A 120,224-nucleotide genomic window follows, 5' to 3' on the forward strand; every position below is an offset into this window, starting at 1 on the left:
GACTCCGGAGCATGCAGTTGCTTCATTGACTTAACATTTGGTGCCAACCACTGCATCCCTCTCCAGTCAAAAACCCGGGGACTTGCTGTACACCTCGCTGATGGCTCCACCATTAAATCCGGTCCTGTTACACAGAAGACTGTCCCTTTGCTGACCACCATGGGCACTCATCATCAGAAACTTCTATGCCTGGATGCCATCTTTTCTCCATTGTTTCCCATCATCTTGGGGATGCCCTGGCTGCAAGCCCATAACTCCAGTATTGACTGGGACACGGGGGAAATCAAATTCCTTTCCAACCACTGCCAGCAGCACTGTTTGCAAGGAACCTCAGTTAAGTCCTCACAACTTCTCTGCCTTGACACAGACACAGTCAATCCCAGTGCCCTACCATGACTTTCTGGACGTGTAAGAAGGGGGCAGAGACTCTTCCTCCTCATAGGCCTTATGACTGCCCAATAGAACTACTACCAGGAACTGAAGTTCCATTTGGAAGAATCATTCCTTTAACTGAGCAGGAGCTGGGCACACTAACTAGGACTATATAGATGATAACCTAAAGAAGGGTTTCCATCTACCTCTCCGGCTGGTGCTGGCTTCTTTTTCGTTGAAAAGAAAGTTCATTCTCTACGTCCTTGCATTGATTGTCGGGAATTGAACAAGATTACCATCAAAAACCATTATCCGCTGCCTCTTGTGCCTGAACTTTTCCAAAGGTGAAGGGGAGAACCTACAACTTAATTCATATCTGAGAAGGAGACGAGTGGAAAGCGGCCTTCCGTACCCGATTCGGGCACTTTGAGTACCTTGTTATGCCTTTTGTCCTATGTAATGCACCAACCACATTCCAACACTTTGTCAGTGACATTTTCGGTGACTATCTGGACTTGTACGTCATAGTATACTTGGATGACATCCTGATCTTCTCCCCCTCAGTAAATGATCACCGCAGGCATGTCCAAAATGTTCTAACTCGGCTATGGCAGCATGGACTTTATGCTAAACCAGAGAAGTGTGAATTTGAACTCCAGTGCATCCAGTTCTTAGGACTAATTATCTCTGTCGAGGGCATTAAAATGGATTTCTGCCATCCTGGACTGGCCTGCTCCCACAGATAAAAAAGGGGTACAGCGCTTTATCAGTTTTTCCAATTTTTACCGGAAGTTTATCAAGGGATTTTCTGCAATAATCACTCCCATTACTGAGCTGACTAAGCAAGGAACCCGATTCTTTTGGTCTTCTAAGGCTCAATCTGCCTTTGAAAAACTTAAGGAGTTATTCACCTCTGCCTCCATTTTGAAGCACCCTAACCCTGCCTTATCGTTTGTACTCGAAGTCGATGCTTCAGAAATCGCAGTAGGGGCTGTGCTATCCCAGCGGCAAGGAGCCAAGGCCCTTCACTACTCAGTGGCTTTCTTCTCTCGCAAACTTTCCACGACGGAAAAGAATTATGATGTGGGAGATCGGCAGCTTTTGGCCATGAAGGCCACATTAGAAGAGTGGCATTATCTACTTGAGGGTGCTGCACACCCCATTCTGGTCTACACAGACCATAAAAACTTGGAGTATCTGAGAACGGTCAAGAGATTGAAACCACGGCAGACAAGGTGGGCACTTTTCTTCTCCAGATTCCTGTTCCACATAACATACAGACCTGGGTCAAAAAATATTAAACCAGATGCACTCTCCCGCATGTTCAATGACCCTGAGAAATCCATACTCCGAGACACCATCCTCCCTTCGGGGAACTTCCTGTTGCTTCAAGGGGATCTCATATCCTGAATTAAACAAGCCTCTGCTGAGTTGACCCCATCTTCTGAAACCAGCATAAGGGCATAAGATGGCTTGATTTGGCACAAGGGCAAAATTGTGGTCCCAGAGAACCTAAGGGTAGCAGTGCTGGAGCTCTGCCATGACCATAAGTAGGTTGGACACTTCGGTGCTCTGAAGACGGCTGAACTGATATAGCGCACGTTTGGGCTGGTAAGCGACTGCAAAAGCTATGTGGATGTCATGATGAAAATTGAGGTAGTTGCGCACTAATATGGTGTGAAATGTGAAACATAGAAAAACATATATTAGTGATAACTTTTTACTGCAGCTGTCACTAATGTGCTCCCACAGAAATCAGTAAAAAACAATATAAGTGTGACAGCGCTGTAAAAGTGAAATAAACAATTATAGTGATAAACACTGATATTGCAATAATATGAAAAAAGTCCAAAAACATAAGATGAATGAATCCACGTTGTGCAAAAAAAACGATACAAAAACAAGCTTGTGTGATATCTTCAGACAACCTCCATGAAGGGAGTGCTCCCACCACCTCATGCAATGCTCGCTCACCTCCTTTAAACGACCCTGCAAGGGGTCAAACATGCCTTGCACCCTGTGCAAACATTCCCTCCCAGGGATAGTCAGAGAATCTTGGTGGCTCAAAGGATGAAAGTAATCAAAAGTAGGTAGGTACTCCTTCCACTGTGCTGCTTCAAACTTTAAATCCACAATGACTACTGGTAAGTTCAGCAACACATGAAAAAAACGAGAGAAAGTGCCTCCTATAGTGCAGTATCCAAGGGGTTAAAAATGAAACCACTCCACCCCAGCTAGCATTGAACTCACATTTAATGAAATTGTAAAAGAATTAAAAATGACATGACAGTCTCACTCAGTAGTAGTAGTCCACCGCCAGGCTCCACCTCTACTAGTTTCACCACCTCCCACGTGGCTTCATCTGGAGGAATGAGCCCTGCGGCTATGGAGGGATTCATTTATAGTGTCAGATATAAAAAAATGTCAATGACCTTATTTGAATACAGCTGCAGCGTTTGAAAGATGCCCGCACATGCTCAGTGTAAGGCTTCATGTTAGCACTGCTCATTGAAAGACTTACATTGCGCTATTATGACACACTTCTGGGTTAAACCGGAAATGGTCATAACGCAACTACTTCCGGTCACAAATTGAATACACACAAGGGCTTCAACAAAATGGCTGAATTTAGGGGACATAAAAATCAAAAGCAGAGGTGAAACCTTCAATGGAATATAAAACTCGCCAGATAATTATAAAAAACATAGACAACACCAATAAAATATGCTTAACATCATCAATGGCAGGTATTGCATGACAGTGGAGTCATGCAATACCTGCTCTCGAAGCAAGAATAGCTGGGCAAGAGCCTGGGGTCTATTGAAGCCTTAACCTGTCCCAGAAAGACCTTGGAAGATGATCTTGATGGATTTCATTGTGGAACTCCCTATGGAAGAGAGTTTTTCTATTATTTTTGTTGTATTAGACAAATTGTCCAAAATGGCTCACTTTCTGCCTATGAAAGGCACACCTTCAGGCTATGGAGACTGCAAAGATTTTTATTAAAGAAATAGTGAGGCTGCATGGAGTCCCAGCTAGAATTGTGTCTGATCGAGGTGTCCAGTACACCTTCAGGTTCTGGAAGGCTCTCTGTGGTTCCCTCGAGATCGAGTTGGCTTTTTCTTCTGCTTACCATCCCCAGATGAACGGGCAAACGGAAAGCACCAATCAAACTTTGGAGCAATATCTCCATTGCTTTTCTTTCTTCTCACAGGATGACTGGGTCTCTTTACTGCCTATTGCCGAGTTTCTTCCAAAAACTCCCTGCATTCTGCTATCAAGCAGACTCCAATTTTTGCCAAATACGGCTTCCACCCGTCCTTCCTACCCAGTACTATACCTGAATGTGCTATTCCTGCAGTTTCCGAAACAATGGACTTCTTTCTCACAAACAATAAACTTTTACAGGAAACCATGACCAAGACTCAGGAATATAACAAAAAGATGTTTGACAGGAAGAAGCGAGGAGAACTTATTCTGGAACCTGGCAACCAGGTATGGTTATCCACAGTTAACTTAAAAATGGCTTGTCCCTCGAGGAAACTGGGCCCTAAATTCGTGGGGCTTTTTTCTGTAAGGAGGAAGATTAACAATGTCACTTATGAACTTGACTTACCTGTAACTCTGAAGATCAACCCGGTCTTTTATGTGACGCTGTTAAAGCCTGTTGTTCCTAACCCCTTTGCTGGCCGAAGTACCGGTCCACCAGAACCTATAATAGTCAACAATGAGGAAGAATTTGAGGTGGAAGCAATCCTGGATTGCAGGAAAAGGTACAACCAAATCCAGTACCTAATTAAATGGAAGGGGTATGGACCAGAGGACAATTCTTGGGAGCCTGAAAGCAGTATACATGCTGAGGAGCTTATGCAGGCTTTCAAGAGATCCCATGCTACAAGACTGGCCCAACTGGGCATCCGGAGGCTGCCCTTAAGGAAGGGGCACCGTCAGGAAAGTTCCCATGGTAGACGCAATTATGGCCTGTGTGCGCCGGTGCGCATGCTCCTGTGGTGTGCGGGCACATGCGCCTGGGTGCGTGCGCCCCTGTGCGTGTCGGTGCAAGTACGTGCATGGCGCTTGGCGCCAATCAGTCTATTTGAACTGACAGCACACTATGGATCAGTGCTGTCTGATCTGCAGCTCCCTGTGACCCCGCTCCTGTTATCTGTCTTGAACGTTGATCTCCTCACTACCAGGCTTGCCCTTTGGATTATCCTTTTTACTTCTGCCCGCACCTGACCTCGGCCTGCCTTTGACTCCCATGGTAGATGCAATGCTGGTCGCTCTGGTGTGCGCCTGTGTGCACCGTGCGCGTGCTCCTGTGCGTGCTGCTGTGCACGCTGGTGTGTGTGCACGTGTGCGCGCTAATGCACGTGCGCCTGTGCGCGCGCCCCTGTGCGCGTCGGTGCGTGTACGCGTGCGGAGCTTGGCGCCAATCAGTCTAGTTGAACTGACAGCACACTATGGATTGATGCTGTCTGATCTGCAGCTCCCTGTGACCCCGCTCCTGTTCCTGTGTCCTGTCTTGAACTTTGATCTCCTGACTACCCGGCTTGCCCTTTGTATTATCCTTTTGTCTTTTTCCCGCACCTGACCTCAGCCTGCCTTTGACTCTTAATCTGTCTGCTCCTCTGTACCTCATTGCCTGCCTGTTGCCGACCCTGCCTGTGACCCAACCTGTCTGCTCTGCTCCTGCTCAGCATCTTCTGCCAGTGTACCTGCCTGCCTGTCTGCTGTCCAGTTGGTCACCATCTCCTCTGCATCTGGGATCCAGAGCCGTCTCTCCTGCTACTACCCTTTAGGCTCTCGTACCACTCTGCACTCCTGTGCCTCCTGTTCATACTACCAGGGGCCATGAGTCAGACACGTAAGGAAGACCTTCCTCTGCTCCATTGGGCTCATCGGTCAGGTACGTGAAAGTATGACACTGGGAGAATACATCTTGCAATCCACAAGGTACACGCAGGGGTACATTTTCTGCCTACCACATCTTGCTGGAGGTTCTGGGAGAAACGGACAAATTGAGAAAATTATTGAATAGTTGCTAAAGTTAATGCTTATTCAGAAGTCCCATAGTGCCTGAGTGTCAATAGTAATTCTGGTCCCCCAAAGGATCAGACGACCAAGTTCTGCATGGACTACATAATGCTGAATGGCCTTACTATTGCTGATGCCTACCAAATGCTCATTGTTGATAAGTTTTTAGGTAGGCTGTCTACTATCTAACAATTCTGGACCTGAGCAGAGAGCACTGGCATATTTCCCTAGTACCTAATGCTCAGATAAACATGGGGATAGTGGCGCTGTCACTTGGTATGTATAATAAAATGTCTATCAATACAGTCCTTGTTATGAAGTTCTTATTATGAGATGGAAATAAGGGAAAACGGGGAGACCTGTGTATATAGCAACTAGTCCGTATACCAGGGCAAGCCTTCAAGGGGAAGTCGAGAGCAAACTCCAGGATAGGGATGAGCTTCGAGTTCGAGTCGAACCCATGTTCGATTCGAACATCGCATGTTCGACCATTCGTCGAATTACGAACGATATGGGCCGTTCGCGATAAATTTGAGTGTCGCGTCACGGCCCACATAATTCACTGCGGCATTGCAGTACATTGCTGGCTGATGATTGGCCAAGCATGCACTATGGCCCGCATGCTTGGCCAATCACAGTACAATCTGTACAGAGAGCCGTAATTGGCCAAAACCAGGGTGGCTTTGGACAATTATGGCTCAGGGGGTTTAGTACATGCCCCACACTATATAAGGCCGCCTGCACTTCGGCCCTGTGTAATGTGTTCCGGCGTTGAGAGAGATAGAGAGAGAGAGACAGTGTCATTTGATTTAAGTTAGATAGAGTAGGCAGGTGAGTCAGTTAGCTACACTTACAGTGTATTGTGTATATATATGCATCCTAGGTGTAGTTTAGCTCAATCCATTCCTGTTATTCTCGTCCTACTGACAGGCAGGCAGGTGTTTTTACAGTATTTAAAGCTACCTGAAGAAAATTGGTGGTGTTCTTCTGATCCTATTAGTCCTATTAGCTACAGTATTTACAGTTAGTGTAGTGGGTCCTCTGCACAGTGTACACCTAAAGCTACCTGAAGAAAATTGGTGGTGTTCTTCTGATCCTATTAGTACCGCAGGCAACTGCAGTATTTACAAGTTAGTGTAGTGCGTCCTCTGCACAATGTGCACCTAAAGCTACCTGAAGAAAATTGGTGGTGTTCTTCTGATCCTATTAGTACCACAGGCAGCTGCAGTTTTTACAAGCTAGTGTAGTGCGTCCTCTGCACAGTGTGCACCTAAAGCTACCTGAAGAAAATTGGTGGTGTTGTTCTGATCCTATTAGTACCGCAGGCAGCTGCAGTATTTACAAGTTAGTGTAGTGCGTCCTCTGCACAGTGTGAACCTAAAGCTACCTGAAGAAAATTGGTGGTGTTCTTCTGATCCTATTAGTACCGCAGGCAGCTGCAGTATTTACAAGTTCGTGTAGTGCATCCTCTGCACAGTGTGCACCTAAAGCTACCTGAAGAAAATTGGTGGTGTTCTTCTGATCCTATATAATAATACCACAGGCAGGTAGCTACAGTATTTATAATTAGTGTACCGTGTCCTCTGCACAGTGTGCACCTAAAGCTGCCTGAAGACAATTGCTGTTGTTCTGCTCCTATTATTACCACAGGCAGCTACAGTATTTACAGTTAGTGTACTATGTCCTCTGCACAGTGTGCACCTAAAGCTACCTGAAGACAATTGCTGTTGTTCTGCTCATATTAATACCACAGGCAGGCAGCTACAGTATTTACAGTTATTGTACTGTGTCCTCTGCACAGTGTACACCTAAAGCTACCTGAAGACAATTGGTGGTGTTCTTCTGCTCCTATTAATACCACAGGCAGGCAGCTACAGTATTTACAGTTAGTGTACTGTGTCCTCTAGACAGTGTGCACCTAAAGCTACCTGAAGACAATTGCTGGTGTTCTCATACTAATAATACTACAGGCAGGCAGTTGATTTTGCTAGCTGCAGTACCAGTATATATATACATCCCAGCTTTGTGCAGCTACATCTCACTGCAGGCCATTAGTATGTCTGGAAGGCCAACAAGGAGAGGCAGACAGTCACAAGCCAATAAAAGAGGGCAAGCAGGCTCTGTGTCTAGAGGCAACAGTGCTGGTTGTGGAGACGGTGCATCCTCATCAGCACGTGGCCGTAGGACACGCTTGTCCTTTTTTTTCAGAAGCTGGCCGTATTGAGCTGCAACATGCGGAAGACTTGGTAGAGTAGATGACCAAGCCGGAGGAGGAGGAGGGTGAAGCATATCACCAATGAGGCAGGATGCCCTCCAGGGGCCAGCTTAATGGCAGCACACCGACTGCATCACACCGCAGAGCTCCGCATGTGCAGGGAGCTGCTGTCTCTGCACGTTATTCCAAAAGTTCTTTGGTGTGGGCCCGTTTTGAGACAAGTGCACCAGATCCCACCGCTGCTATTTGCAACATATGTCTCAAGCGTGTCTCGTGTGGCCAAAACATCACCCGCTTGGGTACCCCATGCTTGACCAGACATATGTTGACCTGCCATGCAGTTCGTTGGCAAGCGTACCTAAAAGACCCACACCAAAGAACAAAGAGGACCTCTCCTTGCTCCTCATCAGCTGGGATCTCCAACCCCACTATACCTTCAGTCCTCTCTGAGACCTGCACTGAGAGGAATTAGGTGTAGAATTAGGTGTGTCACAGCCAAGTACTTGGGGGCAATCTGATATCGGTACACCGACGTCAGATTGTACCAGGCAAATTTCCCTGCCCCAGCTGCTGCACTGCCGAAAGAAGTTCGCTCCCAGCCATCCACATGCCCAGCGGTTGAATGCTAGCTTGGCTAAATTGACTTTTCTGGCAGCTGGGAAGGATGCAGGACAGGGTGCAGTAGTGTTGGAGGTTGTTCCGCCACCACGCCTCCAAAATTCTACAAGTGGTGATTCTGTCACACCTCTCTCCTACACCCCCTCCTCTTCTTCTTCCTCCATGGCCTCTTCCTGTGCTGATTTGTCCTCGAAACCAGCGGTGCTACTTAGGCCTTCAAGGGGCTACTCAAGCACGCAGGCAAAAAGATGCCATGCGGTGCTTGAGCTGGTGTGCTTGGGGGACAGGGGCCACACTGGGGCAGAGATTCTGTCAGCTCTGCAGGGGCAGGTTCAGAGGTGGTTGATGCCACGCCAGCTTAAGGAAGGTATGGTGGTTTGTGACAATGGCACCAACCTCCTCTCCGCCCTCTGACAGGGACAACTGACCCATGTGCCCTGTTTGGCTCATGACCTTAACTTGGTGGTGCAGCGGTTCTTGGGCAGGTACCCGGGCTTACAGGATGTCCTGAGGCAGGCCAGGAAAGTCTGTGTGCATTTCCGCAGGTCATATAATGCCAGTGCTCGACTGGCAGCCCTCCAAAAGGAATTTAACCTGCCCAAGAACCGCCTAATCTGTGACATGCCCACCAGGTGGAACTCAACGTTGGCCATGCTGCAGCGGCTACACACGCAGCAGAGGGCCATCAATCAGTACCTATGCGACTATGGCACCAGGACAGGGTCAGGGGAGCTTGTTTTTTTTCCCCACACCAGTGGGCTATGATCAGGGATGCATGCACTGTCCTGTCACCATTTGAGAAGGACACGAGGATGGTGAGCAGTGACAGTGCATGCATCAGTGACACTGTACCTCTTGTCCACCTGTTGGAGCACACGCTGCGTGGAATAATGGACAGGGCACTTGAGGCAGAACAGAGGGAGGAAGAGGAGGACTTCATTACCTCTCAAAACCCCCTTTATCCAGACAGTGTTCCTGCGTGCCCGTCGATCACACAAGAAGAGGACGAGGAGGAGGAGGATTGTGTCAGCATGGAGGTGGAGCCTGGCACTCAGCATCAGCAGCAGTCTTCAAGGGATCATTTACAGTCCCAAGAAACCCATGGACTTGTACGTGGCTGGGAGGAGGTGGCTGTGGATCATGTCGTCCTTAGTGACCCAGAGGACTCCGGACCGAATGCCTCAGCAAACCTACGCTGCATGGCCTCCCTGATCCTGCAAAGCCTGCGGAAGGATCCTCGTATTCGTGGTATCAAAGAGAGGGATCAATACTGGCTGGCAACCCTCCTTGATCCACGTTACAAGGGTAAGGTTGCGGACCTTATCTTTCCAGAGCAGAGGGAGCAGAGGATGAATCATCTTCGGGAGGCCTTGCAGAAAGGTCTGTGCAACACTTTCCCGGAGACCGGGAGGTTACAAACTCCTGTTCCTGGACAACATGTTGCTGAGGTATCGGTCAGTCAAAGAAGGAGTGGTGGAGAAGGTGGCCCTCTGACCGATGCGTTCAGACAATTTCTTAGTCCGCAGCCCCAAGGTATGATCGGTTCCAGCAACCATCGCCAGCATCTGTTTTACATGGTGCAGGAATACCTAGGGGCAAGATCTGACTTGGACACTTTTCCCACCGAAAATCCTCTGGGTTACTGGGTCTTGAGGATAGATCACTGGCCAGAGCTTGCACAGTATGCAATTGAGTTACTGGCCTGTACTGCATCCAGTGTTGTTTCGGAACGCACATTCAGTGCTGCTGGAGGCCTTGTAACCGATCACAGGGTGCGCCTGTCCACCGACTTGGTGATCGACTGACCTTCATAAAAATGAATCAGTCTTGGATCACCACCAGCTACCAGGCACCTGATGCTGATGTAACCGAATAATTTTTTTTGAAATGTCAGATCCCTTCAAGACTGTCTATGCTGATGCTGAGTGACTATCCTGTTATGCTGAATGATTATCCTGTTCCTCCTCAATGATCATGCTGATAGCTTGTAAGAAAATTTTTGGTTCTGGGTGCCGCCACCAGTGGCTAAGGCCCAATTTTTCAGCCCCTGTTTAACGGGGGCGTGTAATTACAATTTTTGATGCAATATTTTACAGGAGGGCTTGTTCCTGCACTCAACAAGAGAATTTGTGAGGCGTTGCAGTGTTGTGGCACCAGCACCAGTGCCTAAGGCCCAATTTTTCAGCCCCTGTTTAACAGGGGTGTGTAATTACAATTTTTGATGCAATACTTTGCAGCAGGGCTCATTCCTGCGCTCCAACTAGAGTATCTGTGAGGGGTTGCAGTGTCGTGGCACCAGCACCAGTGCCCAAGGCCCAATTTTTCTGCCCCTGTTCAACAGGGACATGTAATTACAATTCTTGATCTAATATTTCACAGCAGGGCCCATTCCTGCGCCCACCAAGAGTAACTGTGAGGGCTTACAGTGCTGTGGCAACACCACCACTACCACCACCAAAGGCCCAATTTTTTTGCCCCTGTTCAACAGGTGCATGTAATTACAATTCTTGATATAATATTTCACAGCAGGGCCCGTTCCAGCGCCCACCAAGAGTAACTGTGAGGACTTACAGTGTTGTGGCACCAGCACCACCACCACCAAAGGCCCAATTTTTTTGCCCCTGTTCAACAGGTGCATGTAATTACAATTCTTGATATAATATTTCACAGCAGGGCCATTCCTGCGTCCACCAAGAGTAACTGTGAGGGCTTACAGTGTTGTGGCAACACCAACACCTAAGGCCCCAATTTCTGCAGAGTATATAGGGCAGGCCCCTACTTTCAAACATCCAACTTACAAATGTCTCCTACTTGCAAACGGAAGGAGACAACAGGAAGTGAGATGAAATCTACCCCTAGGAAGGGAAATTCTCTCCTGTAAGAGTTAATATGGGAAAAACGTGTCTCCTCTCCACTGATGCTTTATCACCAATCCTTGTTTCACTAAAAACCCCAAATTTTCAAAAAACATTTGTCATTGGGACAGAAAGTGAGGTGAAATCTTCTGAAGAGTTGCACAGACAGCAAAACAAATGTTACAGGGGTGATAACCCTTCCCTATGTTTTCCAAAAAGCTTAAAAATAGATTTTTTGGCTGGAGCTACACTTTAAAAATGTACCAGTTCAAAATTACAAACAGATTCTACTTAACAACAAACCCACAGTCCCTGTCTTGTTTGCACCGCATGTATATTGCTGTTCAGAGTGTATAGGGCCTTTCCTTTTTTTAATTTGGGTGCGGGGCTCCCCTTAATATCCATACAAGACCCAAAGGGCCTGGTAATGGACTGGGGGGGGGGGTACCCATGCCGTTTGTCGAACTGATTTTCATCCATATTGCTGGGACCCGACATTACATTAAAGTCCCATGCAGTTTTAAATGACTTTTATTCTTTTAAAAAATCTCATTTTGTGCAGGGACTATTCTAAGCACGGGAAACACGCGCCACTTTACAGGCATACCATAGACACAACCCAGGTATGATATTTAAAGATATATTTCACTTTTTTTTTTCACTTTAAGCATCATTAAAATCACTGCTCCCGAAAAAACAACCGTTTTTAAAACTTTTTTTTGCATTGATAAATGTCCCTTGGGGAAGGACCGGGTCCCCAAACCCTTTTTAGGACAATACCATGCATATTAGCCTTTAAAATTAGCACTTTTGTTTTCGAACGTTCGAGTCCCATAGACTTTAATGGGGTTCTAAAGTTCGTGCAAACTTTTGGTCCGTTCGCAGGTTCTGGTGTGAACCAAACTGGGGGGTGTTTGGCTCATCCCTACTCCAGGATATGCAAAAGAAGAAAAGAGCAGGCGCCTCTAATGCTCAGATAAAATCAGCCTTCAGCACCCCATTCAGATTATTTGAGTACAGTAATGCCATTTGAGATGAAGAATTCACCAGCTACCTTTTCAGAGGGCCATACATGTTCTGCTAAAAGGACTGGGAGCATTTTAAAAATGCTTACATAGATGACATTGCAATGTACAACCCCTCTTGGAAAAAACACCTTGCATGCTTCACTCAGGTCCTGGACAAATTTCCAGCTGTTAATCTGATCATCAAAAACAAAAGTGTCAGATTGACATGAAAGATGTGCAGTACTTGGAACACCAGGTAGAAGAAGGTACGCTGACACTGGGAAAGTCAAGGCCATCATGGCCTGACCTACCCCTCAAACCAAGAAGCTGATTATGTAATTAATGGGAACAGCTGGCTACTGTATGAGATTTGTGTGCAACTATAATGCCTTGGCCAAACCCTCGACTGGCCTAGCCCAAAGAAACTGTTTAAGTTGGTGTCTTGGATACTACAGTGTGAGAAGATCTCCAAGGCCTTGAAGGAGACACTGGCCAGTAGTCCTGTATTACAAGCTCCTAATTTCAAACATCGGTTTCTGGTGCAAACCAATGCTTTTGCCTGCAGATTAGGTGCAGTTCCGAGCCAGGTGGATCAATCAGGAGGGAAACTTCCCATCCTCTTCCTAAGCAGGAGGCTACTCTCCAGGGTGGTAATGTATACTACCATTAAGGAGGGCTGCCTTGTGGTCATGTGGCTACTGCAAGAGCTACCTTTACAGGTACAGCTTCACAACAATCACTGAACACAATCCACTCAGCTGGTTAAACAGCATTGCTGAAGAGAACAGCAAGCTACTCCATTGGAGCTTGACTCTCCAGCAATACAATTTTAACATCCAACACAAAAAGGGAATTCACCTTTACAATGCAGACAGATGGTTCTGTCAAGCAGAGCAAGAAGGAATTGGTCATGTTGGAAAATAATTTGTAATCCCTGCTTTGCAACATCCTAAAGAGAGATAGTGTAATGTTAATGAGGACTGATGAACCCCAAACTGTGTGGAGAGAACTGGAGAGTAGTACCAAACCCCATGCCACCCTAATTTCCCCTAAAAATGGGGAGTTCAAAACAAAAAATGGTAAAATGTAAATGTCTGTGCTAGGCAGCCAATGAAGGTAACGCATTGGACATAACACTAAAAAAGAATACAAATGTCACAAACCCCCACCAGCAAAAGGCACCTAATGAGGCCTTGCCATTATTGGCCTTGTCCTAAGCAGTCTAGAGAGTTATACACATCTGTGCGTCTGCCGTTTGACCAAAAATTGAACTTTCAAACATCTCAACTTTAAACATATTCCATAATACCTGCTTTATCAGAGTTACCGTCATAAAAAGTGGTTACACTAATGTATAAAAAGATACCAATCAGGCACACCTAATTTACAAGGTTAGGAAGGCTATTAGGACATATTGGACTCACTAAGAAGAAATATACATAAGATCTGTATCATATTAGGTATCTAACATATAATTTCATTCTGCTAAATAATATGCCGGCGGTCTGTTTGTAAAACTTTCTCAGGTGAAAATATAGATGTATTTAGGATAGTGGGCATTATGGTGTGTCTGCTGAACATAATACAATACTCTCCAACACACCTTCGGCACTCCCCTCGGATCCTTTGATTGGGTAGAGTTCATTCTGTGACACCCTCTTGAGGGTCAAGAAAAACTTGTGCAGTTGGCAGTTTTTGAGCTTTAATTTTTATTATTGGAACCTGAGAGTCATGTTTAGAAGGCCAGTGACTCAACCTGGCTCACCAGCAGTGATAAGCCAGTGGTTTGGACTGAATCAAGGTTCAGGCTGAAGTTTGGCTGTCCAGGCACTTGGACAAACACCCAAACTGTTGCCTATTCAGCTACAAAGTAGTGGTATTTCTACTGCTATTTATAAATGCTTAACATGCATACACACGTTTCAAAAATCATTTTGATAACAGGGTGTACACTGCAAATATTTAGCATTCATTCCATGAAATATGTTTATTTACTGATCATTTGTAAATAGGGATGCATACTTTTATAACTTTTGTATTTTTTTTTTAAATATAGGCTTCAAAAATCAAAGGGAAAAACAGTAAAACAAGTCCTGTTTTCCCTACAACAAAGTCTCCCATCACTGTGCTCACACGGGACATATTTCCTCCATTAAGTCGATGTATGGCTCAGTGTCAATAAAAAATGTACAACAGATTGTGAATCAAATCACCATGAAGAATATTCCTTAAGCATATATCTTATAGCTGATGTTTAATGAAGTTTTCATTTCAAATTAATATACTTACAGCATGGAAAACAAGGATTTAAAGAGCTAGGTATGCCTTGTATGAAATGCAAAAGGAAGTGATATGGGACCGAGGGAGAGATAAACAGAAAAAGTAGGTAAATGAGGAAGACAGGGAGAGCAAGATAATGGTGGACTGGGTAGAGAAAGAGAGATATGAAGCAGAAGAGGGAAGGAAGGAAGGAAGGAAGGAAGGAAGGAAGGAAGGAAGGAAGGAAGGAAGGAAGGAAGGAAGGAAGGAAGGAAGGAAGGAAGGAAGGAAGGAAGGAAGACTGAGCTATTAAATTAGAGACAGTGAAATATAAAGCAAGAGATAGGGCAGGAAATGTCAAAAAGGCAGAGCAAAACAAATCAAAAGCATAAGATTAGACGAAGGAAGATAGAATGAAAATAAAGAGGGAACAAAATAAAAGGAAACGCGAGGAAAGAGAAAGAAAATGATCAGCGATGTTAGGCAAAGAAAAAAGAAAAATCCAATGGCATATGTCATTTTGTTCCTGCTGTTGAGAAGTGTTAAATGTATCTGTAAAGCTCCAGAAGCTGCTTAATTTATTATGCATCTGCCTATAAGGAAATAAAGAAGAGAAAGGAAGGGAAGCTAGAAAGGAAAGATAAAAATGAAAGGAAGGAAAAACAGGAAGAAATAAAGGGAAGAAAAGACAGGGCGCAAGGAAAGGAAGAAGGAGAAGATGACAGAGAAGAAAATAAAAAAATATAATTAATAACATCTGTCATTTTTTTTCTGCTCTTGAGGGGTTTTGAAGACATCTGTAATGCCCCCAGGAGCTGCCTGTGATTGATGATGCTTCTGCCAATAAAATGAAAAGCAGATGGATTCTGGTGCAAGGCAGCAGTTTTTCCTCCTGAATTGTATGTGTTAGTTCAGTATGCACACCGACCTTACACATTTGCACACAGTTGCATTCTTAAAAAAGAAAGCCTCTTCCGTCATGTCTTGTTTCTTTTTTCTTGCTGAACTGGTGTCCTTTGTCACTGTTCTTGCATACAATGTATTGTATTCTTTGACTATGCTGTATGACTATTTCCTCTGGCTCCATTACTGTACATATCCAGGTCCTCACAGTGTGTTACGTGTAACTCCCAGGAGAAGAAGTTTTCTTTGTGAGTCTTTTTCTTTCCTCTTGTATAAAGAAGCTCCATATCACTGTTGTCCAAAAGGCGAATTAGGTCACCATCTGCATCTTTCATATTCAGGGCCACGTCAGTCCCAGGGAATTGAGTTCTGATAGAAAGCAGAATTAAAAATATGATTACACAGAGAAAAAGTCTTATGATACTGTTCCAGAATTTTAAAAAATTTTATTTTTACTTTCACAGCAATAGTGATAAGCAAACAGGCAGGCCACAAAAGATCAAAGCAAGACTTAAGTCTTCTCACCATCCTTTTCCGTCTAGTAAAGAGTAATTTGTTGTCAAAGTATATATCTGCTTGGCATGCCATCTAAATGGTTCCCATAATGCAAAATGAAAAAAATGTATATTAATGAAATGTTTTGGTATAATATTATAGCTTATGCTATTGACAGTGGCGGACGCTAATGCAGGGCTCACAGGCGCCGTCCCCCCCAATCCATGCGCCCGGCCCCTAATCTACATGCAGGGTGCCGGGTGCATATATTTCAACAGTTTTTTTGGAAGCACATGATTAGAGCATGATGCTCTAATTGGCTTAAAAATGGGGGGGCTCGGGGAGCAGAGCACTGAGCCCGGAGCCCACCCAGTTGTGTGACATTAGCAAATTAATATGTGCTAATGTCTTCCTGTTTCTCCTCCCGGTCAATCAGGAAGCTGGTCCTGAGACCCAATTGGCCGGATTCCAGGACTTCTGATCGGCTGGGAGGAGACCACCGGGACTTGGGGAGAGAGATGCAGGGATGAAGGTAAGTGCAAGGCCAGTGAGCAACAGGCGAGCAAGCGTAGCAACGATCAATGAGGGAGTTGGCCGGGTAGTGGCGATCGATCAAGTAACAGAGGGGGGGCGGGTTTAGTAATGGTCCGATGGATGGCTGGGTGGGGGTCTCGGACTGCCCCTCCCCCCCCCCCAAGAAATTTCAGCACCAACTACCTCTGGGTATTGATAAGTATGCTAACAATGTATACATACTACATGTTATGAACACTAATATGTGTGTTTACTCTACATCTAATTAGACTTTCACTGTTAGTATTATTATTATTATTATTATTATTATTACTTGTATCATATTAATTTCAGTACAATGCAAGGATCACATATTGAGAACTAAAAATAAGGATCCCTCAAGGAGCAAAACCCTGCTAATGCCAGTTATGAATACATCTATAAATATATAAATAAACCCCTATACGTTTGAAACTGCAAAAAGGGGAGAGAGGGGGAAAAGGATTGGAGTGGGAGCTCTCTGTATCATATCATCAAAAACTCATAATAAAAACCCTGTTTGGGCTCAACCGACTCCAATGACATAAAGGGGATTGGGAAAAGGGAAAAGGAAATACACAGCCCACTGCGCAAGTGCAAAAAGTAAAAATTTATTATATCAAAAACACATTGCTTGGAATTGCCAATGATAAAATCTGAATCATTCACAATGTGTCAATCATACTGTGATAAAAACTCAATGTCCACCATTCGTGCCCCTATCTATCTATCTATCTATCTATCTATCTATCTATCTATCTATCTATCTATCTATATATATATATATATATATAGAGCGAGGAATGTGAAAGTACAATATCTTCAATCCTGAGCAGCAATAATACCTTGAAACATAGAAATTGCATGCATGTGAATAGGATGTGGAGCTTAGTTGGCTCCCAGCCAATCTAACTTTGCATCTAGTAACATCGAGTGATTTTTAAAGGGGAGAGGAACCGGACAGTATATGCAGACCTGCCATTTTAGTGCAAGGTCCCATTCGTTAGTTTTTAGCCAGAAGAGCATAATACATTTAGTTTATCAATTGTTTCATATATATATTCTATATAGACTTCGATCACTCAAAGGGGCATATTTAATAATCAGGAAGTGTGACTTTAATAAAACAGTCATTGCAGGTTAATCTCCAAGGTGAATTTTTTTTCACTATACAGTGAATAATTCACCAACAATGGTTGCAAAACGAATGCCACATTCAATGCTTTATAAATACGCTTTTACATTTTGCAGTTCCTATTTGCACTGTCTGAACTCTTATACAGTTTTAAAAGGGAGATAGGGCGATAGGATTCTGGGTGTTAACTATCCTTTCCTGGTTTCAGGAGAACAATGACACCTGCTGTTCTGCCTCCAGCGGGATATTAGTTAAGTTGTTCTGCTTGCAATATCAGATTTGAATACAAGATGGTAAATTTACTGTTTTTGCAGATCTTAGAAACTGTTCAGCTTTAACAAAAGTTCCCATTATATTTCAGGCTATGAAAAGAAAATAGGTGCATCCTGGGAGCTCAGACTTCATCTTAGAGACTAGAAAGAAGGAACCAGCTATCAGAGCACACGTTGGATTGGAACTTGCATCTCTTTACATCTGCTAATGGCAGCATCACTGTATATTTCATATACTTTTTATATGTACTTTTTTATCTGTTTTTTTCCTAATAGTTTCACCCACCCTGTTCTGTTAATATAGCTTCAAGATCACACTCAGTCTGGCTTATTGCAGAATAGGAGGGATTTGCTGCATGTGGACCTAAATTCAGAACTGTTAATAGTTCTGGTAACAAAATTTCACCATATGTTTTATAAATTTCAGATGGAAGGCCATCCAGGCCTGATGCTTTATTAGTGGGGCCTCATCCGCTGCCTTACTCAATTCCTCAAATGTAATGGGAGGGTTCAGGAGCTTCCTGTCTGCTGCCATCAAAACTGGCAACCAAAGGGGGCTTAAGAAGTCAGTCAGCTATTGTGGAAGATACTGCATTTTACTGCAGTATAAATTACTCCAAAAAGATTGGAAATCTTGGAAATCTTAACGGGATCATTAGGAAATATATCGGAAGGATTAGTAATAGAAGCACTCTAATTAGGTTGGTTTTGGGAGCTGGCAATAACAGCTAACAGGTGACCTGCATTTTCACCATGGTGTTCCAGCCATTGAGCAGCACTCTTAGGGGTATCGAAAAAGTGGGTTTACCCTTTTGCCACAACACACAGCTTATCTTGGTACAGCATTACATATTAATTTGCACTGAGTGAAGCCGATGTTTCCCATCGTCATATTGGGCCCGTAACTTCTGTACTTCTACAGAGAAATCCGGGAAAAAGTATATTTTTGATCTGTTTAGCTCAATCAGCCCTTTAGTGCAAGCCATGGCAAGGATTTTTTTATGATCTTTGTAATGAAGTAGCTTTAGGATAAAAGAACGTGAATTATTTCCAGGAGGGAGTGGACAGGGAGGAATACGGTGTGCCCTCTCCACCACGAAGAACGGTGTAAAGTTCTTCCATTAAAAGGTATATAAACAACCATTGCTCAATATATGCAGTTGGATTTCGCCCTTCAATTTTCTCAGGCAGGCCCAGAATTCTGACATTGTTGCTCCGAAGTCTGTTTTCCATATCGTCTATACGGTTAGCGTGGCATTGAACAAGTAGACTGGCAGCATTAAAGTGTTTGTTAACCCAAAAAAAAAGAAAAAACAGATCCTGTTCCCTTAAAGCATGTTATACAGCATAGCGCTTGTGCTGTGTCATTTGGCCCCCTGTTTTACCTGTAATACCTGGCTGATCCTGCCTGGCTATGTCCCCCCGTACGCTGACCACGATATATATCAGGGCTGCTGAGCCCTGACACCGTTGTTAGCGTATGTGCCTTCCTCAGCCGCAACCCTGCTCTCTGCCTCCTGTGTCCTCTCCTCCATCCTCTCCCCCCTCCCTTCTCTGCTCATGTCAGCATCCGCCCCCCCCCCGCTCCTGCTGCTCTCATACTTGACATTAAATGCCACTTGTATAAGCCACTTGTATCCCCTCTGTATTGGAACAATAAGTTCCCCTGTGTCTGTGTTATATCATAAATATGCTTATCTGTACTGATAACTTACGGTCTTCCTGCGATCAGTTGCCTCCTCTCTCCTCTCCTCTGCCCAGCTCACAGTTTCAGTGGGTGGGGCCGGGCACTGCCGCTGACGTTAGCCCGGAGAGGAGAGACAGAGTCGAGGAGTCATATAATCGCAAGAAAACGCTGTATCAGCACAGATATGCATTTTGTATTTTTCTAATACAGAGGGGATGGGAGCTTTTTATACAAGTAGCCTAACAACCACTTTAATATCTCTCTTAGCTGGGCCCAGCTCGCCCTCCATGGAGCTCACGCTTCCCTCTAACGCTGAGGTATGTTTTTGTACATTGTGGTGAATAAGTGACATGTCCTCCCTTAGGTGCTGGAATTAGGTAGTGAGTGTCGTCGGTGAAGAGTTACAGCTCTGCACAGCCAGAAAAACATCTCAGCTCAGATGTATAATCTTGCACAAGGGCTGGGGTCTGTGCAGCACAATCTCCCTCAAATACAAGAGACTGGGAGTCCTTTGCATCACCATGGGCTGCAGTGTGTATAACTGAGGCAGACACACCAGATTGCAGCAGCCACCACCGGCATGAGGAAAAGTGGCTATATCTATTAGGACAGCCAAACCTTTATTTTCAGCCATTTGTGAATCAGGCATTCTGCAAAACTATACAGCCCAGTAATGGCTATATAGTCAAATGAAGGTGACATCACTGGTTTGGAATCAGAGGATCTGCATCTTGCAACTGTCAATACCCCACCTCCAACAATCTCAACAACCTATACTCCTTATTTCACCTGCTACAATTCCTGGTGACTGATTTATTGTACAGGCAACCAACACTTCCAGCCCAAACACCTGAAGTGCAAGGAATAATTTACTTAAAGTAATGATAAACTCCAACAACAAACTTCCTATTCACCATTCACCCCACCCCCCCACCCCCGGTCTGTTAAATACACCATTAAAAGTTTTTTGTTTAAAGGAAGCTTTAGATAAGTGACGGGGTCACTTTAACACAACCATATAACCACAGGGTCACTTTTACCCAATAGCTCGCCTATGAGTGTGGATATACTCTCCTTTCCAGCAACCTGTGTAGAGCTGCACGATTCTTTTTCTGCTTAGAATAAAGATCACGATTCTCTCACGATTCTTGAGGCGTAACATCATTCACATTATACAAAAAAATTGGGCTAACTTTCCTGTTATTTTTTTTTAAATTCATTAAAGTGTATTTTTTCCCAAAAAATTGCATTTGAAAGACCACTGCGCAAATACAGTGTGACATAAAATATTGCAACAACCATCATTTTATTCTCTAGGACCTCTGCTAAAAAATTATATGTAATGTTTGGGGGTTTTAAGTAATTTTCTAGCAAAAAATAATGATTTTAACTTGGAACCAACAAGTGTCAGAAAAGGGTTTAGTCTTTAAGTGGTTAAACTTCCCTCATTTACAGACAGAAGTTCATTTCTTTGAACTAAAGAACAAAACATTACAATGTTTATAGTTAGCTCAGCTGCTGAGGAACTCTGCATAGAATCGGGAAAATGCTTTGTTAAGATCACGAGGAGGGTAGAATCGCGATCTCTATTCTTAACAATATATCGTGCAGCTCTAAACCTGTATATTGAAAAGCTGCAGCTTCTCCCTACCTCATCCACTGCATGTGTTTTACACTTTCTGTTGTGTAGAATACTTGTTCCCCTGCTGGCTGCTGTGGTTTCTGCCTATGGTACACACACCACAAGATGTACAGTATCTCACAAAAGTGAGTACACCCCTCACATTTTTATAAATATTTTATTATATCTTCTAATGTGACACCACTGAAGAAATGACACTTTGCTACAATGTAAAGGTAGTGAGTGTACAGCTTGTATAACAGTGTAAATTTGCTGTCCTCTCAAAAAACTCAACACAGCCATTAACCTCCCTGGCGGTTTTCCCGAGTGTGGCTCGGGGTTAAATTTCAGTACTATTAGCGGTAATCCTGAGCCACACTCGGGATTACATTGCAGGATCCTGGTGCAGGTTACTGTGTGCCGGGCTCCGATCCCTGCGAGTGTCGCGACGCACGGGGCGGAGCCCGGCGGCAGATTAAAAAAATTGAAAATTCATAACACATACAGTACACTGTAATCTTACAGATTACATTACAGTATGAAATCATTTAACATCCCTTTTGTCCCCAGTAGGGATGAGCCGAACACCCCCCCCCCGGTTCGCACCAGAACCTGCGAATGGACTGAAAATTCGCATGAACGTTAGAACCCCATTGATGTCTATGGGACTCAAACGTTCGAAATCAAAAGTGCTCATTTTAAAGGCTAATTTGCATGGTATTGTCCTAAAAAGGGTTTGGGGACCCGGGTCCTGCCCCAGGGGACATGTATCAATGCAAAAAAAACTTTTAAAAACTGACGTTTTTTCGTGGAAAAGTGATTTTAATGATGCTTAAAGTAAAAAAAAAAGTGAAATATTCCTTTAAATATCGTACCTGGGGTGTGTCTATAGTATGCCTGTAAAGTGGCGCGTGTTTCCCGCACTTAGAACAGTCCCTGCACAAAATGTCATTTTTAAAGGAAAAAAAGAAATTTAAAACTGTATGCGGCTTTAATGTAATGTCGGGTCCTAGCAATATGGATGAAAATCAGTGAGACAAACGGATATTTAGGGGAACCCCGCACCCAAATTAAAAAAGGAAAGGTGTGGGGCCCCCAGGCCCTACATACTCTGAACAGCAGTATACAGGCGGTGCAAACAAAACAGGGACTGTAGATTTGTTGTTAAGTAGAATCTCTTTGTAATTTTGAACTGGTACATTTTTAACGTGTTTAGCTCCAGCCAAAAAATCTATTTTAAGCTTTTTGGAAAACCTAGGGAAGGGTTATCACCCCTGTGACATTTGTTTTGCTGTCTGTGCTCCTCTTCAGAACATTTCACCTCACTTTTTTTCCAAAATGACAAATGTTTTTTGAAAATGTGGGTTTTTTTGTGAAACAAGGATTGGTGATAAAGCATCAGTGGAAAGGAGAAAAGTTTTTCCCATATTAACTCTTACAGGAGAGAATTTCCCTTCCTAGGGGTAGATTTCATCTCACTTCCTGTTGTCTCCTTCCGTTTGCAAGTAGGAGTCGTTTGTAAGTTGGATGTTTGAAAGTAGGGGCCTGCCCGATATACTGAAATACAGAAGTTTGGGCCTTAGGTGTTGCTGTGGCCACAACACTGTAAGCCCTCACAGGGCCCTGCTGTGAAATATTAGATCAAGAATTGTAATTACATGCCCCTGTTGAACAGGGGCAGAAAAATTGGGCCTTTGGTGGTGGTGGTGGTGCCACAACACTGTAAGTCCTCACAGTTACTCTTGGTGGGCGCAGTAACCGGCCCTGCTGTGAAATATTAGATCAAGAATTCTAATTACATGTCCCTGTTGAACAGGGGCTGAAAAACTGGGCATTAGGCACTGGTGGTGGTGCCACAACACTGCAACCCCTCACAGATACTCTAGTTGGAGCGCAGGAACTAGCCCTGCTGCAAAGAATTGCATCAAAAATTGTAATTACACGCCCCTGTTATACAGGGGCTGAAAAATTGGGCCTTAAGCACTGGTGCTGGTGCCACAACACTGCAACCCCTCACAGATACTCTAGTTGGAGCGCAGGAACTAGCCCTGCTGCAAAGAATTGCATCAAAAATTGTAATTACATGCCCCTGTTAAACAGGGGATGAAAAATTGGGCCTTAGGCACTGGTGCTGGTGCCACAACACTGCAACCCCTCACAGATACTCTAGTTGGAGCGCAGGAACTAGACCTGTTGCAAAGAATTGCATCAAAAATTGTAATTACATGCCCCTGTTAAACAGGGGCTGAAAAATTGGGCCTTAGGCATTGGTGCTGGTGCCACAACACTGCAACCCCTCACAGATACTCTAGTTGGAGCGCAGGAACTAGCCCTGCTGCAAGGAATTGCATCAAAAATTGTAATTACACGCCCCTGTTAAACAGGGGCTGAAAAATTGGGCCTTAGGCACTGGTGCTGGTGCCACAACACTGCAACCCCTCACAGATACTCTAGTTGGAGTGCAGGAACTAGCCCTGCTGCAAAGAATTGCATCAAAAATTGTAATTACACGCCCCTGTTAAACAGGGGCTGAAAAATTGGGCCATAGGCACTGGTGCTGGTGCCACAACACTGCAACCCCTCACAGATACCCTAGCTGGAGCGCAGGAACTAGCCCTGCTGCAAAAAATTGCATGAAAAAATGTAATCACATGCCCCTGTTAAACAGGGGCTGAAAAATTGGGCCTTAGGCACTGGTGGCGGGACTGGCGGCGCCCAGAACCAAAAACGTTCTTACAAGCTATCATCATGATCATTGAGGAGGAAGAGGATAATTACTCAGTATAACAGGATAGTCACTCAGCATCAGCATAGGCAGTGTTTGAAGGGATCTGACATTTCAAAAAAATGTATTCGGTTACATTAGCATCAGGTGCTTGGTAGCTGGTGGTGATCCAAGACTGATTCATTTTTATGAAGGTCAGTCGATCGACCGAGTCGGTGGACAAACGCACCCTGTGATCGGTTACAAAGCCTCCAGCAGCACTGAATGTGCGTTCTGAAAGAACGCTGGATGCAGGACAGGCCAGTAGCTCAATTGCATACTGTGCAAGCTCTGGCCAGTGATCCATCCTCAAGACCCAGTAACCCAGAGGAATTTCGGTGGGAAAGGTGTCCAAGTCAGATCTTGCCCCTAGGTGTTCCTGCACCATGTAAAACAGACGCTGGCGATGGTTGCTGGAACCGATCATACCTTGGGGCTGCGGACTAAAAAATTGTCTGAACGCATCGGTCAGACGGCCACCTTCTCCACCTGACGGCTCCTTCTTTGACTGACCGAAGCCTCAGCAACACGTTGTCCAGAAACAGTTTGTAACCTCACAGTCTCTGGGAACACGTTGCACAGACCTTTCTGCAAGGCCTCCCGAAGATGTTGCATCTTCTGCTCCCTCTGCTCGGGCAAGATAAGGTCCGCAACTTTACCCTTGTAACGTGGATCAAGGAGGGTTGCCAGCCAGTATTGTTCCTTCTCCTTGATATCACTAATATGAGGATCCTTCCGCAGGCTTTGCAGGATCAGGGAGGCCATGCAGCGTAGGTTTGCTGAGGCATTCGGTCCGGAGTCCTCTGGGTCACTGAGGACGACATGATCCGCAGCCACCTCCTCCCAGCCATGTACAAGTCCATGTGTTTCTTGGGACTGTAAATGATCCCTTAAAGACTGCTGCTGATGCTGAGTGCCAGGCTCCACCTCCATACTGACACAATACTCCTCCTCCTCCTCGTCCTCTTCCTGTGTGATCGACAGGCACGCAGGAACACTGTCTGGATAAAGGGGGCCTTGGGAGCTAAGGAAGTCCTCCTCTTCCTGCCTCGGTTCTGCCTCAAGTGCCCTGTCCATTATTGCATGCAGCGTGTGCTCCAACAGGTGGACAAGGGGGACAGTGTCACTGATGCATGCACTGTCACTGCTCACCATCCTCGTGGCCTCCTCAAATGGTAACAGGACAGTGCATGCATCCCTGATCATGGCCCACTGGCATGGGGAAAAATAACAAGCTCCCCTGACCCTGTCCTGGTGCCATAGTCGCACAGGTACTCATTGATGGCCCTCTGCTGCGTGTGTAGCCACTGCAGCATGGCCAACGTTGAGTTCCACCTGGTGGGCATGTCACAGATTAGGTGGTTCTTGGGCAGGTTAAATTCCTTTTGGAGGTCTGCCAGCCAAGCACTGGCATTATATGACCGGGGGAAATGCACACAGACTTTCCTGGCCTGCCTCAGGACATCTTGTAAGCCCGGGTACCTGCCCAAGAACCGCTGCACCACCAAGTTAAGGACGTGAGCCAAACAGGGCACATGGGTCATTTGTCCCTGTCGGAGGGTGGAGAGGAGGTTGGTGCCATTGTCGCAAACCACCATTCCTGCCTTAAGTTGGCGTGGCCTCAACCACCTCTGAACCTGCGCCTGCAGAGCTGACAGAACCTCTGCCCCAGTGTGGCTCCTGTCCCCCAAGCACACCAGCTCAAGCACCGCATGGCATCTTTTGGCCTGCATACTTGAGTAGCCCCTTGAACGCCTACGGAGCACCGCTGGTTCCGAGGACAAAGCACAGGAAGAGGCCATGGAGGAAGAAGAAGAGGAGGGGTGGAGGAGAGAGGTGTGTCAGAATCATTAGTGTGGCATTTTGGAGGCGTGGTGGCTGAACAACCTCCAACACTACTGCACCTTGTCCTGCATCCTTCCCAGCTGCCAGCAGAGTCACCCAATGCGCCGTGAAACTTAGGTAAGGTCCCTGTCCATGCCTGCTGGACCATGAGTCAGCGGTAATATGCACCTTACCGCTGACCGCCCTGTCCAGCGAGGCATGGACATTGCCTTCCACATGCCGGTAGAGAGCTGGAATCGCCTTCCATGAGAAAAAGTGGCGTTTGGGTACCTGCCACTGGGGAACTGCACATTCCACAAACTACCCCAAGGGGGCAGAGTCTACCAACTGAAAAGGTAGTAGTTGAAGTGCTAGCAATTTTGCCAAGCTAGCATTCAACCGCTGGGCATGTGGATGGCTGGGAGCGAACTTCTTTCGGCGGTGCAGCAGCTGGGGCAGGGAAATTTGCCTGGTACAATCTGACGTCGGTGTACCGAAAGCAGATTGCCCACAAGTACTTGGCTGTGACACACCTAATTCTACACCTTCATTCCTCTCAGTGCAGGTCTCAGAGAGGACTGAAGGTATAGCAGGGTTGGAGATCTCAGCTGATGAGGAGCAAGGAGAGGTCCTCTTTGTTCTTTGGTGTGGGTCTTTTAGATACACTTGCCAATGAAGTGCATGGCAGGTCAACATATGTCTGGTCAAGCATGTGGTGCCCAAGCTGGAGATGTTTTGGCCACGCGAGATATGCTTGAGACATATGTTGCAAATAGCAGCGGTGCAATCCGATGCACTCGCCTCAAAAAAGGCCCACACCAAAGAAATTTTGGAATAACGCTCAGAGAGAGCAGCGCCCTGCACATGCGGAGCTTTGCGGTGTGATGCAGTCAGTGTGCTGCCCTTAGGCTGGCCCCTGGAGGGCATCCTGCCTCGTCGGTGATGTGCCTCCTCCTCCTCTCTCCTATCAGGCACCCACGTTGAGTCAGTGACCTCATCACCCCCTCCCTCCTCATCACTGGAGCAAACCTGGCAGTATGCTGCAGCAGGGGGAGCATGACTGCCAGATTGCTGGCCTTCTTGGGCACCCCCTCTGTCCGTGCTCACGTTACTGCCTTCATCTAGCTCAGTATCCTCATCAGAGCCTTCTAAACGCTGGGCATCCTCAGGAGGACATGGTGGGGCTAGGGAAGGAGTCACTGATGCCATTGAGCCGAGGGAAGAGGCCGCATTGGCAGCTGCTTTGCCAGACAAAGTACCCTGAGCATGGGTGAGAGAGGATGAGGAGGATGAGGATGGATTGGTCATCCACTCGACCAAGTCTTCCGCAAGTTGCGGCTCAACACGGCCAGCTGCCCAAAAAAAAGGCCAAGCGTGTCCCACGGCCACGTGCTGACGAGGATGCACCGTCTCCACGACCAGCACTGTTGCCTCTAGACACAGAGCCTGCCTGCCCTCCTTTATTGGCTTGTGACTATCTTCCTCTCCTTGTTGGCCTTCCAGACATACTAATGGCCTGCAGTGAGATGTAGCTGCACTAAGCTGGGATATATATATATATATATATATATATATATATATATATATATATATATATACTGATACTGCAGCTAGCAAAATCAACTGCCTGCCTGTAGTATGAGAACACCACCAATCTTCTACAGGTAGCTTTAGATGAACACTGTGCAGAGGTCGCACTACACTAACTTGTAGCTTTAGATGAACACTGTGCAGAGGTCACACTGCACTAACTTGTAGCTTTAGCTGAACACTGTGCAGAGGACGCACTACACCAACGTTAAAATAATGTAGCTGCCTGCGGTAGTGATAGGATCAGGAAAACACCACAAACCTTCTTCAGGTAGCTTTAGCTGAACACTGTGAAGAGGACGCACTACACTAACATTAAAATAATGTAGCTGCCTGCAGTAGTGATAGGATCAGGAAAACACCACCAACCTTCTACAGGTAGCTTAAGCTGAACACTGTGCAGAGGTCGCACTACACTAACGTGTAAATAATGCAGCTGTCTGCGGTAGTGATAGGATCAGGAAAACACCACCAACCTTCTACAGGTAGCTTTAGCTGAACACTGTGCAGAGGTCGCACTACACTAACGTGTAAATAATGTAGCTGCCTGCGGTAGTGATAGGATCAGGAAAACACCACCAACCTTCTACGGGTAGCTTTAGCTGAACACTGTGCAGAGGACGCACTACACTACTGTGTAAATAATGTAGCTGCCTGCGGTAGCGATAGGATCAGGAAAATACCACTAACCTTCTACAGGTAGCTTTAGCTGAACACTGTGCAGAGGTCGCACCACACTGACTTGTAGCTTTAGCTGAACACTGTTCAGAGGACGCACTACACTAACTTGTAGCTTTAGCTGAACACTGTGCAGAGGTCGCACCACACTAACTTGTAGCTTTAGCTGAACACTGTGAGGAGGACGCACTACACTAACTTGTAGCTTTAGCTGAACACTGTGCAGAGGTCGCACTGCACTAACTTGTAGCCTAAGCTGAACACTGTTCAGAGGACGCACTACACTAACTTGTAGCTTTAGCTGAACACTGTGCAGAGGTCGCACTACACTAACTTGTAGCTTTAGCTGAACACTGTGAGGAGGACGCACTACACTAACTTGTAGCTTTAGCTGAACACTGTGAGGAGAACGCACTACACTAACTTGTAGCTTTAGCCGAACACTGTGCAGTACACTAACTTGTAGCTTTAGCTGAACACTGTGAGGAGGATGCACTACACTAACTTGTAGCTTTAGCTGAACATTGTGCAGAGGTCGCACTACACTAACTTGTAGCTTTAGCTGAACACTGTTCAGAGGACACACTACACTAACTTGTAGCTTTAGCTGAACACTGTGCAGAGGTCGCACTACACTAACTTGTAGCTTTAGATGAACACTGTTCAGAGGACGCACTACACTAACTTGTAGCTTTAGCTGAACACTGTGAGGAGGACGCACTGCACTAACTTGTAGCTTTAGCTGAACACTGTGCACTACACTAACTTGTAGCTTTAGCTGAACACTGTTCAGAGGACACATTACACTAACTTGTAGCTTTAGCTGAACACTGTGCAGAGGTCGCACTACACTAACGTGTAAATAATGTAGCTGCCTGCGGTAGTGATAGGATCAGGAAAACACCACCAACTTTCTACAGGTAGCTTTAGCTGAACACTGTGCAGAGGACGCACTACACTAATGTGTAAATAATGTAGCTGCCTGCGGTAGCGATAGGATCAGGAAAACACCACCAACCTTCTACAGGTAGCTTTAGCTGAACACTGTGCAGAGGTCACACCACACTGACTTGTAGCTTTAACTGAACACTGTTCAGAGGACGCACTACACTAACTTGTAGCTTTAGCTGAACACTGTGCAGAGGTCGCACCGCACTAACTTGTAGCTTTAGCTGAACACTGTGAGGAGGTCGCACTACACTAACTTGTAGCTTTAGCTGAACACTGTGCAGAGGTCGCACTACACTAACTTGTAGCTTTAGCTGAACACTGTTCAGAGGACGCACTACACTAACTTGTAGCTTTAGTTAAACACTGTGCAGAGGTCGCACTACACTAACTTGTAGCTTTAGCTAAACACTGTGAGGAGAACGCACTACACTAACTTGTAGCTTTAGCCGAACACTGTCCACTACACTAACTTGTAGCTTTAGCTGAACACTGTTCAGAGGATGCACTACACTAACTTGTAGCTTTAGCTGAACACTGTGCAGAGGTCGCACTACACTAACTTGTAGCTTTAGCTGAACACTGTTCAGAGGAAACACTACACTAACTTGTAGCTTTAGCTGAACACTGTGCAGAGGTCGCACTACACTAACTTGTAGCTTTAGCTGAACACTGTTCAGAGGACACACTACACTAACTTGCAGCTTTAGCTGAACACTGTGCAGAGGTCGCACTACACTAACTTGTAGCTTTAGATGAACACTGTTCAGAGGACGCACTACACTAACTTGTAGCTTTAGCTGAACACTGTGCAGAGGTCGCACTACACTAACTTGTAGCTTTAGCTGAACACTGTGAGGAGGACGCACTGCACTAACTTGTAGCTTTAGCTGAACACTGTGCACTACACTAACTTGTAGCTTTAGCTGAACACTGTTCAGAGGACACACTACACTAACTTGTAGCTTTAGCTAAACACTATGCAGAGGTCGCACTACACTAACGTGTAAATAATGTAGCTGCCTGCGGTAGTGATAGGATCAGGAAAACACCACCAACCTTCTACAGGTAGCTTTAGCTGAACACTGTGCAGAGGACGCACTACACTAATGTGTAAACAATGTAGCTGCCTGCGGTAGCGATAGGATCAGGAAAACACCACCAACCTTCTACAGGTAGCTTTAGCTGAACACTGTGCAGAGGTCGCACCACACTGACTTGTAGCTTTAGCTGAACACTGTTCAGAGGACGCACTACACTAACTTGTAGCTTTAGCTGAACACTGTGCAGAGGTCGCACCACACTAACTTGTAGCTTTAGCTGAACACTGTGAGGAGGACGCACTACACTAACTTGTAGCTTTAGCTGAACACTGTGCAGAGGTCGCACTACACTAACTTGTAGCTTTAGCTGAACACTGTTCAGAGGACGCACTACACTAACTTGTAGCTTTAGTTGAACACTGTGCAGAGGTCGCACTACACTAACTTGTAGCTTTAGCTGAACACTGTGAGGAGAACGCACTACACTAACTTGTAGCTTTAGCCGAACACTGTCCACTACACTAACTTGTAGCTTTAGCTGAACACTTTTCAGAGGATGCACTACACTAACTTGTAGCTTTAGCTGAACACTGTGCAGAGGTCGCACTACACTAACTTGTAGCTTTAGCTGAACACTGTTCAGAGGAAACACTACACTAACTTGTAGCTTTAGCTGAACACTGTGCAGAGGTCGCACTACACTAACTTGTAGCTTTAGATGAACACTGTTCAGAGGACGCACTACACTAACTTGTAGCTTTAGCTGAACACTGTGAGGAGGACGCACTGCACTAACTTGTAGCTTTAGCTGAACACTGTGCACTACACTAACTTGTAGCTTTAGCTGAACACTGTTCAGAGGACACACTACACTAACTTGTAGCTTTAGCTGAACACTGTGCAGAGGTCGCACTACACTAACTTGTAGCTTTATCTGAACACTGTGAGGAGGACGCACTACACTAACTTATAGCTTTAGCTGAACACTGTGAGGAGGACGCAGTACACTAACTTGTAGCTTTAGCTGAACACTGTGCACTATACTAACTTGTAGCTTTAGCTGAACACTGTTCAGAGGACGCACTACACTAACTTGTAGCTTTAGCTGAACACTGTGCAGAGGTCGCACTACACTTACTTGTAGCTTTAGCTAAACACTGTGAGGAGGACGCACTACACTAACTTCTAGCTTTAGCTGAACACTGTGAGGAGGACGCACTACACTAACTTGTAGCTTTAGCTGAACACTGTGCACTATACTAACTTGTAGCTTTAGCTGAACACTGTTCAGAGGACGCACTACACTAACTTGTAGCTTTAGCTGAACACTGTGCAGAGGTCGCACTACACTAACTTGTAGCTTTAGCTGAAAACTGTGCAGAGGTCACACTAAACTAACTTGTAGCTTTAGCTGAACACTGTGCAGAGGTTGCACTACACTAACTTGTAGCTTATATATACAACACCTGGGATGCATATATATATACACAATACACTGTAAGTGCAGCTAACTGACTGACTGTCCTGCCTAATCTATCTAACTTAAATCAAATGACACTGTCTCTCTGTCTCTGTCTCTCAACGCCAGAACACACTACACAGGGCTGCTGTGCAGGCGGCCTTATATAGTGTGGGGCGTGTACTAAACCCCCTGAGCCATAATTGGCCAAAGCCACCCTGGCTTTGGCCAATTACAGCTCTCTCTCCAGACGGTGCTGGGATTGGCCAAGCATGCGGGTCATAGTGCATGCTTGGCCAATCATCAGCCAGCAATTCACTGCGATGCCGCAGTGAATTATGGGCCGTGACGCACCACACGAATTTGGCGCGAATGGCCCATATCGTTCACAATTCGGCGAACAGACGATGTTCGAGTCGAACATGGGTTCGACTCGAACACAAAGCTCATCCCTAGTCCCCAGTGCTTTGTCCAATGCCCTGCATGCAGTTTTATATTATATATACACAGTTTTTCCTTGTCCATAGCAACCAAAAAGTACTGTAAATCTGTAGAGAACATTTTCCCAATGATAGCACAGGCAGTAATAATAAAAAAAGACACAAGTTTTCACCTTTTTCCCACCATCCCAGAAAAGCTCTTTTTATTGCTTCCTGTGCCCCTTTTATTGAGATATACCCCTTTTCCCTGATCTGCCTGACACCTGTTAAAAGGCAAGAAAGGAGATAAAATTTCCAAAATAGGAACACAGACAGCCATAAAACATTGTCAGTAGTTCCAGTCATTTCCCAATCTATCCAAAACCAAGAAAAAAAACATTTGCTAGAGCTATATGATATATGGAATGTGCCTGGGAAAAACAAAGGGTTAACGAATGTGGGCAAATGTGAATATAGAAATATTAAATATAGAAATATTACAAAACATAAGACATTTACTTTTCTTCTAAGGCAATTTGGACATACATTTTCCCTTTTAGTTGACAGGTCCTCTTTAATGGCATTGCTGATGATTTATTAAATATTTCTGAAAATTTCAAGCCGAATTTTATTAAATCCACTTGGTATTGATTCACTTCTTTGCTAAAAATACCAATGCAGCAAACCTCTGCCTTGTGCAGGAAGACCTGCGTTTAAAGCAGTGACCTTTTTCAGCTATGGGAAATGCCCCTTTCCAGTAATATCTGCATTGAACCAAACTACCAATTAAAACCCACAGCCAATCTGATGGCAGCCATCACAATCAATGTAAAGGTCTCATTACTCTGGGTTTATTAAACAACTCTTCTGAATAACCTAAGGTTGGATTTTACCTTATTAGCTCCAGCAGCTCATTGTAAGTGGGAAGTTTCTTCACATCTTCTTCTAAGGAGATATCTCTATGAAAGAAAGGAATGCATAAGTAATGTCTTTAGCATTGCTAAGATGTGGAAGGTCATCGGTGCATCACCCCTTACTATAGTTACCTGATATGACACCTGTCATAATCGTGAAAATAGCAACGCAGCCAGCTCACTGGAAACTTCTCTTCTGGTAGATCTTTGATGATTCTCACAAAGGATTGTGGGAAAATACCTACTCGATCAGCCACTGTTCCCTGGAAACCAGAAGAAAGTTATATGAGTGAAGTACCGGTATATGATAGCACGCAATTATCATCTGATATATGATAATTATTTTACGAAGTTGTGTCTAACAGCTATGATTAGCTGGGCAGATGATTCCCAGAAAAAGACAATGGGGAGTTATCTGGCCCTTGTCTGTAGTGCAAGGAACCGCCCTTTTTTCTACCTAATGGGTGTATCAGCGACGTTGCACAGAGATTTTGCAACAGGTCCAACAACCAGAAAACAGCAATCATAATAGCCTGCCATTGTACTGTAGTGTGGTGGTTCTCAACCCTGTCCTCAAGTACCCCCAACAGGCCATGTTTTGTGAATTTCTCTTAGATAACATAGCTGTCCAAAATACCAGGCATTGACTAAAGCACCTGTGCAAGATAAAGGAAAACTTACAAACATGGCCTGTTGGGGGTACTTGAGGACAGGGTTGAGAACCACTGCTGTAGAGTAACACTACCATATACATTAACTAGTTAAAAATAATTGGCAACTCACATGTAAAGTATGCAATGCACTTGTCAGATAGACAAAAGGCAGTGTCAGGACACTATATCTGACAAGTGCATTGCGTACTTCAACATGTGAGTTTCCAATTGTTTTTAACTATTAAACTATATCCTATATAGTACACCTCTTTGCTAAAATTGATTTTTAACATGGACTTTTTATGATTGCTTGTATTAACTTACAGTATGGTACCCTTGACCAATTAGGGCTGAAATATCACTGTTCGTGCTATATATATTTTATTATTATTATTATTATTATTATACAGGATTTATATAGCGCCGACAGTTTACGCAGCGCTTTAATATTTTATTATTTCCATGGTTGTAGAATGGACTAAAGGTCTGGTTGCTCAGAGTAATCAGATCCATCCATGCATAGTTAACCTCAACCAAAACTAGACATTGATAAAAGACTACAAATATTGTTCACAGAGTGGACGCATATCAAAATATATAGCTAATAGACAGGTGCCTGCATTATATTGATACATATATTGATACATGGTGAGAGGACAGAGCTTTCAGTGGAAGATTTAAATTGTTTCTATAAAATGTTTATTTTTCAAATATATCCATTAAATTTAGTTTGTAAAAGGATGCTAGGCTTTATATTTATAAAGAATTTATGTCAGAGGGAGGGCTTTCCAGTCATTCGCATTTATTTTTAACTCACTTGCTGCTCTCTATGAGACCTCATAAAGCATGAAACTGACATAAAGCATTGCCGGCTTTTGCCACTTACAAAAAAAGTAACATTTCTTACAAATAATATTACAGACTCATTTTAAATTTTATTTTATTTTAGATTTTATAAAGGATTCCCAGGGGTATCCACAAGTGAAGACTGAATGTGCTTAAGTTCATATCACCCTGAGTTTTTCTAATTAAAAAGAAAACAGGGGGCACAAAGAAGAGTTGTACCCCGCCATTGCAATACTCAGAAATCAAGCACAGCCTACTAAATCACCTATGCTAACCTTCCACAAATGAATCAACTCTCCAAGTCCTCTCAGTATCACCGACTCCAACACACTGACCCTATGGCTGTTCTCAGCCTCCACTCCTGTAATGAGGGCCTGGGTTTACAGCTCCTACATGGGCAGCTGTGAAGCTGTTGGTCAGGGTCAAAGGATCCACAAGGCATTATAGGTTGGCACCAAAATTCAACAACATGTTCAAATTCAATTAAAATTCCAGAGATATGCAAATTCCAGAGATCTTGGTGTTCAACGTGAATTAAACTAAACACTAATATATCTAGGATCTGGGCATTCTGAGAAGGCTTTAAGAAAATATAAAGGAATCAGCAGGTACCTTGTAGTACCTGTTTTTTTAGTATTGGCTTTTGTAAATACTGCATGTTTGTTAAACTAATAGTTTCACTTTAAGTTCTCTTATAAGGTCTTTCATAGGCTCTTTTCTATGAAACCATATAGTCCTAGCCTTTTCTCACCTCCAGCCAGTCTTTGTTTACTCGACTCAGAAGATATATGAGTTCTCCGCTCTTGAAGTTTAATTCTTGAGCAGCATTTCCTTTAAAGTCAAATAAAGCCTGCATGCAACAAACAGAGGTATTAGAAAGTCATGTCTTTAAGGATCGACACATATAAAAAGGTACATTTACTAGTGTTCGGCAATTTAGAACATGGCTTCAGTCAGGCTATAGGCCTGGCGGACATGGTCTTGTTCCCTTCAGCATCACCAAACTTGTGGAGAGTTAATAAACAAGATTTTTTGAGCGGTTATGGCTAAATAAAAAGACTCTGGTGGAACTCAAAGTCCTAACAACAGCTTTTTTTCAGTAGTTTCCTTAAAAGGATAGTTCACCTTTACCACAAAACTGCCTATGCAGATAAGGGGAATCTGTAGATAAAAACAAACTGTGCAGCTCTGAGTAAAGTTGAATAATGTCCTTGCTATAGGTGTAGGCCATTTACATACCTTATGAAGCCTGACTGGAATACTCCCAGGACGTTGCTAAGTACTCCCAGGACGTTGCTAAGTGAGTCCTAGTCGCCACTGCTCACCTCCTACAACCACAGGAGTGAGCTATCAAATGCTGAGCTCAGAGCTACTGCATCAGAGGAGAGAAAGAGCATGTGAGGGGGTTTGAATCAGCGAAAGAGCTCACTCCTGTGATGGTGGAGGTGAGCAGTGACGACCAGGACTCACTTAGCAACGTCCTGGGAGTACTTAGCAACGTCCTGGGAGTATTCCAGTCAGGCTTCATAAGGTATGTATATGGCCTACACCTATAGCAAGAACATTATTCATCTTTAGTCAGAGCTGCACAGTTTGTTTTAATCTACAAACATCCCTTGCCTGCATAGGCAGGTTTTTTTGTATAGGTGAACTATCCTTTTAAGAACTATCTGCGTCTAATTCCAGCAAGCAGTTGCACCAGTGTCAGTAACATTACCGACACATGTGGCAAATGTGGCGTTTCTTACTAATGTCACATTAAGAACCTGTCAATATGGCAGGGACAGACTCTTAAAGAATTGCCACCAGTTCTCAGATTAGAAAACTGGAGATAATTAAGAGCAACTCTGTCATGGCGTAAGGCCGTATGCGGGCCATGTCTGTGCTGGGAAGCTGTCATGAATTTGATATCTTCTTGCACAGTATTATATCCCCGACCCCATTCAGCTGTTAGCTAGGAAATTCCCCAGGCCAGAGCTAAATGAAAACAAAGGGGCTGGGCATACTGGTGATGTCATTACCTAAATATGGAAATGCCCACATTTTGGAAACCACTTTTCACTGAGTGGAGAACTGAGAGACTAGTTTCCCATCAAGTCAGCTTTACTCATGATTGACAGTGCATGACAGTGGGTAGATTCTAAAGCTCCTATTGGAATAAATAGTGACTATCGTCCTGCCCACTTCTGTGCTCTGTCAATCAAAAACAAATCAGACCTGATGGGGAACTAGTCTCCCAATTTCTTATCAGGCTCTACCCACCCCAGTACATAACTACTCAACCATGCACCTATTAGTATGATGGGCGAAGTGGTGGGGAGGGAGGGAATGCACTGAGGAAGGAGTTTCCAGTGTGGACACTCCCACCTCAGAGTAGGCACTGAGAAATTCATGTCAGGGCCACATGTATTACACAGTGGCCCTATGGGATTGCGAGCCCCTAGCACCCCATGTTAATAATAATTAAGGCCTGTTTTAGTTGTTATACTTTTTTGGGGGTATTGTCGCCCACTAATGTTTAAATGTGTAGTTAAAGTGGGTCTAAAGGCACAAGGTTTTTATATCTTACTACATTCTATGCTTTAGGACAAAAAACCTTCTGTTTGCAGCAGCCCCCCTCATACTTACCTGAGCCCCATCTTGATCCAGCGATGTGCACGAGTACCTCGGCTGTCTGGGACTCTCCCTCCCCTTTGGCTGAGTTAGCAGCAGGCGCCAATTTTGTTCAAATTAATTGCATTTTCTATTTTAGGTGATTTTGTTATTATTTAGAAAGGGGTGCTTGTGGGGTCTTGCAATCCCATGTATCTGTTGTGTCTGTGCTGTGCCCCAATGAAACTCTAGAGGGTGTTTATGACACCCATTATGAATTCCCCTGATTGTCTTTTGGAGTTTTAAATGTGAAAGTCACATTCAATGCTTTATAATTACACCCAACAAATATATCTAGCTTTCCCCAATTCCTTATATTTTTCACTAGGGAATTTTGTTTTGTTTTAATGTAATTACTTGCTGTTAAAACTGTTTCTTTTTTATTTCCTAATAAAACAAATCTTTCCTTATTTATTACCTATGTTTAAAGCAAATGTATGCATTCACAAAGCAGTAGAGATTCAAGCAGATATTTTGGTTGCTACTGAGAATATTTACGCACAATGCCGTGAGCAAGTCACATTTAATATTGCCTGCCAAGCTGAATATACAAATTCGTTTTTGACTTAAATGATGATTGTCAGTATCATGAAAGTAAAGGATAGAGAATATATAGGAGCTTTAACAGACATCTTACAAAGCCTATTTATTTATTTCATTTTTTTTTAAATCAACACAAAGGATAGTACTTTCATTTACTGAGAAGTGTATTTTTTGCTGGTGGCTGCTGTCCTAGGTAAAATCTTCCACCTCCTGCACCCCTGCATAGCTTCCATCAATGAAAGGCACTCTATGAATGGGAGACGGGCAGATAAATGAAATGTTCACCTCCTCCATTCATAAAGTGCTTTTCATTTTGGTAAATACAGAGCTCAGAAGAACATGTATGCAAAGTTGGTGAAGGTAGGAGATCAGCAACAAGGACATAGAAAAAAAAAATTTGCCCGGAGTTCTGCTTTAACAAAAAATGGTTTCTGCATTCCCAATGCAACCAGACTCATGATTTGGGGGCCTTAGGCAGCAGTGACATTCATGCACCAAAATGTATAAATCAGCCAATGCATCCTGACCTCTGCTCTTGGTCGCTCCATTTCTGAGATGTGTTGGGAGTTTTTCTTACTGTTGAGAAACAAATACACACTATCAGATGATGCACAGTCTTACCTGATTTTGTTCAGTATATATTGACCCTAAAGCATGACAATACATCTGCCCACATTTTTCATACCCCACACTTTAAATAATAATAATAAACGTTATTTTATATAGCACCTTTAACAGTAGCTGCTCAAAGCGCTTTACAAGGAAAACACAAGAAATACACAGGACAACATAAATGAAAAAAAGGACAATTATGTGAAAGCTTGTCTAAAGACAAAAGTATAAAGAAGAAAGTTGTTAGATTTGATTTGAATGAGTTTAAAGAATATAACTCTGATGTTCTTTAGAAGTGAATTCCAGAGTTTTGGAGCAAAGCAGGAGAAGTCTCCGTCTCCCATTAAGTGTAGGTGAAGGTAAGTAGAGGATACACACAAAAGACAAGAATTTGAGGAACGGAGCTTACGGGGGGGGGGGGGGAGGGGAGGGAGTAAGTTGATAAAAGTTCAGAGATAATGGGGTGCCAAGCCATGAAGAGCCTTATAGGTGAGCAAGAGGATCCTAAAGTCTATGCGAAGTCCAGTGAAAGGACTCCAGGATAGGGGTACTATGATTACTTGTACCAGACCTAATCAGGATTTTGGCTGCAGAATTTTGAACATATTGAAGTCAATTAATAGTGGATTTAGGTACACCAGTGAGTACAGCACTGCATTAGTCAAGTGGGGAGAACACAAATGTATGGAGAAAGTGCAGAGAAGGGCAACCAAACTGATAAGCGGCATGGAGGAGCTCAGCTATGAGGAAAGATTAGAGGTACTGAATTTATTCTCTCTTCAGAATAGGAGATTAAGGAGGGATAATACATAAGGGGTCCATGTGGTGAACTTGGTGTTGAGTTATTCACTTTAAGGTCATCACAGAGGACAAGGGGGCACGCTTTACTCCTAGAGGAAAAGAGATTTCATCTCCAAATATGGAAAGGTTTCTTCACAGTAAGAGTAAGAACGTAATATAACTGGATACTAACATTTATTGGTAAAGTTGATCCAGGGATTATCCAATTGCCTCTGGGGGGGGGATTCAGGAAGGAATTTTCCCCCCTGCTGTAGCAAATTGGATCATGCTTTGCTGGGGTTTTTTGCCTTCTTCTGGATCAACTGTGGGTATAGGATTGTGAAAATGGGATTGTATGTCTTTTTGTTTTTTTTTTTTAATTGGATGAACTTGTGTCTTTTTTCAGCCTGACTAAATGTAACTACAGTATCTCACAAAAGTGAGTACACCCCCCACATTTTTGTAAATATTTTATTATATCTTTTCATGTGACAACACTGAAGATATTACACTTTGCTACAATGTAAAGTAGTGAGTGTACAGCTTGTATAACAATGTAAATTTGCTGTCCCCTCAAAATAACTCAACACACAGCCATTAATGTCTAAACCGCTGGCAACAAAAGTGAGTACATCCCTAAGTGAAAATGTCCAAATTGAGCCCAAAGTGTCAATATTTTGTGTGGCCACCATTATTTTTCAGCACTGCCCTAATTCTCTTGGGCATGGAGTTTACCAGAGCTTCACAGGTTGCCACTGGAGTCCTCTTCCACTCCTCCATGACAACATCACGGAGCTGGTGGATGTTAGAGACCTTGTGCTCCTCCACCTTCCATTTGAGGATGCCCCACAGATGCTCAATAGGGTTTAGGTCTGGAGAGATGCTTGGTCCATTACCTTTACCCTCAGCTTCTTTAGCAAGGCAGTGGTTGTACTGGAGGTGCATTTGAGGTCGTTATCATGCTGGAATACTGCCGTGCGGCCCAGTCTCCGAAGGGAGGGGATCATGTTCTGCTTCAGTATGTCACAGTACATGTTGGCATTCATGGTTCCCTCAATGAACTGTAGCTCCCCAGTGCTGGCAGCACTCATGCAGTCCCAGACCATGACACTCCCACCACCATGCTTGACTGTAGGCAATACACACTTGTCTTTGTACTCCTCACCTGGTTGCCACCACACATGCTTGACACCATCTGAACCATATAAGTTTATCTTGGTCTCATCAGACCACAGGACATGGTTCCAGTAATCCATGTCCTTAGTCTGCTTGTCTTCAGTAAACTGATGCTTGCTTTCTTGTGCATCATTTTTAGAAGAGGCTTCCTTCTGGGACGACAGCCATGCAGACCAATTTGATGCAGTGTGCTGCGTATGGTCTGAGCACTGACAGGCTGATCCTCCCACCCCTTCAACCTCTGCAGCAATGCTGGCAGCACTCATACATCTATTTCTCAAAGACAACCTCTGGTTATGACACTGAGCACGTGCACTCAACTTTTTTGGTCGACCATGGCGAGACCTATTCTGAGTTGAACCTGTCCTGTTAAATCACTGTATGGTCTTGGCCACCATGCTACAGCTCAGTTTCAGGGTCTTTGCAATCTTCTTATAGCCTAGGCCATATTTATGTCAAGCAACAATTATTTTTTCAGATCCTCAGAGAATTCTTTGCCATGAGATGCCATGTTGAACTTCCAGTTAACAGTATGTGAGAGTGATAACACCAAATTTAACACACCTGCTCCCCATTCACACCTGAGACCTTGTAACACTAACAAGTCACATGACACCTGGGAGGGAAAATGGCTACTTGGGCCCAATTTGGACATTTTCACTTAGGGGTGTACTCACTTTTGTAGCCAGCGGTTTAGACATTAATGGCTGTGTGTTGAGTTTTTTTGAGGGGACAGCAAATTTACACTGTTATACAAGCTGTAAACTCACTACTTTATATTGTAGCAAAGTGTCATTTCTTCAGTGTTGTCAAATCAAAAGATATAATAAAATATTTACAAAAATGTGAGGGGTGTACTCACTTTTGTGGGATACTTTTTGTGCTATCATACAGTGTATGATGGCATAGGACATAGCCAAGCAATGTTTCTCAAGTGGAAAAAAAGATGTTATGACAACAGCTTGTACATGTGAATCAAGGGTTAAATTAGCATCGAATATCACCCCTAGATTTTTCAATTTAGACCGAAGCTCAAGTACAGAGCCATCTATAGATAAGCTATTAGGGCTTGCCTTACATAATTGATGGGGGTTAACAAAAAGCATGACTCAAGTCTTAACTGAAGGAAATTTTGGGCCATCCAAGTTTTTAGATAAAACAAATACATTTAGATAGGAGAGAAGCATCCAAAGTAGAATCCGGTTTAGTGTAAATGTATATCTGAGTGTCATCAGCATATAAGTGATAATTAAGTCCATGTGATCTAAGCAGTTGGCCAAGTAGAAACATGATAATGCTAAAAAGTAAGGGACCCAAGATTGAGCCCTGAGGAACACCATACTTGACTGGACCAACACCAGACTGAAATCCACCAAGAGAAACAAAGTGACAGGAAACAGTAAGATATGACTACATACATTTCAGAGCCAATTCTGGGATTTCAACTAAGGGCGAGAGTGTAAAATATTGTAGTCTACAGAATCAAAGGCAGAACTAAGATCCAGTGTAATACGAATAGTTAGCAAGCTCGAATCAGAAGCTAACAGACGGTTGTTAACAAGGCATTTTTTCAGCGGGAACGCAGGGGAATGCAGTTCCAGCACCTCCAGCACTGAATGTATGTACAGTACTGGCATAATGGGATGTGCTGAAGGGTCTATTGATAATGGCTACTTGGGGATCTAGTGTTGCTGAGATCTTTAATTGGTGGTGGGGATCTATTGTTGCTGGTGGGGATCTATTGTCGCCGGGGGATCTATTGTTGCTGGGGGCAACTTATGTTGCTGGGAGGGATTAATCAATGCTGGCAGGGATCCACTGTTGATGGAAGGGTCTTCTGATTCTGGCTGCTGGGAGATTCTATTGTTGCTTGTGGGGTCTTTTTTCTGGGGGATCTATTGTTGCTGGGGATACTATTGTTGCTGGCTGCAGGGGATCTTTTTTTACTACTTTTTATGTTTTTATTAACAAATTACTTGGCGCCACAAAATGATACTTGGTTCTGTATTCTCTAAAAAATGGCGGGACTGGGAGGTGGACAGGGGGTGGAACCAAGGGACAGTGCTCTGAGGTGGATAGGGGGTGGAGGCAAGGGGTTACTTTGAATAGGAAGTACCTGCACATATTCTCTAAGAAAAAAGCCCTGGTCGTTAGTGACTTTGTCCAAGGAGGTTTCTGTGCAGTGCGGTTGCCGAAAACCAGGTTGGAGGGGTTTAGATAGGTTAGGTCAGGTGATTAGGTAACTGATATATCACAATCCACTCAAGGATCTTAGCAAGGAAAGGTAAGCTAGATATTGGGCAAAACATGTTTAAATTGTCCAGAGCCATGTTGGGATAGTCACATTGTTATGTAGAGAGAGGGATCAGACTGGCATCATGGTGATGGTGGAATCAAACCATGAGTAATCAGTCTCATTTTCTCGGTGATGAAAAGATCTGCACCATTATCATAGTCATAGAGGGATTATAATCCCATTGCCATTATAATAGAGGAATCCACCCTCCTTGCTGTATCGACAGAGAGATCTGTGTAGTTGTCCTGTGACAAAGGGATTGCCATTTTAAGAAATGTTCAATACTACACTACATGTTGCACAGGACATCAGGGATGGTTCCTGGAAAACAGGTATAATTCCCGTTATCTGGGTTGTGGTCCCTTTAAGGGGGACATAAGAGACATTCTATGTACTCACTCATCCAGGAGGAGGGTTTCAGTGGCAGTCTAGTTGGAGAGGACTGACTGTCAGTTTGGTAAGTCCTTATTTGGGACCCGGAATTCAAAGACTCAAGGAGAGACTTTGGGTGGAAAAGTTTCTCCAAACCCTGATTACAGAGACTTTGGTCCCAAAAGGTTTAATGTGCCCACAAGGGAGGCTTGAAAAGGATCAGGAAGGAGTCATCACTTGTTGGTGAGGTGAAGTGGAGCAGTTCACAGCTGTGTGGACTGTCTGGCAACTGAGACAGTGTTTGCTGAGCTCATATGACCTTTGTGTTCCCTGAAGCAGACAGAAACCTTAAACCTGAGCGTGGGACAGGTATACTGGTGATGAGCCATTTGGGTTTTCATTATACCGGAAGTATGGACTGTGCATTTACCTTGCGGAAGAAATGTGTTTTGTTTGCTTGTTTTGGGAGAACAAAAAAAGACTATTTGCTTTTACAAAATGCTGGTGGGTGATCTTGGGCTCCTGATATTACAATGTATAATTCTGTTGAGGAATTAATCTGATGTCATATACTGCTCATCATAGGCGTCACCAGGGGGGGGCTATCGAGGCTGGAGCCCCGAATGTGGAGCCCATAGCCCCGAGTCTCAGCGGGTGTGGAGGAGAGAAGAGCCGGCGGGTCGCGGCTGCGGAGGACGGCATTGGAGGTGGAGGAGGGACGATCAGGCATGTACAGGCACTGAGCCATCGGACCGCCACCTCCCCCCACCCCCCCACCGCTCACATCGTCTCCCAGCTTAGTTATGCAGCGCGGCTGCATATAGACATGATCCTAGGAGTGGACACTGATAAGCTTATCGTACGATCCAGAAGTCATGCAGCCGCACACAGCTGTGACATGAACTTCCTCGGCACTCGTTCTCTTGTTCTTTCCTTCCCCCGCTCTCATCTAGATTCTCCGCGGCAGCAGACAGGATGAAGAGCGGGGGAAGGAAAGAACAAGAGAACGAGTGCCGAGGAAGTTCATGTCACAGCTGTGTGCGGCTGCATGACTTCTGGATCGTACGATAAGCTTATCAGTGTCCACTCCTAGGATCATGTCTGTATGCCTATCTAAGCAGGGAGAGGAGGTGAGCGCTGGGAGGGGGGATAGAGCAGCATGGGGGGGCGGGCATAGAGGAGCACGGGGACCAGAGCAGGGGGGGGGGACCAGCAGAGCACATGTGGGACCAAAACATCATTCGGGGGATCAGCGGAGCATGCAGGGAACCAGCGCAGCACACAGCACGCGGGGGACCAGAGGAGCACAGGGGGACCAGAGGAGCACAGGGGGACCAGAGGAGCAAGCGGGGGACCAGAGGAGCACAGGCGGACCAGAGGAGCATGCGGGGGACCAGAGGAGCAAGCGGGGGACCAGAGGAGCACGCGGGGGACCAGAGGAGCACGCGGGGGACCAGAGGAGCACAGGCGGACCAGAGGAGCACGCGGGGGACCAGAGGAGCACGCGGGGGACCAGAGATGCACAGGCGGACCAGAGGAGCACGCGGGGGACCAGAGGAGCACAGGCGGACCAGAGGAGCACGCTGGGGACCAGAGGAGCAAGCGGGGGACCAGAGGAGCACAGGCGGATCAGAGGAGCATGCGGGGGACCAGAGGAGCACGCGGGGGACCAGAGGAGCACGCGGGGGACCAGAGGAGCACAGGCGGACCAGAGATGCACAGGCGGACCAGAGGAGCACGCGGGGGACCAGAGGAGCACAGGCGGACCAGAGGAGCACAGGCGGACCAGAGGAGCACGCAGGGGACCAGAGGAGCACAGGCGGACCAGAGGAGCACGCGGGGGACCAGAGGAGCACGCGGGGGACCAGAGGAGCACAGGCGGACCAGAGAAGCACAGGCGGAACAGCGCAGAACGTGGGGGACCAGAGGAGCAGAGAGGGACCAGCGGAGCACGCGGGGGACCAGCGCAGCACGCGGGGGACCAGAGAAGCACAGGGGGACCACAGGAGCAAGGGGGACCACAGGAGCAAGGGGGACCAGAAGATCTGGCATGGGTGAGACCTGTCAAAGTTGGCCGGTCTGGATGAAGTCCAGGGCCAAATTTTTGTCTCAGTCCAGCCCTGGAGACGAGCAGCCGGACAAGCAGAGATGACATCATCTCTTTCCGCCCGCCCGTCACCACTCTTCAGCTTTCACAGCTGGGACTTCAATGTGGGAGCGATGTGCGGCGGGGAGCAGAGAGATGATGTCATCTCTCACTGCCTGCCACACATCAGCGCTCTTCTGCCCTCACTAAATGGGCCTCTTCAATGTCGGAGGTGTGGTGGGGAGCAGAGAGAATAAATCATCTCTCACTGCCCGCCCTGCATCTCCGCTCTCCTGCCCTCACTAAATGGGCCAGTGCTGCCAGCCTGCCACCAATGCAGCGAGAATGCACATTTGGTGGCACTGGCTGGCATAGCAAGTGACAATCTGCAAATGGTAGCAAGTGACAATCTGCTAATGGTGGCAAGTGACAATCTGCTAATGGTGGCAGGTGACATGGCAAGTGACAATCTGCAAATGGTGGCAAGTGACAATCTGCAAATGGTGGCAAGTGACAATCTGCAAATGGTGGCAGGTGATGTGGCAAGTGACACGCCCAGGGCTCCCACTGATTCTGCATTATGGTGAGTTGAACCACTTCATTATATATTACAATATAACAATAGAAACAATGCGCTTTGATCACCCTGACACCATATCAACCATGGTGCCATGATGATTGAAACGCCAACACCAGCCTTGCTTACCACCGGCGTGCACCCCCCCCCCCCCCCCCCGTTGGTGACCGCTGCTATGGGCTCTAGCCCCAGATCTTTTTCAGACCTAGCAACGCCCCTGCTGCTCATCATGTTTTTGGTGGGTGAAGCTGATCCAAAAGATTTTAGATTGGAGAGGTAACATATATACTTTCCTGACACTTTCACTTCTGGTGGCAGAATCTTCCAGCAGGGAAAATTAAAGTTGCGGGGTTTGTTCACACGATGCCCTTTGAGCTAAATTTTTCTGCACACCACTGCACCACCAAACAATTGTTTTCTCTGTGCCCTGTTCACACCATACATGTGCAATGGTGTGCAGAAAAAAACACAGCTCAATCGTCATGGGATGACACAAGCCCTAAATCTTTTTCTAGCATATTTGGGAAAACATTGAGGCTGGGTTCACACCGCAGCATGGAGCGACTCACAGCAGGAGTCCGGTGCGTCCCTATTCACTATTTCAGGTCCGATTTCAGCCCAAATGTTTGGCTGAATTTGGACCTGAAACAGACCGGAAGACGCACAGGGTTCCTGTGCAATTCGCACTGGAGCTACTCCGGAGATTTGTAAACCGGCTCCATAGAGAGGCGGTCACAATCTCCTGACATGCGAATTGGATGCGGGTTTTGCAATAGTGTGAACCCAGCCTGAGACTCACAAATTCTGTGAGCAGATGTTAAGGGTTGATCACTCAGATATAGGCTCTGCTTTATACACTGAGAACTCACAGGGTGTATCTACAGGTGGGTTGGCAGAGTTCTCCAGTAAAGTTGCAACACCCTTCATAAAATATATTGTATATGATCGAATGGAAGAATTTATTAAGGCACCATCTAGTGCACTTTACACATGGCGGCTATTCACAGCATATACTCATCTCAGTGAAGAGCATGTGTAATAAGATTGGCACTTTTTTTCTTCCAATGGGGAAAAGAAAAGAATGTTATACATGAAGAATGAAAGTCATGTGCAGAGACGTGAGAAGAAGGGATGTCATTTAGCAAGATCAATCAAAACTAAAAGAGTTACATCATTCTTCTACTCGGGGCTTTTTTTCAGCTGGAACTTGGTGGAACTCAGTTCCACCACCTCTGGCTCAGGCCCTCAGCTCCCTGCTCACCAATGTCACTTGTAAACACAGAAGTTCAGCTTCTGTGTTTACAATTGACTGCTTGTCTCCCAATGGCTTCCACAGATCTGATCTCCTGAGTGGCTCCCACTGAGTGCAGGATGGGGACAAGGGGGATGCAGGTGCCTGGGATGCAAAGCAGATGCCAACACACCAGCTGAATACAGCAACAAAAGTAAGGCATGTGGAAGATGGTGGAGCATTTAAGGAGGGGGGAGAAGATGGGGTGGGGGCAGTGGGGGGATTGCACGCCAAGGTCAGCAGAAGAGTGAGTGAAAGTGAGATGTGGATGGGGGATGCAGAGGTAAGCAGTTGTGGAAGAAGACTGAACTCTGCACTTTGTGTGTAGTGCACCCCTGAACTCTGCACTATATATTCAGTGCACCCCTGAACTCTGCACTATGTACACAGCGTACCCCTGAAATCTGCACTATGTACATAGCGCACCCCTGAACTCTGCACTTTCTGTGTAACCCCCCAGAACTCTGCACTCTGTACATAATACACTATTGATATTTAATGCCCCTTTAAGACCCTTACACATTGAAAGGTGTGAGTATGGGGGAGGTTGTTTTTTGGGGGGTCATGGTTGAGTTCCTGCACCTATTTTCTGAGAAAAAAAAGCCTGCTTCTACTTCCTCTTCACATCGGGGCTTTTTCTCTCTTCTCTCCATGCTATGGCCACCTATTTGGTAGTGAAGCAGGGGAGAAGATATTTTACAACAATTGCCAGTCTGGTCATTTTAATGCACCTTATTAAACTGGCAGTTGGTGTTTGTTTGCATGGCCGGTTTCTCATTTTGCTGCAATGAGTGGACAATGTCCTTTCTGCTTCTCATTGCAGCCTTATAAACTGCTCTCCAGAGGAGATAAGCCTCAATATTTATTATCACGGCTTACCTCCGCTTAATGCACATACACCATAAATGGAAAAGATAGAGGAATAGGATTGATACTGCAGAACAGCTGTCACAAATATGTCTGCCACGAGGTGGTAGGTAATCTCAGACCATTGCATTGCGGTAAAGCATGTTACATGGCTTGGGTGTTGTGTCCATGTGATACTGCAGTGCTTAGTGGTGATAGACTTGAGGGTTTAGCTTGTGTTTTTCCTCATCAGGTCTGCTGTGTTGACTTGGTGGGATTTTGATGTCATTTTAAGGGGAGGGGTGACATTTATGTTTTGCAGGTTTGCCGTTAGGTCTGTCTCTTTTTTTTGAAGGCTGAAGTTTTTGTTCGGGATTTGTGCTAGAAGGAGGCTTTGAGGGTGCAAGGTTTATGCTGGATGGGGTGGGGATTAGGAGGATTTATGGTGGCAATTGCAATAGAAAGGGGGGGGGGGATTTTGCTTTGAGGGGCGTTTGGGAAGGAGGGTGTTAGTAGATTTGTGCTACAATCAGGGGTGGAGGGTTAGAAGGATTTACGCTAGGAGCCCCTCCCACTGTTAGGGCCAGTTCACACCATGCCCGCACATAAATCACACAGGAATGCACTTATTAACCTGCGGTTCTGTGCAGTGCGATTTCAGCCCATTCTTCTTCAATGGGCTAAAATCACACTGCACCACACCAAAAGTAGTGCATGCACTACTTTTTAGAACACACTGCAACCGGAACGCATGGTAACTTTGTATTGACACCCGCAGCAGATAACAAATGGAGTGTGTTTTGCATTCGATCAGAATCGCACAGGAATGCAAAGCGCATTTCTGTTTGATTCGCGTGCAGGTGCAAAACAATAAATATACACTTATTGCGATTTTTTTTACCAAAAATATGTGGAAGAATACATATCAGCCTAAACTGAGAAAAAAAAATTGCTTTTAAAAAAAAATGGGGATATTTATTATAGCAAAAAGTACAAAATATTGTGTTTTTTTCAAAATTGTTGCTCTTTTTTCTCTTTTTTTGTTTACAGCGCAAAAAATAAAAAATGCAGAGGCGATCAAATACCACCAAAAGAAATCTCTATTTGTGGGAAAAAAAGGACGTCAATTTTGTTTGGGTACAACGTCGCACGACCGCGCAATTGACAGTTAAAGCGACGCAGTGCCGAAACGCAAAAAGTGCTCTGGTCAGGAAGGGAATCTTCCAGGGCTGAAGTGGTTAAGGATGTGGCGGCCGGATCCTTCTAGGCCCACTCCTTAGCAACCAGCTATTTGTCAAAAAACAGCCTGGTGGTCCCCTGACCCCCAGTCTGTTTTTTAACAAATACACCTTATGATACTGCCAGCTAAAGCCCTGTGGTAATTATCATATCCTTTTTTTCTTTCTGGTCCGTTTGTGAATTGGACTTAAGAGCTTTTTATGCAATATTTACCGACACATTTTTTTTTCCCCCGGTAAATACTGCATAATCGTTATTATTACTTTTTGAGAATTGGACTTAATTTACCACAGGCAATAATGTATGCAAATGAGTAACATGATACCCTTATCCATTGCGGTAAAGCTTAGTGAATTGACCCCTAAGTCATTTTTGGGGTGCTTGGTGGGAGACACCTTTTTTACAAATTAATGCACATTAAATTAATGTGTCTATGTTAAACGCACTGCAACTGACCAGGCTGATTTGCATGGGCCCTCTAAGTCTCCATCTACTAGAATGAAGTGATGTGATGTGCGGTACAATAGAATGGTTCTATATATATATTTTTTATGTGATTCTTCTCTCAGGTGGTGAGTCAGAGAACAGGCCCAAAATGCCATCAAGAGCTGACTGCTTGAACCCGGAAAAGACAGCCAGGTGAATAGGGCCAAGATGGTGGCTGGGGACCCGGGCCGTACCACCTGAACAGCGCTCGATTTGCTGTGTAGGTCAGTATGTGCTGTATTTTCAAAATAACCCGGCAGTACTGGTAAAAGGGGAAAAAAAACAAAAAACATGTGGGAGAGTTGAGTAAAACTTTAGGGTGAAGTAAATCCTCTGTTATGTTCACACTTCAGCAAATCGGGTACAGGTTCACTTTGCACCACCTGTTTTTACACTAGACATTTCAATAAATAAGACCATCTGTGTTTTCAGGTTCTCTATACTCAGAATCAGGTGCCAGCAAACACTGAATCTGTGACTTGCCTGACAGCTTCTTTAACAGTTTTTGGTGTGTACAGCGCAAGTTGTTGCCTCTTCTTCTGAGCAGGTAGTGGCCATTACTAAATTATTAGATCAGTGATGCCATTCATTTTTCCCAAACACATCATGAACCTATCCAATAAGGCAAATGGCTATATGTGAAAAATGCACTAACCAATCAGATTTCATTTTCACTAGCTTCTGAAAACTAAAAGCTGATTGGATGCTATGAAGTACTCTCTCGAGTGCCTTATTGTCAGGGCTGGGCTCAGCCCTTCCTTTTCTGAGCTGGCCGCTCAGCTGTCGACTAATTGCCAGCTCCTGTCTCTCCACAGTTACTCAGCTGTTGATGATATCCTGATCGTCAGTCCTGCCTACTTAAGCCGTCCAGCCCAGAGGATCTCTGCCTTCGCCTTAGTCAACATCACAGAGACTCCTGCATTCCTGTTAAAAGACTTGCTTGACTGACATCCCTTCCAGTTCCAGATCCTGCTTGCTGTTTTACTACGCTCATCCCTGGCTCCCTGACATTTGGTTTGTCTGACTATCCATTCCGGTTCCTGAACTCTGGCTATTTTTTGACTACGTTTGTTCTATTTACTTATATTATTAAACAAGTGTGATTTAACTGTACTTCTGTCTCGGTCTGATTTCATGGTTTCTGACACTTATAGAATAAGTTGAAAACTTTCCTGAAATTGGTGCGTGGCTGAAATGTCTGTAGTAGATGAAGTTATCATAAAGGCCCCCCATTAACTACATTTCCTAGTACAGTCACTGCAGGCTACCAAACAATCAACACCTGTTGTACCCACTCATACAGCCAGTATAATAAAACTGAGAGCGGATGGCCATTGTACTGTGTTTAGGTATTACTATTTCAAGAAACAATCTCCATTTTCTTTATTATAAGGAACAATCATAGACGCTTGAGTCTGTTTAAGAAGCCTTACATTTTCCGAGTTGGAGGACGTAACCTGCGCAAAGCACGTGGGATCCTTTCACTGTCAAACGTTGTCTGGTAGAAAAATATCCTAAGATCATCATCTAGCAGAACCCATACTGGGGAACTCAACAGGCCCTGAAATATACATTTTTTGTTAGAAAATGCAGAACAGATTCTATGTATTGTCACTATGTTGAACATAAAATACATACTGAGTCATACATATGCACAAATATTATCAACATAAGCAAATATAGCACAAGGCACGTGTGTTCTCACTTAAATCTTAGGACAACATTTACTAAAACTGGAAAGTGCAAAATCTGGTGCGGTCCGCATAGAAAGCAATAGGCTTCAATGTTTTTTTTGTCAAAGCTTAATTGAACAAGATGAAGTTAGAAGCTGATTGGCTTCCATGCACAACTGCACCAGATCTGAGTGTTCCAGTTTTAGTAAATCTCCTCCTTAGTGTGCTTAGTGTATTTCATCGAGATCCGTGCAGTTATCGATTATGAAACTTTGCCTTTGTGCAGGATGATTAATGAATTTTCTGTAAGTGTCCTGTAGTGGGTCAACCTGCTGGATCCCTCCCACATCTTTTCTCTCTGCACAGTAATGATATCGCTGCTACTTTTACTAGGTAACACTGCAAAGGCATTTGGCGCCCCCAGATGGGTTTATATCCTTTTTGGCAATTTAGGAATATATTTAATTAAAGCGTAACTCCACATTGCAAGGATTATAACAACCTTTGTTGCAGATTCCTACCATTTGTTATTCTGAAGAAATCCAAGTGTGTTTGTCTACATCTCTGTGCTCAGTGGCAGTGGCGTAGCGTGGGTTGTCAGCACCCGGGGCAAGGCAAGTAATTTGCGCCCCCCCCCCCTAACCTGCGGACTTTTATCACTCCCCGAGTCCCTTCAAATACAATAGTACTGACCTACCTGATTCCTATACTGACCATTACACACTACACTGACCACTATACTATACTATCCACTACACTAAGAACTACACTGACCACTACACTACACTGACCACTACACTACACTGACCACTACACTATGCTGTCCACTACACTAAGAACTACACTGACCACTATACTGTCCACTACACTACACTGACCACTATACTGACCACTACACTGAGAACTACACTGTCCACTACACTATACAATACTGACCACTATACTACACTGACCACTATACTGTCCACTACACTGAGAACTACACTGACCACTACACTAACCACTATACTGTCCACTATACTATACTGACCACTACACTGAGAACTACACTACATTGACCACTATACTGTCTACTACACTACACTGACCACAATACTACACTGACCACTATACTACACTGACCACTATACTACACTGACCACTATACTACACTGTCCACTACACTGTACTGACCCTTATACTACACTGTCCACTACACTATACTGACCACAATACTACACTGACCACAATACTACACTGACCACTACACTGTACTGACCACTACACTGTACTGACCACTACACTAACCACTATACTGTCCACTATACTATACTGACCACTACACTGAGAACTACACTACATTGACCACTATACTGTCTACTACACTACACTGACCACAATACTACACTGACCACTATACTACACTGTCCACTATACTACACTGTCCACTACACTATACTGACCACAATACTACACTGACCACAATACTACACTGACCACTACACTGTACTGACCACTACACTGTACTGACCACTACACTGTACTGACCACTACACTAAGAACTACACTGACCACTATACTGTCCACTACACTAACCACTATACTGACCACTACACTGAGAACTACACTGTCCACTACACTATACAATACTGACCACTAGACTGTCCACTACACTACACTGACCACTATACTGACCACTACACTGAGAACTACACTAACCACTATACTGTCCACTATACTATACTGACCACTACACTGAGAACTACACTACATTGACCACTATACTGACCACTATACTACACTGTCCACTATACTACACTGTCCACTATACTACACTGTCCACTATACTACACTGTACTGACCACTACACTACACTGTCCACTACACTGTCCACTACACTATACTGACCACAATACTACACTGACCACTATACTACACTGACTACTACACTGTACTGACCACTACACTGTACTGACCACTACACTACACTGACCACTACACTACACTGACCACAATACTACACTGTACTGACCACTATACTACACTGACCACTATACTACACTGACCACAATACTACACTGACCACAATACTACACTGTCCACTACACTGTACTGACCACTACACTACACTGTCCACTACACTATACTGACCACAATACTACACTGACCACTACACTATACTGACCACAATACTACACTGACCACAATACTACACTGTCCACTACAATGTACTGACCACTACACTACACTGTCCACTACACTACACTGACCACTACACTATACTGACCACAATACTACACTGTCCACTACACTGTACTGACCACTACACTACACTGTCCACTACACTACACTGACCACTACACTACACTGACCACTACACTGACCACTACACTACACTGACCACTACACTGTACTGACCACTACACTGACCACAATACTACACTGTCCACTACACTGTACTGACCACTACACTGACCACAATACTACACTGTCCACTACACTGTACTGACCACTACACTACACTGTTCACTACACTACACTGTCCACTACACTACACTGACCACTACACTACACTGACCACTACACTACACTGACCACTACACTACACTGTCCACTACACTATACTGACCACAATACTACACTGTCCACTACACTGTACTGACCACTACACTACACTGACCACTACACTACACTGACCACAATACTACACTGTCCACTACACTACACTGTCCACTACACTGTCCACTACACTACACTGTCCACTACACTGTCCACTACACTATACTGTCCACTACACTATACTGACCACTACACTATACTGACCACAACACTATACTGTCCACTACACTGTACTGACCACAATACTACACTGTCCACACCACTATACTGACCACTACACTATACTGTCCTGCCTAGTCTTCCTATACTGACACTACATATACGGCGCCTGTCTCTTCTCTCCCCCCCCCCCGTTTATCTATTTCTTACCTTATTGTGTTGCATCGGTCTGGAGGATGAGAAGACATCTGCCCCGGCGCTCACACTCTCGTCTCCCCTGCGCTCCGGCCGCCATATTCATTTTTCCCGGTGCACTGTGATTGGGCGAATGGGGGTCATGTGCGGAGGCGGGACTTCAGGAGCGACTGTGATCGCGGATAGGCCAGCCCCACGCCGCACATGACCCCCATACGCCCAATCACAGGGCGCAAAACACTAGACATGGCGGCGGAGCGCGGGGGACACAGGAAAAGAAATTAGGAGGAGGCAGCCAGTAGTGAGACTACTGGCATGAAATTGCGCCCCCCTAAATTTCGCGCCCGGGGCCACGGCACCCCCCGCACCCCCCACACTACGCCACTGCTCAGTGGGTCTAATGGGAATGGTTTCATAATTATCAGTCAGTTGTGGCAGCTGAAGAGCACTAATGAGGAAATCTGCTGGGCCTGCATTCCTTTAGACCTGTTGCTATTGGGAGTATCTCACCAAAAATGACATTTTTGTTGCAGGGGATGCCTGAAATCTGACTTGTATCCTAGGCAGACTTCTGGGAAAATTGGTGAGCCAGTCACACAAGCAGGACATTATGTTTCTGGGGTGTGTTCAGTACATACTCTGTGTACAGAACAACTCCATGTAGCCATATTGCATTTATTTATAGAAAATTACAGCGGCTGCAGATTCAAAAGGAAAGGTAAATTTTAATAACATTCAATTACAATATGACTTGTATCGCAATTGTACACGCTATATTTTTCTATTTGCTATTTTTTTCCCCCACGAAAGTGGAGTTACCTTTTAAATGTTTTTGTGCTTGGAGTTCGGCTTGAAGTGACCCTATCAGTACAAAAAAACGATTTTACTAAATTAAATGGCAAGACTTAGGGACTGTGTGTATAGACTGTGCATTTAAAATTAGATAGGTCATTCAGGGAAAAGGGTCACCCAGTACCTGGCATCGAATAAAAAAAGCATTTAGCAGAACTTCTGTGACTTCAAAATATACTGTATATGTTAAGTTTGTGCATGTGTAAGTGTAACATTATCATTGTTCATGTATTATCCAGGAGCAGCATCTATTTCCTAGACCAAAATAGACAGAGATTTGGTTCAACATCTCTCATGACTGGCAGGCAACCATTCAAGGGAGTGGGTAAAAAAGGGGGGCTATATCGCAGGGAGAGGGTAAAAAAGGGGGAGGGGTATGCCTGTATATCAAAAATGATGTACAAGTGAATGTGAGAGACAACATCACTAATGGTGCAAGGGAGGAGGTGGAATCCTTATGGGTAGAGCTACAAAGGGAGGAAACTAAGGGGAAAGTAATACTGGGCGTATGCTATAGGCCCCCTAACCAGAGGGAGGAGGGGGAGGCGGAGCTCCTATCACAATTTGGATTAGCAACAAGTATGGGAAGTGTCATTATAATGGGGGATTTTAATTTTCCAGACATAGACTGGGCGGAAGGAACCATGCATTCATCTAAAGCTCGCCATTTCCTAAATGTCTTGCAGGACAATTTCATGGGTCAGATGGTAAATGCACCAACTAGAAACAAAGCTTTACTAGACCTACTGATTACCAACAATACAGACCTGCTCACGAATGTGAAAATACGGGGCAATTTAGGAAACAGCGATCACAGTTGTTTCAGTATAAATCACACAAAAATAAGGGGAGGCACTGAAAGACACTAAATTTCAAAAAAGCCAACTTCCCTGAATTACGATCCTTGCTAGAAGATACTAAATGGGATAAATAGCACAGAGGAAAAATGGGGATGCTTTATGAGCATATTAAATAAGGGTATTAGCCAGTGCATCCCCATGGGAAATAAATTTAAAAGAGCTAATAAAAGTCCTGGGTGGCTTAACTCCAACGTAAAAATGCATATTAAAGCAAAGGAGAAGGTCTTCAAAAAATACAAGGCTGAGGGATCATCATCAGCATTCCAACTTTACAAAGAATGCAACAAGACATGCAAGGGTGCAATCGGGGCTGCTAAGTTAGAATACGAAAGGCACATAGTGGAGGAGAGTAAAAAAAATCCCAAGAAATACTTTAAGTATATAAGTAGTAAGAAAGGGAGGTCAGAACATATTGGCCCCATAAATATTGATGAAGGGAATCTGGTTACTAAGGATGGAGAGATGGCGAAGGTATTGAACTTATTCTACAAACGGGGGGCTTTAGTAACCAAAATTGCAATGTTTTTTTCTCATGACACATCACAGGAAGCACTCTCATGGCTAACAGAGGATAGAATTAGAAATAGACTTGAAAAACTTAACATTAATAAGTCACTGGGACCAGATGGCTTGCACCCACCCGAGGGTCCTTAAGGAATTCACTCACGTAATTGCCAGACCATTGTTCCTAATTTTTACGAACAGTCTACTGACTGGAATGGTACCAGCAGATTGGAGAAAAGCCAATGTAGCTCCAATATTTAAAAAAGGGCCAAGATACATCCATGGGAATTACAGACCAGTGAGCCTAACATCAATAGTATGCAAGCTCTTGGAGGGAATGATAAGGGACTATATACAAGATTTTAGTAATGAAAACAATATCATTAGCAGTAATCAGCATGGATTGATGAAGAATCTTTTGCCAAACCAACCCATTAACCTTCTATGAGGAGGTGAGCTGCCATCTAGATAAAGGAAGGCCCGTGATTGTGGTGTATCTGGATTTTGCAAAGGCATTTGATACAGTTCCCCATAAACGTTTACTGTACAAACTAAGATCCGTCAGCATGGACCATAGTGTGAGTACACGGGGAGCACTCGGAATGGTCCGGTGTGGAGAGTGGGGTCCCCCAGGGTTCTGTCCTGGGACCAATCCTATTCAATTTAATAAACGACCTGGAGGATGGGATAAACAGCTCAATCTCAGTATTTGTGGACAATACTAAACTAAGCAGGGCAAAAATTTCTCCGCAGGATGTGGAAACCTTGCAAGAAGATCTGAACAAATTAATGTGGTGGGCAACTACATGGCAAATGAGGTTTAATGTAAAAAAATATAAAATAATGCATTTGGGTGGCAAAAATATGAATGCAATCTACTCACTAGGGGGAGAACCTCTGGGGGAATCTAGGATGGAAAAGGACCCAGGGGTCCTAATAGATGACAGGCTCAGCAATGGCATGCAATGTCAAGCTGCTGCAAGCAAGGCAAACAGAATACTGTCATGCATTAAAAAGGGGAATAACTCCAGAGATAAAACAATAATTCTCCCGCTCTAGAAGACTCTGGTCTGGCCGCACCTGTCGTATGCCATCCAGTTCTGGGCACCGGTCCTCAGGAAGGATGTGCTGGAACTGGAGAGAGTTAGTTACAAGGTTAGCACTAAACTTATTCTCTCTGGAGAAGAGACGATTGAGAGGGGATATGATTTCAATGTACAAATATCGCACTGGTGACCGCACAATAGGGATAAAACTTTTCAGCGAAAGGGAATTTAAAAAGACACGCGGCCATTCACTAAAATTTAGAAGAGAAGCGGTTTAACCTTAAGCTGCATAGACGGTTCTTTACTGTATAAGCGGTAAGGATGTGGAATTCTCTTCCACAGACAGTGGTTTCAGCAGGGAGCATCGATAATTTAAAAAAACTATTAGATAAGCACCTGAACAACCACAACATGCAGGGATATACAATGTAATACTAACATAAAAGCACACGCACACAGGTTGGACTTGATGTCTTTTTTCAACCTCACCTACTATGTAACTATGTAACAATATGCTGGCCCATATATGACACACTCATGTAAATCCCCATGCCTTTATCAAAGTTTTTAAATTCCTGGCTGTATATACATACATGTGAAACGGCTCAGACTTATTCCCCTGTTGATACCTTTCATTCTGTGAAATTTGTAAGGGCTCGTTTACACCTGCGTTGTTCTCTGAAAAGTGATCCACAGTGGATCACTTTCAGAGAGCGGCACAGCAGTGACTCACAAACATTCATGAGGGGATACTGCCACCCTCTGCATGCCTTTTTAAAAAATTTCTGGGCAGCTGAACAGGGGCTTTGAATAGAAATACTGCATCCCAACCACGAGCCTGGCTTGCAGTTGCAGCATGGCCTTATTCACTTGAATGAGTCCCATTCGATGGAGTTACAGACGAACACATCAGGAACACCAAGTATTGTGGTCACGGCATGTGTACAACCCCATCTGGCTGCCTTTGCAGGGGGAGGGGGTAAACCATGGCTCAATTGCCTATTTTTCTACCCATAGGAAGGGAAATTCACTCCTGAAGAATTGTTATAGGAAAAAGGTGTCTCCACTGAAGCCTTATCACCAAACCATGTTTCCACAACATCCCCAAATTTTCAAAATCCAGTTGTCACAGGGATAGAAAGTAAGGTGAAATCTTCTGATCAGGGGCACAGACAGCAAAACAAACATTACAGGGGTATTCATCCTTCCTGATGCTAAAAAACGTAAAAATTATTTTATTGGCTGGAGTTACACCTAAAAAATGTACCTGTTGCAACTTACAAACAAATTCAACTTACGAACAAACCTTCAGACCCTATCTTGTTTGTAACCCGGGGACTACCTGTACTCCTTTCAGGCCTAGTCAATCAACAGAAACTCAAGGACTACTGTTTAATGGTCAGTGTCACAGGATCTCTGAAAAAGAATAATGTTGCTGAGCACTGTGATCTCCCTGGAATGTTAGCACAGATTTGTAATCTTCCTGAAAGATCCACCATCAGACTGTTCTGCTCAGTCCAGCCATTGAACATCTGGCTCTTTCTCAGATTTGTCATTCATTTTTAACTTACTGCACCTGTGACATTGTTCTAACTGAGGTTCAAATTTCTGCACTTTCAAATGAGATTTTCTGAGCACAGCAAGTTTTGCAACTGTCAGTATGTGTGATTGGAAACTAAGGGCATTGTTTAACACAAGGACATAGTCTGAGTACAATCACATAAGAAACTAATTCACAAAAGCAGAGCATTTGAATTCTTAATACCTGACAGTACTAAAATGTATAAAGGAAATTTTAGAAATATCATATGAATATCTGAAATTATATTACATTAGCAAAAACTGAAGCTAAAAAACAAAGTGCTAATGATATAAAATTAAATACTATATTAAGTTTTACAATTATGTAAGCTTAGTTAAGAAAAATCTGAAAATATAGGACAAAATGAAGAAATTAATCTTTAAAGGGCAAAGCGAAAGGGAGACATTAAATTATTTTTTCATGTGCCTCACACAGATGTTGCCAGTTTCAAATGATCTGTTGACAGATGTAGCTAATGGATTGACTTGCCAAAGGCAAATAGGTTGTTCATCGCAAGGGAATTTCGCCAGAACCTAGGGAACGTGGTAAAGTTTTACTTTGCAAAGAATGCCCAATCACATGCAAGGAAATCAGAAAAAACATTATTTTGCTCAAACATAATTGGATGATGGAAGTCAGCAGAGCTTCACCCCATTCACTAAACTCTGGAGAAAAGGGAATGTTCTTTTTTTAAGAATAGGTACAGTTACTATTGATAAAAGGGGCATTCCACTCAAAAGGGTTATTACAGTTGTAAGTTTCTGGCAAGCTAAGCCACCCACTGACTAAATGTATCTCTAGAGGCTGGGTTCACACCATTGCGAATTGGATACGGGTCCAATTCGCAATAGCAGGAGATTTTGACCGGCTCTCTATGGAGCCGGTTCACATATCTCTGCAGTAGGTCCGGTGCGTTTTGCACAAAAACGCTGTGAGTCTTTTGGTCCATTTCAGGTCCGAATTCAGCCCAAAATTCGGGCTGAAGTTGGACCTGAAACGGTGAACCAGGACACACCGGACCCCTGCTGTAAGCCGCATATGGCTCATATGTGAACACAGCCTCAGAATTCTCTCTGCCATACGTCCTGGTTCTCTTTCTATCCACTTTGGAGCTTTTAGCATTCCTACGCACTTTTTGGTGTTTTCATTCCTCCAGCTGCATTCTTTATAACATTATAACATGGTTTGTGAACTTAAGCACAAATATTTTTCTATCAAACTCCCAAAAAGATATAAGAAACCATTAGATGTTTGATTTTCCAACATCTTTCATCTTCCAACATCTCCCAGGGTTTATAACAGGGATAAGCAATTAGCGGACTTCCAGCTGTTGCAAAACTACAAGTCCCATCATGCCTCTGCCTCTGGGTGTCATGCTTGTGGCTGTCAGGGTCTTGCTATGCCTCATGGGACTTGTAGTTCTGCAACAGCTGGAGGTCCACTAATTGCATATCCCTGGTTTATAACATCAGTTTTGAGCGAACTAACCCTTTAAAGGGTTGGATTATTTATTGGATAGAATAGCAAAGGATTAAATCCACCGCCAGGTTATTTATCATCTGTCCTGGATACACAACAGGAAGTGAGAGGGGAATTCCTCTTTTAGAATGGGCAGCCCAGTGGTAAGCACTTCCTAGCAGTGCCACGGTCATTGGTTCAAATCCTAACCCTGGCACTACCTACCTGGAGTTTGCATGTTCTCCCTGTGTCTGTATGGGTTTCCTTCCACACTCCAAAGACATGCTGGTAGATTAATTGGTTCCTCTGGAAATTGGCCCTAGTATGTGTGAGTTAGGGACCTTAGATAGTAAGCTCCTTGGGGCAGGGACTGATGTGAATGCACAATATATATGTAAAGCAGTGCATAAATTGATGGCACGCTATAAGTACTTGTAATGCATAAAATATACAGCTGTCACCAGAACAAGTGGCTTCATCTCTGTTCTGCTGTTAATTTTTTTTATTTTCCATTATTACCTATCTTGATGACAGTGGTCACCAAAACAAATAGATATGGCAATTCTACCAAGTGGGGCCACAGGCAGCAACAAAATCTTGGCGAGGTTTATACTCTTCCCTACTATAGAGTAAAAAATATTTTTGATATTCAACATGTACGTACATTTTAGGCTAGATATACAGGTCCAGATCACATATATCCCCCATGCACTAAGGAAAATAGGATCAAAAATTAACAGGCCACTTCTAGCTTCTCTTTTAACTATTTAAAGCAGTGTTCCAGCCGAAACATTTTTCTTTAAAAGTCAGCAGCTGCAAACACTGTAGCACTTACCTGTCCAGGGAGCCCGCGATGTCGGACCCCCAAGACCGATCCGTTCATCAGGTCGTGTGCAGGCTCCGCCATTCCAACTAAGGGAAACCGGCAGTGGAGCCTTGCGGCTTCACTGCCGGTTTACGACTGTGCATGCGCGAGTCACGCGGCGCTTTGTGAATGGCCATCTTGTCAACGGGGGGCTCGCCGCAGAAGAGGATGCCCGGCTGGATCGGAAGTACTCTTAGTACTTCCAAAAAAGGTACGAGAGTAAGTAAAAAAAAATGTTTTAAATAACCAAAAACGAGGGGTGGAGAGATGGTCTTTCGTTTAAGACCACCTCTCAAAATTGGGTGGAACTCCGCTTTAATTCTGTAGACATAGAGCTGATGTGATACCATTACTTTGGAAAAGTAAAAAAATTTGACGTAAATTTGATTTTTGAATGAAAATGAAATGGCAGGAGAGAGAAAATGAATAATAGAGAATTAGAAGGGGTTCTTGACAATGGGTCAGGTCTAACTATCAAGATCAGTTTTTAAAAAGGCTTAAATAGAACTTTGTGTAAAAAACATCTTTTAGCAGGTATGATTTTATTGCAGAATATTCCTACCTGCTTGCTACAAAATTTCTGAAGATTGTACCCTGAGTAGTACATGCAGTGGCGTCTCCAGCTTTCATATTTAGGGGGGGCACATGGGGGAACAGGGACAAAAGTAGGGGGGCAACTATAAAATGCAATTTCACATGTTCTGCAGTGAGCTCCCTTCCTACTGTATTGGGACCCCCCCAGGGTGGAAGAAAACAAGAGATATATGTCACCAGCATACCAAGAAAATATAAGGGTCCAAAGCAGTGGGAGAACTATCAGGGTTGCAAAGGTTGTCTTGCCACCGGGGCCCTTGTGTTCTGCCACTGTGGGGTTCCCCAGTCTCCTCTTGCTGTCCTGCCCCTGCTATTGACAGCGCTGGTCTGGCATCTCTTGAAAATTACAGGCTAGTTCTCCTATCCTAAGGACGGGAGAAATCAGTCTGTTTTTTCAGTAACTGAGAGTCTTGGTGGAGTCCTTCCTGCAATTCGCTCTTCTCCCTGCCAATGAGGATGCAGGGGAAGGAGCAGATCGGGCGGCCGTGGTTGTGTGAGCGCTCGCATTATGCAGTGTCAACGAGCAGAGGGAGGGGGGGGGAATCACCCGTAGGAGCTGACTGGGGACGCTTTCCCTCTTAGGCATTGCCTTTTTGTAAAAATAAAATTAAAATAAAAAACAAAAACATTTTTAATGGGGGGGCACATGGTGGGGCACAGCATAATGTTGGGGGGTCAGGGCCCACTCTGCCCCCCCCCTAGGGACGCCATTGAGTACATGCGCAGCTCAGTGTACAATCCCAGCATGCCTTGGTGTCTAGATTATTTAACTCCCTGTGCACATGTGTGGGAGCTATGTCATCCGGGCCATTAAGATGGCCAAAGATACCAAACCTAAAGAGAGACCAGGTGAAGAATAGATGTTGACACCAGCGAAGAGGCACACGCCCAATGCATTACTGAAGCAGATATGAATATAGGGGACTTTAGTTCTGTTTTAGGTTTAAATTTTAATATTGGGCTTGATTCCCTTTTTAATGACATTTGTATGATCCAGTTTAATGACAGAAAGGAAAGGGTTAGCGTGCATGGGGAGTTGTATTGTGCTCCTGACATTTTTAATGGATGTGGAATGCAGTGATTGGATTTTGAATTGGATTTTATGGAGCCGTGTACAATTGTGTTCATCGTTATTTCTGCAATCCTGTTGCAATGCGAACGCGTGGTAAATGTGTGGAAAGCACATTTCAAATGCAAGCCATTTTCCCTGACAGCCTGCCATACTTGACTTAATCCCGAGTCTGTTGTTCTTGCACATTACCCCTAGGTTTAGTTATAAATTATACATATTAAAATAAGCCAAACTAATATTGAATTAGGCCGGATCTATCAACTCAGCAGGATTATAAAAGAACCTTAACAAAATGCCAACCAGTATTTAAATTGCAGATTAGATTTAATGCTGTTAAATGTAAGGTTTATATACCCGAGCTGTGATAATAGCATGACCCCTATATTACAGTTGGGGAAAAAGACCTGGAGTAAGACTACATTGCCATGCAGTCGATGTAAAATCACATAAAATCATGGAATGTAGAAAATGGGAATAAAAATGCTGGTATATGAAGAAAGTATGGTATTACCCTTGTATAAATACGTTGATAGGCCACATGTTGACCAAGGGATAATATTCTAAGCACTGCACTGTAAAAAAAAAAAGTTTGGGGATTGAACCAAAGGTGAGCAACTAAATTTAATAAAGGTTATGAAAGATGGCATGGGGTAAAGATTGTTGATACAGAACAAATTTTCCTAAGAGTAGCTACAATCATCTAAGGTAGGAATATGAGTGTCATGGATTCACCATCCGGCACAGTGGTTACCTAGGGGTTAACAAGAGCACAGAGTAACTGCAGAGACTGGTGCCAAGACTTCCTATTTAAACCCCCTGCTGCACAGAGACTTTGCTGTCTGATCTGCAGCTTGTACCTGTGAAACCTGTTCCTGTGATCCTGATTCTATTTCCTGTTTTGACCCGGCTCACTCTGACTACATTTGTTCTCTGTTACCCTGACCCTTGCCTTGTTGACTATGATTACCTCTCTACTGCTTGATATCCTGTTCCCAAACTATGCTTGTATCCTGACCATTCTCTGCTTGTCGTCTGTATCTGCATCTGATCGTCTGTTACCAAACCCGGCTTGTCTGACTATGCATTCAGTGTCTCCTCAGCTCTGCACCTACCAGCCTACTTCCTGTTTCCTGTTTCCTGCTGCATCAGCTGAACTGACAACACCTCCCATTCAACCTGCTGGTCTATCCTGGTGACACATCTGCTACACCGAAGACAACCCAGCCTCTTGCGACCACTGTTGCAACACTGGTGGCCCTTGAGCCGGGGTTGTATGTGAAGCCTTCCCACTGCACGTCAGGCTCATCTGGCAGGCACAATGAGAGTGGCAATAAGTGAAACATTTTCAAAGAACTAACAGAATTATTTCACCTGTGACTGACATATGAAAGGTATGCACTATAAGTGGTACTGTAACTATATGATAAATTATGGTGTGTGGCAACCATACCTTCATGTATGAATTTAAAAGGGGGATGCGACCCTCAGCAATATCCTTCTTGTTTCCAACAAAAATCTTTGCTAGAAGACAAAGACACAGAGGTTAAGGGCAAAAAAAGAAACTGATCATCATACTGTCAAATACAAGTTAAATTGGGCTGCAGAGGAGTTCACATCCCTTGACATTAAAAACTAGAGGTAGAGACGGCGCCAATTACAGAGGAGCCACAAGAGACACAAAAATGTTCAGTCATATCTCTTGAGAAAGGAGAATTTCATTTCTAAGATCACTAACACTACAGCCACGTACCTGGTAAAGGAGGCAGGGAGCAAATGTATGGTGCAACTCCATTCTCTGGTCCATAATTCTGCTCTAGCTTAGCGTGCAGAGTAAAGAACTGGCTGTATCTTCTGTATATAAAATACTTACTGCCTCCTTTTGTTTTAACCTCAATGACAAATGTCTGCAGAAAGAAAGAAAAGAAGCCTTTAAGTTGAGAAGTGCACCAATAGCACTATATACAGTATATGGTACTATTTAGCATATTTTTGTTTTTACTGTATATTTATAGTATTAAAGTTGTTTTTTTTTTGTTGGGGAATTGTGCTTCCAGTTCTGAATTTGGCTGATCACAGTGTGCTCTACCAACAGACTCCCATTTGGTCTTTTCTTGAACCTTGTCCAGCAGACACACCTCACTTACCAAAAGCTTCCAATCTTATTGACTTCCATAGCATTGAGAAAGAGGGGAACCACTAAATGCGAGGGGGGGGGTAGCAAGGAGATTGACACTCCCAAAAATGTCAGGTTCCCAAAATAGTTCAGCTCGGGATTTTACTTGAAGGGAGCAGCGCTTGGTGACGCAAGACACAGGCAGTGGAGGAGATTAAAGCATTCACTCTTATTTTCACCACTAGACTTTCTGGAGTTTTTTTTTTTTTTTACTGACAAAGTTGCTTTAACCCCTCAATAAACAGTTTCCAAATAATGCATATTAGCGTATCACAGACCAGTCTTCAATGTTTGTTCATTTACATCTCAGTTTTCACTCTCTCTTGTATACAAGCTGTCAGGGAGGGCATGCCAGTAGACAAAATGGTTCTTCTAGACGGACTACTGTGCCCCTTCATAGGCTAACTTATGCTTCCTCTCGTACATGTATTAATTTGGCTAATACTTATGCGCATGCATATGGGCATGTGTAGAGGTGTGTGTAGACGTGAGCATCAGCGTGCTTATGTACCCAGGTGACAGATGTTGTCACCAAATGGACTATTTAACCACTTAAGGACCGAGCCTCTTTCTGAGATTTGTTGTCTACAAGTTAAAAACAGTTTTTTTTGCTAGAAAATTACTTAGAACCCCCAAACATTATGCATTTTTCTTTTCTAACACCCTAGAGAATAAAATTGCGGTCATTGCAATACTTTGTCACATCGTATTTGGGCAGCGGACAAGTGCACTTTTTTTGGAAGAAAAACACTTTTTTGAATTAAAAAAAATAAGACAACAGTAAAGTTAGCCCAATTTTTTTTTTTTATATTGTGAAAGATAATGTTATGCCGAGTAAATTGATACCCAACATGTCATGCTTCAAAATTGCGCCCGCTCGTGGAATGGCGACAAACTTTTACCCTTAAAAATCTCCATAGGCAACGTTTAAAACAGGTTACAGGTTGCATGTTTTAAGTTACAGAGGAAGTCTAGGGCCAGAATTATTGCTCTCACTCTACCGATCACGGCGATATCTCACATGTGTGGTTTGAACACCGTTTTCATATGCGGGTGCTACTCGCGTATGCGTTCGCTTCTGCGCGCAAGTTTGTCAGGACAGGGACATTTAAATTTTTTTTTTTGTTCTTATTTATTTTACCTTTTTTTTTATTTTTGCACTGTTTTAAAAAAAAAAAAAAATGCCACTTTTATTCCTATTACAAAGAATGTAAACATCCCTTGTAATAGAAAAAAAACATGACAGGACCTCTTAAAGAGTGAGTCCCGCAAAAAAACAAATTTAAATGTCAGCAGCTATAAATACTGCAGCTGCTGACTTTTAAAATAAGGACACTAACCTGTCTCAGGGGCCAGTGATGTCAGCATCCGAGGCCGAACCGTCGCTTGGCTCTCGGGTGCTGCCACTGCCATCTTCTGTAAGGGAATCAGGAAATGAAGCCTTGCGGCTTCACTTCCCAGGTTCCCTACTGCACATGCGCGAGTTGCACTGCGCAATCAGAATGGTCCCTGCTTTCTCTGGGACCCGTGTGTGTCCCAGCAGACAACGCGGGGGGACGGGAAGTGGTGTAGACTCCCATGGGAGTCTACACCTGCAAGTGGGTGCAAATACCTGTATTAAACAGGTATCTACACCCCCCTCTCCCCTGAAAGGTGCCAAATGTGACACCGGAGGGGGGAGTGTTCCAAAAAGCGGAGGTTCAATTTTTGTGTGAACCTCCGCTTTAAATATGAGATCTGGGGTCAAAAAGACCTCAGATCTCATATTTAGACTAAAATGCAATAAAAAAAAATAATAAATAAATTTGTCATTTAAAAAAATTATTTAAAAAAAATGTCCCTTTAAGAGCTGTGGGCGGAAGTGATGTTTTGACGTCGCTTCCGCCCAGCAATTGTATGGGGATGGGTGGGGGCTATCTTCCCCTCACTCGTCTCCATACCCAGCTACTAACAGGATGCGATCGCCTCCGCCGCTGCTGACGGCGGAGGGCACCGGATCGCGTCGGGAGGGGGGCCCTCTCCCGCCACCGATAAAAGTGATCTTGCGGTGAATCCGCTGCAGAGACCACTTTTATCTTGTAGCAGACCGCCCGCTGAAGAAGGGGATACCGGAGTTATGGCAGCTAGCTGCTGTCATAACAACAATATCCTCCTCCAAACAGCCGACATAAAAGTGCGGCGGGTGGTCCGTAAGTGGTTAAACTGTGTCAGTGCTCATGATCAATGCTGCTTTGTCTTTCAGCCTTCCCTGTATCCTCTGACCCTGTAATTTATGTATCCTGATTCCAGTTGCTGACCCAGATTGTCTGACCAATCTCTGAACTCCATCTGCACGGACCCCGGCTTGTCTATGTCCGCTTCTGTCTGCTCCATTTGCTTATCTTCCACTGATTGGCTCCTGGCCCAGCTTGTACCCAGCTCTTGCCTGCTCCTTTGTACCTGATCCCTCTTGCCAGTGTATGACCTGGCTTGCCTGCCTTTGCTTCCTGACACATCCTGCTGTGTCTGCTGTTCTACAGTGTGCTACCAGTGCATGCCTCACCTGCCCACTGCTGCCAGTACCAGCCTGCTTCAGTCTCCCATCCACCAGCTGTCTACCAGTCAACCTGCTTCACTGAAAGCTACTGATGACCTCTCCTGTCTGGCGTGGATACCCGCTCTGCTACTGGCAAGACTTACAGGCACTTGTATTATATACCATATTTGTAATCACCCCTTAGCATCAAATTTATATTATTGTTATTATAATTGAGCAGAATCGTATTCAAAACTAAAGATGATTAAAATTATCACTAACAAAATATTTATATATCAATGCCTTACAATGTATAAATGCTTAACTCCTAGTGCATATACTTAAAGTGCAAACAATATCAGTAAAGTAAAGTGCAATAATCCAAGAAAAATTATATGTGCAAAGTGCAGTTTAAATAGAAAAAAGTGCAAGTGCAAAAAATAATTAGTCCATTGAAAAACACTTATTAAATGATCCAGATTACTTATTTCAAAAATTCAGATGTCAGTAAATATTGAAGAAATTCTCTATCTACAGAGGACGTTGAATGAAGAAACGCGTAGGCAGGGCTAGGATGCTGACATCACAGCGCTTGGCTTGAACGTGCTCGCGGCTTGGGTTTGCAGCCGGGGACGATTGACAACTACAAAAGAGCCTTTACACCTTAGTGTTGGGGAGACACTTGTATCATGTGAGTGTTCTGTTTACATTTATTTTAATAAAGCCTTTTAAAACGATATTAAGCCATGGAAGCTTTCCTTCTTTTGTCTTAATTTATGGGTGGCCGTGACCTACATGTGAGTCTATGAATAAAAGAGACAAGGAGTGGGAGCCAAAACCCTGGAGATTTAACCCTTTGGAGATCTATATACAAAAAGCACAACTGCTGGTTTGTAACTTGACCAGCCATTTTATCTGGTGAGTCATTATAGGTTGGATGGTGACGGATCACACTGGGTGTCATTTTGGAGCATTTTTGAGTATTTCTAACACAGTTTAGAGAATTTCTTCAATATTGATTGACGTGAATTTTTGAAATAATTATTCTCCTGGATCATTTATGAAGTTTTTTTTTTTAAATTGACTAATTGCTTTTTGTATTTGCACTTTTTCTATTTTTGCACTTGCACTTTTTTCCATTTAAACTGGACTTTGCACATATAGTTTTTATGCGATTATTGCACCTTACTTTGCTGATAGTGTTTGCACTTTAAGTATATGCACTAGGAGTTATTGATTTATACATTGTAAGGAATTGAGATATACAGATTTTGTTAGTGATAATTTTATTCATATTTAGTTTTGAATATGATTTTGTGCCCTTGTAATAACAATAATATAATTTTTATATTATACTGAATACTGTGCATGTATATTGTGAAGATTGAGGTTGGGATTGCAGGCTAGCACTGCTTATTATCTCCTTTCAATTTAGTGGTAGGTTTTATATATATTATTAGTGGCAGCTGTTTTTTTAATCCTTCCCATGTGTAGATTGTATATTCTCTTCCAACAACACAGTTGGCGCTGGCATATTTTTTATACTACAGACACTCGTGCTACTCTGCACTTCTGCTCCTTCTGTTCACACTACCAGGGACCCCGTGTCAGAGGAGTAAGAGAGGTCTTCCTCATCATTTCAGGCTCTGTTATCATGTACATAATACAAGCATTACCTCTCCGTTATCCATTATGGGCTCTAAACCCTCAGTGAACAGTGTCCTGTGTGCATGTGTATTAGACATGTTCACACTGAAATATTTCGTTTCGGAATTTCGTTTTCGTCCGAAAAATAAATTTATTTAGTTACTCCCGAATTTTTTTTTATTTATTTTGTTTTTCGTTAAAAATTGCATTCGTCCGAAAATCCAAATTAATTAAGGTCGAATCTGTCATTGAAGGCTTATGGTGTCTGTCGACTGTTTCGCTGCTTTGTCGAATCTTCATCGTTCATGTTGAATGTATATAGTTCAAACAGAAAATGGACTGGTGATAGTAATCACTGATCAGACAGGTAACAAGATAGGGTATATAAAATCTATATAGAATCTCAATCTATAATATAGAATCTATAATAATAAATCCCCCCCCACAAGACGGGCAGCCTCTGAGACTATCACAACACTAGTATCACTATCAAATTCACAACACTAACACAATAGCAGCAGATTATTATGAAAAAGTTAAAGAGGAGTTCCACCCAGGGGGGCCGTCAAAAAAAAAAAAAAAAATAAAAAGTCAGCAGCTACAAATACTGCAGCTGCTGACTTTTAATTGGGCACTCACCTGTCCCTGGGTCCAGCGATGCGGGGGATCGAAGCCCCGCTCGTCCCCCCCCTCCGCTCGTCGGCGCCAGCATTTCAACTGTGGGCGCCGGGCTGTGGCTTCACCTGTAATGGGTCCCAGATGATTGACAGGAGGGAGGGAGCAGAGCGGAGCCCTTCCTGTGCCTGGGGGGGAAGTGATGTCACCAGCCCAGGCAAAGGAACAGGCAGACTACGAGGGACCACCTAGCAACAGGCATTTAGAGGTAAGTGAAAAAAAAAAATCCAAATGTTTTTTTGTTTTTTTTTTTAGAATTTTTCCAGGTATTTTTGTTTTTTGGGTGGAACCCCACTTTCAGTTGAACTGTAGCTTGCTTCACTATTGTTCTGCTGCTGTGCTTATGCTTAATTGCTAAATAATTCAGGTTCTCTGACAAACGGACCAGCTAAGATTGATCTTCTGAAATGATTCAGTGTGTGTGTCTCTCTCTGCTAGCAAATCGTAAGTGAAAGTAAGTTGGCTGTACGTGTGTGCTTAGTTCTAGCTATTTTACTGCTCCTCCTCTTTGGTTACAATCAGCCAATAACATTCATCATTATCATTATTTTTATTTTACTTCCCCCACCCAATTCCAGCAGCGATCTTTTCTCCCCTATATCGAATCTTTTCTCCCCTACGTCAAATCTTTTCTCTCTATGTAGAATAATATTGGACTAATAGAGTTAAGGTTAGGCACATTCAACCACAGGTTCGTTGGACACAGATTGTTATTGTCAGCATCATGTCGAATCTCCTATCTATATCGAACTGTTGTCACAACGAAAATGAAAATAAAGCATTTGTTTATGTCGGGTCTTTCGTTTTTCGGATTCTGCACTTTCGTTATTGTTTGTTAAAATGATAACGAAAATACCTGAAATTCGGACGAAAATGCATTTGGATGAAAACGAATGCACATGTCTAGTGTGTATTACCCTCAGTAACCAGTCTCCAATGTATATATACATTAAGACATCAGTGGCCAGCTTACAATGTCCCAGTGTTTGTGCATTGACCACTAAGTGGCCAAACTCCAGTGACCAGTCTCACGTGCACTGTATATACATTAATCTCTCAGTGACCAGTATCTGGTGTAGGAACATTAAGTACCCTCGGAGACCGGTCTTCAGAGTACATGCATTAACTATGTCCATGTATGAAAAGCGGTCTAACAAAAAAAGTTTTTTTGAACCATAGAAACCAGTTAAAATTATTGCTTCGGTTTCAACCCTTCAGTTCAGAAATTACATTCTGAAACTGACTGGCTGCTGTGGGAACATAAATGTTATTGCTAGCCCACTTTTCCTACATAAAACACAACATTTGGAGGTGTTCTGCAAATTGTTTTTAGATGGTATGTTAGTCAAAAAACAGAAATGTGGTAATTAATTGACAGGCACTTTGCTGTTTTAAAGTGGTTGTAAACCCTTATGCCGCGTACACATGACCGGACTTTCTGGCAGAAAAGGTCCGACAGAATCATTCCATAGGACATTCCGATCGTGTGTGGGCTTCATCTGGCTTTCTCTTTCGAAAATTCTGACGGACCTAGAAATAGAACATGTTTTAAATCTTTCCGACGGAATCAATTCCTATCGGGAAAACCGTTTGTCTGTATGCTATTCTGACAGACCAAAAATGACGCAAGGGCAGCTATTGGCTACTGGCTATTGAACTTCCTTTTTCTAGTCCCGTCATACGTCATCGAGTTCTAAATGATCGGACTTTGGTGTGATCGTGTGTAGGCAAGTCCGTTTCAGCGGAACTCCATCGGAGCTCTATCTAAAAAACCGTCAGAGTTCATTCCGACGGAAAAAACGGTTGTGTGTACGCGGCATTACATATACCCAGTGAAGTGATTAGTCTCAGTGATGCTCAGACTGTGGATAAAGGTTTCCTCGTGGGTGCTGGCCCCGGCTCACCACCGTCAATAGTAATTGAAGAAAAGGAAAATTGGTCGCACACCATGGAAGGAATAACGAATAACTCGTGCTTGTTCACAACGTGTTATTCATGTGAATAACTCATGTTTGTTCACAACGTGTGAAACCTGTCTACCAATGTTCCTGTAACGTCCTGTCTACATCCTTTGGCACTTTGACAATAAAGTGACTATTCTACAGAAGTCAGGGTGTGCGACCAATTTTCATTTTCTTCAATTCCTTCATCTGCAGCTGTTCAAAGTCCTGAATTTATAAAGCATGTCTGAGCTGTCAGAAAAAGGGGTGAGAAGAGCTGAAATTACACTCTGCAGAGCTCAGTGAGGAGAACTCTGAGAGCTGATTGGAGGAAAGAAACAGAGCTGAGGCTGTCAATCACAGGCTGTGTGCTGGAGGTCCCTCCACTGTCACCTTTTTTCTCTTAGGTGTCAGGAAAACTTGTCAGAAGTGACTCATGCTGATAGCAGAGGAATGAAGCAGCAGAGAGAAATGACACATATTGCTCTTAATTGAGACAAGTATACACAGTACACAGTATAGAGGGATATGCTTAGTTCATATTTAATGTCTGATGTTTACGACCACTTTAACAAACAGTCAGATACCATATTACATGTACAAACCAAGAAACGGAGCTCCTTACATAGTATACTGTAAACCCACTTCTCTCCTCAACATCAGCAATGTTGGCAGACACGGCAACATCTTCTGGCAGTTGTTCATAGTCACTAGATGGAAAAAGAAACAGAGATCTAAGGACATAAAGAAATAATCCACAAGATAATTCCTTATCCCAACACATTAACTAATGTAATTTTTTTAAACTTGTCAACCTGGATCTGAGGGGTACCTCCATTTGAAGAGGAACTCAGCCAAATCCTACATGCATCCAATCTGGCCACATAGCAGAATTCCAACGTGATTTAGGAAAAAGAATACTTTTTGAGAAAAAAAAAAAACACCACAACATTTACAGGCTTAGTTAACAAAACAGATCAAAATCCCTGAAACCAGGGAGTGTGCCCCAAAAAAAGCTCATGACGTTTCCAAACTTCGAGCGACAACTATTGAATATAATGTAAATCTTAATGTTTGTGGAGCAAAAGCAATGGCAGCCTATTTAGGCCCCTTTCACACATGCGGACCGTATGTCCGTATTTCATCCATCCGTTTTCGGATGAAATACGGACATACATGCATCCCTATGGGATAGCGGGTGTCAGCGGATGTACATCCGCTAACACCCGATGTCGTCCGCCTCCGCTCTCGTCCGATTCTGCGGACGGAAGAAAATCCTATTTTTCTATCCGTCTGCAGAGCGGATCGGAGGAACACGGACAGACGGTCCGTGTTCCTCCGATCCCCCATAGGGGAGAGCGGAGATCTGACAGGGCGGTCCCTGCACAGTGTGCGGGTCCCGCCCTGTCATCTGCCGACTCAGCTGGGGAAAACGGAGCGATCCCCGCTGAGCAGCGGATAAACACGGGGCGGATCAACATGGATCCGTCCCGTGTGAAAGGGGCCTTACTCTCCTAAAGCGTAAAGCATCCTCCAAGCCCCGCTAGTACACCTGAACAATGGGTCACTTTGATGGTGGAAGCTCTGCCACCTCCTGGTAGTTTCATCTTGACCTGTTGAAGGTGTTACTTGACATATAAAGCTGAACTCGGGCCATCATTTAAATACCGTGAGAGTTGTACTATGTAGCACAATTAGGCCCATTTTAGGCTTTGCAAATAAAAAATGACACATTGAGTAGGTAAATCAGCTACTAACCCCTCTAAAGGTATTCAAATGATGGTGCCCCGAGTTCAGTTTGAACTGTATACATTGAGTTGAACAAGAAAAGTTGGCTTTCTAAAATACCTATTAGAGTAATACTGTACATTTATTTAATGCTTATTTTGTCTTGCATTTTTTTTTTTTATAGTAAAAGTTTATTAGATTGATCCAGATGGTATCACCTATTATTATTATCAGGGCTTTTTTTCTCAGAGAATAGGTGCAGGAACTCCGCCTTTCGGAGTTAGCCCTACCCACCCACCTACCCTACCCACCTCCGGGCACCGTTACTTGGCTCCACCCCCTACCCACTTCCCAATACTGCCCATTTTAGAAAATACAGAACCAAGTAACATTTGTGGTACTAAGTAATTTGGATGGAATTTCTTAATGATAACAAGAAAAGCAGTAAAAAAGATCCCCTGCAGCCACCAATAGACCCCCTCCCCCCCAGCAACAATGGACCACCTGCAAAAAATACCCCCCTCCAGCAACAATAGACCCCCAGCAGCAACAACGGACCCCCCTCCATAGACAGCATGAATAGACCCTCCAGCAGCCAGCTACAATAGACTGCTCCCTCAACAGTAAATCCTGCCCAACAACAACTGCCCCCCCCCAGCAACAATAGATCACCCGCCAGCAACAACAGACCTCCCCCCTGCAAAGATAGATTGCTTCCAGAGACAATAGGTCCCCCAGCAGCAACAATAAACCTCCCCAGCAACAATGAACCCCTGCAAAAAAATAGCACCTCCAGTAACAATAGATCCCCCAGCAGCCAGCATCAATAAACACTGTAACATAATCCAGCATCCCTTGCCATTACATACATTCAGTGCTGAAGGTGCCGGAACTGCGTTCCCCCGCGTTCCCGCTGAAAAAAAGCCCTGATTATAATATAACATACAGTATATAGACACTCTCATTGCTAGATGTTGCTTACCTTTCATCCCTGAGCTGACGAGGAAGAGACATTGTCAGCGAATTTCAGTTTCGGCTCAACCTCATCAAACCTGTAAACAACAACCAGTTAAGACAATAATTTCTGGAATAGTAAAGTATACACTGTAGTTTCTGTATAAAAAAATGTTCTATTATTTGTCAAAGTTGTTTAATTGCACTAAACGTTTAACTATCCTTCAAATCCTTGCACTGTTTATTTTTGAAATGTTGATATAAAATAAAAAGTAGCAGTAAGGTCCCATTCACACTAGTGCAATTTCAGATGCGACTTCAGTCACACACAATCGCATGACAATGAAAATCACATTGTTTTCAATGGTGCCCATTTACTTCAGGGCAATGCTACTGTGATGTGGGTTTGGGAAAGGTGCCTGTGCTACTTTGGTGTAATGCAGTGTGATTTTGTCCACCATAGAGTGCAATGGAGTAGCACTGAAAGCACACACCCATCCCCCCCTCCTTTTCCTGGCCTGCCAGGCTGCATGCTCAGACAAGGGTCTGGTATGGATATGCTGTCTCTTTTGTTTACATTGGGGTTATTTACTAAGACTGCATGGTGCAAAATCTGGTGCAGCTGTAAATATAAACTAATCAGCTTCCAGATTTTATTATCAATACGTAATTGAACAAGCTGAAATTAGAAGCTGATTGCCTACCATGCACAACTGCACCAGATTCTGAGTGTTCCAGTTTTAGTAAATCCCCCCTATTATGCTGTCAGCGGGGAATCACTCCCTGACAAAAGGGATGACTCATGGTTGTTAGAACGCCAGCAGATGCCAGCTCCTTGACAACCAATGACTCATCCCTGCTGTCTATCACAGTAAAAAATGCATAAAAATTGTATCAAGTCACACTGCCGTTGCACTACAATATCGCACAGGAAATTGAATCAAAACTGCAATGCACTAGTGTGAACCAGGTATCCTTTGTGCATTTTGTTTCTTGGCCCATGTGATCACGGGTGTGGCAAGGCTGTGTAACAGTTATTATTAAAGTGATTGTAAAAGATATGTAATTGTTTTTGCTGGCAAAGGGCTGGAGAGCAGTATAATAATGAGTGTCTGCACACAACAGTGAAGCATGGAGGAGGTTCCTTGCAAGTTTGGGACTGCATTTTTGCAAATGGAGTTGGAAATTTGGTCAGGATCAATGGTGTCCTCAATGCTGAGGAAAACAGGCAGGTACTTATCCATAATTCCATACCATCAGGTAGGTGTGTGATTGGCCCCAAATGTATTCTGCAGCAGGAAAACCACCCCAAACATGCAGTCAATGTTATTAGGAAATATCTTCAGCGTACAGAAGAACAAGGAGTTCTGAAAGTGCTGGTTTGGCCCTCACAGAGCCGTGATCTCAACATCATCAAGTCTGTCTGGGATTACATGAAGAGACATAAGGATTTGAGGCATTCTAGATCCACAGAAGATTTGTGGTTGGTTCTCCAAGATTTTTGGAACAACCTACCCGCCGTGTTTCTTCCAAAACTGTGAGCAAGTGTACCTAGAAGAATTGATGCTGTTTTGAAGGCAAAGGGTGGTCATACCAAATATTGATTTCATTTGGATTTCGCTTCTGTTCATTTAATTACATTTTGTTGCTAAAAATAAACTATAAAAGCAGTTGTAAACTGTGGATGTTCAAAACAAAACAAACCTGCAAGACAATGGCACAATGTGCTAGTATGCATTGCATACTAGCACATTATGAAGTTCTCACCTTGGAACCACCCCCCCCAGCACTGTAAATTTACCACTGAGAGGATCGACATGTTCCCCCTGTCTTTTGTCCGGGAGCCCTAGATTCAGGCACGAAGCTCTGAAGTTCCGACAAAGTATGTCTGACCTTCAGAGCGTATGCGCCAGTGATGTCACTGGCTGCATGCAGGGTAAATATCTCCGAAACCGTGCACGTTAAGGAGATATTCATTTTATCTACAGGTAAGCCTTATTATAGGCTTACCTGTAGGTAAAAATGACCAAGCCGGGTTTACAACCACTTTAACACTTCTATTTCTGAAAGCATTCTTAATTCACAGCATTGTGTGTGTGCTTGTGTAACATATGTGTAACTTTCAAGGCATTATCAGAACTGAAGATGATGCAAATTCAGCTTACACACAACACTCTTCCTGTTAAGTAATCCCACTGGAAAATGCAGCAGACGTCCTGTTGGTTAATCCAACCTTCCAGTAATCTTAAATGAATGATACCAGAAAAAAAACATTCTGCGTTCAGCTATCTAGAAATACATATGCTGTGAAACGTGACAAATTCAGTTTGAAGTTCAAAAAGTTTTCAATAAATGTTGGGTAGAGTGGGGAAGTGTCGGAAGCTCTGTCAGATTTGTATTACTATTTGTGTTCATATTTGGGATTTGTGTCCATATATTCCCCTTTAAATTCTGTCTCAGGGACAGCTGTCATTGTGATGAAGATGCCTCCTACCTCCCTACAGGTCAGTGATGCTGCCTATAACAATAAAGAACCAAAAAGAAGTCCCAAGAGGGAATAGGTCCAGCTTGACTTTAGAGGAAAAGTCACTATATGCCTATTACATAGTTGGTAAGGTTGAATAAAGACACCAGTCCATCCAATTCAAGCTGAGTGAGTGTGGGTGCATGTCTACAATTGTCACTATCCCTGTACATTGTGTCTTATTAAGATGCTCCTCTATTATATATTATTTATCTAAGGTACACATATAGCGCCGTCAATTTACGCAGCGCTCCACACATACATCACACCCTACCCTCAAGGAGCCCACATTCCAAGGTCCCCAACTCACATTCATATACTAGGGCCAATTTAGGACAGAAGTCAATTAACCTACCAGCATGTCTTTGGAGTGTGGGAGGAAACCGGAGCACCCGGAGGAAACCCACGCAGGCACAGGGAGAACATGCAAACTCCAGGCAGATAGCGTTGTGGTTGGGATTTGAACCTGCAACCCTTTTTACTGCTAGGTGAGAGTGCTATCCACTACACCACATTTATTTTAGTGATGTCTATATCTGAATCTACCAACATTTCCAATAAGCAGTTTTATGAAAGGTATGGGCTCGTATGCATTTTTCATTTTTTAGAATGTGCAAAATGGGAATTGCTGAATTTTGAAATACTAATCAAAAAGTAATAAAAACGGGATCCGAACAGTGCCTAAGATCAAAGGTGCAGCAGAAAACAAATATATGAAAAGCCACTGTGGGACATCAGTAATAAGTGCTGTGTAGCCACTAAATAGTTAATAGAAATAACTTAAAAAATCAGAGACAAAAAACATAAAAATCAAATAAAATCAGTTTATGAGTGAAGAAATGCCCTCACTCTCTATAAGATAACAGGAGTGATCTTAAAGCTACAAAAAAAACAAAAAAAAAACAAAACAAGAACAGAGCGCACCAGCATAGGGTAACAATTTGTCCTTATTATGTAGGAATAAAAGTAATGCCCGCACAAATAAAACCACTGCATAATCCCTGAAAGCTTATTTTAGAGGGTGACTAGTAACTAGGAACCGCCATAAAACTACTAGAGTGGGGCTGTAGATCCAATTTGTGAGACATACACCAGTGTTGAAGCACAAGCACCTCTCCATAGACAGATAAAGTTGGAGTCTGTGAAAAGGGTGTCAATATTCATGTGTACCTTTGACAACACGTAAAATTGGTACAGTACGTGCTAGCAGAACAGAACACTAGCACCAGGAGACACACCTGTATTCTCTATTCTTCCTCTTGTAATCCCTGCACCTAACAATGCAGCATAGCTCTAAAAAAACATAAAACATATTTATAGCTTTAACACACACAAAAAAAAAAAAATGCACTGAAAAAACTGATAGAAACCATTCTGAGTCTTACCTTCCCCACTCACACACTGCTTCTCTGAAAACAATACAAAGTTTTGTGCTGCCTGTATCAGAAAAGGGAAGCATGCAAAGTAAATAGCAACGAGCTCAAGAAGTGAAATAGGAAGTGAAGACAGATTTAAACCTCCCACTCCAAACAGTCTTTTGTCTATGTATGTCAAAAATCCCCCGCCTACCAGTACAAGTTATGCAAGTCATTGGTACTATGGATTCCAGGAATATAACTGCTGGTATTTAGAAAATGACAAGTACCGTATTTATCGGCGTATAACACGCACCGGCGTATAACACGCACCCCAAGTTTAGGAAAAAAACTTTTAGGAGGGAAGTTGAAGGGAAAAAACTTACATTTAAATGCCCATCATTGCAGCCTTCTCAGTGCAGCCTTGCCCTAGTGCAGCCATGTCAGTGCAGCCTTGTCAGTGCAGCCTTGTCAGTGCAGCCTTCCCCAGCGCAGCCTTGTCATTGCAGCCTTCCCCAGTGCAGCCTTGTCAGTGCAGCCTTGCCCCAGTGCAGCCTTGTTAGTGCAGCCTTGTCAGTGCAGCCTTGCCCCAGTGCAGCCTTGCCCCAGTGCAGCCTTCGATCCTGTGCTTCAAAATCGCCAACCGCAATTTGAAAATGGCGCCGCCGACGCCGAAATACACAGAGCCGGTCCTCGGCTCTTCTCAGCGGCTCTCGTTCACTTTCGGCTCCACTCGTAGTCCCGCCCGGGATGGGCGTGACTGTGAGCGGAGCTATCCGAACCTAGCCGAGTACACTCGGCTAGGTTCGGGCGGCGCTCGAGTGAAGCCGAAAGTGGCCGAGAAGTGTATTTCGGCGCCATTTTCAAATCGCGATCCGCGATTTTGAAGATCTGGCAGCTCAGGATCGCAGGGGATCGGCGTATAACACACACCCGCTATACGCCGATAAATACGGTACCTTGTTTAGGAAGCACTTAGATGTCATAACATTCCTTTTTAAAATTAGTACCCCAAAAATGTACAGAAGTTGGATTGAGCGAACACAACAAGCTTTGCGTCAGAAACCTCAATAGACTGAGCCATGTCTGACCATACACTGATCCACTAGTCCCTGATAAACCAAAATGAACTCACTGGGTGGCCCTGTCTGTCGCCTCCCTCCTAACATTTGTCAATGAAAAATCTGAGGCTTCATTCACACGGTCCTCAAAAATTAACGCACATACAAATGTTTTTTAACTACTTGCCGCCTGCTCTATAGCCGAAAGATGGCTACAGCATGGGCCTTAATTGCCGGGAGGGTGTCCATGGACATCCTCCCAAGCAAGCGATGTCTGCGCATCCCTGTGGGTCGCACGCTGCACGCTCTGTGATCATGAGTCTATGAAACTCGGCTGATCACAGATCCAAGTAAGGGGTCGATCCCGGCCCCTTACCACGTGATCAGCTGTCAGCCAATGATGGCTGATCACATGATGTAAACATGATGTAAACAGAAGCTCGGTAATCAGTATTTTTTTTCCTCACGCTATCAGTGTGGGGGGAATAAAAAGCCGATCACCGGCTTCTGTCAGAGGGACATCGGGTCCTCACACAGAAAGCCATGGCTGCATTTTCTGTGCCCACCAGTGTCAGCTGCCAGTGCCCACTGTGCCACATATCAGTACCCACCAGTGCCACCTACCAGTGCCCACAATGCCACAACATAAATGCCCACCAGTGCTGCCAATCAATGCCCATCAGTGTCTCATAATCAGTGCAACAGATCAGTGCTCCATTCCAGTGTCACCTACCAGTGCCCATCAGTGCCACCCATCAGTGATAATCAGTGCCCATCTGTGCCGCTTATCACTGCCACCTATCAGTGCCCTTCAGTGCCAACTAGGGATGAGCCGAACACCCCCCGGTTCGGTTCGCACCAGAACCCGCGAACGGACCGAAAGTTCGCACGAACGTTAGAACCCCATTGACGTCTATGGGACTCGAACGTTCAAAATCAAAAGTGCTCATTTTAAAGGCTAATTTGCATGGTATTGTCCTAAAAAGGGTTTGGGGACCCGGGTCCTACCCCAGGGGACATGTATCAATGCAAAAAAAACTTTTAAAAACGGCCGTTTTTTCGGGAGCAGTGATTTTAATGATGCTTAAAGTAAAAAAAAAAAAGTGAAATATTCCTTTAAATATCGTACCTGGGGGGTGTCTATAGTATGCCTGTAAAGTGACGCGTGTTTCCCATGTTTAGAACAGTCCCTGCACCAAATGTCATTTTTAAAGGAAAAAATCTCATTTAAAACTGCTTGCGGGTTTAATGTCATGTCGGGTCATGGCAATATGGATGAAAATCAGTGAGACAAACGGCATGGGTACCCCCCAGTCCATTACCAGGCCCTTTGGGTCTTGTATGGATATTAAGGGGAACCCCGCACCCAAATTAAAATAAAGAAAGGTGTGGGGCCACCAGGCCCTATATACTCTGAACAGCAGTATACAGGCGGTGCAAACAAGACAGGGACTGTAGGTTTGTTGTTAAGTAGAATCTGTTTGTAATTTTGAACATTTTTAACGTGTTTAGCTCCAGCCAAAAAATCTTTTCTAAGCTTTTTGGAAAACATAGGGAAGGGTTATCACCCCTGTGACATTTGTTTTGCTGTCTTTCCTCCTCTTCAGAAGATTTCACCTCACTTTTTTGTCCCAATGAAAAATGTTTTTTTAAAATTTGGGTTTTTTTGTGGAACAAGGATTGGAAAGCATCAGTGGAAAGGAGAAATTGTTTTCCCATATTAACTCTTACAGGAGAGAATTTCCCTTCCTAGGGGTAGATTTCATCTCACTTCCTGTTGTCTCCTTCCGTTTGCAAGTAGGAGTCGTTTGTAAGTTAGATGTTTGAAAGTAGGGTCCTGCCCTATATACTCAGCAGAAATTTGGGCCTTAGGTGTTGCTGTGGCCACAACACTGTAAGCCCTCACAGGGCCCTGCTGTGAAATATTAGACCAAGAATTGTAATTACATGCCCCTGTTGAACAGGAGCTGAAAAATTAGGCCTTAGGCACTGGTGCTGGTGCCACAACACTGCAACCCCTCACAGACACTCTAGTTGGAACGCAGGAACGAGCCCTGCTGCAAATTATTGCTTCAAAAATTGTAATTACACGCCCCTGTTAGACAGGGGCAGAAAAATTGGGCCTTAGGCACTGGTGCTGGTGCCACAACACTGCAACCCCTCACAGACACTCTAGTTGGAACGCAGGAACGAGCCCTGCTGCAAAGTATTGCATCAAAAATTGTAATTACACGCCCCTGTTAGACAGGGGCAGAAAAATTGGGCCTTAGGCACTGGTGCTGGTGCCACAACACTGCAACCCCTCACAGACACTCTAGTTGGAACGCAGGAACGAGCCCTGCTGCAAAGTATTGCATCAAAAATTGTAATTACACGCCCCTGTTAGACAGGGGCAGAAAAATTGGGCCTTAGGCACTGGTGCTGGTGCCACAACACTGCAACCCCTCACAGACACTCTAGTTGGAACGCAGGAACGAGCCCTGCTGCAAAGTATTGCATCAAAAATTGTAATTACACGCCCCTGTTAAACAGGGGCTGAAAAATTGTGCCTTAGGCACTGGTGGTGGCGCCCAGAACCAAAAATGTTCTTACAAGCTATCAGCGTGATGATTGAGGAGGAAGAGGATAATTACTCAGGGATAGTCACTCAGCATCAGCATAGGCAGTCTTTGAAGGGATCTGAGATTTCAAAAAAAATTATTCGGTTACATCAGCATCAGGTGCTTGGTAGCTGGTGGTGATCCAAGACTCATTCATTTTTATGAAGGTCAGCCGATCGACCGAGTCGGTGGACAGACGCACCCTGTGATCGGTTACCACGCCTCCAGCAGCACTGAATGTGCGTTCCGAAAGAACGCTGGATGCAGGACAGGCCAGTAGCTCAATTGCATACTGTGCAAGCTCTGGCCAGTGATCCATCCTCAAGACCCAGTAACCCAGAGGATTTTCGGTGGGAAAGGTGTCCAAGTCTGATCTTGCCCCTAGGTATTCCTGCACCATGTAAAACAGACGCTGGCGATGGTTGCTGGAACCGATCATACCTTGGGGCTGCGGACCAAAAAATTGTCTGAACGCATCGGTCAGACGGCCACCTTCTCCACCGCTCCTTCTTTGACTGACCGAAGCCTCAGCAACACGTTGTCCAGAAACAGGAGTTTGTAACCTCCCAGTCTCTGGGAACGCGTTGCACAGACCTTTCTGCAAGGCCTCCCGAAGATGTTTCATCCTCTGCTCCCTCTGCGATGGCAAGATAAGGTCCGCAACCTTACCCTTGTAACGTGGATCAAGGAGGGTTGCCAGCCAGTATTGGTCCTTCTCCTTGATACCACGAATACGAGGATCCTTACGCAGGCTTTGCAGGATCAGGGAGGCCATGCAGCGTAGGTTTGCTGAGGCATTCGGTCCGGAGTCCTCTGGGTCACTAAGAACGACATGGTCCGCAGCCACCTCCTCCCAGCCACGTACAAGTCCATGTGTTTCTTGGGACTGATCCCTTAAAGACTGCTGCTGATGCTGAGTGCCAGGCTCCACCTCCATACTGACACAATCTTCCTCCTCCTCCTCTTCCTCCTCGTCCTCTTCCTGTGTGATCGGCGGGCACGCAGGAACACTGTCTGGATAAAGGGGGCCTTGAGAGCTAAGGAAGTCCTCCTCTTCCTGCCTCTGTTCTGCCTCAAGTGCCCTGTCCATTATTCCACGCAGCGTGTGCTCCAACAGGTGGACAAGGGGGACAGTGTCACTGATGCATGCACTGTCACTGCTCACCATCCTCGTGGCCTCCTCGAATGGTGACAGGACAGTGCATGCATCCCTGATCATGGCCCACTGGCGTGGGGAAAAAAAACCAAGCTCCCCTGACCCTGTCCTGGTGCCATAGTCGCACAGGTACTCATTGATGGCCCTCTGCTGCGTGTGCAGCCGCTGCAGCATGGCCAACGTTGAGTTCCACCTGGTGGGCATGTCACAGATTAGGCGGTTCTTGGGCAGGTTAAACTCCTTTTGGAGGTCCGTCAGCCGAGCACTGGCATTATATGACTGGCGGAAATGCACACAGACTTTCCTGGCCTGCCTCAGGACATCCTGTAAGCCCGGGTACCTGCCCAAGAACCGCTGCACCACCAAGTTAAGGACGTGAGCCAAACAGGGCACATGGGTCATTTGTCCCTGTCGGAGGGCAGAGAGGAGGTTGGTGCCATTGTCGCAAACCACCATTCCTGCCTTAAGTTGGCGTGGCGTCAACCACCTCTGAACCTGCCCCTGCAGAGCTGACAGAACCTCTGCCCCAGTGTGGCTCCTGTCCCCCAAGCACACCAGCTCAAGCACCGCATGGCATCTTTTGGCCTGCGTACTTGCGTAGCCCCTTGAACGCCTACGGAGCACCGCTGGTTCCGAGGAAGAGGCCATGAAGGAAGAAGAAGAGGAGGGGGTGGAGGAGAGAGGTGTGTCACAATCAGCATTTTGGAGGCGTGGTGGCGGAACAACCTCCAACACTACTGCACCTTGTCCTGCATCCTTCCCAGCTGCCAGCAGAGTCACCCAATGCGCCGTGAAACTTAGGTAACGTCCCTGTCCATGCCTGCTGGACCATGAGTCAGCGGTAATATGCACCTTACCGCTGACCGCCCTGTCCAGCGAGGCATGGACATTGCCTTCCACATGCCGGTAGAGAGCCGGAATCGCCTTCCGTGAGAAAAAGTGGTGTTTGGGTACCTGCCACTGAGGAACCGCACATTCCACAAACTCACGGAAGGGGGCAGAGTCTACCAACTGAAAAGGCAGCAGTTGAAGTGCTAGCAATTTTGCCAAGCTAGCATTCAACCGCTGGGCATGTGGATGGCTGGGAGCAAACTTCTTTCGGCGGTGCAGCAGCTGGGGCAGGGAAATTTGCCTGGTACAATCTGACGTCGGTGTACCAAAAGCAGATTGCCCACAAGTACTTGGCTGTGACACACCTAATTCTACACCTTCATTCCTCTCACTGCAGGTCTCAGAGAGGACTGAAGGTCTAGTGGGGTTGGAAATCTCAGCTGATGAGGAGCAAGGAGAGATCCTCTTTGTTCTTTGGTGTGGGTCTTTTAGATACGCTTGCCAACGAACTGCATGGCAGGTCAACATATGTCTGGTCAAGCATGTGGTACCCAAGCGGGAGATGTTTTGGCCACGCGAGATACGCTTGAGACATATGTTGCAAATAGCAGCGGTGCGATCTGATGCACTCGTCTCAAAAAAGGCCCACACCAAAGAACTTTTTGAATAACGCGCAGAGACTGCAGCGCCCTGCACATGTGGAGCTTTGGGGTGTGATGCAGTCAATGTGCTGCCCTTAGGCTGGCCCCTGGAGGGCATCCTGCCTCGTTGGTGATGTGCTGCCGCCTCCTCCTCCTCCTCCTCCTCCTCCTCCTCTCTCCTATCAGGCACCCACGTTGAGTCAGTGACCTCATCATCCCCTCCCTCCTCATCACTGGAGCAAACCTGGCAGTATGCTGCAGCAGGGGGAGCATGACTGCCAGATTGCTGTCCTTCTTGGGCACCCCCTCTGTCCGCGCTCATGTTACTGCCTTCATCGAGCTCAGTATCGTCATCAGAGCCTTCCAAACGCTGGGCATCCTCCTGGAGCATGTACCCAACACTGTGGTCAAACAGTTCGAGGGAATCCTCATGAGGACATGGTGGAGCTAGGGAAAGAGTCACTGATGACATTGAGCTGAGGGAAGAGGCCGCTGCTTTGCCAGACAAAGCACCCTGGGCATGGGTGAGAGAGGATGAGGAGGATGAGGACGGCTTGGCCATCCACTCGACCAAGTCTTCCGCATGTTGCGGCTCAACACGGCCAGCTGCCGAAAAAAAGGCCAAGCGTGTCCCATGGCCACGTGCTGATGAGGATGCACCGTCTCCACGACCAGCACTAGACACAGAGCCTGCTTGCCCTCTCTTATTGGCTTGTGACTGTCTGCCTCTCCTTCTTGGCCTTCCAGACATACTAATGGCCTGTAGCTGCACTAAGCTGGGATAGAACACCTGTAATTTTCTTCAAGTAGCTTTATATACTGTAACCAGACAAGCCTGCCTGTCAGTAGGAAGATAACAGGAACGGATCTAGCTGAACACTGTGAGCAGGACGCACTGTACTAAATGTAAATAGTCTAGCTGCCTGACCGTGGTACTAATAGGATCAAATAGAACATCTGTAATTTTCTTCAGGTAGCTTTATATACTGTAACCAGACAAGCCTGCCTGTCAGTAGGAAGATAACAGGAACGGATCTAGCTGTACACTGTGAGCAGGACGCACTGTACTAAATGTAAATAGTCTAGCTGCCTGACCGTGGTACTAATAGGATCAAATAGAACACCTGTAATTTTCTTCAGGTAGCTTTATATACTGTAACCAGACAAGCCTGCCTGTCAGTAGGAAGATAACAGGAACGGATCTAGCTGAACACTGTGAGCAGGACGCACTGTACTAAATGTAAATAGTCTAGCTGCCTGACCGTGGTACTAATAGGATCAAATAGAACACCTGTAATTTTCTTCAGGTAGCTTTATATACTGTAACCAGACAAGCCTGCCTGTCAGTAGGAAGATAACAGGAACGGATCTAGCTGAACACTGTGAGCAGGACGCACTGTACTAAATGTAAATAGTCTAGCTGCCTGACCGTGGTACTAATAGGATCAAATAGAACACCTGTAATTTTCTTCAGGTAGCTTTATATACTGTAACCAGACAAGCCTGCCTGTCAGTAGGAAGATAACAGGAACGGATCTAGCTGTACACTGTGAGCAGGACGCACTGTACTAAATGTAAATAGTCTAGCTGCCTGACCGTGGTACTAATAGGATCAAATAGAACACCTGTAATTTTTTTCAGGTAGCTTTATATACTGTAACCAGACAAGCCTGCCTGTCAGTAGGAAGATAACAGGAACGGATCTAGCTGAACACTGTGAGCAGGACGCACTGTACTAAATGTAAATAGTCTAGCTGCCTGACCGTGGTACTAATAGGATCAAATAGAACACCTGTAATTTTCTTCAGGTAGCTTTATATACTGTAACCAGACAAGCCTGCCTGTCAGTAGGAATTTAACAGGAACGGATCTAGCTGAACACTGTGAGCAGGACGCACTGCACTAAATGTAAATAGTCTAGAAGATAACAGGAACGGATCTAGCTGAACACTGTGAGCAGGACGCACTGCACTAAATGTAAATAGTCTAGAAGATAACAGGAACGGATCTAGCTGAACACTGTGAGCAGGACGCACTGCACTAAATGTAAATAGTCTAGAAGATAACAGGAACGGATCTAGCTGAACACTGTGAGCAGGACGCACTGCACTAAATGTAAATAGTCTAGAAGATAACAGGAACGGATCTAGCTGAACACTGTGAGCAGGACGCACTGCACTAAATGTAAATAGCAGGAACGGATCTAGCTGAACACTGTGAGCAGGACGCACTGCACTAAATGTAAATAGTCTAGAAGATAACAGGAACGGATCTAGCTGAACACTGTGAGCAGGACGCACTGCACTAAATGTAAATAGTCTAGAAGATAACAGGAACGGATCTAGCTGAACACTGTGAGCAGGACGCACTGCACTAAATGTAAATAGCAGGAACGGATCTAGCTGAACACTGTGAGCAGGACGCACTGCACTAAATGTAAATAGTCTAGAAGATAACAGGAACGGATCTAGCTGAACACTGTGAGCAGGACGCACTGCACTAAATGTAAATAGCAGGAACGGCTCTAGCTGAACACTGTGAGCAGGACGCACTGCACTAAATGTAAATAGCAGGAACGGATCTAGCTGAACACTGTGAGCAGGACGCACTGCACTAAATGTAAATAGCAGGAACGGATCTAGCTGAACACTGTGAGCAGGACGCACTGCACTAAATGTAAATAGCAGGAACGGATCTAGCTGAACACTGTGAGCAGGACGCACTGCACTAAATGTAAATAGCAGGAACGGATCTAGCTGAACACTGTGAGCAGGACGCACTGCACTAAATGTAAATAGCAGGAACGGATCTAGCTGAACACTGTGAGCAGGACGCACTGCACTAAATGTAAATAGCAGGAACGGATCTAGCTGAACACTGTGAGCAGGACGCACTGCACTAAATGTAAATTGCAGGAACGGATCTAGCTGAACACTGTGAGCAGGACGCACTGCACTAAATGTAAATAGTCTAGAAGATAACAGGAACGGATCTAGCTGAACACTGTGAGCAGGACGCACTGCACTAAATGTAAATAGCAGGAACGGATCTAGCTGAACACTGTGAGCAGGACGCACTGCATTAAATGTAAATAGTCTAGATAGAAGATAACAGGAACGGATCTAGCTAAACTGAATACAGTGTATATATATATATGCAACACCTGGGATGCATATATATACACAATACACTGTAAGTGCAGCTAACTGACTGACTGTTCTGCCTAATCTATCTAACTCAAATCAAATGACACTGTCTCTCTCTCTCTCTATCTCTCAGCACACCGGAACACACACTACACAGGGCCGCCGTGCAGGCGGCCTTATATAGTGTGGGGTGTGTACTAAATCCCCTGAGCCATAATTGGCCAAAGCCACCCTGGCTTTGGCCAATTACAGCTCTCTCTACTGACGGCGCTGTGATTGGCCAAGCATGCGGGTCATAGTGCATGCTTGGCCAATCATCAGCCAGCAATGCACTGCGATGCCGCAGTGAATTATGGGCCGTGACGCGCCACACGAATTTAGCGCGAACGGCCCATAACGTTCGCAATTCGGCGAACGATCGAACAGCCGATGTTCGAGTCGAACATGGGTTCGACTCGAACACGAAGCTCATCCCTAGTGCCAACCATCAGTGCCACCTCATCAGTGCTTATCAGTGCCACCTATCAGTGTCCATTAGTGCCACCTTATAAGTGCCCATCAGTGCAGCCTATCAGTGCCCATCAGTGCAGCCTCATCAGCGCACATCGATGAAGGAGAAAAATTACCTGTTTTCAAAGTTTTATAACAAACTATGAAACAGTTGTGTTTTTTTTTCAAAATTTTCGGTCCTTTTGTTTTATTTAGCAAAAAATAAAAAACCCAGTAGCAGTTGAATACCATCAAAAGATGGTATCTGTGTGAAAAAAATGATAATTTTATTTGGGTACACTGTAGCATGACCGTGCAATTGTCATTCAAAGAGTGACAGCGCTGAAAGCTGAAAATTGGTCTGGGCAGGAAGGGGGTTTAAGTGTCCAGTAAGCAAGTGGTTAATTACAGATCCGAACACAGCTGCATTGTTTTTAATAGAGCTATTCACATAGGTGTGTAAACATGCACTGCATTCAGATCAGTAACACAGAAAATTTGCATCTAAGAACATGCACTTTTCACACTTATGTGTATCAACTCATGTATGTGAGCATGTAAATGAGGTCTAAACAAAGGGGAAATATGAAATATCATTATGTACGCATATGTGTCTTTACGCATTTAAATCGCTCTATACACAAGTCATTACACAGGAACTTTTCTCCATGAAAACACATGTGTAGTAATAACATCTGTAACATTTTTATGGCTGTGTGAATGAAGCCCAAGGATCCTGGGTGGAACATTGTCAGTCAAACTGTAGCTGCATCCATTCATATTCAGACACTGTGCAGGTACACGGCCAGCTGTCAAAATACAATAGCCACAGGAGGAGATTCATCCATCAATGCTGTATAGTGTACAAGGAGGAATCTACTGTATATGTGTATGGCCAGTATATAGTATGACAGTTTAAAATAGTGTAGCACCCTGGTGTTTAGGCAGGGTTGCTCAAAAAAATTTATCTGCCAGGTTTACATACTTTCGTTAATTGTTAAGGATCAATTGATTTCACTCTAAAGCCGCATACATGGGATCGGATTTTCAGACGGGAATTGTGTGATGACAGACTGTTGGCGGGAAATCCGACCGTTTGTATGCTCCATCGACAATTGTTGTCAGATTTTCAGGGGACAAATGTTGGATGGCAGGCTTTAAAATGCAAGGTATGGGTATATGGAGTATCCCAGCCAATGGGCAGGGGTTTTATTACATCCCTTGGCCTGCTAACTAACTAAGTTAACTAACGTGCCATAAGTGTTATGCCCCAAAAGGGAAAATGAGAAATACATGTAAATAAACCAAGTGATCATCCACTGACATGTCATCAGTGTCCTCACTGTGCAGGTAGGTATATCCTGTATAAGAACAGATATACTATATAAACATACATTAATGTATTGTGTAAGTAATACAGAGCACTGATGTATATAAAAGAAATACTGATGATAAAAATAAAAATAAAAAATATTCAGAAACAATCCACCACAAAAGAACCAAAACGCAATGAGTCCATATAGTTGTGTCACCACAATGGGTTCTCAAAGTAATCTCAAAAGCGATGGCAGTGCTTCATTCAGGTAACTGGTGATCACGGATTCAATAAGAATAACCAAGTCGCTAAAACAACACGCGGGATAGTGCTTCCACCTTCTGGGGATAGGGGGGATTCGGTACTCTTACCCTGAGTAGTGGATCCACACGCCAGCGGCGGTGAATCAAACAAGCATGGATATAGATTCAGTAAGCATGGACCGGACTTCCGGGGAGAGGCACTCCAACTCCTTCTCTGATGGCCAGTCGGAATCAAGGGTAAGTATCACCAGCCACTCTTCTCCAAACAATGATCCAGGTAACGATGGTTAAAGGTATAAAAGAGAAAATAGCCTTCACATAGTATAGAGCAAAAATGGTGGGGTTTATTTCAGTAAAAAGTACAACATCAAGGCAGATGGGTACTATAAAAAGTAGTTCATATGAACAGATAAAATGACGCAGTAAAAATAGCTGGACATGCGTAATAACCCGATGCGTTTCGTCCACATGGACGTCAACTACACCACTTTAAGCTTATGCGAAACCCACAAGCTTGGCCCTGCTTTTCTTGCTACCCTATAGGTCAATCAGGCTGCCCAACAATAGGGATGAGCTGTGTAGGTACCTAATTTTGACTTAGTAACAGCTAATTATAATCCACTGTACAGCAGCAGGGAGTGAGCTAGTGATAGCACTGAGGCCAGGTTTGCTGCAGTGAGCAACTTACATAAGTTTTTGGCCATATATGTTTTTATGCTGCTGATTTTAAGTTTTAATAAACTACTACACTATATGAAGATCATTTGTGCTCCCAGAGGTGAGCTTCGTTTGTACAGTGCTTGACTTTATTGGAGACCACCATTCAACCAGTACACCAGGGCGGGATACCTCTTTGCGTCACAGTAATAATCTAATGCGCATTATTATTTGTCACCTGGAGAGGGGATAGATTGATGGAGGTGCATGTGCGTGACAATTTTTTTCCAAACATATTTGGTGTTGTTTATTTCATGCTGAATTTTCTCCAGTTTCTGGTGAGGAGCTAGATCAGTGTTTCTCAACTCCAGTCCTCCAGGCGCCCCAACAGGTCATGTTTTCAGGTCCTCCATTACTTTCCATATGTGATTTGATCAGTTTCACTGCTTTAGTAATTACCACACCTGTTTCATCTGAGGGAAATCCTGAAAACATGACCTGTTGGGTCACCTTGAGGACTGGAGTTGAGAAACACTGGGCTAGACATATCACACACATTGCTGGAATCATTTTGGTTCACATTGAAGATTTGTTGAAGTCCAGTCACGGATTTAAATGTTGGGACTTTATTTATTGACCGTTACCTATTAATCACAGGAAAGCGCTGCACACCGTTTTTGTCTAATGATTATTTGAAAGCTGTATTTTCACCTTTTGTGTGTCAGCTGCTAAATTATTACACAGCGCTCAAATTTTTCTTTCTGTTTTTAGAACATTTTCCATCTTGCTTACAGGCTCATTTGTTTATTTATTTTTGCAAAAGGATGAATTCTTCTTTATCTCCAGTACAGATGTGTGGGTGCATGTCCCTGAATATAGACAATGTGAGTTCAGAGACATGCACCCGCACAGGTATGAAAACTGGGAGCAGCAGCTGTATCTGTGAAGCCGCTGCATTCCAAATGATATGAATGGGACTTCCTGCATGCAGACGCATGGAACACCTAGACATTCTGTGCAGCCCTCACACGGATGTATGCTTAATCCCTTCATAATGGAGGGTAAAACAAATCCTAACACCTGAACACAATGTTGCAACTTTTGACACGTGTTAGTAAAACTGTACATATCATCAAAACTGCTTTGTATATTCAGGTCAATTTTTTCTAGAAAATTACTTAGAACCGACAAATATTATATATATACTTATATTTTTTTTCAGACACAATAGAGAATAAAATGGCGGTCATTGCAATACTTTATGTCACACCGTATTTGCGCAACGGTCTTACAAACACAATTTTTTGCACTTGTAAAATACACAATTTTTATATTGTGAAAGATAAGTAAATGAGTAAATTGATACCCAACATGTCATGCTTTAAAATTGCGCCCACTCGTGGAATGGCGAAAAACTTTGACCTTTAAAAATCTCCAAAGGCAACATTTAAAAATGCCTACAGGTTACCAGTTTTGAGTTACAGAGAAGGTCTTTTGCTAGAATTATTGCTCTTGCTCTAACGATCGCAGCAATACCTCACATGTGGGGTTTGAACACCGTTTTCAAATAGGGGCGCGACTTATGTATGTGTTCGCTTCTGCGCGCGAGCTCGGCGGGGCGGGGTGATTTAAATTTTATTCTTTTTTTAATTGATTTTACTTTTTATTTTTACACTGTCCTTTAAAAAAAAAAATGGGTCACTTTTATTCCTATTACAGTACTGAATGGAAACATCCCTTGTAATAGAAAAAAAAAGCATGACAGAATCTCTTTAATGTAAGATCTGGGGTCAAAAAGTCCTCAGATCTCACATTTACACTTAAATGCAATAAAAAAATAAATAAATGTATGTGACGTTTGACGTCGCTTCTGTCATCCAATGTTATGGAGCCGAGTGGGGGCCATCGTTCCCTTACTCGGCTCTATGCTACTGAGGGGATAGGATCGGGTCGGATCGTCTTCGCCGCTACCGCGGCTCCAATAAGCAGCGGAGACGACCGGAGAGCAGCGGGAGGGGGCACCTCTTCCTCTGGTGATAAAAGTGATCTCGCAGTGATTCCGCCGCGGAGACCACTTTTCTCCAAAAGCGGGCCGCCCACCATTGAAGAAAATACCAGAGTTATGGCAGCTATCTGCTGCCATAACCCTGGTACTCTACGTCAAAGTACCTATGTACAATGACGGCGGTTTGTGGGAAGTGGTAAATTTAGCTGCATTTTTCTTTCTACTACCATAGCCTATCACCAAAGAACAACTCAAAATAAATGCTCCTGACGATTGCAGTAATACCATATATGTATATGTTATGTGTTGTTTGTACACCTAGTAGGGCCCAAAAACAATAGTGTGCATTTTTTTTCCTAATTAAAACACACTGACACTGATGCTAAGGCCGGCCATAGACACGCGCCATCATTTCTTTTTTTTTTTTTCTTTTTTATGCCAGCATGTTGGATCAGGCACTTTTGAGTGCGGCATGAAAATCATGTGTAGCAGTTGGCACACTAATGATGCGAAAAACGGGCAATCTGAAGATCAACAAGAATTTAAATTTTTCGACTCAACTTCGAGTCTATGGCCTGCTTTTCTGACATTTATACTAATTTAAGAAAATATATATTTTTAAAATATAATAAAATATATATATTTTTTTAAAAAACCTACCTAAAATATACCTTTGACCCTGACATTGACTCTAACTCTAACACTGACATAGATCAAATCTTTATTTAGCTTTTTTTCTTTTTTTTAATTTATGTATTTATTTTTACACACATGTATAGTTACATGGTTGGTAAGGTTGAAAAAAGACACAAGTCCATCAAGTCAAACCTGTGTGTGTGCTTTTATGTCAATATTACATTGTATATCCCTGTATGTTGTGGGCATTTAGGTGCCTATCTAATCGTTTTTTGAAATTATCTATGCTCCCTGCTGAAACCACTGCTTGTGGAATCCACTGCTCTTACCTTAAAGAGCCCTCTACGCAATTTCTGGTTAAATCACTTTTCCTCTAATTTTAGTAAATAGCTGCAAGTCTTTTTAAATGCCCTTTCATGAAAAAGTTTTATCCCTATTGTGGGGTCACCAGTACGGTATTTATAAATTGAAATCATATCTCCTCTCAAGTGTCTCTTCTCCAGAGAGAATAAGTTCAGTAATAATAATCTTTCCTCATATCTAAGATCCTCCAGTTCCTTTATTAGCTTTGTTGTCCTTCTCTGTACTCTCTTCATTTCCAGCACATCCTTCCTGAGGACTGGTGCCCAGAAATGGACAGCATACGCCAGGTGCGGCCAGACCAAAGTCTTGTAGAGCGGGAGAATTATCGTTTAATCTCTGGATTTAATTCCCTTTTTAATGCATGCTAATATTCTATTGGCTTTGCTTGCAGCAGCTTGGCATTGCAATGAGTGAATAGATTGCATTCACGTTTTTGCCACCTAAATGCATTATTTTACATTTTTCTACATTAAACCTCATTTGCCATGTAGTTTCCCACCCCATTAATTTGTTCAGATCTTCTTGCAAGGTTTCCACATCCTGCGAAGAAGCTGCCCTGCTTCTCTACCCTGCTACTCTTGCCCTGCTTAGCTTAGTATCATCTGCAAATACTGAAATTGAGCTGTTTATCCTATCCTACAGGTTGTTTATGAATAAAATCAATAGAATTGGTCCCAGGACAGAACCCTGAGGGGCCCTACTTTCCACATTGGACCATTCCAAGTACTCCCCATTTATCACTACCCTCGCCCTTGTAGCCAGTTTTAAATCCAGGTACTCACCCTTTGGTCCATGCCGACAGACCTTAGATTGTACAGTAAACGTTTGTGGGGAACTGTATCAAATGCCTTTGCAAAATCCAGATGGACTATGTCTATGGGCCTTCCTTCATCTAGATGGCAGCTTACCTACTCATAGAAGGTTAATAGATTTGTTTAGCAAGAATGATATTTCATGAATCCATGCTAATTACGGCTAATGATATTGTTTGTATTACTAAAATCTTGTATATAATCCCTTATCATTCCTTTCAAGAGCTTACATACTATTGATGTTAGGCTAACTGGTCTGTGGTTCCCAGGCATATATCTTGGTCATCTTTTAAAGGTTGGTGCTACATTGACTTTTCTCCAGTCAGCTGGTACCATACCAGTCAGTAGACTGTTCGTAACAATTAGGAACAAGGGTCTGGCAATTAGTTGACTGAGTTCCTAAAGGATCCTCAGGTGCAAGCCATCTGGTCCTGGTGACTTATTTATGTTAAGTTTTTTCAAGTCTGTTTCTGATTTTATCCTCTGTTAACCATGGGGGTGTTTCCTGTGATGTGTCATGAGGATAAACATTGCAGTTTTGGTTACTGAAGACTGAGGAGAAGAATACATTCAAAATCTTCACCATCTCACCATCCTTTGTAAACAGAATTCCTTCATCATTATTTACGGGGCCAATATGATCTGTCCTCCCTCTTTTACTATTTATGTACTTAAAGAATTTCTTGTGATTTTTCTTACTCTCCTCCGCTATGTGCCTTTCGTGTTCTATCTTAGCCGCCCTGATTACACCTTTATATTTCTTATTGCATTCTTTGTACAGTTGGAATGCTGATAATGATAATCCCTTAGCCTTGTATTTTTTGAAGGCCTTCTCCTTTGCTTTTATATTCATTTTTACATTGGCGTTAAGCCACCCAGGGCTTTTATTAGCGCTTTTAAATTTATTACCCTTTGGGATGCACTGGCTAATACACTTATTTAATATGCTCCTAAAGCACACCCATTTTTCCTCTGTGTTTTTTGTTCCTAGGAGTTTATCCCATTAGTATCTTCTAGCAAGGAGCGTAGTTTCTGGAAGTTGGCTCTTTTGAAATTCAGTGTCTTTGTATTCCCATGATGTTTCCTATTTGTGTGATTAATGCTGAAACTAATTAACCTGTGGTCGCTGCAATCAAGTCTGCATTGTTAGTAATCAGTAGGTCTAGTAACGCATTGTTTCTTGTTGGTGCATTTACCATCTGACCCATGAAACTGTCCTGTAAGACATTTAGGAAATGGCGAGCCTTAGATAAATGCGCAGTTCCTTCCGCCCAGGCTATGTCTGGATAATTAAAATGACACTTCCCATCCTTGCCACCATTCCAAACTGTGATAGGAGGTCCATCTCCCCCTAAACCCTCCGGTTAAGGGGCCTATAGCATACTTCCAGTATTACTTTCTCCTTGGTTTCCTCCCTTTGTAACTCTACCATAGGGATTCCACCTCTTCCCTTGCTCCATTAGTGATGTCATCCCTCACATTCACCTGTATATCATTTGTTTATTTAAATCACTTGTTTAGTTACATTTTTCTCCTCTGGCAAGGAGATAAAGATAAAGTGGGGTTGATTTACTAGAGGCAAATAGTCTGTGTACTGCAAGTGCAGTTGCTCTAGATCTGAGGGGAACATGCAAGGAAAATAAAAAAAACAACATTTTTGCTTGTACATGATTGGATGATAGAAATCAGCAGATCTCTCTCTCATTTCAAAGCTTCCCCTCATTTCAAAGCTTCACACCACAGCACGGAGTGGCTCACAGCAGGGGTCCAGTGCGTCCTCGTTCACCGTTTCAGGTTCAATTGCAGCCCAAATTTTTGGCTGAATTTGGAGCTGAAACGACCAGAACACGCACAGGGCTTCTGTGCAATTCATACCGGAGCCGCTACGGAGATTTGTGAACCCGGCTCCATAGAGAGTTGGTCACAGTCTCCTGACATGCGAATTGGATGTGGAAACCAGCATCCAGTCTGCAATAGTGTGAACCCAGCCTTAGATCCAGCGCAACTGCACTTGCAGTGCACAGTATATTTGCCTTTAGTAAATCAACTTCCCAGTATCTTACTCGCCATTCAGAAGAGAAAGCATACACAGGGGTGTATCACACAGAGGCTATCGCAGCAATCAGGTTATCGTGGAACTGGGCTTTCAGGTTCCCGATCATTAGTACAGGACCCCAGGTTCTCGGTGAGAACCTACCTGGTCCCTGTACTGGGAAGCCATAGCATGCTCCCAGCACAAACACAGGTCTGCATATATTCAGCCACCCTGAAGTAGGCCCACTTCATTGAGGCCGCAAACATGTGTACAGTGGGCAGGAAGGGGTTAAGTGCATCCGTGTGAACGAGGCTATAAAGAAAGCACACTAGGATTCAAGAATATATAAGTACTGTATGTCGATGTGAATGAAGCCTATTTCTTCAGATCTGTGCAGTAATCCAGTGTGGAACTTTGCCTCCATCGAGGATCCTCCTGTAATAAAGACTGATCACTGCTGCTGTGAAGGGTGACTGGTCTTGTTTCTGCCCACTTCTGCACAGGCAGCTTGTAAGGGGTGAAGCTGCTTGGTCCATTTGGCTACTTTTACAGGCAAAATCTGGGTTTGCAAAGCAGTTGCTACACACAGAATACATTTTTATCCTTTGAGGCTACTGAGGAATATATTTAAAGTGGAACTTCAGTAATTTTTTCATCTTTCCTTCTATTAAATCTTCTGCCCTTGTTGTTTTAACTTTGGATAGTAAAACTTTTTTTTTTGCCAGTAAATACCTTATACAGCCCACTTCCTGTTTTTTGTCTGCTAAAAAGCCTATGACATCATGCACAGCTCTCTCTCTCTCTCTCTCTCTCTCTCTCTCTCTCTCTCTCACTCTTGTGAGAGTTTGCCAGGGAGGGAAGGGGGGGGGTGAGTCATAAGAGGGCCAATGAGAGCTGCAGGGCTGCAGAGCTGGAGGTGTGCCTCTGTCTGTCTGTGTAAATCCAGGACATGAACAGGCAGCAGCTTCAGCTGCCCACAGTTAAAATGGATGCACCCAGACTTAATGGAGGGAGATTTCTGTAGCATATTTGGCAAGTACAGAATCACAGTATAAATAAAATAATATGCAAAGTGAGGGAAGCTTCAGAATGGCAAAGATGTTTTTATTACAAATTATGTGAGCACTGCAGTTCCTCTTTAACTGGAAAATGTTGTGCCCAGATTTCAGTTTGAAAGCTATGGATTTCCAAGATCTTGTCGGAGCGTAGATTAAACAGCTTCATTATATTATATAATATATATATGTAAATGGTATATTTACTGGCAAATGGCAAGCTATTTTTCAGGGATGCACGTGACTCCATCAGTTGAGATCCACACAAATTGCTTAGCAAACATTCTATAGTAAATACCTGACAATCATGAATTTTTAAACTGGATTTGTATAAATATTATCTACACATTCTTTTGTTATCAAACAGCATAACTCAGCAATCATAATAGTGAAAAATATGGCATAGCACATAAAATTGACTTTAATTAACAAATAATGCAAGGCAAAATAGGTACACTTTTCTTGCTGACGTGTTGCAATTTCCAATGGTTGCTGATGAAAACCAGTTGATTATTGAAAATATTCTACACAAGTCAGCCCTCGAGACAAGTGGAATGAAGAGCTTATATCTGGGGGCTGGAAGGCTTGTCAGGAAGCTTTGGATAATTGCTTGTTTTTTGTCACAATTGGAGGGACCATAATTAAATAATTATGATTGAGGTCCAGCCGACTGCATCTGTAAGTATACTTGCATATACCTGTAACAGCTATCACAACTGAAGCTAAGTAAAAGCTGCCCATATACCAGTGGAATTTCATAGGAATTCTGAAAAAATTGTTCATTAAAGCATTCAATCTTACCATCATTGAGTTAACTAATTTTGCTGAAAAGCCCTTAAAATTTCATCTAGACCTGCTAATTGAATGGAATCCTAGACAAATTAAACAGGTTGCTTTTGTGCTTAGAACATGTCCACTACAATATGTACAGTATTTCCTAAATGTCCATCCTCTGTTTTCTGATACCTTATACAATGTTAGATGCAGGACTTATGTTAGAAATCACGGGGCCCAATACAGCCCACCTGAATCGCCCCTTCCCTTTCCTGACCTGCTGAACTGCATGCTCGGATAAGGATCAGGTATGGATTTTGGGGGAAACCACATGCCACATGCCATTTTAAAAAAAATGTTGGCGTGGGGTTCCCCTCAAAAGTTCATACCAGGCTTGGGGGGGGGGGGCATGCCTTTTTTCCCCAGTTTTTTCTATTTTTTTTATTTCCGGCAATTTTTTTTTTCAATTCAACTGTCAGTGTAGAACCCCGCTGACAGCTGATGGATTCCCAGTCCACTCCTTAGCTATTGTTAAAGAAAAAAAAAAAATACAAAACGCATAAAAACGTGGGTTTAGAAATGCGAAATGCACTGCAAAACGTGACGGAAAAACGCATCAACCGCAGCCACATAGATGTTGACCTAGGGTATACACAACTATAACTTCACATTAACAACAATTACTTCTTATGAACTTCTATGTAAAAATAACTGTTGAGTAAAGGGTGGATTTATTCTAAGTTCCTTAAAGAAAAAGTCCAGCTTGGGCTTTTTTTAGCCTGGGCTTCTCCTCTGGGTTACAGGAGTGCAATTCGTTTTGCACTCCTGTAACCTGTTTTCTGGCGTCATTGCCATCAGTCGAGGCAGCGTGTCATCCCGACTTCCGAAGTCTGTATCCGCCAGCTGCCTTGACTGATGACAGTCTCAGCGAACCTCTGAGACGGCCGCTCCCCGCCCCTCCTCAGCTTAGGGCTTCAATGAGCGTGGAGGAGCAGAGCAGGAGCAATGCTGACTGACAGTCAGCATCACTCTGTTTGAGGAGTGTGAACCGAGCCATCATCGATGTTCGATGGCTAGGTTCGCAGTGCAGAGACAGCGGGGGACAGATGCAACATCAGTCTGATGCCGCATCCACCTAGGTAAGTATAATTTTAAAATAAAATAAAAAAACATACTTCTCTTTTAACCCCTTTCCACCAACTGTACACATATATGCGGCCTCATGGAAGAGCCCCGGGTCTTGTATTAACTGTTAGGTTCCCGATCACCTAATCAACCCATGATTGGCTATCACAGTGATCATTCACTGTATAGTCTGCCCCTGTGTTGTTTTATCTCTTTTAAAGAAAAGGCCCGGAGTTAGAAAAGAAAAAGCATTCACACAGGGCCGCCATGACAGGTTTAAAAGGGGTTTGGTAAAGGGAAGGTGTTTCTGGGCAGTATACAGCATTATTAAATGGGCACATGATTGGTGGGGTGGGCTGCAGAAAGGGGATCTGTAGGAAGGTCGAAAGTCTTCAATCGGAGGAGAGCATGTTTGAGACCATTGCCCACCCTCCCGCCCTTACTGTGTTCAGTAGTTTTTGGTCTGGGTTTACATTGGGATCTGGGGGCATTTTCATGGCAGCCAGCGGGGTACAAGGTTCTTAAATGGGTTTGATTATGGAAAAATATGCACATTTGTAGGGACCCATCCTTGGTACAGCTCCCATTATTTTGTTTGAGACCCGTCCTTGGCAGGGCTCCCATTATTATGGTTGGGACTAGGGATGGGCGAACGGTTCGGCCTGAACTTTGGTTGTTTGGATGTTCTGCGAACACCGAACAATATGCTGTGTTCGGGGCAAATTCGAAAGCCGCCAGAACACCGTAAAAGTCTATGGGACATTAACATAAAAAATCAACAAGGGGACCCCCAGATCCCGGCCCCCCTGTTTGAAATACCCGTACCATTTCACACAAAAAATGTCAAGATGTTAAAAAACCACAAGACACATCTTAGGACAAGTCCCTTATTAAAAAATAAAAAAATGCCCCACAAAGTCCATTCATCTTCTTCTCTCACTCCACTGAAGGACCTGGTGGCCCCGCCCCCTCTGACACCACAGGGAAGCCATTGAGAAGTCCCCGTGCATCAGAGGGGGGCAGGGTCACCTGGGTACGTCATGGCGGGGCCATAGAAGGGGTGACACACGGGGACTTCCCAATGGCTTCCTGTGGCGTCAGAGGGGGCGGGGCCACCAGTTTACATAATCGGTCCGTCTGCGGAGCGAGAGAAGAAGATGAATGGACTTCGTGGGACATTTTTATTTTTTTATTATTTAATAAAGGACTTGTCCCAAGTTGTGTCTTGTTTTTTTTTACATTTTGACACTTTTTTTGTGAACATTGGGACAAGGTGCTTTGGGGGGCTATCCCAAAGCATCCTCCCCATGTTGAGGGCATGTGGTCTGGTACAGTTCAGGAGGGGGGGCGCTCTCTCGTCCCCCCTATTTTCCTGAGGCCTGCCAGGTTGCATGCTCGGATAAGGGTCTGGTATGGATTTTTGGGGGGACCTCCTTGACATTTTTTTTTTTAAATTGGCGCAGGGTTCCCCTTAATATCCATACCAGACCTGAAGGGCCTGGTATGGAATTTGGGGGGACCCCCATGCAAATTTTTTTTACATTTTGGTTCAGGGTTCCCCTTAGTATTCAAACAAGACCCAAAAGGCCTGGTAATGGATAGGGGGAATCCCATGCCATTTTTTTCAATTACTTTTATCTGTATTGCAGGGACCCGACAATTCATTTTAGCCGCTAATAGTTTTAAATGACTTTTTTTTCCTTTAGGAAAGTCATTTTGTGCAGAGACTGTTCTAAACACGGGAAAAATACGCCACTTTACAGGCATACTATAGACACCCCCCAGGTATAGAATGTAAAGGAATATTACACTTTTTTGGTTTCACTTTAAAACCAGCACCACCTTCAAAGACCTAATAAACCCCCTGCCACAGCACACAAGCGTGACATCTTACGCACGTGTTGCCCCCAAACTGGAAGGCCCGCTGAATACCCTCCTGCAATCCCAGATGTCATAAACCAATGCCAATGGCATTCAGATGCACACCGTCTCTTCTCAGATATCACTAGGTCTCATCCTCCAGCTCTCGAGGACGTATTGCTAGGTCCCCATTTCGGACAAAAAAAAACTTGCTACCTCCTAGTTGACCTTTATCCTGGCTTTGTTGATCTTTTCAACAGAGCGAGCCATACGCCATGCAGACCTGGCAACTATATTGGACCACACAACTTAGCCCGACCCAATAGACAGCAAACCTTATAAGTTATAATAAATGAGGGCGCACATATTACCAAAATGTAAATGATTCCCACCGCTCAAAGCGCTGAATGACCTGGTAATTAAGTCCTCATCTGACCTCCTTCATTACCGCCCAATCCGAAAGTAATGAGAACAGTTGTCTGCACTCCAACCAGCGGACAACAGGCATTTCCTGAACACTGTCCTAAACTGGAATCAAGACATTGCTTTCCTATCCGCCTGCATAAAGAAAACTCCCGGAAGATTTGGCCAAAACGCCCCCACAGCCTGGACAGGGCAAACTGGAGAAGAGGGAACCACCACAACTCAATCCAGGAGCCCCTCCTTGACTGATCAGTGTTAGATTTTCCTAACAGAATTCCCAATGTAGTGTCCCGTAACCACACATCCTGTACGCTCAAACCACCCTCCCCACGTTTGATACGGCTTACCAATTCTCCCACCCGAAAAGCCCCCCAAAAAAAGGCCAGCACAAAGACGGCCCAGAAAAAAGGCAACCTCATAGGCAGAAGAATCATGTGTATGTCATCGTCCTTACGAGAACACCCCCCATCCTCAGTCACCAGATCGCTCCATTCCTGACACACTCTGCAGTATGAGGACCAAGTTGACGCACATACTGAATGACGAATTGAGAACTTGGAAGCGTCAATGCAATGCTCCACAGTGGCTTGGGGCATGGAATTCCACGCTGCTCCGCTTCCAGTGCCAACTGATGGAATCTGTCCCACTGGAAACAAGACAAAGCATCAGCCAGGAGTTATCAACTCCTGGAACGTGCACAATTCCATGGAGAGTACAATGGGAAAACAGTTACCGAACAGCCAAATTACTCACTAAACCAACCAACTCTCAGCACTTCAACAACCCTGACAGTAGGTTCCATAACCAGCAGTGCCCGCCGCGTCAGTGAACAGTTCTAGATCAAAATTTGGAAATCACCTGCTCCAGTCAAAGAGAGAGACCATTGTAAGAAACCAGAAATGAATCCCACACTCGCAAGTCCCCACGCTGATCCTGCCCCAGCCCAATATAAGGATGTGGCACTTTAATGCCAGCTGTAGCAGCTGCCAGTTGTCTACAAAAAAAAACGTGACCCATGGGCATAATGCAACAAGCAAAATTCAACAAGCCCAAGAGAGATTGCAAAGCACGAAGTGTAATTTTTTTTTTTTGCATTGCAGAAACTGTCCCCTTCAGATCTCCAAGTTTGTCTAAAGGCAAACGACATTCCATCGCCACGGTGTCGATGGCAATACCCAGAAACCACAACTCAGTGGCCAGGCCCTCTGTCTTGTTAGGGGCCAATGGCACACCAAAAAACTGGAAAACACGATGGACTGTGGCCAAAAGTGAGGCATAGATAGTACTTCCAGCAGGCCCTATGCACCAGGAATGGATGACTGAATTAAGCCCGGAAGCATCCCAAGCTGTCCCTTCCTAAAAGGAACTACACATTTCAAACAACACACAAGAAATGGCACAGCCCATTGGTAAACATCTATCAACAAAATTCTGCCCTTGCCATTTGCACCCCAGCAGACGGCAAAAACTAGGATGTACCAGCAACCAACAAAAGGCCACCTCATTATCAGTTTTGGCTAACAACGTACCTTTACCACACCTAGAGTAGGTACCCACGACACTGCTATATCAAAAGAAGTATAAGACACCATGCAAAGCTCCGGATCAATAGCTTTATTCACTGAACCCCCTTTAGGATGCGACAAGTGATGAATGAGGTGTAACCTTTTCGGTTCTTTTTTGGTGATAATACCCAAAGGGGAAATACTGGCGGTGAATGAAAAAGAGGCTAGCCATGTAACCCAAAGCAACTACTTTTGAAAAGTTTTCCTGAAAACGACCACTGGATGTAATCGAAATGACTGCAAGCTATCTGCTATGGGGGAACAACCAGAAACTGTCAGGGTATCAGAAAAACCCTACGAGAAACCCAGCTGCAACACTCAAGCTGACTCCCTGTTAGAATAAAGCTTTAGGAAAGGCGCCATCTTTTCTACCTTCACTTCCCTCTTTCTAGCGTCACCTCCTTTTCCTTTTACTTGCTTGAAGCATCTGAACAGCGGACAAGATCTTCCACACCCTGAACAGTCATGACAGAAACAGCACGCTGTGCCAAACTTGCAAGATCCGGCATTGAATTGCCAACATAACCCCCTGCGATTTGCGGCCGGTTGTGAAGACCCTCAGCCCCACCCTGAAAGGGAGAAACTGAACTCTGTGGAGGCGACATCAGTTTCATCTAGAGAATGACGTTTTTGTGGTCCCACTGTAAAAAGGGCCGGACTGCCTTGAGCTGACAAAATTGCTCGTCATAGCGAAACCAAGCAACCCCACCATAGACTCGCTGGGGTTCGTCGATAGAGTCCAGATAACAATATAAAAAGGGGGAGCTATTCTCAGGGGCCTTTTCCCCAATGATACTAGTTACAATTGCATACGTCTGCAACCAGTTTGAGAACGTACGGGTAATCAACCGATACCGCTGTTGTCTTCCTCCTCCTTACTTCTATCTGGTCTAACTTTTTAAAGTTACATTTTTCTAATGGCAACAAAGAATTACATTTCCACATACTCACTCTTCCATATACACTCCGTTACTCCCGGTTTTAGATGCGCACCCAAAGGCCCTTCAAAACACACATACACATTGCATTTTTGCAGCATTTGCCAGACGTACCCCATCAACCCCAGCGACTCCTTTGTCAGCTGTTTTGTTACCAGCTGTAGTAACCGCAGACGCCGCCAGCCGTTGACCAGAGGAATCAAACAGTCCCGCACCCGATCCCTGCTAAGCTGTCAACTAAGCCCCCCCGGAGTCCCCTTGATTAGAGGGAGAATAAGAACAAGAAATAGGCCATGAAACAAAAGGCTCACCTGGTTGCCTCTGTCCCTCAAGACATCCAGCTGCAGATCCGGATCCCTGGGCAGCACGCGGAAGTTCACCATCTTCAGAGCCGATGAGCACCCCTTCAGACCAGCTCTGTTCAGCAAGCTGCCCTGCCGCTCTCTCCCCTAAGCAGGCTCCAGGGTGCAGTTGCTGGCCCCGGAGTCTGGCGGGCGCCCACTGATGAAGTCAGAAGCCACGGCTGCCACACTGGAACATCCAGGTGCTCCCTCTCCTACTCCCACGCTGGGCTCTGTGAGGGGTGGAGGTCTCACCAGCCGACACGTCCGGCTCCTTCCATCCGTGGCACACGCTCTGCGATGCCTGGACACAGGGTAAAGCTGACACCTGCGTCTTTGGTCACTGGGGGCCCTGGTCGCTCCCGCTCCCGCTCCTGCTCTGCCACTCCCACGCCAGGCCGCACTAGACAGAGGCAGGGAGTCTGTATAACCAGCCACACTGGAAAGGTGTGAGGGCAGAGGAGTAGTTGCCAGATGGAAACAGTCCTGCCCTGGGTTCGCTGTAGACGGGGATTCCTCCCGACTCGCACACCAGGGAAGCAGGCATGTGCTTGGGTGGTGGGGTCAGAGGGCCCCTTGAGGGGCTCCCAGACTTAGGAATAAAGTGCTCAGAAGGCTTAGCCCTCCTAGCACTAGAAGAGGGCCCAGGAAAGACCTGCCTGGGCTCCTGCAATAAGTCTGATAGTTTGTCTTGTAGCCACTCAGGGCCTCTGGCCACAGCTGCATCTCTAAGCTGGGACAGCATGTTATTCAAGTCACCAACCTTTTGTTCTTCCTACAGGTGAAGTCCAGGAACAAAGAATAAAACTGTCTGATGCTGTGATGAGCTCTGACTGAGCTGTGACACGATCCCCCTGTTAGCAGAGTATTGAAATCATGCTAGAAGCTTGTTGTATGCAGTAATACGGCTTTAATTTCTTGGAGAAATATCAATGCATGTCTTTACAGAATGGAGAAAAATGAACACAGGAACAAGGAGCATCCAAGTATATAGAGAGAGGATAGACAAACATCCTGTTATAGCACAGATAACATAACTATACACTATAATACTACAGCACCACCTGCTGCTTAGACAAGCATAATGCATATGCAGTATATAGTCAGTTTATAAACAACTTTGCTGTTGTACTTTTCCAGCCACCCTCTCTACCCACTACAAGACACACCTTCTGCCTTGAACTCTTCAATCTGCTAAGCAGCCTGCATCATATCAAAATCACCCACTAATGCTCCGCCTCTTCTGCAGGCCCCAGTCATGCTGGCCCTCCTCCTAGTTTCACCCAGCTCCAGGCCATATACTGACTGGAGGTTCATATGTTGCATATGTTAATAGGCTCATAAGTTTATAAATGTTATTTTTAATGGTAATAAAAGGTTGCTACGGCCATTAAACTACATCTTGGGTTTCATTATATATATATATATATATATATATATATATATATATATATATATATATATAAAATAAAAAATAAAGCTAAAATAGCTAGTTTAGGGATTGATCTAGGTCAGTGTAAGGGTTAGGGTCAAAGGTCAGGGTCAGTGTATTTTAGGTAGGATTTAAAAAATGAAATTAGTGTCAATGTCAGTTTGTTTTAGGTAGGATAAAAAAAAGTGTACTATTGTTTCTGGGCTCTACTACGTGTACAAACAACAAACATATATACCTTATTTGAAAAGGCTTTAGACCCATAAATAATGTATAACTCAACAGACTGAGATGACCAGGACAGAGCACTCTTCTCTTCCCCTTTCCTACCTCTTCTGCTTTTCTCTGGTCTCTCAATTAAAGGTCCCTTTCACATTGCTGGTTAGCTGCATTCTCCCAATTATAGAAGCAGATTATTGTGTCTGAAATGACCAGGGCATGCAAATAGCAGTGGCCGCTCAGCCTATAAAAATTAATGACAGGCTGACAGTGACTGCCTCTGTTTGCATGTAGCTGCACACAAAGTATTTACTTGCGGATGTCCGCATCTGGACATAGCTGACTGTCATTACAGAGCTGTGTGCAGCCCATTTTAAACCCACCCACCACCCAGGAGGAATACACAGATGTATGGACTTCTGGAAATGCTGGAAAGAGTGAAAGATTGTGGGAGATATAGTTCCTATACAGATTAATCCCCTGTACACACGGTTGGATTTTCCGATGGAAAATGTGTGATAGGGCCTTGTTGTCGGAAATTCCGACCGTGTGTGGGCTCCATCACACATTTTCCATCGGAATTTCCGACACACAAAGTTTGAGAGCTTGCTATAAAATTTTCCGACAACAAAATCCGTTGTCGGAAATTCTGATCGTGTGTACACAAATCCGACGCACAAAGTGCCACGCATGCTCAGAATAAATTAAGAGACGAAAGCTATTGGCTACTGCCCCGTTTATAGTCCCGACGTACGTGTTTTACGTCACCACGTTCAGAACGATCAGATCTTCTGACAACTTTGTGTGACCGTGTGTATGCAAGACAAGTTTGAGCCAACATCCGTCGGAAAAAATCCATGGATTTTGTTGTCGGAATGTCCGATCAATGTCCAACCGTGTGTACAGGGCATAAGACTGCTTTGTAGACTGGGGAAAGGAACCACAGATACCAGAGGCACTGCAGCTCTAGAGGAAAGGGGAGGAGGATTGTTTCCAGGCAGAGAGGTGGCTGTGAGGAGGCCATTCTAAAAGACAGGCTGTGCATCTGGCGCTCACGGGCTGCTTACCACTGCAACTGAGATGGAGAGAGGCGCACCAGCAAAATATTCCTTAGTCAGTGGTGTATTTTGGTTTTGTGCTGCCTTAGGCAAGACTCAAATCGGGCGCCCCCCCCCCCCCACATCTAAATTTGTCCTACCTAAGCCACAGTATACCGTTCCTGTCTCAGGGTCTGATGAAGAAGTTGCAGCCATTCACAGTAAAACTGTGGCTTCCTCATCAGACCCTGAGACACGATTCTTCCAATTGCCCTGTATGTGGTCAATGGAGCAGGGGATGGGGTCAGAGGGACATAAGATGGGGTCAGCAGGACAAAGGATGAGGTGGCACTGATGAGGAGGCACTGATGAAAATGCACTGATTAGCAGTACTGATTGGCACTGATTGGCAGCACTGATAGGCGGCACTGATAGGCGGCACAGATGAGCAAAGGTAGGCGGCACTGATAGACTTCACTGATAGGTGACACTGATGAGGAGGCACTGATGGGCAGTGATTGGCAGCACAGCCGGGCACTGACTGGCACTGTTGGGGCTGCACTTATAATCAGGACACTGATGATCAGTGCCCTGATTATCAGTGCAGGTGTCCCCTTTCACACTAGTTGGTTGCTGGGTCTATCCTTTCCTCATGCTGACAGCGCAAGGAAAGAAATGCCGACAACCAGCAAGTGTGTTTACAGCATGATCATGCTGTGATTGGACACCGCAGATCATGTGATAAAGAGCCACTGTGATTGGCTCTTTTTCCCCCCAGATCTGTGATCAGCTATGTCCTAAGGACACAGCTGATCACAGATCGCACCGGGTGGGATGCGCGAGGGGCGTGGTTCTGGGAGGGCGTCAAAAGAACTAGAAGTCCGTGCTGTAGCCGGAATTTGGCTATAGCTTTGTCGTCTAGAGGGCGGTGCCACCCCCCTGAAGAATTCTGCCCAAAAGCCTTGTTTGCCTCGTGGCAGATACACACCTGTCCTTAGTACTGGAGAATGCCACTGACGTTGACTGAGCCTGCTGTCTGATTGTCAGGTAGAACGCTTCAGACACTGAATTTACTGAGCTTCTGGTGGGGAATTGAGAAAGATCATCGGTTACCATAGAAGTCAGTGAGAGAGAACAACTGCATTGTTCATGTGGGTCACAGGGCAGGTGCCTTTACCTGTGTTTGGAGGAACTTTACCTTGAGCGCTCCAACACCAGATTTGGGCCCCAACCTACAGACCAGCAGGGAGAGGGGGTTTAATATAGACTGCCAGATTATTATTATGGGATAACTCTCTTTAGGTAGGATTGTCCCTAGTATAGGGTTTATGGGTTACTCTCTGATCCACAATGTTTGTCATCAGTGGTGGCCCATCCATAGGGGGCTCTAGGGCGCCGCCCCCCAAGCTTTTGGCAAAAAAAGTCACTTTAAGAGTGACCAGGCGCCCGACACAAGGTGGTCTATGGGAAGCTTCCCAGCTTGCAATCAGCTGATTTGTTCGTGTTTAGGGTGTGTGCAGGGCACAAGCAATGCACCCGCAAACACTCCCACTCTCCAGTGATTTGTCCTTGGCTCTTGTCCATTTTTTTCATTGGCCGGGAACTGAGGGCAATTGGGTGGTGCTTTTTCAGCACTACGGCGTCACTTCCAGTTTCCCTGGAGTCTGAGTGGAGTGCGGACACTGAGACTGCTTTACTGCAACCTGGGACCCTGTAATGTGAGGCGGGGAGTGGATCACAGATGCGGTGGGTGCAGAGCTGAGCCGGAGCGTGGTGTACCAGAGCAAAAGGTGAGTGCGGGGATCGGAGGTGATCTCTCTCACTGTGAATAACAGAGGATTTTTGCTGTTTTCAATGGCATGCCTCTCCCTCCCGGCAACATGCTTCCCATCCCCGGAGTCCTCAGACTCCTCCGCAGGGCAGCTACAGAGTGACTGCTACACCCGGTGTGTAGTGTGTCCTGCCGTAAGCCTGGCTCCCCCCACCTCTGTTCACTTTTCTCAGCTGCTGAGTGTTCTGGTGCAGGGCAGGGACTGGCAGCTGTGGGGATCACAAACCCCAAATCCCCCCCCCGTCTCTCCACCCTAAACAAACCCCCTCCCTGCCTCTCCACCCTAAAAAATAACCCCCTCCCTGCCTCCACCCTAAACAAACCCCTCTCCCTGTCTCTCCACCCTAAACAATAACCCCTCTCCACCCTAAAAAATAACCCCCTCCCTGCCTCCACCCTAAACAAACCCCTCTCCCTGCCTCTCCGCCCTAAACAATAACCCCTCTCCACCCTAAACAATAACCTCCTCCCCACCTCTTCACCCTAAACAATAACCTTCTCCCCACCTCTCCACCCTAAACAATAACCCTCCTCTCCACTCTAAACAATAACCTTCCTCCCCACCTCTCCACCCTAAACAATAACCTCCTCCCCACCTCTCCTCCCTAAACAATAACCTCCTACCCACCTCTCCACCCTAAACAACAACTCCCTCTTCATCCTAAAAAAAAACCTTATCACCACCTCTCCACCCTAAACAATAACCCTCCTCCCTGCCTCTCCACCCTAAACAATAACTTCCTCCCCACAATAAACAATAACCCTCCTCCCCACATCTCCCCCTAAACAATAACCTCCTCTCCACCCTAAACAATAACCTCCTCCCCACCTCTCCACCATAAACAATAACCCCCTTCTCTGCCTCTCCACCCTAAACAATCACCTCCTCCCTGCCTCTCAACCCTAAACAATAACCCCCTTCCCGCCTCTCCCCCCCTAAACAAATAAAACAAATAACCTCTGTGTTTATTGATGAGGTTAGTATGAGGAAGGGGGTCCTGTGTACAATGGGGGGTAGTGTTGAGGAAGAGGTCCTGTGTAATGATGGGGAGAGGGATGGTGGTAAGGGGGATTCATTTTGTTTAACTATGCTCCTTAAGCCCCTTCCACTGTTAACAGTCTGGCCACACCCACTTTTTAGCATGACGTGCCGCATGCTTACATCAACCTCAAGTGTCCCTCATTCTCAAGTTCTAAAGTTGGGAGGTATGTACTCTGTCCTGTGATGATGAGCTGTATACTCTGTCCTGTGATGTAGGGGCTTGTGACTGTCCTGTGATGCTGAGCTGTATACTCTGTCCTGTGATGCTGGGGCTGTATACTCTGTCCCATGATGCTGAGCTGTATACTCTGTCCTGTGATGTAGGGGCTTGTGACTGTCCTGTGATGCTGAGCTGTATACTCTGTCCTGTGATGCTGGGGCTGTATACTCTGTCCTGTGATGCTGAGCTGTATACTTTGTCCTGTGATGCTGGAGCTGTATACTTTGTTCTGTGATGCTGGGGCTGTATACTCTGTCCTGTGATGCTGAGCTGTATACTCTGTCTTGTGGTGTTGGGGCTGTATACTCTGTCCTGTGATGCTGAGCTGTATACTCCTGACACTATGGGTAAGCGGAATACAGGGAACGGAGTTGGTAGATTCTATAAGGGGTGGGGCTTATGAGAAGTGAGAGGGATCAAAAAGGAGGGGCATGGTCTGGCGCCCACCAATCCTAAAACTTCACCAGCCGCCACTGTTTGTCATCAACAATATATTATCTTTGCCATTGTTTCCTATTTGTTGTGCAATTACTGTTACTTCTATTCGTTTGGCTATTGGGGTACTGTGCACGTATACTTGCAATAAATGTCCTTACCCTTTTAGCCCAAGTGTGTCAGAGTGTGTGGTGCAACTTGCAGAGTCGTGGGCACAGGAAAAAGGGAACCTTCCTTCAGGGGGAAGGACTACATTAGAATATACAGCAGACACAACATTAATGTATTTTAAAACTATTTATTAACATCTTCCCGTCCGCGCTATAGCCGAATGATGGCTACAGTGTGCACCTACATTGCTGGGGGATGGACTTATAAATCCTTTTTAGCCCTATAATGGATCTCGCAGTGTACCTACTGTCTTCGAGTAACCTCATTGACTCATGATCCCTGCTTCCCCTTTACATGTGAGATGCCTGTAGAGATCAGTAGATTGAACATTACTAATGAATGTTAGTTTACTTTATTCACCACCCTTATGGCAAGCAGAGCCTTCCCCTGCACAGTTGTAATGGCGCTGCACTTTTGCGGCCCCTACACCCCATGCACTTCTCAGAGAAGAAGTCGCCCCCCTAGTGTTTCTGTGAATTTTTTCATTCCACATTTGTTTGTCTGTTTTTTTTTCCCTTTTGTTTTTTTTCTTTTCCTCATGGGTATCTATGCTCCTCTGAAATTAAGTCCCTTGCCTCCAACGGGTCCTAAACATTGGATGTCCCCTGTTGATACCTGGTTATGGGATACTATGTCCGTGCCAAGTTTGGGTGGCATTGGACTGGGAGGGAAAATGTTGTGGTTGCTATTTTTCTCACACCACCATGTTTGCAACTGCTTACTTATGCTAAAGGTACTATGTTATTATCATACATGCACTGTCATTATTGGTTATCACTGTGTTTTATGCTGTCTGATGTGACTATGTCTCCTCTTCCTGTCCTGGTCCAGCTGCGCTCTACCATATACACCCTTTTCCCGCCATGAGTACTCTGAAGTTCCTAACATGGAATGTTAGAGGCTTGCGTAATAAGATTAAACGCACAGCCGCCCTGACATTCCTTAAGTCCCAACATGCCGACATCATTACGCTAGTTGAGACCCACGTTACGGGCCACCTACAATCCTCTCTCAAAAAACCTTGGATTGGGTGGGCATATCACGCCACCCACACCTCTTACTCTAGAGGTGTAAGAGGGTTCCGTTTGACCTAATACTGCTTCAGACGGACCAGCTGGGCAGATATGTATTTATTCACGCTGCTATTAATGGATTCCCTATCCTGATACTAGCCTGCTATATCCCCCCCCCCATTCAACTCACTTGTGATTAAGGAGGGCCTTGCCTATGGCACAATACACCTCTGTACCGGTGGTGTAGATGGGGGACTTTAATATGACCCTCATTCCCACTCTAGACCGAATGGGTGCACCGGACCTCCCCTTAGACCCGCCAGCCCATACTAGACTGCACCGAATACTGACTGACTTCGCTCTCGTAGACACTTGGCGCCACAAGCACCCACACTCTAAAGTCTTCTCATGTTTCTCAGCCAGCCATAACACAATTTCACGAATCGATTTTATTATAATTTCACAGACCCTGATGCCTAAACTGGAAGGCTTTGCTCCGAGAATACTATAAGATCACGCACCTTACTGGATTACGATTCAGCTCCTGAAGGCCTCCCCTGTCCCTATTTGGCGGTTAAACCCGTTTTGGCTGACTGCCCTGCAGGATCAGGATGACATTCCCATGGAATTGCAATACTATTTTACAGCCAATAGGGAGTCGGCCACACATGACATAGTGTGGGAGACGTTTAAGCTCCACCCTCGTTCCCTGCTCTCCACACGTATTAACAGACTTAAGCGATCATCGCAACTCATTGTCCAACAGCCTACAGAACACTTACAGGTGCTGGAAGAAGCTTTCCACTGGGACCCCTCGCCTAGCACTGCCAACAATCTCAAGATTCAGATGCGACAGGTCTCCCAATTGCATATTGAGAAGGCCAAGCAACGCATCTTTTTCTGTAGGCAAAGGATATTTGAGTATGGAGAAAGATCGGGCAAACTTCTTACATATCTTGCTCACTTAGATTCGCGTCCCCCGGTGGTGGTGTCGTTGACCGACCCCCAGGGGAACGACATTACTGATCCGCAACAAGTTGCGGAGGAATTTGCGAGATTTTATCGCGCACTTTACACCTCCTGGGTCACTCACACTCCCCAAGATACCAAAGACTACTTAGCGAGAATTAAATTCCCTAGATTAACTGATGTCCAACGTGAACTCCTAGAAGCTCCCATTACTAGGGAAGATATCTCTGAGGCTATCTCCTGTCTGGCTACATCTAAGGCTCCAGGGTCAGACGGCTTAACACTTGAATTTTACGCCACCTACTCTGAAATTTTAACCCCTAAACTTCATGATCGATATAATTCCATATTAGATACGGGAATCCTACCCCCCTCTATGAGAGAAGCCCAAATTGTAGTAATCCCTAAGCCTGGTAAGGACCCCAAATGCCTGGAATCATATAGACCCATCTTCTTACTACAGGTCGACATTAAAATACTTGCCAAGATTCTAGCCAGGTCATTCTTTCCCTGATCCACCCTGATCAGACAGGCTTTATGCCAGGGAAGAACACTGCTATGAATATTCGCCGGCTATTTATGAATATCCAGGGCTCCCACAATGAAGTTGGCTCGAGGGTCGTGGTGCTCTAGACGCCGCCAAGGCTTTCGACTCAGTGGAGTGGAACTACCTATGGGAGTGCCTCTCGAGATTTGGACTTGGCCCCAACTTTATTCGCTGGGTTCAACTCCTGTATCAGTCCCCGAAGGCCAAGGTGCTCGTAAATGGCTGGCTCTCTGATCAATTCCCACTGGAGAGAGGGATCCGACAAGGCTGCCCCCTTTCCCCCATGCTGTATGCATTGGCTGTGGAGCCGTTGGCCATCATGGTTCGTGCGGACACTAATATCCGAGGCCTCAAGATAGGAAATCTGGAAGAAAAGATTGGGATGTACGCAGACGATATGTTCCTCTACTGGGCCGACTCTGGTCCCTCCCTCGTTGCAGCCCTCCACTCCATAGAGCATATTGGTAGTCACTCGGGCCTAAGCATCAATTGGTCCAAATCCCAGATCCTTCCGATTGACCATTTCCCCCCCTCACTCACATCCCCCCCTCTGACGCTCCCCAGGGTCTCTGTAATTAAGTACCTCGGAGTGCAAGTTACTAGATCACTTACAGATTACACACTCTTGAATATTGAACCCCTGTACACTCTGGTCAAGACTAAGACACAAAATTGGGCTCGACTACCCCTGGGTGTCATGGGACGCATCAGTCTAGTCAAAATGATACTTCTCCCAAAAATACTCTATCTGGTGTGGCACGCTCCCCTGTATATACCACAAAAAATTTTCAAAACAATTGAGTCTATTCTTAATTCATTTATATGTGGACACAGCAGACACAAATTATCTTGGAGAATACTTAAGAACCCAGTGACATTGGGAGGAGTTGCTCTTCCAGATTTTCAGGACTATTATCTTGCCTCCCAACTGTCCCACTTCTATCATTTTGACAAGAACGAGCTACCAAGATATCAGCTACTACTCTGTGAACACCCTGATAACCCAGCTCACACCCCACTTCAGTCAGTCCTTAGGGCCCCATCAACAGGACATACCCCCCAACACAAAGCAGGCATGTTGCCACATCATCAGAGGGTGTGGCGGTTGGCACTTCAGAAACTCAGGACTCCAGAGGTTCACTCCCACACCCCCCTTTGGTTCAACACATGCCTGCCTGAGCTGTTGTCTATCCCAGACCCCGCGGTTTGGATACGTAACGGGATCTTGTATATACACCAGATCATGACCACTACGGGACTTAAAACATTCCAAATGTTAAAAGATGAATTCTCACTTCCCAACCACCTCCTTTTCAGGTACTTACAACTTCGTCATGCTATACAAACTCAGTTTGCTGGTTCTAACCCATCCCTTATAGTCCCCTCCATAGTTGACACGATCACAAGTGCTGAGCCAGCCAAATTAATCTCCACTCTTTATTCCACCATCCGTCTTCCCAACTCCATAGCCCTGGCTTATAATGCTAAGACTAGATGGGAGGTGGACGTTGGAATGATTGAGGATGAGGACTGGGATGAGATCTTGGAAGATGCAAAAAAAGTCTCCCCTAAACTGTCGGACCGCCTAACACAGTTATATATTATACATAGGACATATCTGACTCCTCAGAGGTTAACGCGTTTCAAACCCATGTATAATTCAGGTTGCCGATTATGCGACCACACCCCGGGCTCTTTCTATCACCTTATATGGTCCTGCCCAACTATCCAAGCATACTGGATACAAGTGATACGCTTCCTACAGGATCAGATGGGCTCTCCAGCTACTCTAGACCCTAAGATGTGTCTACTCGGTTTGCTACCTGAATTAGACACTGACAAACCCCTCCGTACCTTTTTACATGAAACACTATTCTTGGTGAGAAAAGCGATAGCCCGTAATTGTATGCAGGCCCTACAACCTACAATCCAGTGCTGGAAAAAAGAAATTAATGACACTCTCCCATATAAGAAGCTGATTTATATACATAGAGGATGCCCACTAGGGATGAGCTTCGAGTTCGAGTCGAACTCATGTTCGACTCGAACATTGGCTGTTCGCAAGTTCGCCGAACAGCGAACAATTTGGGGTGTTCGCGGCAAATTCGAATGCCGCGGAACACCCTTTAAAAGTCTATGGGAGAAATCAAAAGTGCTAATTTTAAAGGCTAATATGCAAGTTATTGTAATAAAAAGTGTTTGGGGACCCAGGTCCTGCCCCAGGGGACATGGATCAATGCAAAAAAAAGTTTTAAAAACGGCCGTTTTTTCAGGAGCAGTGATTTTAATAATGCTTAAAGTCAAACAATAAAAGTGTAATATCCCTTTAAATTTCGTACCTGGGGGGTGTCTATAGTATGCCTGTAAAGGGGCGCATGTTTCCTGTGTTTAGAACAGTCTGACAGCAAAATGACATTTTGAAGGAAAAAACTCATTTAAAACTACCCGCGGCTATTGCATTGCCGACAATACACATAGAAGTTCATTGATAAAAACGGCATGGGAATTCCCCAAAGGGGAACCCCGAACCAAAATTTAAAAAAAAATATGACGTGGGAGTCCCCCTAAATTCCATACCAGGCCCTTCAGGTCTGGTATGGATATAAAGGGGAACCCCGGCCAAAATTAAAAAAAAAAAATGACGTGGGGTTCCCCCTAAATTCCATACCAGACCCTTCAGGTCTGGTATGGATTTTAAGGGGAACCCCGCGCCAAAAAAAAAAAAAAAAAAAACGGCGTGAGGTCCCCCAAAAATCCATACCAGACCCTTATCCGAGCACGCAACCTGGCAGGCCGCAGGAAAAGAGGGGGGGACGAGAGTGCGGCCCCCCCCCTCCTGAACCGTACCAGGCCACATGCCCTCAACATTGGGAGGGTGCTTTGGGGTAGCCCCCCAAAACACCTTGTCCCCATGTTGATGAGGACAAGGGCCTCATCCCCACAACCCTGGCCGGTGGTTGTGGGGGTCTGCGGGCCGGGGGCTTATCGGAATCTGGAAGCCCCCTTTAACAAGGGGACCCCCAGATCCCGGCCCCCCCCTGTGTGAAATGGTAAGGGGGTACAAAAGTACCCCTACCATTTCACTAAAAAACTAAAAAACTGTCAAAAATGTTAAAAATGACAAGAGACAGTTTTTGACAATTCCTTTATTTAAAAACTTCTTCTTTCTTCTATCTTCCTTCATCTTCTGGTTCTTCTGGTTCTTCTGGCTCTTCTGGTTCTTCCTCCGGCGTTCTCGTCCAGCATCTCCTCCGCGGCGTCTTCTATCTTCTTCTCCTCGGGCCGCTCCGCACCCATGGCATGGGGGGAGGCTCCCGCTCTTCTCTTCTTCTTCTTCATCTTCTTTTCTTCTCTTCTTCTCTTCTTCATTTTCTTCTCTGGGCCGCTCCGCATCCATGCTGGCATGAAGGGAGGCTCCCGCTGTGTGACGGCGCTCCTCGTCTGACAGTTCTTAAATAACGGGGGGCGGGGCCACCCGGTGACCCCGCCCCCCTCTGACGCACGGTGACTTGACGGGACTTCCCTGTGACATCACGGGGAATGCCACAGGGAAGTCCCGTCATGTCCCGTGCGTCAGAGGGGGGCGGGGTCACCGGGTGGCCCCGCCCCCCGTTATTTAAGAACTGTCAGACGAGGAGCGCCGCCACACAGCGGGAGCCTCCCTTCATGCCAGCATGGATGCGGAGCAGCCCGAAGAAGAAAATGAAGAAGAGAAGAAGAGAAGAAAAGAAGATGAAGAAGAAGAGAAGAGCGGGAGCCTCCCCCAATGCCATGGGTGCGGAGCGGCCCGAGGAGAAGAAGATAGAAGACGCCGCGGAGGAGATGCTGGACGAGAACGCCGGAGGAAGAACCAGAAGAGCCAGAAGAACCAGAAGATGAAGGAAGGTAGAAGAAAGAAGAAGTATTTAAATAAAGGAATTGTCAAAAACTGTCTCTTGTCATTTTTAACATTTTCGACAGTTTTTTAGTGAAATGGTAGGGGTACAAGTACCCCCTTACCATTTCACACAGGGGGGGGGCCGGGATCTGGGGGTCCACTTGTTAAAGGGGGCTTCCAGATTCCGATAAGCCCCCCGCCCGCAGACCCCCACAACCACCGGCCAGGGTTGTGGGGATGAGGCCCTTGTCCTCATCAACATGGGGACAAGGTGTTTTGGGGGGCTACCCCAAAGCACCCTCCCAATGTTGAGGGCATGTGGCCTGGTACGGTTCAGGAGGGGGGGGCCGCACTCTCGTCCCCCCTCTTTTCCTGCGGCCTGCCAGGTTGCGTGCTCGGATAAGGGTCTGGTATGGATTTTTGGGGGGACCCCACGCCGTTTTTTTTTTTTTTTTTGGCGCGGGGTTCCCCTTAAAATCCATACCAGACCTGAAGGGTTCGGGGTTCGGGGTTCCCCTTTGGGGAATTCCCATGCCGTTTTTATCAATGAACTTCTATGTGTATTGTCGGCAATGCAATAGCCGCGGGTAGTTTTAAATGAGTTTTTTCCTTCAAAATGTCATTTTGCTGTCAGACTGTTCTAAACACAGGAAACATGCGCCCCTTTACAGGCATACTATAGACACCCCCCAGGTACGAAATTTAAAGGGATATTACACTTTTATTGTTTGACTTTAAGCATTATTAAAATCACTGCTCCTGAAAAAACGGCCGTTTTTAAAACTTTTTTTTGCATTGATCCATGTCCCCTGGGGCAGGTCCCCAAACACTTTTTATGACAATAACTTGCATATTAGCCTTTAAAATTAGCACTTTTGATTATTCATGTTCGTGTCCCATAGACTTTAACGGTGTTCGCGTGTTCGAACGAACTTTTTTCCTGTTCGCATGTTCTGGTGCGAACCGAACAGGGGGGTGTTCGGCTCATCCCTAATGCCCACATAAATACGATCAGGTCTGGAACAGATGGTTAGAAGATGGTGAAACATGTACTTGAAACGTTGTTATGTTCATCTCTTATTTCCTTCTCTCCTCTCCCCCCTTTCTTTTTTCTTTTTTTTTTCCCCTTCTTCTTTATGGTGTACTGGCTTCATGTCCAGTGGATATTTCACCCTATATCATGTGGATAACTTAATGTGTTCATGTATGTATTACTGTTCTTGCCATGTTGGCTTATATTATTTTATGTACCAAGCATATATTTTCTTAATAAAGTTGGTTTTCTCCAATTAAAAAAAAAAGTTTACAGAAGTGAAGAAACGGCTCAGGCGCTTTGATATTACCTATGCCATGTTATACCCTGCCCAGCTGCGGGTGGCAGCCAATGATGAAACCCACTTTTTTGACAACCCTGCTGTGGCATCTGATTAGCTGGTGAAACACACCTTGCGGAAACATGGGCATTTTAAGGTTTAGGTGTTCTGCTCGCTTAATTTTTTATAGGGGTAGCACTGGGATACCAGCTGCACCAACCCATTGCCCCGGGAGTTATATACCTCTTTAAGGTGGTATAGATGCTCTTTTCTCTATATATTTGTTCTATCTCTTTAAGTGGAACTTGCAAGTCCCTTCGGCTCGGAGGGTGAACCAGAAATGTTAGGGCCCCCCTCAACCTCTGTCCTATGTGGACATTCTACTTATGTTTGCTCCCTGTGCCCTGGGGAAGCTGTGGATTTTTTTTCACTTTGGTTTAATTTGTTTTTCCTACTCTGGGCTCTGTTGGCCCACTGTGGGGTTCTGTATTGCAATTTGAAGTGTGTGACTGTGCTCTAGTCCCTCTACTTTTCCACCTCCCCCACAACCGGACTATGCATGATACGGTGATATATATCCAGACCTGCTTTGGCATTTGTATACAGCAAATGCATAAACCTGTTTTCTTAATGCCTACAATGTTAGCACTTCTGTTCTTAGTGTATTTCTCCTCTACTTGCCTGTAACCTGATACTGGTCTTGTGCGTACTTTTATAATCCTATATAACTCTCATGACAGTTGAATATAATCTGATTTCGTGGAACGTGAGGGGGCTGGGGATGGGGTGAAATGACAGGCCCTCTTTTCAGCTCTCAAATTGTACCGCTCTGTGGTGGTGTGTCTTGCAGGAGACACACCTCCAGCCGACTACTCTATCTATGCTTAAGACACGCAATTATCCTGTGCAGTTTCACTCCACCCATACATCCTACTCTAGATGAGTCAGCATTTTAATTTCTAACGCTGTATCTTTTAGCCTGGTTCACTCCCTAGTAGACGATCAGGGCAGATTTATTTTTTTGCTATGTAAACTTGATGGTTTGCTATGTATTGTTGCCAATGTATATGTCCCTCCGCCCTTTTCCTCCAAGAGCTTGAACTTATCGCACCATATCCCAATGTACCCATTTGGGTCATGGAGACTTTAATAACCTTTTAGACACAAATATGGATAAATGGTCGCCCTATAGTAGATGCCCAATGGACCCTTGCGTTTGCTGGGCTAATTATGGAGCTCGGATTGGGAGATGTGTGGAGGGACAGTTATCCTGACCGGAAATATTACTCGTGCTATTCTGCAACACATAGAGCACTGTCCCGTATTGATCTCTGCCTCTGCAATGCTCTAGCTATGCAAAGGATTTCCCTGATAGAATATGTGCCACATAGTATATCGGATCACTCCCTCCTTAGAGTGCTAATTTCTGTCCCGAGTGACCCACGGGAGAGGCTGTGGAAGGTGAACCCATTCTGGCTCCAATTGTTCCCATTCACTGACACCATACCGAGGGCCTTGGATGACTTCTTAAAACATAATAAAACGAAGCTAGGAAAGCGGAGGAACTCTATATCGCCAACCCCACGCAGGCCTTGGAGCGTAGCTGGTTGGAAGCTCAGACTCTTTACCTAAAAGTTGTACTCACTGCTGCGGAGAAAAATAATTTTTTCTTACAGCAACGGTACTTTGAAGAAGGGGAAAACACAGGCCATTTGTTGGCTGCAATTTCCCGGTCACAACAGGCCAAATCACATATAGATGCTATTCAAGACTCCACAGGGGAATGTATCCATGACTTGGACCAAATGACAGATGTATTTAAAGATTTCTTCAAGGATATTTATTCATCTAAAGTTAACCCAACGGAGGAGTTGATGCAATTTCTGGATCAATGCCCCCTCCCCACTTTGTCTCCTACTGCTCGTAAAGCATTGAA

General features: G+C 44.6%; 1 protein-coding gene across 2 annotated transcripts; it reads right to left on the minus strand.

Annotated features, from left to right (window-relative positions):
• Positions 1-14,343: 14,343 nt before the first annotated feature.
• On the minus strand, positions 14,344-78,274 carry NCF4 (neutrophil cytosolic factor 4). 2 transcript variants are annotated; one of them, XM_073592497.1, is made up of 12 exons: positions 78,122-78,261; positions 77,975-78,029; positions 74,241-74,310; positions 72,156-72,240; positions 64,331-64,484; positions 64,031-64,101; positions 50,556-50,683; positions 37,889-37,937; positions 34,918-35,016; positions 32,800-32,930; positions 32,647-32,712; positions 14,344-15,635 (listed from the first exon to the last, which is right to left on the minus strand). In XM_073592497.1, exons 3-12 carry the CDS (start codon positions 74,270-74,272, stop codon positions 15,419-15,421), a joined length of 1,032 nt encoding a protein of 343 aa, XP_073448598.1. In that variant the 5' UTR covers positions 74,273-74,310; positions 77,975-78,029; positions 78,122-78,261; the 3' UTR covers positions 14,344-15,418. The 2 variants fall into 2 exon arrangements, with proteins under 2 accessions (XP_073448598.1, XP_073448597.1); XM_073592496.1 differs by lacking the exon at positions 77,975-78,029 and having other exon boundaries at positions 78,122-78,274.
• Between the last annotated feature and the right edge of the window lie 41,950 nt (positions 78,275-120,224).

Source organism: Aquarana catesbeiana, linkage group LG07 (genome assembly GCF_042186555.1).
Source record: "Aquarana catesbeiana isolate 2022-GZ linkage group LG07, ASM4218655v1, whole genome shotgun sequence".
NCBI classification, from domain to species: domain Eukaryota; kingdom Metazoa; phylum Chordata; class Amphibia; order Anura; family Ranidae; genus Aquarana; species Aquarana catesbeiana.

What these genes read in the sequence shown, in the direction of transcription:
- NCF4 (XM_073592496.1), bottom strand. Translation starts at nt 74,272, where the DNA reads ATGTCTCTTCCTCGTCAGCTCAGGGATGAAAG. An exon ending in TATGACAGGTGTCATATCAG is followed by an intron (nt 32,713 to 32,799) that starts GTAACTATAGTA and finishes TTTCTTTCATAG; the next exon opens with AGATATCTCCTTAGAAGAAG. An exon ending in GAGCTGCTGGAGCTAATAAG is followed by an intron (nt 15,636 to 32,646) that starts GTAAAATCCAAC and finishes GCTTTCTATCAG; the next exon opens with AACTCAATTCCCTGGGACTG.